This window comes from Diceros bicornis, chromosome 26 (assembly GCF_020826845.1).
Source record: "Diceros bicornis minor isolate mBicDic1 chromosome 26, mDicBic1.mat.cur, whole genome shotgun sequence".
In the NCBI taxonomy this organism is placed as follows: Eukaryota; Metazoa; Chordata; class Mammalia; order Perissodactyla; family Rhinocerotidae; genus Diceros; species Diceros bicornis.
The window spans coordinates 20,978,277-21,115,239 of record NC_080765.1 but is presented as its reverse complement, the minus strand read 5'-3'; the positions used below and the strand labels follow the sequence as shown (position 1 = coordinate 21,115,239).

At 52.0% G+C, this 136,963-nt stretch overlaps 9 protein-coding genes and 1 long non-coding RNA gene across 23 annotated transcripts; 7 read left to right on the top strand and 3 right to left on the bottom strand.

Moving 5' to 3' along the window:
* Positions 1-1,739: 1,739 nt before the first annotated feature.
* Positions 1,740-5,839, bottom strand: BCL7C (BAF chromatin remodeling complex subunit BCL7C). The gene is made up of 6 exons (XM_058569592.1): positions 5,593-5,839; positions 4,982-5,060; positions 4,550-4,658; positions 4,295-4,456; positions 2,748-2,833; positions 1,740-1,935 (listed from the first exon to the last, which is right to left on the bottom strand). The coding sequence occupies exons 1-6, from the start codon at positions 5,682-5,684 to the stop codon at positions 1,810-1,812; spliced, it is 654 nt and encodes a 217-aa protein (XP_058425575.1). The 5' UTR covers positions 5,685-5,839; the 3' UTR covers positions 1,740-1,809.
* Positions 5,840-7,984: 2,145 nt separating this feature from the next.
* CTF1 (cardiotrophin 1) lies at positions 7,985-13,373 on the top strand. The gene is made up of 3 exons (XM_058569590.1): positions 7,985-8,289; positions 9,447-9,565; positions 11,803-13,373. Exons 1-3 carry the CDS (start codon positions 8,265-8,267, stop codon positions 12,286-12,288), a joined length of 630 nt encoding a protein of 209 aa, XP_058425573.1. The 5' UTR covers positions 7,985-8,264; the 3' UTR covers positions 12,289-13,373.
* Positions 13,374-13,731: 358 nt separating this feature from the next.
* LOC131422393 (cardiotrophin-2) lies at positions 13,732-15,857 on the bottom strand (the record flags this gene model as incomplete). Its single annotated transcript, XM_058569591.1, has 2 exons — positions 13,732-14,214; positions 15,708-15,857. Coding segments are annotated over 2 exons (609 nt in total), but the record flags the coding sequence as incomplete, so codon positions are not given.
* Positions 15,858-35,556: 19,699 nt separating this feature from the next.
* On the top strand, positions 35,557-54,247 carry FBXL19 (F-box and leucine rich repeat protein 19). 3 transcript variants are annotated; one of them, XM_058569588.1, is made up of 11 exons: positions 35,557-35,913; positions 37,224-37,424; positions 38,829-38,972; positions 39,084-39,170; positions 39,264-39,482; positions 39,990-40,151; positions 41,279-41,790; positions 48,528-48,691; positions 48,781-48,942; positions 53,400-53,609; positions 53,716-54,247. In XM_058569588.1, the coding sequence occupies exons 2-11, from the start codon at positions 37,248-37,250 to the stop codon at positions 53,892-53,894; spliced, it is 2,016 nt and encodes a 671-aa protein (XP_058425571.1). In that variant the 5' UTR covers positions 35,557-35,913; positions 37,224-37,247; the 3' UTR covers positions 53,895-54,247. The 3 variants fall into 3 exon arrangements, with proteins under 3 accessions (XP_058425571.1, XP_058425570.1, XP_058425572.1); XM_058569587.1 differs by having other exon boundaries at positions 35,558-35,913; positions 53,391-53,609; positions 53,716-54,246; XM_058569589.1 differs by having other exon boundaries at positions 35,559-35,913; positions 39,990-40,022; positions 53,391-53,609; positions 53,716-54,245.
* Positions 54,248-55,679: 1,432 nt separating this feature from the next.
* Positions 55,680-60,722, top strand: ORAI3 (ORAI calcium release-activated calcium modulator 3). The gene is made up of 2 exons (XM_058569585.1): positions 55,680-56,358; positions 59,277-60,722. The coding sequence occupies exons 1-2, from the start codon at positions 56,131-56,133 to the stop codon at positions 59,934-59,936; spliced, it is 888 nt and encodes a 295-aa protein (XP_058425568.1). The 5' UTR covers positions 55,680-56,130; the 3' UTR covers positions 59,937-60,722.
* Positions 60,723-60,766: 44 nt separating this feature from the next.
* SETD1A (SET domain containing 1A, histone lysine methyltransferase) lies at positions 60,767-85,392 on the top strand. Of its 8 annotated transcripts, none has more exons than XM_058569574.1 (19): positions 60,767-62,903; positions 63,698-63,862; positions 64,086-64,181; positions 66,226-66,496; positions 67,623-67,744; positions 67,991-68,217; positions 68,506-69,355; positions 69,512-70,297; positions 70,816-70,992; positions 71,117-71,204; positions 71,941-72,098; positions 72,253-72,340; positions 74,098-74,427; positions 80,337-81,386; positions 81,788-81,960; positions 82,043-82,153; positions 82,335-82,454; positions 84,349-84,486; positions 84,566-85,392. In XM_058569574.1, exons 2-19 carry the CDS (start codon positions 63,713-63,715, stop codon positions 84,737-84,739), a joined length of 5,109 nt encoding a protein of 1,702 aa, XP_058425557.1. In that variant the 5' UTR covers positions 60,767-62,903; positions 63,698-63,712; the 3' UTR covers positions 84,740-85,392. The 8 variants fall into 8 exon arrangements, with proteins under 8 accessions (XP_058425557.1, XP_058425560.1, XP_058425556.1 ...); XM_058569577.1 differs by having other exon boundaries at positions 60,767-62,942; positions 74,152-74,427; XM_058569573.1 differs by having other exon boundaries at positions 60,767-62,942.
* A 48-nt stretch (positions 85,393-85,440) lies between these two features.
* Positions 85,441-89,337, top strand: HSD3B7 (hydroxy-delta-5-steroid dehydrogenase, 3 beta- and steroid delta-isomerase 7). 4 transcript variants are annotated; one of them, XM_058569581.1, is made up of 7 exons: positions 85,441-86,019; positions 86,393-86,564; positions 86,776-86,931; positions 87,219-87,327; positions 87,406-87,505; positions 87,697-87,859; positions 88,298-89,337. In XM_058569581.1, the coding sequence occupies exons 1-7, from the start codon at positions 85,897-85,899 to the stop codon at positions 88,711-88,713; spliced, it is 1,239 nt and encodes a 412-aa protein (XP_058425564.1). In that variant the 5' UTR covers positions 85,441-85,896; the 3' UTR covers positions 88,714-89,337. The 4 variants fall into 4 exon arrangements, with proteins under 4 accessions (XP_058425564.1, XP_058425567.1, XP_058425565.1 ...); XM_058569582.1 differs by having other exon boundaries at positions 85,943-86,019; positions 86,198-86,564; XM_058569583.1 differs by having other exon boundaries at positions 85,957-86,019; positions 86,352-86,564.
* Positions 89,338-89,448: 111 nt separating this feature from the next.
* STX1B (syntaxin 1B) lies at positions 89,449-108,837 on the bottom strand. Its single transcript, XM_058569586.1, has 10 exons — positions 108,595-108,837; positions 99,690-99,764; positions 99,334-99,433; positions 99,169-99,243; positions 96,392-96,465; positions 95,877-95,985; positions 95,608-95,681; positions 93,335-93,472; positions 93,124-93,234; positions 89,449-92,865 (listed from the first exon to the last, which is right to left on the bottom strand). Exons 1-10 carry the CDS (start codon positions 108,622-108,624, stop codon positions 92,785-92,787), a joined length of 867 nt encoding a protein of 288 aa, XP_058425569.1. The 5' UTR covers positions 108,625-108,837; the 3' UTR covers positions 89,449-92,784.
* Positions 108,838-110,086: 1,249 nt separating this feature from the next.
* On the top strand, positions 110,087-113,893 carry LOC131422946 (uncharacterized). The gene is made up of 3 exons (XR_009224155.1): positions 110,087-110,163; positions 112,461-112,540; positions 113,099-113,893. It is a non-coding gene; the product is annotated as an uncharacterized LOC131422946 (long non-coding RNA).
* A 6,711-nt stretch (positions 113,894-120,604) lies between these two features.
* Positions 120,605-126,102, top strand: STX4 (syntaxin 4). 2 transcript variants are annotated; one of them, XM_058569572.1, is made up of 11 exons: positions 120,605-120,858; positions 121,047-121,148; positions 121,261-121,360; positions 121,497-121,571; positions 122,374-122,444; positions 123,899-124,007; positions 124,081-124,157; positions 124,394-124,531; positions 125,460-125,570; positions 125,658-125,756; positions 125,852-126,102. In XM_058569572.1, exons 1-10 carry the CDS (start codon positions 120,829-120,831, stop codon positions 125,736-125,738), a joined length of 894 nt encoding a protein of 297 aa, XP_058425555.1. In that variant the 5' UTR covers positions 120,605-120,828; the 3' UTR covers positions 125,739-125,756; positions 125,852-126,102. The 2 variants fall into 2 exon arrangements, with proteins under 2 accessions (XP_058425555.1, XP_058425554.1); XM_058569571.1 differs by having other exon boundaries at positions 121,239-121,360.
* Positions 126,103-136,963: the final 10,861 nt, after the last annotated feature.

Sequence of the window (136,963 nt, the reverse complement as noted above, 5' to 3'; positions counted from 1 at the left end):
ATGACCCACACACCCAGAAAATGGCTGAGATTATTACCACCTTGGGTGAGGCTGAATAATGGCCCTCCAAAGATGTCCATGCCCTAATACACAGAACCTGTGAATATGTTACTTTACATAGCAAATGAGATTTTGCAGATGTGATTAAATGAAGGATCTTGAGATGGAAAGATTATCCTGGATTATCCAGGTGGGCCCAACATAAGGGGGGGGGGCAGGAGAGTCAGAGAAGATGTGAGGATGGACGCAGAGAGAGAGAGTTCAGAAGATGCTACCGCCACCGGAAGCAGATGGAGGGAGGGACCCCAGCCAAGGAATGCATGTGGTCTGCAGAAGCTGGAAAAGGCAGCGAAACAGATTCTCCCCTAGGGCCTCTGGAAGGAACCAGCCCTGCCAACACCTTGACTTTAGCCCAGTGAGACTAATTTTGGACTTCTAACCTCTAGAACGATAAGATAATAAATTTGTGTTGTTTGAAGCCACTAAATATGCGGTAATTTGTTACAGCAGCAACAGGAAATGAATACACCACATTACTGTACACCTAGCTGCCCTGACCAGCCCTGGCTCAACTACTACTGCTGCAGCTGCTATCAGGGAACATTCTTACATTTTTTAATGGTTCTTTAAAGTTCCAATTTGGTCCTCTCTCAATCTCAGTCTCTTCCTTTGTTAAAAATAAAAATAGGGCTAATACTCCTGACCTCGACTCTCTTGCAGGCGCAGAGTAAACATACCTTATATTATTTGAAGGTTCTCACAAACCACTGGGGCACATCAGGCCTAGTTGTTGTCCCCATTGCTCAGATGAACAAACTAAGGCTCAGAGAGGGGAAATGGCCTGCGTAGAGCCACACAGCTAGTGAGTAACAGAGCCAGGACTTGAACCAGGACTTCTGACTTCACATCTATCACACTGAGGTTCATGTCTCAGAGCCCAGCTCACGTGCCACCTCCTCAGAGAAGCCTTCGTGGGTAGCCTCAGCCCATTCATTTATTCATTCATTCACCAGACAGTTACTAGGACTGCTCTATGCCCAGTGTGGTGCTAGGCAAGGCTGGGGCCCCTGGTCTGCCTTCAGGAGCCCACAGCCTAGTGGACAGACAGACACACAAACCAACCATCTCAGACAGCCTGATAAATGCCGAGACAAAGGGAAGGGAGCACAGGAGGTTGTGGGAGCCCAAAAGGGGAGAAACGGACTGAGCCTGGGGTCAGGGAAGGCATCCTGGAGGAGGTGGTGATTGAGCTAGGGACAAGTCAGACTCAACCAGAGGTGTGGGCAGGGGTTCCAGTGGAGGAATGACTAAGCAGAGGCAGGGAGGCCTGATGCTGTAGCTTCCTGAGGGCAGGGAATGGGTCGAGTCATCCTAGGCCCCAAAGTCCCTCTGGGCCTCCGTGTTCCTGGGTATGAAATGGGAATCGTGGGCCTAGCTGCCCAGAGCTTCAGTAATTGCTGGGCCTGGGGGAGGGCTGAGCAGGAAAAACAGGAGTTCTGGGATTCCCAGAGGAGGAGGGCTGAAGGTCAGGAAGAGTCAAAGTAAGGGACAGAGCAGGGTAGAGGGGGTGTGGGCAGGCAGGGTCCTGGCTCAAGCCCCCATTCTGTGTCTGACTCATGCTGTGACTATAGGAAGGTCCTCTGAGAGCCTCAGTGACCCCATCTGAGAAATGGAGCATGAGACAAAACTGTCTCCAAAGACCCTCCCCAGCCCTGACGGGGAAATGACATGACACAAAATTACAAAAGGGTCTTTATTTGTAAAAAGCCAAAGGGACCCCGGGGGCGACAGGACAGGCAGGCCGGCTTCTCAGGGGTCGGGGGCATTTGGGCAGATGCGCTTGAGTGGGGGGGCGCCCTCCGAGTCCTCTGTGTCACCCTGGGCTGCCTCGGGGACAGGTGGCACTGGCTCAAAGACAGGGTAAGCTTCGGGGGCCTGGAGAGGAAGGGTGGACAGGCATGAGCTCTACCCAGACCCAGGAGTGCAGTCTCCTAGCCTCTGCCTTCTCCAAGGCCTCCACTCCACTCCCCTCCCGGACCCAGGAGTCTAGCCCAGGGCCAGGGACCCGGGATGCAGATTACATAGGGCACCGGAAACAACCACAACACTGTTTTGGGGAAAGAAGTTGATACTTGATATTTCTGGAAAATGCATCAAGGTAGTCCTTATGGGAAAAATCAGAGGTTTATGGGGGACTTTCTTCAGCTAATTTTATTTATTTATTTATTTGGCTGAGGAAGGTTGGCCCTGAGCTAATACCTGTTGCCAATCTTCCTCTGTTTTTTTGCTTGAGGAAGATTAGCCCTGAGCTAACATCTCTGCCAATTTTCCTCTATTTTGTATGTGGGTCACCGCCACAGCATGGCTGATGAGTGGTGTAGGTCCGCGCCCAGGATCCGAACCCGGGCCACCAAAGAGGAGCACGCCAAACTTAACCACTGTGCTGCCACGGGTCCAGCCCTTAAGCTAATTTTATAGTTTAGGATTAAAAAAAAAAAACTTGGAGGAGCACCATGATCTTTTCAGGCTTTTAATGGTCTTAAATCAGCCCCGATCCAGCCCACAGATCTTTATTTCTAAACACCCTTTCCTTTTCAGTCCCAAGAACCCAGCCTCTAAGCCTTTAGCTGCGTCTGAGGTCTACATTTCCTGCCTGGACCTCAGGAGTACAGCCTCCAAGCCTTCGGCTGCCCCAGAGCCCCCATTCCCTCAAAGACCCAGGAGTCCAGCCTTCTGGCCTCTCTCACCTCAGCCTCCAGCAATTCTGGAACAGGCTCCTCCTTGGTCAGCATTGGGGGTTCGTCGGTGCCGCCTGCAGTTATGCCCCCAGGATCTGGAACGTCAAGTTAACAGACATTCCCTGAGCAGCCGCTCTGTGCCATAGCGCAAACCAGGGGGAAACAAACACCAATCACATAAGCCCACAGGCTGTGGGAGCACTGAGGAGGGAGCCAGGAACCTGGCTGCAACCCAGGAGGAAGACACAGGAATAACATTTAGGTGGGATCTTGACAGGTGAGTAGAATTTGATCTGGCAGACAGATGGGGAGGTAGAGCACATTTTAGGCAGAGGGAACATTTGCTTAGCCAGCACAGATTGTGGGGCTGGACTGCCCAGCTTCAAATCCTGACCTGACTTAATTTCTCTGGGCCTCAGTTTTCCCATCTGTAAAATGGAGATAATGATAGTAATTACCATGTGAGGATTAAATGAGAGAATACAGGTAAAGCCCTTAGCACAGTGTCTGGCACGCAGTTAGTGCTCAGTAAATGCCAGTTACTGGTTTTATGTTAGCAAAGGTATACACGTGCCGGGCACAGTCTAGATACAGTCTGTAGGCCCAAGGCATGGTGTTCCTGGAAGGGAACAATGAGGTCAGCAGGGGACAGTTCAGGAAGGGCCCAGAGTGCCAAGCTGCAGAGTCAAAGGCCATAGGGAGCCACTGAAGGCTCTGAGCAGGAAAATGACCCAGTCGAACTTGTGCTTTAGTTGCTCTGGCAGCTGTGCTGGGGCGACTGGAGGAGAGGAGACCCATGAGGAGGCTGGAGCCAGGAACAGGTGAGAGAGATGACAGCCCGGGGAGGGAGAGGAAGGCAGACATATTTGGGAGGTGGCACTGACCAGACGGGTGATTGACTATATGGAAGAAAGAGCAGTGAGGACGACTCATGCCCAAGATGCTGGCTCATTGGCTGTGAGCTTAGGCAACTCACTTAACTTCTCTGGGTTTTGGTTTCTCGTCTACAAATGGGGATCATAACAGGATTATAACCCTCAGAGGGTTGTAGTGAGGATTAAATGAAATAAAACACGTAAAGTGCTTAGAAGGGTGCCTGGCACACAGCAAGAGCTCAATAAGTAGTAAATGTTATTAGCACTTATTTATCACTCTTAGGATTATCACTATTATTTATTCCTCAACAAATATTTATTGAGCACCTACTATGTGTCCCAAGTTGTTCTGAGGAGACAATAGTGAACAAGATCAACATGGGCCCAACATTCAGGAAGCTGACATGAGGTGGGAATCAGAGAGAAAGACATTTAAGTAGTAAAAAGTTAAATTTACATGAAAATCTCGAATAGTGATAAATATCTACAGACCCTAAGAAGCCAGAGGAAGGAGACAGACAGTTGTCAGAGGTAGGGCAGTGACTTCCCTCGGGAGTCAGGGAAGGCCTCCCTAAGGAGGCAACACAGGATAGGGAGCAGCTGTAGGAGTAAGCTGGTGGCTTCAACTTTGGAGAGGACAAGACTCAGAAGAGAGGGCTCCTGGGAGGCAGCTGGTCCTACCTCTCTCCTGGCCCAGCCGCGGGGGCTGAGCGTCCTCCAGGACCCCTTCCGGTGGTCCGGCAGGTGACACAGGGCGGCTGGGCTGGGGGGTGCCCCCAGGGCTGGGCTCAGTGCCCTTTTGCAGGGAGCCTTCCGAATGGAAACTCTGGTTACTGTTCTCATCTGTGGGAGCAAAAGCCAAGAGGGTTGGGCCTGAGGCCCTCAGTCCCCTCACTCAATCCCCACAGCCCCCCAAATTCCAGGATCCCTACATACCATTGAGATCAAGCAGGATGAGAGGGCCACCCCCTCGGGGACTGGCACCCCTGCCCCGACGCTCCCGGCCTCGAGATCTCTCTGCCCCACCTCCTGCCCTCCGTCGCTCCTGGGGGTTAGAGGGTAAGGGTCAGAGCCAGCTTTCTAGTCAGTACTTGCAAAGCCCCCACTGTACAAATAAGCAAACTGAGGCACAGAGAAGCAAAAGGCCCTGCATGAGGTCACAGAGGTTGTGCACACGAGGTTAGGTCTTGAACTCAGGGATCTGGAGTAGGAAGAAGGGAGAAGGGGTGGAGTTGCTAATAATTGTTAACATCTGTTTGGGCTGCTGCATTTGAGGTCTGAGTGGGGACTGGAGATGGAGGCCAGGGTGGGGAGGGGCTTGCCTGCTGTTGCACAGATGCAGGGCCTGGTGTGGGGGAGCTTGCTCACCTCCTCCTGGGGGTCCACCACTGGCACCCACTTGAAGATACGAAGGGAAGTGTCGCCCACAGTCACCCAGCGCTTCTCCCTGTGGGAGGGTGAGGGAATTGGGTCAGAGAGGCCTGAAAAGAGATCCCCCCCAGGAACTGGACACATCTGGGGATACCAGCAGACGTGTGGGTGGTGCACGAGGGAAGGGGCAGTTTTGCTAATAGGGCATAGTTAGAGGAAGAAAGAGAGCTCTGCAGACCCCAGGACATACATGGGCCCAATGGGCCATGGCTCTGCAGACCCCTGGGGTATACATAGGGAGCGCGGCCACGGGCCGGCTGGAGAGGGTAGCAATGAAGATCCCGGGGCATACTTGCGGGAGGAGTGTCAAAGCTTTAGGGGGCGGGGCATATATGGGGGCTCTTGCTCTGGGAGGGCATGGCTGGGGAACACGCTTTGTACACCCCAGGGTGTAGCCAGGAGAAAGGGGACACAGCCCTGTAGATCCAGGACGCGGCTAGGGGGCACACCTAACAACTGGGGGCCACAGCTGGCGAAAGGAGGGTAGACGCATTTGGGGAAGGAGTGGCCCCGCCATGCCCCGTCCCCGGCCCCGGGGCAGCGCTCACCATCTCCGGACCTTCTCGATGGTCGCCATCACCTTCTTGATGTCATCCTTGGCCCGGCTCCGGGTCTCGGCCCGCACGGTCCGGCCGGCCATGCTGGCGGGGCTGGGGCCGAGGCCGAGCCCGCGGCTGGGCCGCCTCCCGTCCGGCGGGCTCAGGCTCGGCGCCAGGCCGGGACGCCGCTCTCTCGGCCTGCCGTCCCTCCGGGAGTTGGCCGCGCCCTCCCTCGCTCCCCAAAGCCTGCACGAGTCCCCGCCCCGCTTCCTGCCGCCGCGCCCCGCCCCGGCCCGTCCCCAGAGCGGCCCGGCGGCGCGGGCGGCCAGAGCCCAGGCCTGGAAGCCGGCCGGCCCCGCCCCGACCGGGCCCGCCCCCTCGGGGCGCCCCGACGCGCAGCGCCCCCTGCCCGCCGCCGAGAGGGAGGTTGGGGGCAGCTCGAGGAGTGGACGAGAGCGGCAGGGCTGAGGCGGTGCGTTCAGACCACGTGGACGCCGGGGGTGGGGGTGGGGGGTGCGAGACGGTCTGGGTACCGGAGCGCGTCCGCTGCGCGTGAGTGTCCTTGAAAGGCTGTGTGTGTGTGTGTGTGTCCACCCCCGCCTGCCCGACTATTCCTTCATCCATTCTTGCAACTATCTATTAACTGAGTGACGATTGCGTACCAGACACTGCAAATATGAGTGGGTCTCCACCCACCAGAATGACTAAAATGAGAATGACGGACCATATCAAGTGCAGGCCAAGAAGTAGAGCAACTGGACCTCTCCTATTTCTGGGGGAGTGTAAATTGGTAGTTTTCTAGTGGAGACGAACATACACCGACCCTATGATCTAGCAATTCCACTCCCAGGTCGTCAACAGAAATGCGTAGGTATGAGCACCAAGAGAGTGTACTGGAATGTTCATAGCAGTATTCATATTAGCCTCAAACTGGAAACAACCCATCAACAGGAGAGTGGAAAATGAACTATAGCTTGTTCACACCATGGACACAGCAAGAGAATGATGTCCTGCTACACCCAACCACAGGGACAAATCTCATGAAAGAAGTCAGATTCAACAGTAAACATTGTATGATTCCATTCATATGAAGTTCAAAAAAAAGGCAAAACTAATTTATGGTGTGAGAAGTCAGGATAGTGGTCATCCTTGGGACTGGGAGGGGCTGAGAGGGGGCTCGGGGAACTGGTCCTATTCTGTTTCTTAACCTGGTGCTGATTCCCTGGGGATGTTTACTCTGAAAATACATTGAGCTGTACACTTACAATGTGTGCGCTTTTCCCTATGTATATTATACTTCAATTAAAAGTTTACTTAAAATGTATCTTGGTTGATTTTGAGGCTGTTTGCCAGCAGATATGACATGTCTAAGTTTGTGTTGCTGTGTGTGCATGTGTTTAGCTATTACGTAGCTATGGTGTCTGTGTGTTTTGGTGTGACTATGTCCAGAGGGGTTAAGGTATAGGAAGGTGGTTATGACAGCATTTCTGGAGCCAAACTGCCGAAGTATAATCCCAGCTCTGCTTGTCCAGTGACCTTGGACGAGTCACTTATCTCTATTTCCTCAACTATAACATGGGACTGAATTAATATGTATATAGCTCTTAGAACAGTGCCTTGCATATTGTAAATACCCAAGAAATAGTCACTGTTAATAAGTGTGTGATTGTGGCCCCTACCATCAGTTGCACCTGCTGTGCCCTCTGCCAGTTAATCTCTTTCTTACTTTATTCTGGCAGTTGTCTGCTCATGGCAATATCCTCACAGACACACAGGCCTCCTTCCTAGTCCCTTCACTCACAAACCTCATTACCTGCTGTTGCCTATGGTCTCCCCCAACATTCTGTGAGCTCCTCAGGGGGCCAGAGACCAAGTATGGATCATCTCTGGGTCCCAGAGCCCAGGACAGAGTGGGTGCTTGGGAACCATCTGTGGGGATAAGTGTGTTTGCACCAGGTTAGTGGGGTTGACATACAGGTATGACCCCCTGTACCTGTCTCTTAAGCTTGTTCCTGTGTGAGAATGAAGGTCTGTATGCATTAATGCTTCAGTAGGTGTGGGTGTGTCAGACGGGTTCTCTTACTGGGCCTGGTAAGGTGAGGTGAGGTGAGATGGTATCTGTCTCCCTCCTAGTAGATGTGACAACGAGAAGGAGGGCAGAAGGTATCTAAGACACGCCAGGAGGTGTATGCCGGGGCAGGTGTGGCCCAAGCCTGAGGGCCCCCATCGCGGCCTCTCTCACACCCCGTTCCTCCCTCCCCCCCAGCCAAGAGGAAGGGCCAGCACATTCCTGTCCTGCCAGCCCCGCCCTCTCCTATCCCCTCAGCTTTTTCCCATAAGCAGCCCGGGGGCCAACCTTTGCCCCAGGTCGGAGCCTGAGCCTCCTCCTCCCGACGTGACGCAGGTCTGCCTCCCAGGTCCCGGCACCCCCAGCCTCGAGGTCCCGAGTCAACCATGCGGACAACCTGCCGCCCTTCTCAGGCCCCTTTCCCAACTAGGCCGCGCAGGCAAGGAGCTGAGCTCAGGGCCAAGGAATCCTGTCTAAGGCTTTGGCGGGGGAGGGGGATTGTTTGGGGTCTGAGCCCTGATTGGCTGCGTCCGGGCCACGCCCCTACCCCTTTTCCCCTTCTCCCCCCTCGGACCGGGGGCGTGGAGGCAACCGGGATCAGCCAGGGGCCAGCATGAGCCGGAGGGAGGGAAGTCTGGGTAAGGGGCTGAAGGGCCAGGTGCCAAGTTCCCGAGGGGAACAAAGGTCAGAAGGGCCGGAAGCTGGGGTCTGGGTCCCCGCCACCCCCGGGTCCGGGAAGGGAGCAGCCTGAGCGGGGGAGAGCAAGGCCCCGGTGTCAGGGTAACGAGCAGATGAGCTGTGGGTGAGCTGTGGGAAACAGCAAGCGCCAGAGTTTAGAGGTAGAGGAGGCCTGGGGCTGTGCCTTCAGGGAGTTGGGCTCAGGAGTTAGATCACCGGTTCGAGTACACCCTGGGGGAGGACTGGGGTCGTGGCTGGGGCAGGACGCCTGGATCTTCTCCGAGTATTGGGAAAGAATCGGAGCTGGGGGCCAGAGGGAGGGGTAGGGTTAGGGGAGGAAGTCTTTGGGCCCCAGGAGCTAGTGAATAACAACAGGAGACGAAAGTCGAGGCTGTTAAGGATAGGGACTGGCGGTGGGAAACTCAGGTGGGGGCGGGGGGCGGGGCGGGAGTTGCCAGACCAGGACTACATTCCCCAGCATGCCCTGGGCTCGCGCGCTGGGCTTCTCGGGAAATGTAGTCCTCCCCGCCAACACGTAGCTTGTGCTAGGGAAGGCCAGTTGTTGATTCATTGACGCTGCCCGGTGCCCAGCCCAGCGCCTTGCACAGAAGAGCCATCAGGGAGGGAATGGGACTTCAGTCTCCCAATCTGTAAAATGGCCTTGAAGGCGCATTCTGACTTGAATTCCACCAACAATCACTGAGCTACAGAGCTACCCTTAAAGGGCTGCCAGGCTGAGGCAGATTCACACAGATAAAAGAGCCATTAAAAGAACAACTTGGGAAGTGTGAACAAATGGCCTTAAGTAGAAGGAAGAAGTTAATTTAAGGGTGGGTTGAATCTGGAGTCTGTGCTGAGGAGGCAGTATTTGGATTTGGCTTTAATAGGATTTCAACAGTGATTTGGGGACAGGGAATACATTTCAGGTAGAACAACTGTTTGGCAAATATCTAGTACCTTATTTTCCCTCAGTTGGAATGGGCCAGAGCCTGCCTGGCTTAAAAGTTGGAATATTCAGAGCAGAGCTTCTGGGTTTGGGAAGGGAGAGCCAGCCTGGAAGAGGTGGTCAAGGAGCAGGGATTTGGACTGCCCTCATTCTTCCCCCTTTTCCCACCAGAAGACCCCCAGACTGACTCCTCAGTCTCATCCCTTCCTCACTTGGAGGCCAAGATCCGTCAGACACACAGCCTTGCCGGCCTCCTCACCAAATATGCTGAGCAGCTGCTCCAGGAATATGTGAGTGGGGATGGGGGTGGGAGTGCCAGGGGCCTGGAGAATAGGGAAGTACAGATCACAGGGATCCTTGACCACCCATTTTCTCAACCTCATTTCCCAGCTGCTGACATTGGGGCTCTGGAGAGGGATCAGTAACTTGTCCCTGGCCACACAGCAAATTGGAGGAGGACCCTCTCTGTGCCCCAAATGTCCCTCCATTCGCCTCAGCTTGGAGGCTCCCTCCTTGGTACTTTAAGACAGAGGGAACCTGAGAGAGTGAAGACAATTCTGCACTGGGAGGCAGGAAACCTAGGTTCTATGCTCTGTGTGATCTTGTCACCTCGCCTCCATGGGCCTTGGTCTCCCAATCTGTAAAAGGAGGCGGTTGAACAAGATGACCTGTGAACTCTTCTACCTGTGATATGCAGAGAGGCCATGAAATGGTTTCAATCTAGGGTAAAAATTCCATCCTAAGAGGGGACTTGTACAGAAGAGGGGGATCTGCTAAGATCTTTAGTTGGGCAGAGGGCTTTGACCAAGGAAAGAAGGTATTTCCCCAAATTGCTCTGGTGTGGTGGAGGGAGGGTATAGTTTTAAATGAGACAGACTATAGGCCTGCCAACTTGCTGTGGCCTTGGGCAGCAATGATAACATTAAAAATAATAATGTAACAATTATGATGCAGATAGGGTGATAATAGAATTAGCTTTGTAGTCCTACCAATTTTGGTTAGAATTCCAGCTCTGCCCCTTCCTAGATGGACGACCTGAGGCAAGTCACTCTACCTCTTCAGCCCCAATATCCTCATTTGCAAAATCATCATCATCATTACATCCATTATTGGGAAGATTAGGAATACCATAGTCCACCCTTATCTGTAGTTTCACTTTCCATGGTTTTGGTTAACCTCAGTCCAAAAATATTAAATGGAAAACTCCAGAAATAAACAATTCATAAATTTTAAATCCCATGCCATTCTGAGTAATGTGGTGAAATCTTGCACCCTCCCGCTTTGTCCAGTCCAGGACATGAATCATCCCTTTGTCTATCCATCTTTGTGGATATGCTGTCTGTGTTACCTGCGCCTCAGTTGCTTAGTAGCCATCTCGGTTATCAGATCGACTGTCGAGGTATCGCAGTGCTTGTGTTCAGGTAACCCTTATTCTACTTAACAATGGCCTGAAAGCTCAAGAGTAGTGATGCTGGCAATTCGGATATGACAAGGAGAAGCTGTAAAGCATTTCCTCTAAGTGAAAAGGCGAAAGTTCTCAACTTAATAAGGGAAGAAAAAAAATCATGTGCTGAGGTTGCTAAGATATTGTAACTTTTATTACAGTGTATTGTTATAATTGTTCTATTTTATTATTAGTTATTATTAATCTCTTACTGTACCTAATTTATAAATTAACCTTTATCATAGGTATGTATGTATAGGAAAAAACATGGTATATATAGAGATGGATACTATCCATAGTTTCAGGCATCCACTGAGGGTCTTGGAACTATCCCCCCTTCCATAAGGGGGGACCACTGTAGTGTGTTTACAGCAGCAAGCACAATGCCTGAACCAGAGGCAAGCTGTTAGCAAAGGATAAATGGTATTGTTATAGCATTTTACAAATTACAAATCACCTTTATCTTTCATTTGTTCATTCATATGACAATTATTCATTGAGCCCCTGTTGTGTGCAGGTGCAGAGGTGGGGGAGAATGGGGTGAGGGAGTGAAAGGGACCCCTTCCCTGCTCTATCTTATGTGATTCTGAGGAGATCCCTGGTAGGAAGACAGCACAGGGAGCTGTTCCCCCATTTTACAGATGAGCAGACTGAGGCTCAGAGAAGCGAAATGGTGTTGCAGGAAACTGCACAGCTAGTAAGTGGTGGAGATAGAATTTGCACCCGGATCTGTAAGATAGCGTTAATAAAAGAACTAACGTTTATTGTGCCTTTCCAATGGGCCAGGACCTGCCTTAAGCATTTTAACATGCTCATAACTACCTTATGATGTTGATACTGTTATCTCCATTTTAGAGATGAGGAGACAAAGGCACTGGTGTAAAGCCCACATTTGTTGTTGTTGTTGTTGTTGTTGTTGTTTTGTATTATCTCAAACACAGCCGCTCTGTTGAGAGGAATTACGGGGAAACTGAGGCCCCAGGAGAGGGGTGGAGGGCTCAGCTCCGAGTGGCGAGTGGCGAGTGCCCCCCGTCCTCCGCCGGCGCGCCTCCGGGAGCCCCACTGACTGCCGTGTCTCCGCAGGTGCAGCACCAGGGAGACCCCTTCGGGCTACCCGGCTTCTCGCCCCCGCGGCTGCCGGTGGCCGGCCTGAGCGCCCCGGCACCGGGCCACGCGGGCCTGCCCGCGCCCGAGCGCCTGCGGCTGGACGCGGCGGCGCTGGCCGAGCTGCCGCCGCTGCTCGATGTGGTGCGCCGCCACCAGGCCGAGCTGAACCCGCGTGCGCCGCGCCTGCTGCGCCGCCTGGAGGACGCGGCGCGCCAGGCCCGGGCCCTGGGCGCCGCTGTGGAGGCCGTGCTGGCCGCGCTGGGCTCCGAGACCCACGGGCCGCGGCCCGAGCCCCCTGCCGCCGCCGCCGCCGCCACCGCCACCGCCACCGCCACCGCCACCACCACCGCAGACGTCTTCCCGGCCAAGGTGCTGGGGCTCCGCGTGTGCGGCCTCTACCGCGAGTGGGTGAGCCGCACCGAGGCCGACCTCGGCCAGCTGGGGCCCGGGGGCCCGGCCTGAGCACGGGTCGCTGGGCTGCAGGCTGCAGCTCGCTGTCACCTCCTCATCTCTCTCTGGCCATCTCTGTCAGTGTCTGTATGCTCTCGCACTGTCTGCATCTCCCTGTCTCTCTGGTCTCTATTTGCTTTGTATGCGCTCGGCTTCTTTTTCTGTCTCGGGACCTTCTTGTCTCTGTATGTGACTTCCCGTGTTCTCTTTCTCCATCGCATGGGCCTGCCTCCGTCTCTCTTGGCCTCCCCCGTTACCCATCCCTGGGGGGGTCTCTTTGTCTTCCTTTTCCCCCATCTCTTGTCTCCTCTTGGCCCCATGTGAGCATGTGTACATCTCAGCCTCATCTCAAGGAGGGAATACCTTGTCACTCTTTTTCTCTGGTCCTTTCCCAGCCTGGGATGTGCCTGCTGGCCCTGTGGTGGGAGGGTTATTCCAGACAAATTTCAGCCACCTTCCCCCAGAGTCACTTCACCTGCTGCCCTCCCCCACCCCATCCCATTCCTTGGGGCCCTGCCCTGCTTTCCCTTTGATGTCCTTCACTTCCCTCTACCCTATCCCTGCACCTCCCCTCTCCCAAGCCAGGTCTGTGGAAAGAAAACATCAACACCTTAAAAGAGTTTTATTTCTGAGAATAAATTAATTGTTTTGTAAATAAAATGTTTAAAAATAAAAAGAACACTAAAATTACCAATATATAGTTGTCGAAAATGGGGAGACACCTTTGAGGAGAATAGGATCCTTGGAGCATGGCCTGGTCCTCCAGACACTCCCAAAAGCCACAGTATGTGACTCATGAGAGCCCCAGGCCAGGGATGCCATCTGTCAGCCGGGAACAGGAAGTGGATGTGTCCTGAGCAGGGAACAGATGTGACATGAGTTCTTAGTTTTTCAAGAATTGGACTTCCATTGATCAGGAAGTGGAGCTCCTTAAGATGGGAAGCTGGAACAGTGGCCACAGTCAGAGAGGTAGACTAGGGAGGGAAATGAACCCTAGCAAGAAGAAGAGAGGCCTATCTGCTCAGAAAGTCCATATCTTCATACAGGAAGTGAGGTAGACAGAGACAAGAAGGCAGCCCCTGAACCTCCCCAAAATTACAGGAAGGGGAAGGTCTTGGGGAGAGCCCACGAAGGAGACTAACTGTCCTCTCTCCTTGTAGAGGGGGAAGTGAACGGTCTTCAAAGAGGCATTTCTTCCCACCCAGGAAGTTGGCAATCAGTACCGCTGGATTGGTAATCCTTGAAATGATATCTATAGAGTCCCACCCAGATCTGGAAGGCAGACCATATGACCCAGGCAGGAAGGCCTAGGCAATAGGGACTTGAGGCCTGGTTCCCAGTAGATAGTCCCAAATACGTGGCACACAAGCCCTGTCTGCTAGATGAGATGTGTCTCCTTTCTAGCCAAGAAGCAAAGCAGAAAAGAGTCCATTGTGAAAGGGGAAGTGTTGCAGCCTCTGACAAGAAGTCCCATCTCCTCTATCCAGGATATTTGGCCTTGAGCAGAGCCAAGTCCCTCACAGCTCGGTCTGTCCAGTGGCCATATTCCCGGGTCACTATGTAGCCTCGACATTTCCTCTCGAAGGCTGAGGCCCCAAATGGGACAAGCCCTAGAGTATCCTCTTCTGGGGGAATGGGCAGGCCCAGGGCGGTCATGATGGCAGCCATGTTGCCCAGCAGGCCTTGGGCCCTGAGTCTCGCAGCCCCAAGCTGAGCCAGCAGGACAGGACTGCCAGGGTTCAGGTCACTCTGGTCATCCCCCACGAGCTGCAGGTGCTGGGACAAGGCCAAGAAGGCCCCCTGGGCACGGCCCAGCCGCTCTCCATCATCCAGGGCATGCCAGGTCTTGAAGGAGATGGCGGCAGGAGGCAGGCTGCTGAGCTGGAGCTCAGGGGCTGAGAAGCCAGGGTCACTAAAGGGGCTGCCTTGGTACTGGAGCTGCATGAGGACAGAGACAGACAGGAGTGAGGGGACCAAAGGGCTGCCCTGGGGCTCCCCCTGAGTTCACACCTGCCTTCTGTGAGACTGGCATCTTCCCAGGGGGAGTTGCCGTTCATTACCCCTCAGGGAGTTGGTGGGACAGCCTAGCACAGAGCCTGGGCTCTGTTCCAGTTTGGCTTCCTCCATGTGCAAACTGTGCAACTTTGAATCACAGCTTCAGTAATTCCCATGTGAGAGTATTATTGTGAAGATGATAAGTAATATATATAAAGCACTTAGCACAGCACCTGGTGTACAATACAGGCATGATAAGCCACCATTAGTTAATAACAGATTTATATTAATATTGTGGACATTATGCTTATATTAATTATTTATTATATTTTCAATGTAAATATACTATTGACAATGTAGTTACAGCCTTATATGTTTCTTTTTTATTTACATTTAGTTGTTTGTTAATTTTATTATAATCATTAATAAATAATTGTTAATATTAAATTTAGTTGAGTGCCTTCTCCGTTAAAGTTCTCGCCTCCACAAACCTAGATCCACAGAATCTCAGTGCACGCTGATAAATCCCCTAATTGATAGGTCACCTAGTCCTATATCTCCATTTCACGGGTGGAGAAACTGAGGCTAAGGGTGCCCAAAGCTACTCAGGGAGTGGTGGCAGATATGAGGCTAGAACCTAGTTTTAGTAACTTCACATGGGCCTGAAATACAGTACAGTGGGAGAGTCACAAACTCCAGGGCCTCCAGAGGCCAGGCAGGTCATGTAACTTAGGGAGGAAGGCAGGACTAAGACGAGGGCTGGGTGGGCAGGAGCTTTGGTCAACAGGGTCCCTGTGCCTGTTTTAGACAGGCATTCATATTCAAAATTTGAAGAAGTACTGCATGACCCAAAGAGAAAACATCTGTGGGTCAGACCCAGCCAGCAGGCTGCCAGTTTGAACTTCTAGACAGTTGGTAGGGGCAGGGGTTGGCATTGAATGCCACAGACCTGGTTTAAGATCCTAGCACTGCTAGTTATTAGCTGGGTGACCTGGGGCAAATTATTTGCCCTCATTAAGACTCAGTTTCCTTATCTGTAAAATAGATTATAATTCTATCTCAGAACTGTTTGAGGAGTCAGTGAGATAATGGGGATAGAATGCCCAGCGTGGCATAAAGCTCAAGTAATAATCATGATCCTGTAAAGCCCTTCCCTCTGCATGCTTCCTTTGAATCTTGTCATGGTCCTGAGAGTTCAAGGCAGGATCACCATCCCATTTTGCAGATGAGGAAGCTGAGACCGAGAGAAGGAATGACTTGCCCAAGGTCACCAGCCATCAGTGACAGAGTTCATGTGGATGTGTCTCTAGTCCCTGTACCCTCAGACCCATGGAGGAGACTTCTCTTGGCCTTGCTCTGCTTCCCCTACCCAGGGCTGGGCCAGGAGGGCAGTGTCCCTCTCCTCTCATCCCCTGCTCATGCCCAGTGTCACTCACGTAAGTCTGCAGCAATGTTGATGTATTCTTCTGCATGTAGAGGGCCAGGCTGTAGGCTTGACTGATGGGCTCAGCTGGGGAGATGGGGGCCCCTGGCCTGGGGGGTGGCAGCAGCAGGGTCAGCAGGCAGAGGGGGGCTGGCAGAAGAAATCAGAGTTCAGCAACAAGTCCCCAACCCTACCTGCTGATTCATTTATTCTTCATAACAACTCCTCAGTGGGTACAGCCCTTGTGGCCTACAACCACCTTGTGCATCAGGTCAGGGCAGAATCACCCTGTAAGTAGATTATTTCCAGCCCAGAATATTCCCCTGAACTCCACACCCATGTATTCAACTTCCTGCTTGAGATTTTCCCTTAGATATCAATAAGCATCTCAAAGTCAAAATATCCAGTACTCAACTCTAGATTTCCGCACCCCCAACCTCCGCCCCGAGCCTTCCCCATCCGGGTAAGAGCACTTTCATTCTACCAGTTGCTCAGGTCAAAACCGTGGGGTCCTCTTTGATGCCTCCCTTTCTCTTGCTCTCCACATTCAACCTCATAGTAAATCCTGTTGGCTCTGTCCTTAAAAGGTAGCCAGTGCAAGTCTGTGTTTCTTTTTTTTTTTTATAATTTTATTTATTTATTTTTTTCCCCCAAAGCCCCCATAGATAGTTGTATGTTATAGCTGCACATCCTTCTAGTTGCTGTATGTGGGACGCGGCCTCAGCACGGGTGGAGAAGCGGTGCGTTGGTGCGCGGCCGGGATCCAAACCCGGGCCGCCAGCAGCGGAGCGCACGCACTTAACCACTAAGCCATGGGGCCAGCCCAGGTCTGTGTTTCTTGATCTGAGTGCTCACGACAAGGATATTTTCACTTTGTGAAAATTCATTGAGCTGTATCCTTATGACTTGTGCCCTTTTCTGTATATTTGTTATTTTCAATAAAAAAGTTTTAAAAGACGAAAAGATGTATCCAGAATCTAACCACTTCTCACCTCCTTCCACTGCTACCACCTGAGTCCCAGCCACCAGCACCTCTCCTTGGACTATCGCAGTAGCCTCCCCTCTGGTCTCTGCTTCCAGCCCTCCCACCCGGCACTGGCAACCCCCTAAGTCCAACTAGATCCCTCCTCTGCTCAAACCCTTCCGTGGCTCCCCCCTCACACAGAGTGAAAGCCAAAGTCCTCAGTGTGGCCTGCAAGGCCTGGCCCCTCGGCACTGGCCTCCCTTCTCTTCTGCAGTCTTTCCCCTTTCAGGCCTTTGCCCCTCCTGGGCCCTGCCAGGACCACCCCCCAAGCCTTCCCAAGGCTGCCTCCTCCTTGTTCTTCAGACCTCAACTCAAGTAAGCTGTCCTGATCACAAATCAAAACCCCTCCCCTCCCTGACTTATAGTCTTCAGAGACTTTGCCTATTTGCAGCTACCTTATTTATTTGTCCACTTGCTTGTTGCTGTCTCCCTGACTAGAATGTTGGCTCTGGGAAAGAGGAAACCTCACCTGGCTCGTTCACTGCTAGTTCCCCAGCACCTAGCACAGAGCTGCATAAATATTTGTTGAATGAATGAGTGCTGCCATGAACATCCTTAGCCCAGGATCTTTGGGCACTGCTGAAAGTGGGACTATCTGGATTGGAGGGTATGCTCATTTAAATTTGAGTAAATGCTGCCAAATTGTCCTCTCAAAGATTAGGCCCAGCTTATGTTCCACCAACAGTGTGAGGCTCCGAGAGGAGGGGAGTCACCTAAGGTTTGAAAGGCAAACCAGGAAGGCCTCCTTTGTTCCCTTTTCTACATTCCTGAGTTCCCAGAAGTTCAGAACTTAAGGGAAGAGTGAAGGTGAAGGCCCTTTCATTCATTCATTCATTCATTCATTCAACAAACTTGGATCATTGTACTCATCCTCTAGCACACTGGCATTATAATTTACTTATTTATTACATGTATTGTCTGCAGAATGAAATCTCCATGATGTCATAGATTTTTGTCTGTTTGTTCACTGCTGTGTCCTGAAATGCTTAGAATACTACCAAGTACATAATAGGCACTCAATAAATATTTCTTGACTGAATGAATGAATGAGTGAATGATGAATGAAGCCGTCTGTGTGTAAGAATTTGGAGGTTGCCAGCAGATACAGAGCCCGGCACATGAGTCAGAGGGGTCAGAGGGTTCTGGCAGCAACCCCCCACTCCTGGTCTCCAGGCCTGGCACCCCGTCCCCCTCACTCACCCAGCAGACAGCTCATGCTCTCTCCTCGGCAACTTCCTCTCTGCAGTCTCTGGGTTGTTGTGGTGCACCTGTCCTCCTGCCCCTCAGGTGGCTTTATACCTGGGGCTGAGCCCTGGGGCCGCCCAGGAGGGAGGGAGGGAGTCCCCCCCCTGGGGGGTGAGGGCAGGTGCAGAAGCCCCCTGAGGCAGGGAACAGGTAGGGAAGGGGACACCCAGGTGACACCCTAGTCTCCTACAGCCCCCAAACTCGACCTTAAACCCTGGTTGCTGGGAGGGAGGGGGCAACGGCAGGGAGGGGATTATCGGGGAACAAAGGGGCCGCCCTGCTCCCTGCGGCTCTGCACGTCCTAGGATCCAGTTTCCCTTGAGGAGGCGGCCCCCTGCCCCGCCCCACGGGGACCTAGGCATTGGGCCCTGGCTCCCGAGGAGTTTGGAAAAGGGACAGGAGGGTGGCGTGTGAGCAACATCACCCGCACCCAGGTGCACTCTTAGACACAGGAGCATGATCACGTCTACACATGTTTTGGCACGTGGGCACACACCAGACATACGCACGCACTTTCATATGTTCATTCATTCACATATGTATTGACACCTACTGTGCGCTGGTCCCCGTTCCAGGTGCTGGGACAGAGCGGGAACAAGGCAGACAAAAAGCCCTGCCCTCGTGGAGCTGAGCTCTAGTGGACATGCCTACACACGTGTTGTATCACCCACACCCTACCAGGCCTACACACCTTACACAGGGAGAGGCAGACAAACCAGTGCACTTGTGTCCACACAGATGGGTCCACACAGACGCACACGGAGACATGAACAGAAGGCCACACCCAGAGGCCCTGCCAGAAGCGCATGCACAGAACAGACACGTACATCCTGGGGGTGTACCCACACCATCGCCACATGTGTGCACACAGACCCACATGCAGCTGGGGGTCAGGAGGCCTGAGATCTAGCCACGTCTCAGTCTCTGCTATCCTGGGAGATCTCAGGCCGGTGGCTGCCCTCTGCCCAGGCACAGCACACATGAACACACAGACACACACCTAAGGCCCTCCCCGTCTGGAGAAGCCTGTGGCAGAAAGGGAGGAAGGGGACACCGGCACTGGGTTCTGCTCCCTCTCCATAGCTTTCCCAGTCTCTCCATAAGGGAGCACTGTTCAATTCTCAGCCCCTGCCCACCCGCTGAGTCAGAGAGCAGTTAGTTAGACCCCCACCCTGCTTCCATCCAGTTGGGAGCTGGAATACTGCTCTACCCTCCTCCCCTGTTTGGGGCTGGGATGGAGGGAGAAGGCCTACACCCCTCCTGCTGGGGCAGGATCTCATCTGTTCATTCATTCACCCACGTATACATTCACTCAGCGGATATCGATGGGGCCCCTACTGTGTGCCGGCACCAGGGTGAGTAATAAGGCAGGCCAGGTCCCTGCCTCACGGGGCACACAGTCTGGTGCAGGAGACCAAAACAAATATGTAAACTGATAAAAGACGAAATTCCCTGAAGTGACAAGGAGCTGAGAAGAAGCCAGAACAGGTTGATGTGATTAGGTATGGGTCAAGGAGACTTAGATGAGGAGCCTGAGGCCCAGAGAAGGGCTACTACTTACCTAGAGTCACACAGCAAGGCCAGGACAGATCCTAGACTCCTGCCCCCCAGCTTGGGACTGGATCTGGAGTGTCCTCAATCTGAACTGTGAGCTGAAGGAGGGAGGAGGTCGAGGGAAAGATTGGTCCTGAGGTGGGGGTCCTAAATTGGGTCTCCAAGACCAGGGGCTGCTGGGGCTGCCAAGCAGGGCCTGTGCTGGGCAGGCAGAGATGTCAGGGGATTAGACCAGGCCCATTGAGTGGATGCACTGAGGCGTGGACCAGGCCAGGTAGTGAAGAAGGAGGAGGAGGAGAAGGAGGCGGAGGGCAGGAGGGGAGGAGGAGAAGAGGGAGGCAGACACTCGATCTGGTGCTATTCACAGGTGAATCGTGTACGTGGGGCAGGGCCTCACCCGAGAGGGCAGGCTCACCCTCACCCAACCCCACCACCTCCTGCTTCTCTTGGGGGCTTCACTTTCTCTCTCTCTGGACCCCCAGGTGTCCCTCACAGCTGGAGGAATTGGACCCCATCCCAGGCCCAGCTCCATTTGTCCAAGGCATCTGTCTTGGCACAGGTCATCAGCTCTGCCACCCTGTCCTGCCCCACCTTGCAGCCCACTTGTCTCCATCTCTCTTTTGGTCTCATCAGAAGCTGTTGCCTGGGGAATCCCAGCAACTTAGGAGTCAGCAGACTTGGGTGCGAATCCTGCCTTTTTCATCGCTAGCTTGGGCAAGTTACTTAACCTCTCTGAGCCTGTTTGTTTCCTCATCTGGAAACCAGGATAATAATTCCCGCCTCCCAGGCTCTCGCTGACTCCACCCATCAAGTGCCTTGACCCCTGCTATGAAGCCCCTCCCAGGGCCCTGAAGGGTTGCTCCAATGGTACATAATGCCTCTAACCAAAGGCAAAAGCCTCAGTGCCCCATGACCCCGTGCTTGGAGCCCAATCCCCATCAGCCATACATATGCTCCCAAGAGGTCTGTCCTGTCCATCCCCCAGGACACTCAAGCATGACCCTAATGTCATCCAGCAGGTCACACAATGAGGCCCATTCAGAACAAACAAACATGAACTCCAAACCAGACCCTTACTCTGACCCCAATATTAAGCCCAACCCCATTTCCATCCCTGACTGCAAATCTTCACCCCTACCTCTCCAGGCAAAGGTAAATACAAAGGCCCTGAGGTGGAAGCATGCTTGGGGTTTCAGGAACATACGAAGCCAGTACAGAGAGCAGAGAGACTGGTGGTTGGTGAGATATGACAGGACAGGAGAGACTGGTGGTTGGTGAGATATGACAGGACAGGAGAGACTGGTGGTTGGTGAGATATGACAGGACAGGGAAGAACAAGGGTCGCCATGCCCCCTCCCACCATCCCTATACCTTTCCTTGACTCCCCAGTGCCCTTGGGATAAAGTCCCAACTCTGTAGCCTGGCCTTCAAGGCCTCCAATCCCCCAGTCCCTGCATAGCCTTGCGCCTCACTTCTCGCTTTTCCTCACCTTCTACCTCAGCCACACAACCTACTTCTTTTTTTTTTAATCATTTTTTTAAATTTTTTTATTTATTTTTTCCCCCAAAACCCCAGTAGATAGTTGTACATCATAGTTCACATCCTTCTAGTTACTGTATGTGGGATGCAACCTCAGCACGGCCGGAGAAACGGTGCGTCGGTGCGCGCCCGGAATCCGAACCCTGGCCGCCAGCAGCGGAGTGCGCGCACTTAACCGCTAAGCCAGGGGGCCGGCCCTACACAACTTACTTCTAAGGCTTGCTCAACACCAAGCCTTTGTCCTGTCATTCTCCCTGCATAGAAGGCTCTCCTGATCCTCCTCCACCTGACACAATCCTTCTCATATTTTAACCTTCCACTCAGGTTTTTCCTCCTCTGGGAAGCTTTCCCTGTCTCTTCTGCCCCTAGTTGGGTTAGGGGGCTCCTCTGGGCTCCCACAGCCCCCCATGCTCCCCCTTGTCCATTTACTGGTCACCCTGCATTGTAATTCTCAGTCTCCTAGTTTCTCTCCCCCACCAGACAGGAGGCAGGGACTTGTCATCTCCGCATCCCCAGCACCAGGCCATGCACAAAGGAGACACCTCAGTGAGTGCTGGATGAAGGAAGGCAGGAGCATAATGGTTCCAACTGGGGGCTCTGCAAAGCCAAGCCAAGGAGTCTAGTCTGCTGAGAATGAGCGCCTGATCTCAGCATCTTGTCTTGATGGGGTGGCAGGCCTAAGAGGCAGTGAGGGCGCATGGAAGAGAGGCCCCCAACGCAGGGATCATCAGGGTGAGAGACACAGCCCACTCCATTCATTGATTCCATGAACCTTTACAGCACCATTCCAGAGACTGGGATGGTGGTAAACAAGACCAAGAAGGTCCCTGCGCTCCTGGAGCGCATAGCCTTGCAGCTCAACCTTCATCATCATCATTGTCATCAGCGTCACAACTCACATTTCTTGAGTACTTACTAGGGGCCTGGCATAGTTCTAAGCTGGTTCTGTATACTGACTCATGTGTCCTTTACAGAACCCCATGGGGTGGGTAGTACTGTTTCCCCATTTTGCAGATGAGGAAATTGAGACACAGGGAGGTTAAGTGATTAGTTCAGGGTCACACAGCTAGAAGGGAGCAGTGCTAGGATTTGAACTCAGGCCCCAGAGCCAAGGCTCTTTACTGTTATCACAATCTCTAGTCTCTGGGGCTTGACACTTTCCAGTCTACAAGCCCTGTCCACAGCTCTTATCACGCTGGGTTCCCTTCAGGGTTATCTGACAAGGAGCCGTCATCCCAATTTCTCAGATTAGGGGCAGGGGAAGGAAAAGAATCACATTTTTTAGTCTCTATTATGTTACCAGTCACTTTGCACATAGACATCATCTCATTTAATCCTTTTAACAACCCTAGGAAGTAGGTTTTATGGTTATTATCCCCACTTTTACAGATGAAGTTCAGAGAGGTTCAGTGACTAGCCAAGATCACAAAGAGAATGAATTATAGGGACCTTGAACTAAGGACTGGCTCCAATGTCTGAGCTGTTCCCTGCCATCCTCAGATGTAGCTCCTCTGCTGTCCCAATAGCTGCACCACCACCATGCTGGGGACACGTGGTCAGACACCACGATGACTGAGTGGGAGACACAGATCCAGCAGTTCTCTGTCCATTTGTCCTAACCAGTCCCAACCCAGCCCATGGCAACCTCTAGAATCCAGCCAAGCTTCGCCTCTGCTTCCCGAGCAGCCCCAGACTTGATGAGGAAGGCCAGACGAAGAGGTGTAGTGAGCGTGCACCAGGAGCAGAGTCTGATGCGGGGTCGGGGGGTCAGTTTTAACACTGGGAGTAAGTGGAGTTTGAGCCAGCAGGCTGTTCTCCATTCAGCCGTTACATACTGAACTCCCACCGTGTAACCTGAACTTCCCAAAGAAGTGACACATGCGCAGGGTCCAATCAGATGAGTAGACCCTACCAAATAACAAAACAACCCTAAAACCATACTAAATTAAACATTGTATGATAGAGATGCAGAACTGGACAAGTAGGTCAATGGAACAGAATAGAAAGACCGGGAATAGACCCATGTATACACAGGAATTTAGGATGTGATAAAAGTGACATTTCAAATGAGAGAGGTAAGGATAAACCATTAAAAGAAAAGGGATCGGGGTAGCTGGAAAACTGCCTGGAAAAGTTGAACTTAGATCCTGTAAGGCGTGCGGCTGGTGTCCCTCTCAGATTTCCTTTACTGACAGCGCACCTACCCTCAACTGGTGTGAGCGCCGGCTGCCAATGACTCACACCTGCCTCCCCCTCCCTTGGACCAAGGGACCCACTTCACAACAAAGGTAGATGGAAGACACATTACCATTTGCCGCACGCTCCAGAAGCTGCTGGCCTCTTAGGGTGATGGAATAGCCTCTGGAAGGCACGGCTGAGATGCCAGCCTGGAGAGGATACAGCATCATCCTTCAGGAGGAGGTATACACCTTAAACCAATGGCTATTCTATGGTGCTGTGCTCCAGAACAGAGGTACGTGAGTCTGAGAACCAAGGAAGAGAAGCAGGAGGGCCCCCACTTACCATCACTCCCACTGACCTCCTTGGGGACAAACTGTGCTTCCAGCTCCCAGCTTTGGGCCCTGTGTGTCTAAAAATCCTAATTCCCAGAGTGGGGAGGGACATTTCCACCAGGGGACGTGGCAAGAGACCCAATGACATTTGAGCTACACCTGCTGCCCGATCACTTTGGTCTCCTCGTGCCAACAGACCAGCAGGCAAAGAAAGGACCTGCCATACTGGCAGGGGTAACAGACCCTGGTCATCACCAGGAGGTAGGACTGCTGCTACATAACGGGGGCAGGCAGGAATATGTTTAGCACTCAGATGATCCACTGGGACATCTCCAGATATCCATGCTGAGTTTTATTTGTAAATGGGCAAGTACTATATCCTTGGCCTGATAGCGCATGGTAACTAGGGACTCCATCGTTTGGCGATGAGGACCAGGGTCAACCCACCAGGCAAGCTATTGAGAGCAGCAGAAACACTAGCTGAGGCCAAGAGTAGAAGGGAAGGGTGGGTGGCAGAGGAAAAATATCAGTTAAGGATCTAGAACTAATTCTCCTCTACTAAGTTTACCCAGAAATTGTAACCAATTAGAATCCTGGAGAAGCTGTACCCAGATGGAGTCAACTCATGGGAAAAGCAAGGAGATCTGAGCAGTGCAAAGCTGAGCTATAGTGCACACTATTGGTGCCCTACCCAGATCCCTTCACCAACAGTGCACCCAGCCCCCTGCTACCCCCACCTCTGAGAACTGCCCAGCACCCCTGGCCAGTGACAGACTGGCACAGATGTATGAAAGGCAGATCCCTTACCTCCAGGTGAGACTAACTTGGTGGTACAATCTGGGCTCCAGAGCTTTCTCTAGGATCCCACCAAAGCCAGCCACCAGCCGAGAACACATTCTTGCTCAGCTTTTCCTCACTGCCCTCTCCTGATGACCTCATTCTCCTTCTTCTGAGAACACTTCTCCAGTCACTTGGTCAAGAACTCCCATCTTGGGCTATTTCTCAGGGACCTGACCTAAGGCAGGTCCCTTTCTAACACTATGAAAAAAAAAATAAATGACAGATTAAAAATTTAAATGTGAAAGAGACCTCTGAAATTATTAAGCAAAAATGTAGAATAATACTTTAAAAGCTTGGGCTTGCAGCATTATTTACAATAGCTAAGACATGGAAACAACCTAAGCGTCCATGACTGATGAATGGATAATGAAAATGTGGTATATACACACAACGGAATACCATTCAGCCATAAAAAGGGAAATCTTGCCATTTGCAACAACATGGGTGGATCTTGAGGGCATTATGCAAAGTGAAATAAGACAGACAGAGAAAGACAAATACTCTATGATCTCACTTATATATGGATTTTCAAAAAAACAAACTCATAGAAAAAGAGATCAGATTTGTGGTTGCCAGAGGTGGGGGGTGGGGAGTGGGGGAATTGTGTGAGGGTGGTCAAAAGGTACACACTTCCAGTTTCAAGATAAATAACTACTGAGGATGTAACATACAGCATGATGACTATAGTTAACACTGCTATATGGTATATTTGAAAGGTGCTAAGAGAGTAAATCCTAAAGGTTATCATCACAGGAAAAATTTTTTTCTCTGTAATGAGGTGATGGATGTTAACTAAACTTATTGTGGTAATCATTTTGCAATATATATGTGTGTCAAGTCATTATGCTGTACACCTTCAACTTACACATTGTTTTTTTATTTTTATTTATTTATTTATTTTTTTAAAGATTTTATTTATTTATTTTTCCCCCAAAGCCCCAGTAGATAGTTGTATGTCGTAGGTGCACATCCTTCTAGTTGCTGTATGTGGGACGCGGCCTCAGCATGGCCGGAGAAGCAGTGTGTCGGTGCGTGCCTGGGATCCAAACCCGGGCCGCCAGCAGCGGAGCGCACGCACTTAACCGCTAAGCCACGGGGCCGGCCCATCAACTTACACATTGTTATATGGTGTTATATGTGAATTACATCTCAATAAAACAGGAAGAAACAATTAAAATGAAATAAAAGCTTGGGCTAAGGGAAAGCCTTCTAAAACAAGTCACAAAATACGAGACCCATAAAGCAAAAAGTAAAAGGTTGATAAAGTTAAGTAGATCTCTATTTTCTTTTTACCATAAGTGCACCCAAATATTGCTCATGATTACTGATGTGCACTCCCCCACAATACAGAACAGTTATGCTTACACTGATATTTTCATTAGTATCATGACGATTTTAAAATACGTCCACAAATTGTTTGACATGCCTCCCCTCAAAAGGAGGAGCCCGAATTCTCCTGCCCTTGAGTGTGGGCTGGTTCTAGTAACTCGCTAGTAACAACCAGAATGGGGCAGAAGTGATGTTGTGTGACTTCTGAGGCTAGGTCACAGAAGTCTCTCTGTACACTTGCCCTTAAAACCCAGGTCCCATGTGATAAGGACACTCAGGCCACATAAGAGGCCATGTGTAGGTGTTCTGGTTGACAGCCCCAGGCTAGGCCTTCAGCCAATGGCCAGCATCAATAGCCACACATGTGAGTGAATGAATCTTCAGATGATTCTAGTCGCCAGCTTTCAAGTCTTTGAGCCGAGACCCCAAACATGGCGGAGCAGACACAAGCCATCCCTGCTGTGCCCTGACTCAATTCTTGATCCACAGAAACCAGGAGAGATTGTAAATGATTATTGTTCTTTAAGCCACTAAATTTGGGAAACAATAGATAACTAAAACAAGGACTGTGTGAAATACACGGCATAAAAATGAAGAGCAATTGAATTGACTGTATTCTAATTGCTAGAAAAGACAATAACAAGAGAAATAAACATTTCAGATGGAGAAAGATAACCATAAATATGAAAAAGCAAAAGCAAAGGAAGGGAGGAAGGGAGGGAAGGAAGGAGGGAGGGAGGAAAGGACAGAGGGAGGGAGGATAGAGTCAGGCTTGGGAAGCAGCTGACCTCTGACCCCTGCTTAACCAAGCCAGTGGGATTCAGGTCATTCTAATGGAAGAGAGAGCTTTGGGCACCAGCAAATCTAAGCCCTCAAGGGTTCCTAGTATCTGCAAAGGACTGGCTAAAGTTTAGAGGCTGCCCTGGCCCTAGAGGGATGGGGAAGCTGGGCCCATTTCAGAAAGGAGATGGAGGCAGGGAGCCCAGAGCAGCTGGCGGAGGTAGTACATGGGGGTTCAGGGCTCTCCACGGAGCTTTGGAAGGATGCAGTATGGTGCAGGAGGCCACAGTCTTTCAGATCCTAGATCATGGGGAGAATAAATCCCAAACCCCCATCTCTAGGTAGACAGAGGCCTGAGGCTCCCTCCTCATTCTGGATTAGGCCAGGAATTTTGCATCATAGCTGCCTAGCATGGGACTTGGCATACAAGGGTGCTTAATACCCATATATTCAGTCTAATGGTAGTGGTCCTCAACCAACCAGATGTACATATCAGAATTTTCCAGAAAGCATTTAACATCATTTGATTCTTTATAATCACGTGTGATTCTTTACAAGGTAATGCAGTCATTTTGGGACAGGTAATTCATTTGTCTGATTCAATGTTCAAAAGGGCCAAAAAGGTATCTGTTCAGTGAAAGGGTTTCCTCCCACCTCCGTTCTCCAGCCACCCATTTACCCTCCCTGGAGGCAACCATGGCTACTTTTTTCTTCTGAATACTCTCAAGGATATTTTAGGTATATGTGATCAAATATGTATGCTTGGTCTTTTGCCTTTTTAAAACAAACAGTAGCAAACTACACACATTGCTCTCTGCACCTTGCTTTTTTCACTTAACAATGTTGTTCAAAATCATTCCATACTAGTTTTTTTTAAAACCACTATTATATCTATTTATTCTATTTTTACAAGAAAGTGGAAAGTGACTGGAATATAAGTTTGAAAAGTTTCTGTTGCTGAACCAAAGTGGGTCCGCTTCTTCGTGAGTTGAAATCAAAGCCTTCACCAGAAGTAGTTGTCACACAAAGTAAAATTTATTTGCTGCAAATAAATCCCTTCCAAAGCTGTGGTTCCCCAAGCAAAGGAAAGCAGGGGCCTTTTATTTTGGATGGCGAATGAATATTCAAAAGGGAGAGGTGAGTACTCGCTCCTGCAGGGTCAGTTGGAAAACAAGCTTCCACATACATACATCGCATGTTATGGTAATAAGGCCTAAGCTCCTCCTGGGGTGGAGATCCTAACATTAAAATGAAGCAAAGGTAATCTCTTGGGCACTTCTCAGCCCGTCTGTGCAGGCGCCATTCTTGCAATGGGGTTTGGACTCGTTCAGGGCAGTTGGAGATTGCATCTCTTCACATAACTAAAAAAACAATTTGGAGAAACAGTTAAGTGCTTCTGAAACCTCCTTTGAGTTACTTGGGGCAGTTAGTGACATTTCCAGGTAATACTCTGAGTTCACTGCATAATTTAAACCCGTATCTTCTATACCCATTCTAAACTAGAAAACTTGTTGCAATTACATTCTCTTTTCCCTCTTATTACAGTATAGTGGTTTGTTGTTGTTTATTGTGGTAAAATATACATAACATAAAATTTATCTTTTTTTTTTGCTGAGGAAGATTCGCCCTGAGCTAACATCTGCTGCCAGTCTTCCTCTTTATATATGTGAGCTGCCACCACAGCATGGCTATTGACAGACAGGTGGTATAGGTCCGTCCCCAGGAACCGAACCTGGGCCACTGAAGCGGAGCGTGCTGAACTTAACCACTAGACGACTGGGGCTGGCCCCAAATTTACCACTTTAATCATTTTTAACTGTGTAGTTCATTGTCATTAAGTACACTCACATTGTTGTGCAACCATCAGCACCATCTCTCTCCAGAACTTTTTCATCTTCCCAAACTGAAACTCTGTCCCCATTAAACAATAACTCCCCATTTCCCTCCCCCAGGCCCTGGTAACCACCATTCCACTTTCTGTCTCTAAGAATTTGACTACTCTAGGTACCTCATATCAGTGAAATCATACAATATTTGTCCTTTTGTATCTGGCTTGTTTCACTTAGCAAACTGTTTTCAAGGTTCATCCACATTGTAACATGTATCAGAATTTCACTTCTTTTTAAGGTTGAATAATATCTCATTGTATGTACCTACATTTTATTTATCCCTTCATCCATCCATGAACACTTAGTTTGTGTCTACCTTTTGGCTATTGTGAATAATGCTACTATGAACATGGGTGAACAAACATCTGTTCCAGTCCCTGCTTTTAGTTCTTTTGGGTACATACACAGAAGTGTGACTGCTAGATCATATGGTAATTCTATGTTTAATTCTGTTTGATTAATTAATTAATTACACATTAATTTACTGTTTAATTTTTTGAGGACCTGCTATACTGTGTTCCACAGTGGTTGCACTATTTCACGTTCCCATCAGCAATACACAAGGATTCCAATTTCTCCACACCCTCGCTAACACTTGTTATTTTCTGTTTGTTTGTTTTTAAAGATTTTATTTATTTATTTGTTTCCCCCCAAAGCCCAGTAGATAGTTGTATGTCATAGCTACACACCCTTCTAGTTGCTGGATGTGGGACGCGGCCGCAGCATGGTCGGAGAAGCAGTGCGTTGGTGCGCGCCCGTGATCTGAACCGGGGCTGCCAGCATCGGAGCGCACGCACTTAACCGCTAAGCCACAGGGCCGGCCCTGTTTGTTTTTATTTTTATTTATTTATTTATTTTTTTAAACTTTTTATTTAAAATTTTATTTATTTATTTATTCTTTTCCCCCAAAGCCCCAGTAGATAGTTGTATGTCATAGTTGCACAGCCTTCTAGTTGCTGTATGAGGGACGCGGCCTCAGCATGGCCAGAGAAGCGGTGCGTCGGTACAGCAGGGGATCCGAACCCGGGCCACCAGCAGCAGAGCGCGCACACTTAACCGCTAAGCCACGGCCGGCCCTGTTTGTTTTTAAATAATAGCCATCCTCGGGGGTGTGAAGTGATATCTCATTGTGGTTTATTTGCATTTCCGTAATAACTAATGATGTTGAGCATCTTTTCATGTACTTATTGACCATTTGTATATCTTCTTTGGAAAAATGTCTATCAAGTCTGCAATTGCATTCTTAAAAATATACATTTAAACGACTAATGACTCTATCATTTTTGTTAAAATGATACTTGTTCATTACAAAAATTCAAGCAAACCAGAAAAGAACAAAGAAACCAACCACCCTATTTCACCACCCAGAAATAGCTATTACTGTATCAACATTTGGTGAATATCATTCTATACATCTCATAGGTAAAGAAATGGAAAAAATTTATAACAATCAATTCATACTGTATGTTCTATTTTAAAACAAAAACATTACATTTAACTTTATTTGAAGTTAACAGAAAAAGAAATGTAAGTGAAACTGAAAGAATCGTTGAACTTCAGATAAATGAAAAGTGATATTATTTTCTATAAGATTCCTCTAAGGTTAAGAAAAAGAGATTTTGAAAAACATGAAGGATGGACTCACTATTATTTATTAATCACATGTTTTAAAGGTAGACATGGCTAGTTAACTTCCTGCCACATGAGCCACTCCCAATTAATTCCTAATATTTCTCTCACTCTCTTCCCCTCCATCCAGATTTGTTTGTTATAACACTATTTTTAGTTTACTAGTATTTATAACATCTATAGTATATTCTATTCTGCAACACTGATTTCCTTAATTGTTTAGTCTTAGATTGATATTTAAACATTTTCAATGGTAACCAACAATCTTTTTTTATTTTGACTCATCTCTTAGCTAGATTTTATGCTCAAATAGCTTTTACAAGAAAGGATCATGCCCTTTCCATTCTACCTAGAGAGAAGTCCATTTTGCATTGTCCCTAGTTCCCACAGTAACTTAAGGGAAAGTTTAAAAAAATAAATTTTAAGTTTTAATTGTGGTAAAAAAACCATACAGTTTACTATCTTAAAAAGGGAAACTTTTACAATGTCCAGAGTCCTTGCTGCAGGAACCCACTTAGAGCATTGACCCTGCTCCCAAATGGAAGGGTACATCCGCAGAAAGAAATGTGATATTATCTACGTGATAAATTTGAGAAGGTTCAAGATCTTCCAGGAACACTAGCAAATGAGCTCTACTGAAGTGTTCTCTGGGCACCTAAAGTGTTCTGTGGGCACACCTATTGCTGAGCATCTTACTTCTGGGATCTTCACCTATCAAATCGAGGCAGCTGTTTGGGAGCCTTGCTTTTTGTGATTACTGATCCCAGGGCTGAGGCGTTTCTGTTCACTTGCCCACCATAGTTCAATGTAAATCAGACTCCTCTCCGCTTTACATGGATGTTGCCATACCATGTGGCAACAAAAGGCCTCACTCAGCAGGTGTCTTGTAGTGGATGCTTGCCCAGAAAATCCTCTATATGGCGACATTAACTTCCTCTGGGGCCCATAGGAAGTTGCGCTTGTCATTAGGATTGCTCACAAATATTCTAGTTCTTCTCCTTCCAGGCACGTGGAGAGAGAGTTTCCTTTTCTGCCGCCTTTGAAGTTAGGCAAAGCTATGGACTGCTCAATACAATATGAGCAGAACTGTCATGTGTTACTTTTGGGCAGATGTTATAAAAGCTAGTGTGTGTTTCACCAAGTCCTCCTCCCCCTATCCATCCATGACTGGATGGTGATCACGGAAGCTCAGATTGGGGTGGAGCCTCTTTCCTCAGCCTTAGTCTCTGAGTGACTCGAATCAGCAGACCTCCTCCACTGACCAACACCAGACATACAGCATGAGCAAGAAATAGACCTTTGTTGTTATAAGCCACCAAAACTTCGGCGTTATTTGTTACTGCGGCATAACCTAGCCTACCCCGGCTGATATAGAAGCTATGAACTTTTACAGAGACCCAGAAGAGATCGAGAGGGAACAGCAGCCAGTGCTAAATAACGGACCTCAGGATAAATGGGCTGCTGCAGCTCCGGAGTTCAGTGTGCTCATTCCAAGGTGGCAGATAGTTCTGAAAGGAGGCAGGTGCCCTCCATTACTTTTCAGCAGCTCTTCACTGGAGACTGAATGGTCTGACCTGTTTCTGAAACCAGTCTGCAGCCCCACGGCCCAGGCGCTCACATAGGAAACCACCACCGAGTGGTCTTAACCCATCCTTCCAAAGGTTCTTAAACAAAATGCAACAAGTTGACAGAAAACAAACATGATTTTTGTACAAATGAAAAGGGGTTCATGGGTGCTATATTCCATGAGTTCACTTATGTCTGAGAAGGTCTGACTGTTGTCTTTATATTTTAATGTCAACATGGCTGGATTATAGTATTTTCAACTCATGTTTTAAGTATATAAATAATATCAGCCCCTGGTAAAAATTTCAAGCTGTAGAGTAGGTTACAAATTGAAAAGTAAAAGTTTCCGTATATCCTTATATGCAATCTCACTCTGCCATCCCCCTACCTACCCAGCTGTGGGTACAGGCACAGCGCCTGGCACTGAGGCACTATACACAGTGTAAGAAATGGTCTAGACCCTCAATAGGCTTATTCTGATTGTTTCAGTTAATGGAGTTGGGTCAATAATGCTGACATTAGAATTGAAGCAAACCAGGTGGGGACTGTGCTGAACTGGTGAGTACGTGTCTTACCCAAAAAGGGCAGCCACTGCCCAGCTCCAGCTGTTTCTTGTTCAAGGAATGCAGACTCAGTGTTGCTGGATTTCACGATTTCAGGTGAAAGTGGAAATACATTTTTGCACAAGAAATTTGCTGTTGCTATGGCAAACTAAACATAGACATGGGCTGGATTTGATCAGTTTGTGGATGTTGCAGTAGTTATGAGGATGGGCTCTGGAGTCTTAGGTTTGAATGCTGGCTCTACCACTCATCCGTTCTGGGCCCCAGTTTCCTCATCTATAAAATGGGATTCTACCTCATAGGATTCTTATGAGGATCAAATGAGATGCTGAAAGCACTTAATAACATGTGAGGTGGACTCCTCATAAAAACTTACAATCTAGTGGAAGAGTCAACAAATGAATCTCATCTGGAAATTACAGGAAGACTTCACTAGGACAGTGGCATTTAAACAGAGACCTGAAAGATGAATAGTTAATTGGGTGGAGAATCGGACTGGAGAGGAGGGGAAGGGCATAACAGGCAGAGGGAACAGCTCTCAAGAAAGCCCTGAACCAATCATGCAAGCCAAAGCTAAAGCAGTGAGGACATAAAGGAGAAAATCCTCCGGGAGCCAAGGATTTGCTGACTGACAAAGTTGTGAGCTAGAAAGAGCCTCAGTTCAGCCCGAGGCCAGTCCCTGCAAATTTAGGACTTCACACCACACTGCGTTAACTTTCCTGACAGAAAAACCACACCCACCAAGTCTTCTGCTGGGCCCTTTAACCCTCTCCTCTCAAACACAGAAGAGAGGGCAGCACAGGGGGCTGCCCTGGGGTCAAGAGTAGTTTTCCAGGCAGAGGAGTAAGATTGAGAAGGCAGGTAAGAAGGCACAGAAGGTGGAAGCAGTCCCATTTGCTCTGGCGGCTGAGATGTCTAGAGGGATGCTTCCAAGGCTGGGTGGAGATGAGGCTGGGCGGAGATGAGGCTAGGCAATATGCAGCGCCTACAACTTCAGGTTGAGGAAATCTGGCCAGTTTGTAGGACCTCGGCCAAATGGAGAATGGGCGCCCCCTGGGAGCAGTGCTTGGTAGTGGACGCTGGAGGACCCAGATGAGGAGGGACGGGGGGTGGGGAGGGGGTGCGGCTCAAGATGGGGTTAGACTGCCCGCCACAGTTTTCTTCTCACAGGAGCTAACTCCTTCCGGCAGGATGGATTCCTGGGATCCTAGAACAGCTGGGTTGGAAGGGACCTCGAAAAAGGAACTACCAACACGTGGCCCGTGTCAGGCCCTGAGCTGGGCACTTTCGTGAACATAGTCTTAACACTCCAAAATCTGCTTTGAGGTAGGTATCATCACCCCCATTTTTCAGAGGAGAAAACCGAGGTTTGGTGACTTCCCAAGAGGGGCGGGGATTTTGTATGACTCCGGAGCCTTCTCCCTGGAGCCCTCACGACTTGGAAGATACTGATTCCCTGAGGTTTGCGGGGGGACAAGGATCGGGTGTGTGGCGCCCAAGCTTTCCAAGGGACAACAGTGTGACGGGACTTTCGGCGAGAACCACACCTCCCTTATCGCGACAATACTGATTACTGTTGCTTTCCTTTAAGAGGCTTACCATGAAATATGAAGTCCTCGCCACATGGGGAGGCGGACATTATATACTCCTGGATCACCCGGACGTCTTTCTCCCTCAGCCGCACTGCTCCCCACGGGTGACATAAATTCTCCCCCTCCACCAGCGAGTGAAGGTGTGGGACTACATTTCCTGGCAGTTGTTCAGAAGGGGGTGGCGGGAGACGAGGAAAGAAACTCTCCGTTTCCGTCGGCTCGCAATTTGGCGTGTCCGCCGTGATGCACATTTCAACAGCCCACGTCCTTTCTCTGCAGAGCTAAGGAAGGGACTACGTCCCCCAACAGGCACTGGCACTCTGTGCCAGTGATATGCCGCCATCTTCACTGTAGTCCTTTCCTCCGTTTCCGCAGGGAGTAGCCTTAGCAAGTGGACTACAAATCCCAGGTCGCCGTCTCCCCTCTCCTGCGGCCGCCATCTTTGCCGGTAGTCCCCGCCCCTTTCCCCTTCCATTGTCTCGACCAAAGATAACAGAAGGGAGCCGAGAAGACTGCAACTCCCGTCAGGCTCTGCGCTACGGGGAGGGGGATTTGGATATTACAGGCGGGCGAGGTGCCCAAGGTGGTAGAATGAGAGGACGGGGAGAGGCTAGGTAACCTGCCATCTTTATGGTAGTCTCCTTATCCTCCTGGTTCCGCCATTCTGAAGGAACACTAGAAGGCTAGAAAACTACTATTCCCATCGCACCTCACAAGATCGACTACTCGTCAGGTGTACGCCCCTCTTCCGCCATCTTGCTTGTAGTCCTCATTCCTTTTTACCTTTCCATTGTTCCTGACGAATAGAAATGGCAGCGGGAAGGCAGCAGATGGACTGCGACTCCCGTCAGGTACCACACATGCGGAGGGTTGTGGACAGGAGGGCGTGCGAGTGCCTGGGAAGGAGGTCGGGTCAGGGGAGAAGGCCATCTTGTTTGTAGTCATCGTTCCCGCTCCTTCTCTATGCTCTGTAACGGGAAGCCTTGGGGCAAGCGGACTATAACTCCCAGCATCCTCAACTCCCGGCTTGGCACGCTCTCCGCCATCTTGTTTGTAGTTCCCGCTGGCCCCAGCCTCCTATTCCCTCCGTAGCATCAGCGACCGCAGGACTACGATTTCCGTTGTGCCCTGCGCGTGCTCGTCCTAGAAAGTGGAGGTGGTGGGGGAAGGAGGGGGCAGGGGGCGGGGTTCCTCTGGGAGAAGGAGGGAGTAAAGAGGAGGAGGAGGGAAGGAGGAGGGAGGGGAGGGGAGGGGAGGGGAGGGGAGGGGGAAGAGAGGAGGAAGGAGGAAGGAGCTAAGGAGGGATGAGAGAGGCAGCCAGGGCCCCGGGCCGAAGCAGCGCGGGGCCAGGGGACCGGGGGGGCTGAGGCACCCCAATTGCCCCCTCCCCTCTTCCCTGCCCCCTTCCATCCTTTCCTTCCAACCTTCTGCTTGAGGAAGGGGTTTTATTCAAATTTTATTTAAATCTCTATCTCCGGAGGGTCGTGCGCGCTGGGGGAAGGGGGAGAGGGCGGGGGCGCGCACAGGCTGGGGGGGCGGGGCCGGAGCAGCTTCCTTCACCCCCCTCCGCTCGCCCGGTAGCCGTAGGGCAGGGGGCCGCAGTCCAGGGGCGGGCCCAGGGGAGGGGGGCAGGTTACAGGGACCCCCCCCTCCCCGGGAACCGGCGGTGGGTGGGGCTTGAACCCCGGAAACGGTGGGGGGCCCAGGCCTGGCCCTGGACCCCTGGACAGTGGGGGCCGGGAAGGGGCCAGTTAAAGGGCCGGGGGCGCTGGGGAGAGGCGGGGCGGGGTGGGGGGAGGGGAGCTGGGACTCGGACCCCGGACTGAGTGGGGCCCGGGCAGAAGCTGAGCACCCTGCGCCCGAGGAGCCCCCGTTGGTCTGGGGGGGCTGAGGGACTGAGCCCCCCAGAGCAGGACCTCCCCCTGGAAGGGCCGCGCCGCAGCCCGTGGGAGGGCCTTGCCCCCGGCGCCCCCCATCTCCACTCGCCGCCGTCCCGGCCTCCGCCGGAGGGAGGGGCCGAGCGCCCTCGGGGGGCCGTGGACCCCGGCGTTCTGAGCGTTCCGCGCCCCGCGCCGCCCGGCCCCCCCGCCGCCGATGGCCGCCGACCCGCCGGGAGCTGCCGAGAAGGGAGAGATGGCTCCCGGGACACGTGTGAGGTGGGTTCATGCGGCTCCTCCTCACCCCCAGACCTAGGCAGCTCCCACTCCCATTCATCCTCAGCCTGGCCTCTCTCTACCTTCCCCGCCCCCAGCCTTACCCTCTCTTTGCTCCAAACTCCTCATCTCCAGCCCTCTTTCCTGTTACCTCTCAACCCTGGGGAACTGGCCTTCCTTCCTGGACCCTGCTTCCCCTTGCAGACCCCCATCCCCTCATCCCCTCCTGCAGTCGCCGCCCTTCAGGCCCCTCCCCTGGAGTGCTGGAGGGCCCCTTCCCCCCTTGGATGGGTCTGGAAGTCCCCGGAAAGGGGGAAGCTGGGGTAAGACTCTGGCCATGAAGAGACCCTCCAGGCCTGCAGAGTCTGTCTGGGAGCTTGGAGGATCTGGTTTCCATGGGAAGGGGAGCCCAAGGGATTCTGGACAATTAGAGTTGGAAAGCAGCCTGGGAAGCTGGTGGGGGGCAGGGGGGCACATGTAGCACTAAGCCCATTCTGAGTTCTGTGAGATGTCAGCCTGGATTCTAGAATCCCAGGGAATCTGGGAGATTGCTCAGGTTGACCTGAGAGATCCCAAGAGGAGGGTGTCTTGGAGGAGAGGGAGCTCTGTGGGGAGCAGAGGAGTTGAGATCTTGGGCAGAGGAGGGACCCTGAAGCAGCGTCTCAGGGGCGTCCTTGAGCCCTGGGAGATTGGGCAGTGCAGTGAATCTTTAGGGCTGTGGGGGGGTCAAGGATCCCATTGGATCTGGTGAGGATATCTAGGTTTTGGGGGAAGAGAGATTGGGTGGTAGTTGTGTGTGAGAGAGATAAAGAAGGGAGAAAGAAAGGTCTGGAGCTTCCACCCAGGAATCTGTGGGTATCTTGGAGGTAAATCTGGGGAATTTTAGTTTGGGAAGAGCATGGGGCGTAGTACATAACAGGAGAAGAGTTGGGACTTCTCTAAGGTAACTCCACAGACAAGGAGCCCCTGGCCTTCCAAGGAGCTTTGGTGTGAGAGTGTCAGTCGAGAGGGCCAAGTGTCCCTTCATCCTCCCTGGGCTAGGTGAGGGGATGCTGAGGAAAGGTAGAGGAGGAGTGAGGTTATGAAGCCAGTTCTCAGGCTCCCAGAGGAGCCAGGTGCACTGCTTGAGAGAGAGAAACCTTGAGTAGAGAGAATGGCTCCCCGCAGCCCCTGCAGAAGGGTGACCTCCTTGTTCCTTGTCTCCCTGGGTAGGAGGGCGAGCTCTGGCTGCCTAGGAGTGGGGGCAGCATCCAGGAGCCTACCAGGCCAGGGCCCCAGTGGGCCCACCTGACCCTGCCACCATTCACCCACAGCCCTCGGCGTTGCTGACGCCCCCAATGTCGTCGAGCAGCCGGGGGCCGGGGGCCGGAGCGCGCCGACGCCGAACCCGCTGCCGTCGCTGCCGGGCCTGTGTGCGAACTGAGTGCGGGGACTGCCACTTCTGCCGAGACATGAAGAAGTTCGGGGGGCCCGGGCGCATGAAGCAGTCGTGCCTGCTCCGGCAGTGCACTGCCGTGAGTTCTGCCCCCACCGCATTGGGCTCCCTTCCCCAGCTGGCCCGAGTGCCTTTCTGGGGTGGCTGGTGGCTGCTTCCTAGAGTGGACTGTAGAGTTGCTGTGTGTTCACTCATTCATTCACTGGTTTGCCCAGGTGTCCACCAGGCCCGTTTTTGTTCTCAGCTCCAAGCTGGGGGTAATGTTAGGGTGCACAGAAGAATCTAGCCCAGTGCCTACCTTCATACTTTTCCCAACTTTCACAGGTACAGACCCATAGAAAGTTCTGCCACTGTCATACCCCTCCTCAGAGGTATCTGTGCACAGGAACTAACGCCCCCCCCCCCCCCAAGCTGGCCCCTGTCAAATTCTTAGCCTTCTTTGGCCTCTTCCTCACCCATCAGAGTGGTCTTGGATTTGAGGCCAGGTTTACCCTTTGTGTGACCTTGAGCAAATTACTTTGAACCTCAAGTATCTTGTCTAAGATGTTTCCTTTGCTGAGTTGTAAAGATTAAACAGTAGAATGGATTTAAATGTATCTGCTATAAGGCCCAGCGCACAGTAGGTATCTGAGAAGCATGGGTTTTTTCCCAGCCTTCCTCATCCTTTGAGCTTCCCAGCGCCCCAGAGCGCAGCCCTTCCCCAGCAGCCATGAGGAGCCAGTTGCCTCCTGTGTCCCCCTCCCCATACCACCACCTCCCTTTTTTCCTACAGCCACTCTTTCCTGGTTGGTCTCTTCACCCAACAGCCTCTCTCTTCTCTTCCTTTGTTCCCCAACCCTTGCCTCACTTTCCTGTTTCTTCTTCCCCACCTTCTTCCTTGAGCCTGTCTCACAACCTTCAGCATCCCTGATACAACTCACTATTACCATTGTTCTCCCCAAAGTCACATTGTCTGAGCCTGCTCCTGTTTTACGCAGGACCAGCCAGCTGCCTTTAGTGTTCCCAGGGGTCTTGCCAAAATCAGGTTCCCATGGGACCTGCCCATTGAGCAAACTTGGAGACACCCCAAGCTGCTGCTGTGTCCCCTCCAACCTTGAGTATTATTGTCATATTTGCTATGGTCTTTTTCCCTCCTCAAAGCCAGCTACAGTGTCAGGGTCACACAGGCGTGTGACCAGCTGCAGTAGTCACAACAGTGATGACAACTGTGTATCGAATGCCTCTCATGTGTTATCCCATTCTTACAACAGTCCTGCGAGGGGAAAAAGTCCTCACCCCAATTTACAAATGGAGAAATAAAGACTAAAGGAGATTAAATCAGTTGCCCAAGGTCATACTGCCAAAAAGGAGCAAAATCAGGATTTGACCAAGCTTGGCCCGTGGTTCTGAACCTCATCCATCAGCTGGCCAGGGTCGCCAGAAGAAAGGGTCTTTCCCCTGTTGCTTGCTTTCGGGGTCCCTGATGCCCCCTCTCCACCGACAGCCCGTGCTCCCACACACAGCTGTGTGCCTCTTGTGTGGGGAGGCTGGGAAGGAGGACACAGTGGAGGGAGAAGAAGAGAAATTTGGTTTGAGCCTCATGGAGTGTACAATCTGCAACGAGATCGTCCACCCTGGCTGCCTGAAGGTGATGGCCCTGGGGACCCTGGAGTCTGGGGTGGGGCAGATGGTCAGAGAGCAAGGAAGTGGGAACACTGCCTCTGGCATGCTACGTCCACTCCCTGCCCTCTGCTGACAGATGGGGAAGGCTGAGGGTGTCATCAATGCGGAGATCCCCAACTGCTGGGAGTGCCCTCGCTGCACCCAGGAAGGCCGGACCAGCAAGGTACGGGCAGGGGCTGGGCAGGGCACTGGACTCTGGGTAAGTGGTGGCTCAGAGAGCTGTGCAGGATCTCACCCCTAGCTTCCATCTCCTCAGGATTCAGGTGAGGGACCAGGCCGCCGCAGGGCTGACAACGGCGAGGAGGGCGCCAGCCTGGGGAGTGGATGGAAGCTGACGGAGGAGCCGCCGCTTCCACCACCCCCACCCAGGCGCAAGGGGCCCCTACCTGCTGGGCCCCCCCCAGAGGACGTGCCTGGGCCCCCCAAAAGAAAGGAGAGGGAGGCAGGGAATGAGCCCCCCACCCCAAGGAAAAAGGTGAGCCAGGGAGCATGCTCACTAGGTCCAGCCCAAGGGATTCTGGGAGCTCTAGTTTTGTTCCTTTTTGGGGAGGATGGGCCTGGGAGTCAGTCGGCTTTGGGTTCCCCCAGGGGTTGTTGGGAGATGTAGTTCAAGAGGTGTTGGAGGGAGGATGGAGCATGCTTAGTGTGGAGGAGAGGTACAGGTAAGGGGCCACTGGCACTGGGTGGGGAAGCTTTGGGAGCCCTGGGTGTTTTAGGAAGGAGGGAGAGAACATGCTCAAATTAGCTGCTACCGAGGAGGAAGGAGGGACTGGAAAGGGCCTGATGGGGAAGAAAGAGGAGATGAGAGCATGCTCAGTGAGCCAAGACTGGTTGCGAGGTGAGCATGCTCAGAGTTCTTCCTGAGATGGGGGCTTCTGGGATTTGTAGTCTAAGAGCAGGGCATGGATCTTAGTTTTGTGGACAATGAGGGGCTAATGGGGCCTCTCCCTTTCCCCATATCTCCTTCTTACCTCCCCGGTAGGTGAAAGGAGGCCGAGAGAGGCACCTGAAGAAGGTGGGTGGAGACGCCTGCCTCCTGCGAGGATCGGACCCAGGCGGCCCTGGCCTTCTGCCCCCCAGGGTTCTGAATCCAAGCCAGGCTTTCTCGTCCTGCCACCCTGGGCTCCCTCCCGAGAACTGGGAGGTGTGCCGGGGACCTCCTCCTTCCCCCTCCCACCTTTCCTTGCCCCACCCTCCACCCTAGAGACAGAGATCTATCCCTTCCTGCTCACCTTGTTCTGCCCCAGCCCCACTTGGCCACGATGGGCAAGTGGGAAGAGTGGACCCCTGGGAAGAGTGGAGAAGGCGAGTGGGTTGGGGCCAGGCCATAGGAGCCCTTGACTTCCCAAGAACCCTTGGGGTATCATCTGACCCATTTGCCTCATTTTTCCAAACCTTAAAGGGGAAAGAACTGAGTTTAAATCCTGGCCCAACCGCTGACTCCCAGTGTCATCTTGGCAGCTTGTTGGCTGCTCTGAGCCTCAGTTTCCTCATCTGTGAAGTAGAGATGATACTACCTACTTTACCCACCTAGCCCACAGAACTGTTTAAATCTAATGAAAGTCAGCAAGCTTTGTAAACTATAGATTTGAGGAAAATGAGGCTCAGAGAGGTTAAAGGATTTGTCCAAGGTCACACAGCAAAGCTAGAATTCAGATACCGCTTCGCACTGACACACTAAATGCAAGGGTCTGCCTGATTTTGATCAAATCCTACCTCTGTCATTTGTCAGTTTGTAACCTTGGGCAAGCTCCTTAATCTCTCTGAGCCTTGGTTTCCTCATGTCAAAAAAGAGTGGCCCAAGTTGCCATTAGATTCAGCATTGTGAGAATGTAATGAGTCAGCAACCTGGGGCCAGACGATCATTGTTCTTCTCACATCGTTGAGTAAGACACTTAGAATTGTCTAGTCCAGCGTTCCATGTTGTAGGTAATGAGGCAGGGGCTTCCCAAGGTCACACAGAGACTTGATGGCCAATACTCAAAACTAGGTCTCTGACTTCTCCATATCTCACTGCCTTTGGAAATTCATAACCCATTGAAACCCATAAGGCTTTTAATTCTTTGAGTCAGCGCCTTCGTGTTACAGATAAGGAAACTAAAGTTCAGAGGGACATGAGTTGGCTGAGGGCTCACATCACTTGGGCGCAGAGCCAGGACTGGAACTCAGGACTGTCCCTTGGGCTGTCCATCCCCTGGTGACCTCTCAGGGGCAGGGGGTTGGGAAAGCGTGTGTCAGGCCCTAGAACAGCCTCACCCTGTCTCCCTGTAGAAACCAAAGCCGCCTTTGGCTTCTGCTGAGGGCCCGGCGGTGCCGTCTCCATCACCACAGAGGGAGAAGCTGGAGCGTTTCAAGCGGATGTGCCAGCTGCTGGAGCGGGTGCCTGACACCTCCTCGTCCTCCTCAGATTCAGACTCGGACTCCGACTCGTCAGGCACATCGCTGAGTGAGGATGAGGCCCCTGGCGAGGCCCGGAATGGGCGACGGCCAGCCCGGGGCAGCTCGGGCGAGAAGGAGAACCGCGGGGGGCGGCGGGCTGTGCGCCCTGGAAGTGGGGGGCCCCTCCTCAGCTGGCCCCTGGGCCCCGCCCCACCACCCCGGCCCCCACAGCTGGAGCGGCATGTGGTACGGCCCCCACCTCGAAGCCCTGAGCCTGACACGCTGCCTTTGGCTGCTGGATCCGACCACCCCCTGCCCCGCGCCGCCTGGCTTCGTGTCTTCCAGCACCTCGGGCCCCGAGAGCTGTGCATTTGCATGCGAGTCTGCCGGACTTGGAGCCGCTGGTGAGTGGCCTGGACAGGCCTGAGTTCCGCTGCCAACACTCTCCTCCCTTGCTGTGAGACCAGCCACAGTTCCCTGATCCTCTCAAGGCCTTATTCTTGTATTGATAATATTTCCGTAGGATGTACGTATGAGTGTAAAAACTTCCATGTGTACTCTGCACAGGCTGCTTTCCATTTATGAGCTCATTTAACCCTCACAACAACTTTGTGAGGTAGGTACTGTTATTCCCTTTTTCACATGAAGCTGAGGTCAAGGTCATATGGAGAGGAAGCAGTAGAACCAGGAATTTGAACCCAGGCCCTCTGGCTCCAGAATCTTTCTTCTTAATAACTATCATTTATGAATGTTCAGTATGTGCCAAGCATAGTCCTAACTCCTGTGCATGCATCATCTCATTTGCTTTTCACACTCCCTCTCTTGGGGACAGTCTTATTATTGGTCCCACTGGCACATAAGATAGCCCTTTGCTGAACTGGCTCCTGTCCTCTCAGAGACGGCCATATTTGGGCCTCCTGACTCCACTTGTAACTTCTTCATGTTCTGGAGCCACCACCAACACCCTCTGCCTGTCCTCCCCGCATCTCCCCACTGCTTCCTGAACCTTGTTTGTTCAGAAATGTCAGGCGTCCTCTGAAGCCCCTGGTCTTCCTCTTTGATCCTGCCCCCGACAGATTCCCCCTCGGCCCCCGCCATGAAACTCCCATGACACTCTGTTCCCCTCACAGAGCACATCGAGGCCTTCTGCATGTAGACAAGCCATCATTCATTTATTCATTTTCATGTTCCCATCAGTTGCTGGGGTGGGGGAGATACTGTGTCTGTTTTATCTTCATGTTCCCAGCACAGGACAAGGGGCAGTGTAGGTGCTCAAGAAATATTGTATTAAATGAGTACATCCAGGCTCTTTCCCAGGCTCTTACTGTGGCCCGGGTGTCCTGTTGGGCACTTTGCAAATGTGAGCTGATTTGTTCTTCATAGTAACAGCCCTCTGAGGGAATGAGAGACACCTGAGGGAATGAGAGACACCTGAAGTCACAGTGCAAGTTAATGGCTGAACTCAAACTTGAATCCTTTTCCTTTGGATTCTGGGGTGCTGGTTCATGCCTCTGGTCTCTGTGGAAGCTATAGAGCTAAGAGGATAGGAGTGCAGGCTTGAGGTAAATTGCCTGTGGTTGAATCTTATTCTTCCTCTGAGCTGTATGTCATCGGTCTACTCTCTTAACTTCTCCATGCCTCAGTGTTTTCATCTGTTAAAACAGGATAACCAAAGCTTTTACTTCATAGTGTTTTTGTGAGCTAACATAACGTAAAGAAGTGAAGATGGTACTTGGGAAATAGAAACTACTCAGTGCCTTAATAATAATCGTTGGTATTCACTCAGTTACAAATATTTAGTGAAAGCACAGACTTTTACATCCTCAGAACATAGATCTGTGCCCTTGAAGAGCTCCCAGTTAACCTGCAACATAGAAGCAAATAGTTACAACAGTTGCTGGGGATCATTCCCCCTTCCCCCCGCCCCTGCCTTATGTATTAATTGAGGAAATGTTTGCTGAGGCCTCTTCATCAAGGCCACCCCCATGCTTGGCGTGTGGGATCCAGAACTGAAGAGGACTTGGTTTCTGCCTCAAGGAGAGACTTGTGACTGGAAGTGGACAAAGCAGACAGGCTGGACTGCATAGTGGTTTCCAGCTTGGGCCCTGGAGTCTGGCACTCATGGGTTTCGTCAGCTGTCACTCCTGCACTTCCTGGATGTATGGCCATGGGTGGATAGCTGTACCTCCCAAGGCCTCAGTTTTCTCGTATGTAGTCTAGGGTTCATATTAATACTCATCTTGTGGGGATTAAACGAGGTGGTTCTTGCAAAGCACTTAGCACAGTACCTGAAGCATACTAAACACTCAATAAGATGGTGGCTTTCAGTGAGAAGGACCAGGGTAGGGCAGAGCAGGGGTCTGGGGGGCACAGTGGGCCAGGCAGGAGGCTCTGTCAGGCCTGGGCACAGAAGTGGGGATGGAGAGGAGGGATTCAGGTTGAGAACTTTTTAAGAAACAGAATGGCTTGGATTTGGTGACTAAACGGCTAGGGGGACAGCAGGGTGACACATGAGTTTCTGGCCCACAGGCCTCGGTGGGCAACGGTGCCATTCCCCAAGCCCTGGAATACCTGAAGAGGAGCAGGTTCCAGGGGAAAGTGAAGTGCTCAGATTTGACATTTGGTCTGAAAGGCCTGTGGGCCAGTCAGGAGCTAGCAGGAGAGCAGCTGGAGGTACAGGTCTGATGCTCAAGAGCAAGATCCAAGTCGAGGAGTTTTTTTTTGTTTTTTAAAGATTTTATTTATTTATTATTTTCCCCCCAAAGCCCCAGTAGATAGTTGTATGTCGTAGTTGCACATCCTTCTAGCTGCTGTATGTGGGACGCGGCGTCAGCATGGCTAGAGAAGCGGTGCGTCCGTGCGCGCCCGGGATCCGAACCCGGGCCACCAGCAGCGGAGCGCGCGCACCTAACTGCCAAGCCATGGGGCCGGCCTAAGTCGAGGAGTTTTTAACCTATAGGTAGCAGCTTCAAAGAAGAGGGCAGAGGCAGAATGTCAGGATTTGTGAGTTACAGAGAGAACAGCCAGAGACTTGGAGGAGATCGAGGGTGGAGGTGTGTCCTCAAGGAGAGAGAGTGAGGAAGGAGTAAATGATGAACAGTGTTGTATGTTGGCGAGAGGTCATAGGAGATGAAGGACCAGAAGTGGCAGGTGGATTTTGCTACAAGGAGGCCTTGGTATCCTTGGCTGTGTTGGGGGGGACCATGATGGTGGGGGGACCAAAGCCAAGTTGACTGGGGTTGAGAATGTCAGCTCCAAGGCAGGAACTTGATCTGTTTGTTTGCTGGTCTGTCCCTAGTTTCTAAGATGGTGCCTGGCAAACAGTAGGTACTAAAAAAATACTTGTTGAATGCATGAATGAAAGTGAGGAGATCAGCATGGAGTGTGGAAAGAGGGAGTGGGGTGGAGCTAGAGAGGAATTTGTTGGAGGGAGAACAGGAAGTTGCAGCTTTCCTGTCTGGTGGCTTCTGTCTTTTCTCGGACCTGGGACGTGAGGTGATCTACCAAGAATGAGAGAAGAGAGGCTGGGCGGAGGAAGCGTGGAGGAGGTGTTGAGTTGCAGGGGAGAGGGTTGGGGCTCTGGAGGACATGGGCAGAGGGTGGCAAGGAAGGGACTGGAACACAGGGTCAGGGCCAGTTGGGGTTGGGAGTAAAGGCTTGGAGAAGGACAGATCAGAAGACGGTGGCATCGAGGAGCCACGAAAGCTGAGAAGGAAGAGCTAGCTTTGGTGGGAGCCCAGGAGGCTATGAGCTGCTTACTAGCGGCAGACTGGTCTGATCCATCTCTGCATCCCCGGAGGGCCTCTGCAAGAGGGAGGTTCATTACTGGAATTGAGAATTTTGGAGGTGGGCTTAGTGAGGCGATGACTTAGTCAGGGGGTGGCTGGAGTCAAGGAGAAGGTGAGCAGGTGAGGGAACTTGCACATGCAGCCCCAGTCCTCAGATAATGGCATGCCTTTGCCTCTTGAGCATTCTTCCTGCCTCTTGCCTTAGTGTCATTCCCCCGCTTAGAAAGAACCCGTCCATGACTCCCTGTCGCCCTCACAACAAACTTCCACGGTCCTCTTGGATGTCTGGACGTGAGCAGTCCTCCAGTGACTGCACGAAACGCTTCCCCTGCACTGTCTCCCTTCATTTTTGCAGCAGACCTTTGAAGCAAGTGCTGCCTGTACCCCATTTTATGGTTTGGAAAATGGAGGCCCAGAGAGGACAAGTGACTTTCCTAAGGTCACTCAAAGCATAGAGGTAGCAGGGCTGGGGTTTAGATCCCCATGGTGCTCACTCACACTCTTCACCTCTGGGCTCTGTGGCCACGACAGTCCAGCCTGGGATTCCAGCCCTCCGTGACATGGCACCCCTAGTCTGGGCCTCCTCTGCAGCCTCACCCTTGCCTTTTCCCCACTCAGAGTTCAGGCTCTCAATTCTGACCAGCTTGGTTTAAGCCCTGGCTCTGCTACAACTTAGTAGCTGTGGGACCTTGAACAACTTTCCTGATCTCTCTGGGCCTCATTTTCCTTAACGCTACAAAGGAGATGATAACAGTATTTACCTCCTATGGCGGTTGTGAGGTAAAATGCTTAATGCACAGAACAGTCAGTATCTGACACATAGTAAGCCCTCAGTAAACACTGCTTATTGGTGCTGTGGTCGTCGTCATCATCATCATCCTTCTCGTTATTATGATGAGGTGATGAATTGCCCCTTGTTCCTCCTCCCTGAGGCTCTCAGAGCTCCATTTTCTCTGTGTGTCCTGGGCTTGGACACTGGTTCTCCCCCATCTGGAGTGCACGCTCTCTTCCTCCTGTCCCCGTGCCAGAGCAACTACTCCCTCCATTCAAGTCTCAGATTGGGCATTGTCGCCCTGAGAGGCTCACCTGTCCCCGTCCTCTCATTGACTCTTATCATGTCCTTTGTCACTTCAGTTTCTGTGGACAGACTGTGTCTCCCCCAGTGGAGGCTGGACACTTAGTATCAGTAGGGGCCCCAGTGACTTTGGCTGCCACGCTGAGGTTTAAACTCAGTGTCCTGGTCATATAAGGGCAAAGGGACCAATTAGCTTCAGCCAAGAAAAGTCAGGGAAGACTTCCTGGAAGAGGAGGCACTGGAGCTGAGCCTTGAAGGATCTGGGTTGGTTGGCATTTCTGGCAGAGGCACAACATGTGCCAAAATGTGTTGGCACCAGACAGCATTGCATGTCTCTAGGCTGGCAGGTTGTTTGGCCTGGCTCTTGTGGAGTATGATACAGAAACAGCTGGGAGCCTGTGTGCGCCCTGGGGGAAGGGTTCCACATAACCATGGAAGATCCAGAAGGGCTTCCAGCTGGTGGTGGCAGTTGAGCTGGGTCTCCAGACTGGGCCAGAGTGGGCAGGGAGAGATTTTGGATGGAGCAGGATTTCACTGAGTGGAAAGAGAAAAGGAGCAGGACCTAAGAGGAGAAACTGGGTTGAGGGTAGGTTGTGTTGTTTTCGTTTTTAGAATTGGAGAGATTTGCAGATGTTTATTGGTTGAGTGGAAGAGACCAGGAGAGGGAGAGGCTAACTCTAGAAGAGGATGGCAGGGGCAGGAGGTGGCAGGTGGGGCAGCAGAGTGGAGTTGTTTGGATTGAAGCCGTAGTGTCTGTGCCTCCAGCATTTCCTAAATGTCCCTGGGGCTCTGGAGTAGGCCTGGCACTTTTACGTGGCACAAAAACATGGCTTAAGCCTTCTGTTAGTTTTGAAAAGGAAGTCTCTCCATTGGATGCTATTGTGTCTTTAACACCTCTCTAATACTTAGCTCCCTGTTTAAGGAAAATAGTCTTCAGGTGGTACTTGAAAGCCACAGCAACACCTGGCTAGAATTTAGTAACCCTGGTTTGCTTTTATTGTGTTTATTTCTAAGGCTAACATATTTATGTGAAACAGTATTGGTTTTAAGTGCAAGGAGGGGATCAATTTAAAGATAGATTCACATTCTGCAGATAAGTGGAGAGCAAATGAGTGGAGTTTGGGGATCAGGGCTTCTTAAAGGGAAAGCCCTTTCCAATGGGGGGTGCAAGGGAGGGAGGATACAGCTTCCTGGGCCCCTCCCCACCCCTGGTGCTTCACACTGTCCAGTGGGAATTTCCTGACTTGCCTTTGAGAACTGCACTAGAGCGGAGTTTTCAAACTGAGTCTCGAGGAACTGTAGCGGCCCACAAAGTGTTAATAGATGACCTTGGGAGAGGTGGAGAAGGGTTCCCTGGTAAAATAAGTTTGGGAAGCCCTTCTCCAGTTCACTGCATGTTAGACTAGTCAAAGCTCTAGGAAATGCTGGGATCGGGAAACGTGTTGAACTTTGTTCAGGCCTCATTTGTCTTTGTAGCTTCAAGTCCTGGGACCTGCCAGCCTTCTATAAACATTGATTAAGTGCGTGAAATGAAAAGCTATAAATGAGGTGTGTTGTGGAGGTGCTCTGTGGAAGCTTCAAGTAATTCACATTGGCTCATACCATTCATTCAACAAATGTGCAGCAGATAACCTACCATGCACCTGGCACAGTGCTGGGCATATTGAAGGAAGAAAGCCAGAACCGCCCTTGTGGAGCCTACGTTTTAGTTGGAGGGACACAGTAATCAAATAAAGAGAGAAAATCAGGCTGTAAGTCAAGCCTTGGGCAGCTGGCTATCAGGATGGGGCAGATGTGGATCAAGAGCAAAGATTAGTGAGGAGATGAGAAGTGCCCAGGAACCACCACTTAGCGAGAAGCCTGAGAAGGCGGGTGGAGGCTGCTGACAGATACCTTTGGTGTTACATCAAATACAGTGTGTAGGATGTTTGTGTCTTTGGCAAAATGCTTTATAAGCTGTAAGGCCCACAAACTAATAACCAATCATTTGATCTTACAGCAGCCCTGTGGGGCAGGCCAAGTCTGGATGATCTTTATCTTATAAACGAGGCCTCTGAGGCTCAGGGAGAGGAATTGACTTGCCTAGGGTCTTGCGTCCAGTTAATGATGGAGTTGAGCCCCAAACTCAGTGCTTTTGGCCTAGGGCCAGGAGCTTCCTGCCTTCCCAGCCGTCTGTGTGGACCAGGAGAGAACTATGGGGAACGTGGAAGATGGAGAGGATTTTGGGCACCCTGAGAGCTGAGGACTAAGGTCTCTGTCTCCCCCTTGTGGCTGGCAGGTGCTATGACAAGCGTCTGTGGCCTCGAATGGACCTGAGCCGGCGGAAGTCACTGACCCCGCCCATGCTTAGTGGTGTGGTTCGTCGCCAGCCTCGAGCCCTGGACCTCAGCTGGACAGGTGTCTCCAAGAAGCAGCTCATGTGGCTTCTGAACCGACTGCAAGGTAGTCTGGGGTGGTGAGGCAGGACAGGGTGAGGAGGGGGACAGACCTGGGACAGAGTCCTCCTAGCACCAGCTTCCTGAACCCCCCAGGCCTGCAGGAGCTGGTGCTCTCCGGCTGCTCCTGGCTTTCCGTCTCTGCCCTGGGCTCAGCGCCACTGCCGGCCCTGCGGCTCCTGGACCTCCGCTGGATCGAGGATGTTAAAGACTCCCAGCTCCGCGAGCTGCTGCTGCCTCCGCCAGACACCAAACCAGGTGCAGCCTCTGTTGGCTCATTTGTAGAATGGGTTGGGCAAGATTGGGGGTATGAGGCCTCCAGGGTCTCTTCTGACTCATGCTTGGTGTTAAAGGATTTGAAAAAAGGACAAAACATGAGTTTAAAGAGAAGGCACTGCTTGGCTGTGTTCATTCGTTCAGTTACCTGCTACATGCTGGGCCCTGTGATAGGAGCCAGGAGAACAGGAATGAAAAAGATTTAGCCCCTGCCCTCCAGGGGGGAGTAATGAAACACAATATAGGACAGGAGGATGACAAGAATTCTGGGGGAAGCCAGGGTGTGGCCAATAGATACTAGTGAAGCTGCTGAGTGCCATGGGCAGTACTGGAGGGCCTCCTCCAGAGGGAGCTGTGGTGACTGCCGTGGAAGAATGCAGGTCCAGGCCAGTCAGTCCCATTTGCTGAAACTGGCCAGTCAGTCCCATTTGCTAAGAGGACCCAGGAATAGGGATTTGTCTGTGAAATATCCTGGTTTTTGGATATTTATCCAAAAATAGCCATCATTTTTTTAAATGATGGCAATTAATTCAGATTCTTTTAAAATTCATGTGTGGACCCAGTAAAGATGTGACTGAGCGACAGATTTGATCCCTAGACTCCTTGCTCTACAGTAAAAGGACAAGGATTTTCCTGAGGGAATAGAGCAGAAAGAGGGAGCCAGTTGACTTGGAAGGTTGCATGGGGGGGGTGGTATCATCTCCCAAGTCAGACCAGCTACCCCTTCTGCCTGGGTCAGGCCCAGGTCCCCTGCCAGGTAAACTCAGCTTTTATTGTTGAACACATACTCTGGGTCTGGCCGTGGTTAGGGCCCTGGAGACCTCAAACTGAATCAGGCCCATTCCCCACCCTGGTGGAACCCCAGTCATGCTGAAGACAGAGACTCAGATGTGGAAGGTTATGGCATGGTGTGGTAAGGGCTGTGGTCAGAGGGTGAGGGGGTGAGAGAAGCCCTCCTTGAGGGCTTTTCGAACTGAGTCCTGAGAGGGACAGGGTTTTCTCAGAGAGTGTGAGGCAGGAATAAGCAGTGTTGTGGGGCATGAGGCCCATATTGGCAGAGGGGAATGCTGGGAGCTGAGGCTGGTCAGGTGAGCAGAGGCCTGGTCACACGGAGGTGTGGGGGAGCCCCAGGAGGCATGGGGGCTCCTCATCTAGCCAGGAGTTGGGGTGCTCACAGCATCTTCTCTGGTCCCTATTAGTCTGTTCCCCACACTGAAGCCAGGGGAACCATCCAGAAGGGCAAATCTGTTCATGTCACCTCTGTACTCTAATCTCTTTCTCGTGGCTCCCCACTGCTCTTAGGATAAAGACCAATATTTTGTCCCTGAGGCTTGGCATGTTCTGGTTCCCACTGACCTCTGCCATTCCTGCATTTCAGCCACCTCAGCCTCCTTGCCAAGCTCCCTCCAGCCCCAGGACCTTTGTCCACTCCTCTTTGCATTTGTCTAACACCTAATCATCCTTCAGGCCTCAGTGTAAATGCCAATTCCTCCTAGAAGCTCTCCATGATCCTCTCCCCCATTGACATCAGAGTCCCTCTTCAGCTTTGAGAGTGGTCCCCTCCCAGCATATCACTGTACAGTCATGAAATGATTTGATTAAAATCTGTTTCCTCCCACTAGGTTCATAAGCTCTGTGAGGGCAATGACTGCTCGCTCCCGCACCTTGCTTTCACAGCTCTCTTTTATGGCTCCCTTCTGCCTACCCCACTTCACACAGCCTTGGGAGAAGAGTAGCTAAGCAACTAGGATTCTTGCCATTTTCTGGACAAGGCACCAGAGGCCCAGAGGGGTTGAGTGACTGCAAGTCACACAGGCAGAGCCAGACCAGAGCACCCACCCATTGTCCACTCTTACTGGAATTGGACTGAGCCAGGAAGATTTAGGCAGGCTGAGAGTGGGCATTGGAAACAGTGCATTCCATGAGGGGAGAAAGTCCTGGTTGGCTAGCAGACTGACCCCATTCCTCCTGTCTGAATTCACTTTAGTCTAAACCTCTTCATCAGGAGCTTGCAAAGATGAGCCCTCGAGGCCTACTGTGCATGTTGGGACTCTACACCTGCTTTTCTTATCTTGGCTCCCTGGCTTCACACAGCAATCCTAGAGCAAAACTTCAAGTTCTTCCACTTCTTTGCTTTTGCCCCTCCTGTTCTCTGCCTGGTGGGCCCTTCTCCCACCTCTCTGCACATTCAGATCCTTGAAGGCCCAGCTTAAATGCGGCCACTTCAGTGAAATCCTCACTTGTGCCTAGTCCCTGTCCCCTCCCAAGCCAGAAGTGACCTCTCTTTCCTCTGCTTCCCTCTAATGGCTTTTAGCTGTGGCCCAAGATGGAGGGCATCTGTAGCTATATCCCCTCTCAGGCTCTCACAGCTCCGCACAGGAACAAAAGGGGGTGGAATTCAGGGCTTGCCAAGTCAGGTGCCCACAGAGGAGGCCTGGTAGGTAACAGAAGTGATGGGCTTGGCACAGGACATCAGGTTGTAGCACCTAGCAACCCAGCTCCAGATAATCATTGTCAGGTGAAAGGGGTAGCCCAGTGATGCCAGATCTTACGATTTTTCAAGGAAAAGCTCAATATCTAAATTTCTTTATACAAATATCTTTTGGGGGGCCGGCCTGGTGGCATAGTGGCTAAGTTCAGCACGCTCAACTTCAGCGGCCTACGTTTGTGGGTTTGGATCCCGGGTATGGACCTACACCACTCATCAAGCCATGCTATGGCAGTGTCCCACATACAAAATAGAGGAAGATGGGCACAGATGTTAGCTGAGGGCTACTCTTCCTCAAGCTAAAAAGAGGAAGATTGGCAACAGGTGTTAGCTTAGGGCCACTCTTCCTCACCAAAAAAAAAAAAAAAAAAGTCCTTTTTGTAGCATTAGTCATTAAAAAAATGTTTAGCATCATGAACACTCCATAAAACACTTGTGTAGGCTAGTTTCATGACTTTGTGCCGTCTGATCTGGTTTATCTCAGGGCTGGGCTGGTGCCTGGGAGGCAGATAGCATTTTGGTAAGAGTTTGGACTTGGAGTCAACAGGCCTGGTGTCCTGGCTCTGTTACTTCATAGTCATGTGATCTTGGACAGATTGCTTAATGATTTGAGCCTCAATTTTCTCATCTGTAAACAGGGATGATGGTTAGAGAACTCATCTCCCAAGGCTGTGGTTCTTAAGTGTGGTCTCCGGACCAGCAGCATCAACATCATTGAAGGATTTGTTAGGAAAGTAAACTCTGAGGCCCCACCTTAGACTACCTAAACTCTGGGGGTGGGGCCAGCAATCCATTTTAACCAGCCCTCCAGGGGACACACAAGCCTGTCTACTGTGGCGACTGGCAAAGGGTCCAGCAGCCACTTAGCTGGTGCCTGGCCCACAGTCAGTGCTCAGTTAATGGCGGCCGGTGCACCATAGGTGCTTAGTTAAAAAACAAAAACCGCAATGCAGGAATGTGGTAGCTAGATAGAAGAAAAGCAGACTACGTGCTTTGGGTGCACAGATGAGGGGAAGGAGCTCTTCTACCCTGGAGATGGAAGAAGAGGAAGCCTCTGAGCTCAGACCTGAAAGCCAGGGACCCTGGCCAGGCAGAGGATTGAGCATAGGTGGCCAGAGGCAGAGTCTCGCAGGGCAGGGTCACCTGTGGAGTTTGGCCCCAGTGTTTGGGGGTGACGGAGAGGAGTTAGGAGCTGAGACAGGGACAAGACCTTATAGGAACTGGAATGTTTTACCAAGAAGTTCGGCCTTCTCTGAGGTGCCCTCAGAGAGTTTTTGAGAGAAGAGGGATGTTGTCCCAGTTGTGTTCGAGAGTGGCTCTTTGGACACCAGGTCAAGAGGAGAGACGGGAGTGAGTGAGGAGGCTGGGGCAGGAGTGGTGTCGACCCACAGTGGTGATGGGGAAATGGAGAGAAAGGATCCAGATGGTGACTTTACTAATCATGGAAGGAGAGGGAAGTGGAAGAGCCTGGGATGGCCGTCCCATTAGGGATGTCATTTGTTGGATGAGTGAATATGTATATATATATTGAGCACCTATGTCCCCGTTGCTGGGGATAGAGCAGGAACAAGACAGACAAAACTTGTTGCCTTCATGGAACTGACATACTAGTGGGAGAAGAAAAAACATATATATGCCAGATGGTGAGAAAAGGGCAAAAAAAGAAAATGCAGGGAAGGGGTCGGGGTACGTGGAATGTTATAGTTTCAAATGGAGTAATCATGGTAGGCCTCACTATGGAGGTGATGTGAGCAACGGACAGAGAGATGTGGTCAGGTTCTGTGGGTGTTCGGGAGAGGGGACAGCAAGTCGAGGCTCCCTTATAGTCGGAGCAGGTTTAGTGGGTGGGGAGGAATATGAGAGTGGGCACACAGCTGGTTTGGATGCCTAGGTGCAGGGATGGGAGCAGCCAGGAGGACTGACCTCTTACCTGCCTGCCCAGGGCAAACAGAGAGCCGTGGGCGGCTGCAGGGGGTAGCAGAGCTGCGCCTGGCGGGCCTGGAGCTGACAGATGCCTCCCTGCGGCTCCTGCTGCGCCACGCACCCCAGCTGAGTGCCCTGGACCTGAGCCACTGCGCCCACGTCGGGGATCCCAGCGTCCACCTCCTCACGGCCCCCACGTCCCCACTCCGTGAGACTCTGGTACACCTTAATCTTGCTGGTAAGCATGGTCCCCTCTCTGTCCATCCTGCTAGCTGTTGTCCCCATGGCTAGTGGCTACCCTGTACTCACCTTCCTGGTCTCAGCTACCACTGCCCCATCCCCAGGTTGCCACCGCCTCACGGACCACTGCCTCCCGTTGTTCCGCCGCTGCCCGCGCCTACGCCGCCTAGACCTGCGCTCCTGTCGCCAGCTCTCACCTGAAGCTTGTGCCCGGCTGGCAGCTGCCGGGCCCCCTGGCCCCTTCCGCTGCCCAGAAGAGAAGCTGCTTCTCAAGGACAGCTAGTTGGGCGCCCCCCACCTTCCCCCAGGACTCATCAGGAGCCTGGACCTCGGGCCTTCATTTCACCCCTGCTGGGAGGCCAGGTTACCCACCTCATGACTTGGGATTCCTGAGTTTTCTGACTTGGGATTCCTGCCCAGGGACTCGAGCCAGCCTCCCCCCATCTCTACCCCCTGCACTGATATCTCTGGGGGTCTCTCCTTCCCATCCCCTCCCCCTTCCACCTGCTTCATTGTCCATCCCCTGGGGGGAGTGGGTCAGAGGTACTGGGGGGTGCTGAGCCAAAGGGATGGTGGGAGGGGGGTTAAGGTGCAAGTTTGAGGGAGGGAGAATGGGGAAAAGGTATCTGCACAGAGGATACTGGGAGCCAGGGGACTGGGGGAGGTGGAGGATGGGCTGGGGAGGGGGGCAGAAAGCAGACCATCAAGGGTTCAGGGAACAAAGACCAGATACTTGGAGTTGGGGGGTGGGGAGGGGGGTCCAAAAAGGGAAACCAGAGGAGCAATTGGGGATCCAAGTATCAGAGGCGGGGGGACTCGGGGGACCAGGGGAAAACCAGGACTGAGCAAGGGGTGGGGGGCAAGAGCAGGTGGGGGGGCAGTAGTACCCCTCAGGGGGTCACCCCTCTCCTTACTTCCTCCCCAGATGTCAGTTCCTTCCCCCTAACCTTGACTCTTTGAACGTCATTGACAATGGCAGCTATTGTGAGGAGTGGGGGCCGTGGGCCTGCCCGCTGGGCCCAGGGGAGTGGTGGGGGGTACCCCAGCCCCCTACTTGCCTCCCCACACAATACTTGAACATTCATCTGTACTGAAGTGTTACTTGAACCGGGGGAACCTCGGACCTGGGGGAGCCCGAATGTGAGGGGACGGGACCAGCTGGGACTGATTGGACCGGTGGGCACCCAGTTTGGACTGCACCACCCCCAGGGTCTCTCTTGCTTTACTGTATTGAGCAGCCCGACACCTCCTGACCTGAGGTGGGGTGGGGTGCCCGCCCAGTGATGGGGAAAATGGGACTCCTCCAGCTTGGCTCCTCCCAGTCTTTCATCGTTATGGAAACTTGTATCCCATTTGCCTAGGGAACTGCCACTCCTGGTTGCCATGGAAATAGCAGCCAATGGACACCTCCCAAAGCCAGTGCTAAGGCTAGAAATGGCCCCTCTTAGTTGCCATGGGACTTAGTAACAGACTCACTTGGCCCTCCCCTTGCCCCTTCCTCCAGTGAGGGAGTGGGGTTTGGGGAGCCAGGGGGAGGAGTCGGGGCCTGGTCCCGTCCCTCAGCCCAGGCCTCCCCGGGGAGCCGGGTTGTACCATGTAGGGGAGGGGTGATCTTTCCACATACCTCAGGTAACAGGGAGGTGCGCGGGTAGGGGGGAGGGACTGGGCGGACCAAAGGCCGGAGGGGAGGGGGTCCTGGGGATCGCGAAAGGCTTGAGGATGGGGCCGCTTAGGGGAGAGGGAGGAGGCAGCCCTGCGGGGGATAAGTGGGGGACCCAGCCGGGCTGGGCCCCTGGGCCCCGGGTCTGTACAATACGGTTTGCTATAAAACTCAAAATCTTCTAGCCGGGGCCGCCGAGTTCGTGTGTCTTTCTGCGGCGTTGGGGGCGGGCGGCGGGGGGCGGTAGGGCGGAGATGACCGGAGTGCTCACCTTTCGGGGCTCTCGGAGGAGGGGGCTGTTTGGATGGATCCGGGGGGCTTCGGACCTCCTAGGCTTCTCGGAACTGAGGATACAGGGCCTTCTGCGGTCCCTGCGGATGAATGGGCTCACCTCTGAATTCAGTATTTAGGTGGGGGTTTGGACATCTAGGGGTGTCCAGGTGTACCTCGAATGGTCCAGGGCCCGGGAACTTCCAGTCACTGGCTGGGACTGGGCGTTCATCTCAGCAAGACTCGGGCACCTGGATGAGATCCTGGGTGGACTGGGGTCGCAGGGTCCCTTGGGATCTCTGCGGACGGTCCCTCGGCTCCACCCCATCATGTGGTCGCCCGGCTCCGCCTCCGCCCTAGTTCCTGTTTCGGTCTTTGCTGTACCGTTTCGGCTCCTGGGGTTCTCCGCCAACGCCTGCTCTTCCTGCTCCGCCCTGGCTGCCTTTTCTTGGGCGCCCGCCGCCCGCATCCTCGCTCGCCCCGCCGGGGTATGGGGCCTTTCCCCGGCCTGGGCCGGCCCTGCTGGGGCCCCCGAGGAGACTCGGCCCCACCGTGACCACCCAGCCCGCCTGGTGCTGCGGCCCCGAGAATGAGGGGCGGCAAGGGGGACGCGGGCGAACAGGCCCCGCTGAACCCGGAGGCCGAGAGCCCCGCGGGCTCGGCCACGTACCGAGAGTTCGTGCACCGCGGCTACTTGGACCTCATGGGGGCCAGTCAGCACTCGCTGCGGGCGCTCAGCTGGCGCCGCCTCTACCTCAGCCGGGCCAAGCTCAAAGCCTCCAGCCGCACGTCTGCCCTGCTCTCGGGCTTCGCCATGGTGAGGGGAGGGAAGGGGCGCACAGGGTGGGGGTGAGGCACATGGGGGGCACGGAGCCGTTGGCGAAGTGAACGGATACTCAAGGGAGAGAGGACAGAGGCAAGGAAAAGATGGGGTTCTAAGGTAAAAGAAGAGAACAAACAAGGTCCAAGGGACTATACAAGTCCCTTTTTGGGGAGTGGGGGGTGTGTATTTGTATGTAAGCAGATCTCTAGTAGAATGGGCCATAGGGATAAGCAAGTCACAGAAGTTTCATGGGGGACACAAGTCATGTCATGGGGGTAGACAAATCACCAAAGGGGATAACATATGCAAAGATGGGACAAAGAGGTCCAAAAGGAGCTTAGCCCAGGCAGAAGTGATTACTAGGTCCCCATGAGAGATTCAAAGGGAAATCAGAGCTGGGTGGGGGCTGTATAAACAGGACTAGGGCTGGGGGTGGTCAGAGAGGGTAAGCTGGGCGGAAAGGTCACCCAACTGAAGGTGGGCCCATCTCAAGGAGGGCAGCTAGTACCCAGCAGGCACAAAGAAGGCTTAGCATAGCCCAGGGAGGCTTTGAAAAGAAAGGAAGCGGCTAGGGAAAGAAACTGATTAGGAAGCTGATACATGATTCTTAAGCTGATAAACTGCAGGTGTGGGCGGATGATATCAGCTAATAGTCCCAGCAGAGGCCTCCTAGGAAGTGGGATTGAGGGAGGTCCTAGGGTGAGGAGTAGTCAGCAGGCACGAGTCCTGGCTCCTCCCTGCTTGTGGCCAGCTATGTGACTCTGGACAGGCCTCCACCCCCTTGCAGGCCAGTGGGAAATTGTGAGATCACAGAGGGTGCGCCCTCTGTAGCCTGCCAAGTGCCCACCCCAGGATGAGCTGTGATTCTTGTCATCAAACCCTAGATCCAAGCATGTCAGAGCAAGACACACATCAGAGATGGCTCAGACTACCTGATAATTGGACAGGCATGGAAACCAAGGCACAGAATGGGGCAGTGGCTCTGCCAAGAGCACTCAGCAGATGAAGGATATAGAATGGAATAGGACCCAGGGTCACTGGACTGTTAGTCCAGTGTTTCCCCACCATCATGACAGGAAGAAGGAGAAAGTGGGCTGGAGGGGGGTCCTCATAGGAACAAGCTCCTGCAGGGGTTGGGGGTGGTCCAGATGAGGATAGAGGGATCATAGCACTAGGTGATTTGGTTAGTCCCTCGTCCCTCTCTGTGCCACAGTCTCTGTACTTGAACGATGAGAGAGAAAGTCTCTATCCCTTAGGGTCATCTTAAGTCTATGGTTTTCTGTGTGGGAGCCCAGGATCCACAGGCCAGCCCACTCTTCCTGATGTGGGGTCATCGAGGGACAGGGAGTTGACTCCCCTTCCCCTGTACAGACTGCAGAGAGAAGGGAACAGCCCCGTGGACCTAGCTGAGGGAGTCCCCCACCCCCATTTACCCCATGGTCCAGCCTGTTCCCAAGGGCACAATCCGGCCTGCTACTGGACTTGCAGGTTGCTGGGGCAACAGCTTAAGGACCAGGACCTTCTCTGCAGGATCAAGAGGCCAGATGAGTAAGTTCTGGGGGCAGGACTGGCCCCAGTCCTGCCAAGGGAGTGCAAGGCTGGGTCAAGCTCTGGGAGAAACCAGGACTAGGCCTGGCCCAGATCCCTGTCTATGGAAACCACCTGCTGACACCCGCCATGGCCCAGTTTCCCAAAATACTCAGCCTTGTCTTCCTACTACCACCCTCCAGGCTCTGCACCTTCCTTCTCCCAGGCCCAGAGCAATCGAATGGATCCTGCAAGAACCAGGCGTGGGGAAAGATCCAGGTGGCTTAGGTTAGAATAACACTATATAAGTTGTATTGAACTGTCACTAAGTACCAGGCATTGTACTTAGGGCTTTTATGTACATCATCTTTCTATTATCTTATGAAGTAGGAACCTCTACTATGGCCATTTTACAGATGAGAAAACTGAGGATCAGAGATGTTAAGACACCTGCCCAGGGTCCCACAGCAAGGAGGTGGCAGGATTTGAACTTGGCTCTAGAGTCCAAATTTATACAAGCCTAGAACAGGATCATCAACTTAAATGTTTGCAAAGGCCAGGCAGGTAATATGGACAGCAAGTTGGCTGGGTGGGGCCTGTGGCTATCAAGAGACCCCATGGCCTGTTCAAAGGGAGCAGCCATGACAACTCTAGCTGATAGTTGCCATGCAGGAATGTGGGCCTGGTGTAACCAGATCTTGCAAATTTTCAAGAGGATCTGGAAATAGGCATATTTATATGAAATCTCTTGAGTTTTAAAAGTTGGCAACTTAATTCTTTAAAAAACACACTGCATGAGCCAAGCAAAACATGTCTGTAAGCTGGCTTGGGTTCACGGTGTGCCAGTGTGCAAACTCTGGCCTTGGACTTTCAGAGTCCACTCTAAATAATAACAGCAAACGGTGCTTGCTATGTGCCTTGTGCTATTCTTATCACTTGATGTATATTATCTCATTTAATTTTCACAACAACCCTATAAGGCAGGTAGATGCTATTATCAGTCCCCATTTTTCAGATGAGGAAATTGAGGCACAGAGACAACTAAGTCACTTGCTCAGGATTACATAGCTTGTGGAGCTGAGAATGAACCCAGGCAGCCCAGCCCCAGAATCTGTGCTTTTTAACCCCTGTGTTATAACAAGGTAAGATTGTCAGAAATGTCATCCAGCCCTCTTGATAGCCTAGTGTGGAAACCAAGGCCCAGAACAGGACAGAGCCTTGGCAGTGCTGCCCATTCACTCGCTCAACAAAGGCTAGGTGCCTTCTTTCTGCCAGGCAGTGTTCTAGGTCCTAGGGATACATCAGTGATGTATACCAACAGGCAAAAACTCCTGTACTGTTGAGGAGGTTATGGGCACTCAATCTATTTCCTCTTGTCCCCACAGGTGGCCATGGTGGAGGTGCAACTGGAGAGCAACCACGACTACCCACCAGGCCTGCTGGTGGCCTTTAGTGCCTGCACCACCGTGCTAGTAGCGGTGCACCTCTTTGCACTCATGGTCTCCACGTGTCTGCTGCCCCACATTGAAGCCGTTAGCAACATCCACAACCTCAACTCTGTCCACCAGTCTCCACACCAGCGACTCCACCGTTACGTGGAGCTGGCCTGGGGCTTCTCCACTGCCTTGGGCACTTTCCTCTTCCTCGCTGAAGTTGTCCTGGTTGGCTGGGTCAAGTTTGTGCCCATTGGGGCCCCCTTGGGCACGCCAGCCCCTGTGGTACCTGCCTCCCAGGTGCCTGGGACTCTGCCATCAGTGACCAGTTCCCTTAGTCCAGCTTCCAAGCCGTCCTCTGCTTCTCTAGCCCCGTCACAGGCTGAGCCATCTGAGGCCTGCCCACCCCGGCAAGTGTGTGGTGGGGGCGGGGCCCATGGACCAGGCTGGCAAGCAGCCATGGCCTCCACGGCAATCATGGTACCTGTAGGGCTTGTGTTCGTGGCCTTCGCCCTGCATTTCTACCGCTCTTTGGTGGCACACAAGACAGACCGCCACAAGCAAGAGCTAGAGGAGCTAAGTCGCCTGCAGGGGGAGCTGCAGGCTGTGTGACGCTGGTGTGAGCCCCAGCTGCAAGCACTGCCTCCCTCAGGGGTCTGCAGACCCCATCCCTGCCCCTGCCTGGAGACACTTCCTGTGGCCACTCTCAGGTAGAGACCAGATTTCTGCTCTCAGGGTCCTTTGGGCTGGGCCTTGGGGCAGCTCCCACATTCCCAGGGATTCTCCATCAGTCGGTCCTATAGGTTTTCTAAGTTCTACTCTACAGCTGGGCTGGGAGGAGGTGGAGGGCCTCAGTCCGAGGCCACTGCGGTAGGCGGAGGGGAGGGCAAGGAGACCCTGGTCAGACCTTTGGTGCTGACCCTTATCCACTCGCCGCTATACAGGATGTGGAGGTCAGAAGGTTACACGCCCACCCAGCTGCCCCAGAAGGCAGCCAACTCTTGCTTTATTTTTGTAGAATCTGTTTTATGGTTGGCATTTCTGGGGAAGTTTTCCCCATCCTCAGATTTTGATGGGTTTTACACTCTTGCTTTAGTTGCTGTAGAGAGAGATTTGGGTGTTTTTACCCCAGGCATAGGTCCAGGAAGAGCCTCCCTATTTTGGGAGGTTCAAGTGCCTGCCCCACTGCCCTAGACCCACACTTACGCTTCTATATCTGGTTCTCACTCTCCTGGACCAGGGCTGGGGGTCTACGTGTCCAGCCTGACTCCCTAGCAGGGGTTGGGGTGAGGAGGTTTTAAGGGAGAAGGTCCAGTCCCTAGTCCTTGAAATACAGAGCTCTTCTGACACTGAATTTTTGATGCACCTTGTTTTGTATAATAAATTGTGTTTCACAGATGTCCCTGTGGCTGTGAATGGGGTGAACGGGAGGCCTCCTTGGGGTCAGGTGACTTGTTCCTTAAGAGTCAGATGGAGGCAAGTGTACCTGGGGGTGGGAGAGAGAGGGTACCAGGTATGACTCCCTTCTGGTGCTGACAGGGACCAGTAGCTTCTGAATGTGGAGACCGCATTACTCTAAGGCTAAAGGCTTTTGCCTCTTGTCCTTGAGCCCAGGATCTTTTATCTCTTCCATTGAGGATTTAATATGTTTCTTTTAGTTTAAGTTTCTTTCTTGAGTGACTACTACTTACTAGGAGCTTTTCATAGGTTATCTTTTTTAACGTACCTAATTTATTTTATTTAACAACCACCTCAAGAGACAAGTCTTTATCATTACCATTTCAGAGATAAGGAAGCTGAGACCCAAGAAGGCTGAGGATTCTGCCCAAAGCCACACAACTAGTCAATGAAAACCTGGACTACCTTTACTGTCACATGAAGTCTGTTTGAGAAAAGGAGCAAATACCTTTCAGCTGGGACAAGAGAAAGGCATCTGATCTCATCACCCATGCTTCCATGCAAATTTATTTTTTCAGCCTCATTTTCTTCAAAATTTTAAAGGGTCCCAATCCTCTCTCTTCTATTCTTATGGTGTGAGATCTTGGGCAAGTCCTCCTTTTTTTCTTTTCCTATTACTTAAAATGGTGAATTTGCATGAACCAGGCTTCAAGGGCCTTTCCTGCACTGTTCTGATGCCTACAATAGACCTGCAGGACAGGAATTAACATTCATTTTCAGAGAAAGAATCTGAAGCTTTGGGAGGTTAATGACTTGCCCAAGGTCACACAGCGAGGGACTGACGCAGAGATGTCTGGAACCCAGGGCATCTTCAGCTCAGGCAGAGGTGCCTCCTGGGAATGCCATTACCTAGAGACCAGGATACCCTGCTTCCAAAACGGAGAAAAAGGGTGCCCAGCATCAGGGCGACTTCAGCCCCAGGGTCCCAGGTGTAAGCCTGGGCTGGTGCTGCCCTCGAGCGGTGGGACCGCGTAAACATAGGGGGCACACGGCTGAAAACGGCGGGCACTGGGACCACGATGCCTGGAGAATCGACCAGCCCACCCTAGTTCCTGTAGGACCTAGTTTATTATTTTTTACAGGACCCGTTCAAGGGTCTTTAGGCCCCATCAAGTTTACCACAGAGCTTTGAGATAGCCTCGGATTTAATCACTAATAGTAGGCCCAGTACGTGCAAAATGCGGTATCTTCTGCGAGGCTCAGTCTCCCCATCTGTCAAATGGGCACCTTAGACAGCTAGAGGCCCAAGGGGGATAACGGGAGGAAAACGCTCCCTGCATTATGTGCAGCGCCGGGCAAACGGCCTGAGTCACCGCTGCTGGTTGTATTTTTCCACCTCCCGGGCGCCCCTCCCAGCCCGCCCCGGTTTCAGTGGGTCCTACAGGAAGCGCCCGCACGACACCGGGCTCCGCACGCTGACCACGCCCTCTGCGCGCTGTGCCTTGGCCCCGCCCACAGAAGAATTCACAAATTCGCTAGGCCGGCTCCTCCTCAGAATTGCTCGGGGCCTTCTATACTCCGCCGAAAAATTCTCATCGGACTCCGAGAGGACCTTTGGGCCGTAGCCATTTCCCCCGGGTCGGAATTGGGCAGTCCTCTGAGTTGTGCTAGTAAGAAAGATCCAGAGAAATTGGCCAACTCTGCCAACAGGGCTTGGCTAACCAGCCGTTATTTTCTTGACTCCATCAACGCGGGTGAAGGGAGGCGACAGCTGAGGCCAGGACTTGTGGCGAATCTGCAGCCTCTTAGACCTTTGGCCGCCCGAGGAAGGGGCCGGAAAGACGAGCAAAGGAGCGCGCATCCTGTCCACCGATTCGCCCCGCCCGCTTGACGAATCTGCGCCTGTTCAACGCGCCAGTCAAATCTCCCCAGCTCTGGCTGGCCTCTTCCCCTCCGCCCCGCCCCCTTTTCCTCAGGGATTAGTCGCTGCTTTCGTCGCCGCCGATTCGTCAAGGACCCCAGTCCAGAGCAGCTGGATAGTCGTGGTGAAGCCCACTCTCCGGGGGATGCGGCCAATCTTCAGGCTCCCTGGGCCGCAACTCGCAAGCCTTATAGGGCACCGGTCGAGGCGAAGCCGCTATCCTCGGCCCCGTGGGTCTCCCGGCGGCACCCGTGGCGAAAGTGCGAATGTAGACGCTGTGCCCGTTGGGCCTCGCGCAGGTGGCGGTGGTGTTTGGTGCGCGCGCCGGGGAGGTGGTGGGGGGGGGGGCGCCGCCGCCGCCACCGCTGCGGGGCCGGGTCTCGCGCTGCCGCCGCCGCCGCCGCCGCCGCCGCCTCGCGCCGCTAAGGTGCCGCGCGGGGTGGGGGGAGGGGGAACCGCTCGCCACGAGCGGGTGAGTGGGGCCGCGCCGCGCGTGCGCGGAGATGGGGGGGGCAGAACGCGCCGGGGCGGGAGGAGAGGGCAGCGGCGCGCGTTCCCTTCACCACCCCCCCGCCCCGATTCGGGGCCGCAGCCGGGTCTCGGGCTCGGTCTCGCGGTGTTTCCAACGCCCCGAAGAGGTGCCACCTCTTGGCCAGAAGATCGGGGCGCGGGGACGAGAGCGGGTGTGTGGGAGCGGGACCCGGGCTTGGCCCGGGCCGCTGGCCGGTGAGGAGGCGGGAGGGGGCGGGGCCTGCCAGGGGGCGGGGGAAGGGTCTTGCGCGGAGGCCAAGTGGGGCGCGCGCTAGGGAGAGCGGGAAGGTAAGGGGGCGCGAGATGGGCTTGGGGGCCTGAGGGGAGAGTTGGGAGGTGGAGAGAGAATGAGGTGTTGTGGGAAACAGGGTACTTGGGGGAAAATCTGGGGGAGCCACGGGTCATGGTGAGGTGTGGAAACTGGGGTGATCAGAGAATCTGGAGTCTGGGCTAGTCGGTAAGGGGCAGCAAGGGAGTCAGGCCTAAGTCTTGAACACCCCTGTGTATTCCTCTTTTCTAACAGTGTAAATGAGCAAAGATGGATCAGGAAGGTGGGGGAGATGGGCAGAAGGCCCCGAGCTTTCAGTGGCGGAACTATAAGCTCATCGTGGATCCTGCCTTGGACCCTGCCTTGCGCAGACCGTCTCAAAAGGTGTACCGCTATGATGGAGTCCACTTCAGTGTCAACGTGAGTGCCCCAGGCCTTTCCTTGCCTTCCAGGGCACTCCAGGCCCCATTCTCCTCTGTTACCTCTGTTCAACACCTAAAACAACCATGCCTATAGCGTGCATTCTTAAAAGTGGGCACCCACAGCTCTTCTCGTTTGCATATGGGTCTCCAGTTGGGCTTCCTAGAGCTCAATAACGTGGTTTCACCATGACCTATCTTTCTGTTCTTGCTTTCCTTCCTAGGACTCAAAGTATATACCAGTCGAAGACCTCCAAGATCCCCGTTGCCATGTCAGGTCCAAAAACAGAGACTTTTCCCTCCCAGTCCCTAAGTTTAAGGTATGTGTCTGCTAGCCTGCTGGTGTCGTGGCCCTTGGAGGGTGTGGAGGATCCATCCTGGCAGTCTAGTCTTAATGTAGCCTAATAAAAGGGAGTTTTCCAATGAAAGGATCACAGCCAGATCTGACTGTCTCTGAGGCTGTGAGACTGACTTGTTCTGGATAGGAGGTATGTTTATCTTCTAGAAGGGTGTAGGGGAGGTCTTCCAAGCAGGGGTATTCACTTCTTGAAGGATGAAGTAAAGACAGGTTTAGCTGCTATACCTATCATTCTGTATTCCTAGACATTGTGTAGCATGGCAGTGCTGTCCCCAGTGTGATACCTCAGTTTCTCAACAATTAAGGGGAGTGACAAGGCCAGGGACTCCATCCTTGGAGTCCTCTGTTCTTCACCCCTCAGTTGGCCATTTGATCCTCTGTCTTGTTTCCTTGCAGGATTCCCATTTCCCTATCTAGGCAAGATACTCATCCAGGCTTTGGACTGGGCCTAGAAAACTGATGGTTCTTAGTTTCCTTCACTAATTCTTTATTATTTTTCCTTTTTTAATAATTCATTTGTGGAGTTCCTTCACTGCTCTTTTTGCACTTTGTACACTCCCCTGGACACCTTCGACTATTACTGAAATGTCGATGGCTTCCAAATCTCTGTTTCCAGCCGAGATCAGTCTCTTGAACTCCAGACTTGTATGACTGGTAGAGGGACGGGTCCATCTGGAGGCCCAACAGACCACTCCAACTCAAGAGATCTAAAACAGATTATCTTTACCTGCTTAATCCTGCTCTCCCTTCCATTTTCCCTTTACTGATGAATGGCAGCGCCATCTACTCAGTTGCACAAGCTAGAAACCTGGGAGTCATTCTATGCTTCTCCTCTCCTTTATCTGTCACCAAATCCTGCTGACTCTTTTTCCTAAACATATCTCTTTTATATTTTCATTTTTCTGTTTTCATTGCCATGTCTTTTTCTGTGAGGAGATCAGCCCTGTGCTAACATCTGCCAATCCTCCTCTTTTTTTTTGCTGAGGAAGACTGGCCCTGGGCTAACATCCATGCCCATCTTCCTCCACTTTATATGTGACGCCACCACAGCATGGCTTGCCAAGCAGTGTGTTGGTGTGTGCCCAGGATCCGAACCGGCAATCCCCGGGCCTCCACAGCGGAGCGCGCACACTTAACTGCTTGCGCCACCGGGTCGGCCCCATCCTTGCCATGTCTTTAACGCAGGCTCTTATATTCACTTCACCTGGTTTCCTTGCCTCCATTCTCTTCTCCATTTCATGTTCCACCTTGCTGTCATTTGTCTTTTTGAGGTTACTGTTCTCTTATTTTACTTTTGTTGCCAAGTCCATGTTTCTGTGCATTGACATGAGTGATTATTGATGTAGCCAAGCTTCATCTCCTGCCTTGATACTGCACACCTGGGTTCCATCCTACCATATGCTTTGCAATTTCTAGAAAATGCTAAGTTTTTTTTATAATTCCATGCCCTACAAGTCCTTGTCAACTGGGTGAGCTGTTTATCTGAAAAACCCAGTACAAATGACACGGTCTTGATGAATTCGTCCCTGCTTCCACTCTGAGCAAAAGGTTCCTTCTCTGGGCTCCCAAACACCCTGTCTGCACCTCTACTGTCACTTATTGTGTCATGGTTGTGATTGTGTGTCTGTCTGTCTTGTCTACTTTTCTGGACAGGACTCTTGCTTTTTTTACATTTTCGTGTTTTTAGTGTCCAGTTTGTTGTAATCATTTAGTAAAAGCTGAGCTAGTGAATTATTTCCCTATAACTAGTTCCTGCCGTGTATGTTTATCCTCAGTTTGTACATTTCTTTTCCTGGTTCTTGCTGTTCTTCTGTGGTGAGAAGAATTCAGGGAAGAGAGGGGTCAAGACTGATATATCCCTTGTTGGGCCTTCTTCCCCATTCCCTTGCCTCTGGGTTTCCCAGTCCAACTCTCTTGACCTCATGGATCTCACTAAAGTTTCCCAAAGGGCAGAGGAACAGTGGTCAGTATTGAGACCCCAGACTTAACTCCATTTCTCTCCATAGCTGGATGAGTTCTATATCGGACAGATCCCATTGAAGGAAGTGACTTTCGCAAGGCTGAATGACAACGTGCGAGAGACCTTCCTGAAGGATATGTGCCGAAAGTATGGTGAGGTGGAAGAGGTAGAGATCCTCCTTCACCCCCGTACTCGCAAGCACCTGGGCCTGGCCCGTGTGCTCTTCACCAGCACTCGGGGAGCCAAGGAAACAGTGAAAAACCTCCACCTTACCTCTGTCATGGGCAACATCATCCATGCCCAGCTCGACATCAAAGGTGAGGGCTCCCTTGCCTGCTGCCCAAAGTTGGGCTGTAGCAGAGACTGTACACGCAAATGCCTGTTGGGGCCAGGCAAGTGATCAGGTTCATGATTCCTCATCTGAAACTCTTGGGGGCAGATGTATTTCTGAAGTCAGAATTTTATGGAGGGATTGTGGTACATGTATGGTTTTTCATATGTTATTTCCAGCAGGGTTGGAACAGCACCGTATAGTCTAGGACATGACTATGTTTGTAAGAAAACAAATGAAGGATCACACTAGGTAGGATGAATAAAAACTGTAGTAAGTAGCCTCAACTCAGGTCAAGTTTTGACACCAGATTCCCAAAAATACTAGGGTTTGAAGTTTTTGGGTTTTGAAATTTTGGATTGAGAATTAGGGACTTGTATAGATGAGTGAAGCACTCTGGGCTTCTGTGTTAAGGAGCGACAGAGAAAGATGGGGACAGTGGCATACTGTAGCATACAGTGCCATCTAAAGGAGGCAGCTGTTAGTTGGCGTTAGCCAATTTGCAATTGGGAATGAGGACTAATGTTGCTAAATAACCTGGTTTTTTTTTTAAGCCAAAAATCTAGGTTTTTCTGTGAAATCTCATGGTTTTTAAATATTGCATTTCCCACACCCCCCAATTTTTTAAGTTATTGTGTAGGGCAAATAAAACACAACTGTGGGCTGGATTTAGCCCTCAGGCTGCCATTTTGCAACCTTTAGTTCGTAGGGTGAAGAGCGTGGTGGGATCTAGCATCAGACGACCTGGGTTTGAATTCCACTTCTGCCACTGACCAACTTTGTGACTTTGTGCAGGTCAATTTCCTTTAAGCCTATAAAATAGGGGTACTGATGCTTCTCTTTTCTGGTGATCATCCAACATAGTAAGACACGTAGAAGTACTTTTGTAAACTGTGAAGCATTGTGTGATATGTTGTTTGCAGTAGCTCGTAGATAGAGATGAGGTGGAAGGTCCCAAAGATAGATATAAGGTAGAAGAACTAAAATCCCCGAACCCAAGACTCCAAGAAATCATAGGAGACTTGAGGCCTGAGAAAGAAGTGGGAATACCATATCAGGAAGGAGTTGTATCCTCCCTCTGACTCTGTTGGTTCCTGTTTTCCTCCCTCCAGGACAACAGCGAATGAAGTACTATGAACTGATAGTCAATGGCTCCTACACCCCTCAGACGGTGCCCACCGGGGGCAAGGCCCTGAGTGAGAAGTTTCAGGGCTCTGGTACAGCCACTGAGACGGTGAGAAGCTTGTGGTTGCCATAGCCCTAGCCATGTGGGCACGGTTCTTGGGTGCCAGGGGCAGTCTTGGTGAGATTCTGGGCTTCTGTTAAGTGCTAGGAAGTGTTAAGTATAGGAAAAGCCAAGAAAAGATGTCTAGATGCTTTCAAAAGACCGGGCACTGAGATTCTTGGTGTGGGGAAGGGTGAGGTATCAAATGATACTTGCTCTCTTTTCCTTTTTCCCTGCTCCGCTCTCTCCCTCCAGACTGAATCCCGCCGTCGCTCCTCCTCCGACACAGCTGCCTACTCAGCAGGCACTGCTGTGGGCACTCCTGGCAATGGCACCCCCTGCTCCCAGGACACAAGCTTCTCCAGCAGCCGACAAGACACCCCATCTTCCTTTGGCCAGTTCACCCCTCAGTCCTCCCAAGGAACCCCCTACACGTCTCGAGGCAGCACCCCTTACTCTCAGGACTCTGCCTACTCCAGCAGGTACAAATTAAATAACCTCTAGGACCCCCAGATTCTGCGAACTGCCACTGGGAAGAAGAAACCCGGAGTCTCTCTTAAGAGGGAGCTGGGAATAATTTGTCTTAGTTTCTCTGTGGATTTAGCCAACAAATCCCTGTCCTCAGGGAACTCACTCTTTAGCTAGGAACCCAGCAGTGTTTAGATCTTCTTTTGGGGGCAGTGTAGAGGGGCTGTGGGTCCTGAGAACCGGGACACTAGGGTTTAGTCTTACAGAGCTGAACCCAGCTAACTCCTGCACTTGTTTTCCAGCACCACTTCAACCTCCTTTAAGCCCCGGCGGTCAGAGAACAGCTACCAAGATTCCTTTTCCCGCCGCCATTTCTCTGCATCTTCGGCCCCCACGACCACCTCTGCAGCCATCTCTGCCACTACTGCAGCCACCGCCGCATCCTCCTCCTCTTCCTCCTCATTGTCCTCATCCTCCTCATCGTCCTCTTCTTCCTCATCCTCTCATTTTCGTGGTTCTGACTCAAGCTACCCAGCGTATTATGAAAGTTGGAATCGCTACCAACGCCATGCTTCCTACCCACCTCGCCGGGCAACTCGGGATGAATCCTCTGGGGCGCCTTTTGCTGAAAATACAGCTGAGCGCTTCCCACCTTCCTACACCTCCTACTTGCCCCCGGAGCCCAGCCGGCCCGCTGACCAGGACTATCGGCCTCCTGCCTCAGAGGCTCCACCCCCAGAGCCTCCAGAACCTGGTGGAGGCGGGGGTGGTGGGGGGCCCAGCCCTGAGAGAGAAGAAGCTCGGACCTCCCCGCACCCAGCCTCACCCGCCCGTTCCGGCTCCCCAGCCCCAGAGGCCACCAATGAGAGTGTGCCCTTTGCTCAACACAGCAGCCTGGATTCCCGCATTGAGATGTTGCTGAAGGAGCAGCGCTCCAAATTTTCTTTCCTGGCCTCTGACACAGAGGAAGAAGAAGAGAACAGCACCACAGGCCCTGGGCCTAGAGACACAGGGAACGAGGTGCCTTCTGGGTCAGGTCATGGTCCCTGCACGCCCCCACCAGCCCCAGCTAATTTTGAAGATGTGGCACCTACGGGGAGTGGGGAACCAGGGACTGCCCGGGAGTCTCCTAAGGCCAACGGACAGAACCAGGTGAGGTTGGGGTGAGCCAGTGGAGGTGCCTGGGATCTGGGAGGCAGGGTTGGGCCCAGGGGGAGAGGGAAGGGACTAGACAAAAGAACAGGGACTTGAGGAAAAACCCAGGAAGTAGGCAGAAGCTTTCTGTGACCCTCCTCTGCACCCCTACAGGCTTCTCCATGCTCTTCTGGAGAGGACATGGAGATCTCCGACGATGACAGGGGCGGCTCACCCCCTCCGGCCCCAACACCCCCCCAGCAGCCTCCACCCCCTCCCCCTCCACCCCCACCTCCCCCTCCCTACCTGGCTTCCCTTCCCCTTGGTTATCCTCCCCACCAGCCTGCCTACCTCCTCCCACCCCGCCCTGATGGGCCACCGCCCCCTGAGTATCCCCCACCTCCTCCACCTCCCCCTCACATCTATGACTTTGTGAACTCCCTAGAGCTCATGGATCGACTTGGGGCTCAGTGGGGAGGGATGCCCATGTCCTTCCAGATGCAGACCCAGATGTTAACTCGGCTCCACCAGCTGCGGCAGGGCAAGGGATTGACTGCTGCCTCAGCCGGTCCCCCTGGTGGGGCCTTTGGGGAGGCCTTCCTCCCATTCCCGCCCCCTCAAGAGGCAGCCTATGGTTTACCCTATGCTCTGTACACACAAGGGCAAGAAGGCCGAGGGGCATACTCCCGGGAGGCCTACCACCTGCCTTTGCCCATGGCAGCCGAGCCCCTGCCTTCCTCCTCAGTCTCGGGAGAAGATGCCCGGCTGCCTCCCAGAGAGGAAGCAGAGCTGGCAGAGGGCAAGGCCCTACCGTCAGCAGGCACTGTGGGCCGTGTGCTGGCCACCCTAGTCCAAGAGATGAAGAGCATCATGCAGCGAGACCTCAACCGCAAGATGGTGGAGAACGTGGCCTTTGGAGCCTTTGACCAGTGGTGGGAGAGCAAGGAAGAGAAGGCCAAGGTGAGGGCTAATACCTGGGACTGGGGGAACCTGGGGCTCCATTGGAGAAGATAGGCCTCTGGCTTCTCCAGGCTACACCGCTCAAAATAGAGAAGAGAAACGATCAAGACAAGTAGAGAGAGAGACTGTGAGAGAGAGACTTAGTGGGACACAGTAGTTGGGGGCACACAGAACAGGAGAAAAGCATGAGCCTGAGAGTCAGAAGAGCTTTGTTCTGGTTCTCCTGCTTACTTGCAGTGGACAAGACCCTGAAATGTCTCTGGGCTTCAGTCTTCAGGGTCTCCAGTTTTAGAGTGAGAATAAAAGTAGCTGCTTCATGAAGTTGATGGACCAAATGAGCAGCCTTTTGAGAAAATGCCTGTCCGGGGGCTGGTGCAAGGGAGGTGTGGCAGAGATGTGTGTCAAATGCAGGAATGAGCAGATGCATTTCTGTATTCCTGGGGCCTGGGAGTAGTCCTCAGGCAGGAGGCAGGAGGGAGCGCCTGGGTTCTGGGGCTCAGTCCCCCTACTGCCTGCAGCCATTCCAGAACGCAGCCAAACAGCAAGCGAAGGAGGAGGATAAAGAGAAGACGAAGCTCAAAGAGCCAGGCCTGCTGTCCCTCGTAGACTGGGCCAAGAGTGGGGGCACCACAGGCATCGAGGCCTTCGCCTTTGGGTCAGGGCTGCGAGGGGCCCTGCGGCTGCCATCTTTCAAGGTACTCAGAACTGTGGTCTTGCCTAGTAGGGAAAGGGAAAGGGGTCCCCCGTCCTTGGGGTGGGGGTGGTTGGGAACCATGAGTGTTTGGGCTGTAATGAGCTCCGTCTCTTCCCATCCCCCAGGTAAAGCGAAAAGAGCCTTCAGAAATTTCAGAGGCCAGTGAGGAAAAGAGGCCCCGGCCTTCCACACCAGCTGAGGAAGATGAAGATGGTGAGTGGGAGCTCAGGTGGAAGGATAAAGAGGAAAGGCTGCTTGGATTCTAGTAGGAAAGCAGGAGGCATGGATGATGAAGGGCTGAATGTGTCTTGAGGGCAAGGAGCCAAGTGGAAATTTTGGTACAGGGTTAAAGCAGTTCTGAGAGATGTAAGAGGCTTCAGATAGGCTTATCCCTGTATTTTAGTTGTGGTTCTTACTCTGGTATGGTGATTTACGTTTTCTGTATTTTGGTCTTCCCCTGTAGAGTAGAAATAATGACTTCAACATCTAGAATCACAGAATTTCGAGGTTAAACCCAAGTTTACCATCTAACGCTTAAGCTCTTCTACAACCTTCCTACCAGTTGATCTAAGTCTAAGCCATTGGTTGACAGCTTACATGGCTGGGAAACTTCCTTATTAAGTCCAGTCTTCTCTGGAGACCCATTGGCCTTAGCACTATTTTCTTGGGCCAGGCATAACAAGTCAGTTCCCTCTTCCACCTGACCCAGAAGAGGATGAAAGATAAAATGGGTGCGATATATTTAAAACTGTATAAAATATTAGTAGCTCTGAGGTTTTTGTGTTTTTCTGCTGAGCTTCAGCTTCTTGTCCGTAGAACAAGGTCTGTCTTGTGGGACTGTCAGGAAGATCAGCGATGGTGTGTGCAAAGCTCCTTTCACGGGGGAGGGGAATGGTAACTGTTAACTGCTGATGGTGAATTGCTCTAACTACCTCTCCCCTGGGCCTAGACCCTGAGCGAGAGAAAGAGGCTGGAGAGCCAGGACGTCCGGGGACCAAGCCCCCAAAGCGAGACGAAGAGCGAGGCAAGACCCAGGGCAAGCACCACAAGTCCTTTGCTCTGGACAGTGAGGGGGAGGAGGCATCCCAGGAGTCCTCCTCAGAGAAGGTGAGGGGCCAAGGCACCCAGTCCCTGCTAAAAGCCTACGTCCTGAGTACCTCTCCCTATAGCCAACTTCTCTCTGGGCTGGAGCCCAGGTAGCTGTGCCTCCTGGAGGACTAGTTGTCCTTTCCTTTAGTCCCCATTTGTCTCTTTCCTTAAGGATGAGGAGGACGAGGAGGAAGATGAGGAAGATGAAGAGCGTGAGGAAGCCATGGATACCACGAAGAAGGAGACAGAGGCATCAGATGGTAAGCACAGACAGAACACAGTAGAATTCTGGCTTGGGGAAGAAGGGATTCAGTCACCTGTCTAGCCCTTTCCTGAGCCCACATAACCTTCCTGCTGCATTTATTGGTCACCTTTGTCTTCCCCAAAAGCAACTGACTTTTAGCCCCATCCTTTGGAACCCTTGGCCTGTTGTAAACAAGAACCCCAATACCCAGAATGCTCCCTCTGCTACTGAAACACGGCTCTCCCCTGAAGACAGCCCAGCAGAGCCTATTTCTTTTCCCAAGTCCTCAAGATAAGGGGTCTGCATTCTCCCGCTGCCCTTTGATGCTACCAGACTGGGCCTTTGAGCACTTCTCTTCCTTTAAGGCCCAGCCACCAAGTTGTGCCTCCCTCTTCCCTGCCCTGCCGCGGCCGTGACCAGACACAACTCTGTTCTTCAGTTGAACACCTGTTTGTCCCTCCACATTCATTGAGGCTTGGGTACATGATTTAGTCTTTCTTTTCACTATTTGTTTGGAAATATGTATAATGAGCCCCTGCTCTGTGCCAGGCACTGTTCTATGTGTTGGAGACAATTCAGTGACTAACACAGATATGGATTCTGCTTTTGCAGAGCTTGTGATCAGTTGGAGAGGAGGGGGAGACTTGACAAACTAGTGAACAAATAATAGCATAAATAATAGCGCTTCAGATGGACATACATGCTCTGAAGAAGATACGCTAGGTTACGGGGATAGAGAGTGGTAGGGCAGGGGAGCTGGGAAAGAAGGAGTGCCTCTGAGAGGTGCATTGCAGCAGAGGCCAGAATGCGAAGAATGATGATCGGAGAGCCTCTCTTTTCAGTAAAGCAGAGGGCAAGGTCATCTGCTAAGAATGAGGGGGTGCAGACCCCTACCCTGATTCACTTGGTCACCAATTCCTGTCAGCGTCACCACCTCTGTGTTTCTCAAGTTTGTCACCTCCTTTGTTCCTGCTCTCCTGCCTTTCTTACTTAGAGTCTGCAGCAGTTCTGACTGATCTCCCTGTTTCCATCCTTCCCTCTCCATTTCAATCCATTTTCCAGCCTGCTGATGGAATTCTCTTTCCTAAAATGCACACCTGACCCCATTACTTCCTTCCATAACGTCCTTTCCTGGCTCCCATTTTCCAAAAGGTGACTAGTCAGCTTGACACTCTAGGCCATTTATGATCTAGCTCCTGCTTATCTGTTCAGCTCCGTCTCGCAATTCTCCAGACCCCTCCACAAACACTACCTTCTATTCTAATTTACCCAATTATGTTCTTCAAAGACTGCAGAATTCTTAATTTCTTAAAGCCCTTCCAATGTGTTACCATCTCCCAGAGGCATAGAGCATGCCACGTTTTCTAAGCTTATGTTACCCTGGTATCCTTTTTTTCAAGTCTGTTCCAGGCAGTGTCTGTAAGACCCACTTTGGGAAAAGCTTTGGTAGTAAGAGCAGACTGCTTGCCAGTCTCCAAGTGCACCATCTTCTCTTACCTTTGACATCCCCACTTACCCCCGTGTCTGCCTGGTGGACTCTTGCTTGTCCTTCTTGACTTCAATATCTCCTGCACAGTGTTGCCTGCCCTTCATGCTGAGGTTTAGCACGCTATGAACAAATCGCGTGCTTATCCAACTCCTTGAGGATAGCACTTCCTGCACCTAGCATAGCGCCTAACATGTCCTTAGTAGTGAGTCTGAGTGAATGGATCCACAGTTTGACCAAGTGAGGGGTCTTCCCACCTCGCCTGATTGTCCCTTCTGGATTTCCAGGCGAGGACGAGGAAAGCGATTCGTCCTCCAAATGTTCTCTGTATGCTGACTCAGATGGTGAAAATGATAGCACGTCGGACTCCGAGAGCAGCAGCTCGTCCAGCTCCTCATCTTCCTCATCTTCCTCCTCATCGTCGTCGTCATCATCTGAGTCCTCCTCTGAAGAAGAGGAAGAGGAGCAACCAGCAACCATACCCTCAGCATCACCGCCCCCCAGAGACGCCCCTGCACCCCTGCCAGCACCTGTGGAGGAGCCCGAGCCAGAGAGGGCTGCAGGCTCCCCAGTCACACCTCTCCCGGAACAGGAGAAGTCTCCAGCGAGACCTGCAGGTAGGTGGTGCGGAGCTGTCGATTTGATCTTTGGGCGGGGGGGGGGTGTGTGTGTCTGTCTCCATGAGAACAGTGGGGTCAGCATTTATTAATTGTGTACAAGTGTGTGAGTGTTGGAAAACATACAAAGTTGGACAGAAGTCACTATTTCCTGTCACTCCTCCCTTAAAGACATTTATGGCCAAACACAAACTGCACTGCCATAAATGGTTTACAGAGCCAGACCAGGGTGTTTGGCTACTGAAGTAAAACAGAATGGTCTCTTTCCAAGGAAGTTAAGAAAAGAAAATTCCGCATTTAACAAATTCCTCCTCCTAATTTTTCTTAAGCCCATCCCTTAATGTGTAGTTTATGCTTGCAGGTGATTAAATGGACAGATAGGTAGAAAATAATTATTAACATGAACTCAGAACTTAGTTCTATCTTTGCTTTCCTTTGTGGATTTGTACATTTAGTTCATATTTTTATAGCACCTACACATAATTCATCCTGCTGAGTGAACTGTTCTTTCAGACAATAGATATTTATTTATTGAGTCCTTACAGTAGTGCAAGGAATAGAGTGGTATGCACAGCAGGCACTGCTCTCGCCCTCATGAAGCTTATGGTCTTTAGGCAGACAGTTTAATTGAGTAATAAATACGTAAGAAAATGTGTGGTTACAAACTGTGATAAGCACTTTGAAAGAAAAATACAGGGTATTCTGAGAAGCCGAGCACATCTGTGGAGAAGTCTTCCCTGCTGAAGCATTGCTGGGCTGAAATCAGGCGAAGAAGGTGGGAGGGAGTGATTAGCACGTGCAAAGGCCCTAAGGCAGAGGAAACAGCATGTTGGAAGACATAAAAGAAAGCTAACCCTCTGGAGGGTTGAGTGTGAGGGGGAGCTGAAACTGGAGAGGTGAGCAAGGGCTGGGCCATGCAAAATCAGTAGGCCATATTAGGAATTGGGTCTTCATCTTGAGGGCAGAGGAATGACGTGATCATGTTTGTGTTTTGAAAAGATGCAGTGCAGAGAAAATTTGGAGAGGGGCCAGAGTTTATGCAGGGAGCTTAAGAGGCTATTGCAGTGAGTAAGTAAGGCAAGCAATGGTGGTAACTTGGAGTAGGGTGTTCTTATGATGGAATTAATAACTCAGTTTTTTGAGGGGACCGGCCTGGTGGTGCAAGTGGTTAAGTGCGCGAGGTCTGCTTCGGCGGCCCGGGGTTCACAGTTTCGGATCCCAGGCGCGCACCGACGCACCGTTTGTCACGCCATGTTGTGGCGGCGTCCCATATAAAGTAGAGGAGGATGGGCATGGATGTTAGCCCAGGGCCAGTCTTCCTTGGGGAAAAAAAGAAAAAAAGAGGAGGCTCGGCATCAGATGTCAGCTCAGGGCTGATCTTCCTCACAAAAAAAAAATAACTCAGTTTTTAAGGTACGCTTCAGAGATGCACAGGGCCTTCCAGAGATCTCCCTTGAACCTTATTGAGAATTCGTGGTCTGAGATAGGCAGTGACTACATGAAGACCTCTTAGCACTGGTACACTCTATTCTGGTCCAGACCCCATAACAGGAGTCGAGTCTCTCATTTAATCCTAAGACAACTCTCCCAGCCTCTCCCGAGTCCATCGGTAGCAAAAGAGCCAGTGGGGTCGCAGGTCAGAAGGCATAAATTGTAGTACCCTGTCATTCTCAGTAGGCTGGGAAGAAGGAGTGGGATATGGTCAGATTTGCATTCAGAAAGATCATTCTGGCAGGAGGGGGAGGGATTTGGAAGAGGTAAGGAAGGGGTAGGGTGGCCCGTGAGGAGGTTGGAAGGGATGCAGGTAAGCAAAGGGCGTGAACCAAAGATGCTGGAGGTTACAGTGAGGTGCAGGGAGTGGAAGTGGGGATGAGGATTTGAGAGCAGTTTAGGAGCTAGAACCTCTTGGTTAAACTACTGACCAGGAAAGGAAACTCAAGGAGGAGAACCAGGATTAGGAAGAAAGCTCATGCGTTTAGTTGGGGTTGAGTTTGCGGTGCCTCTGGGACCTCCAGGTAGAAATATTCAGCAGGCAGTTGGATCCATAGATCTGAAGCTCTGGAAAGAACAGTAGGCTGGAAATGAGGTAGATATCTGAGAGTAGTGAAAGTATGGACGTGAATCCACTTGTGTACGCTAGGAGGATATATGAAGTGTGAGAAGGGGGCTAGAGCCTTAGTCTGGTGAGGGGGGCGGGCAAAGGGGAGCCAGAAGAGGCTGAAAAGGAGTGATCAGAGGGGTCAGAGGAAACCGAGGAGCTCAGGTTGTCCAAAGGACAGAGTGGTCTGTATCAGCAGGCCACCAGAGAGGTTGTAAGATAGGAAAAATGTCTGTTGGATTCGGCAGTTAGGAGGTCACTGGTGACTTCATCAATTTCAGTAGAGTGGATCAGACTGAAACCAAGTTATGGGGTGTTAAGGAGTGAGGGCAGGTGACAAAGAGAGCCAATCTTCTGGAAGAGTAGACAACTCATGCTGTGAAAGAAAAGAGAGAGTTGAAGGGTTGTAATTAATAATATTAGTTAACATTTATTGAGTACTTCCTGTGTGCCAGGCTCTAGGCCTAGCGCATTGCACATTTATTTTCTTATTCAGTCCTCACAATATCCCTTTTACTCTCATTTTATAGGTGAGGAATTTGAGGCGTAGTGAGATGCTTAAGTTTACCTAGCTGGGATTGGAGTGATAGCAAGAAAAGAATGCAGGGTTGATGAAGGGTTGGCTTTTCAAAGTTGGTGAGACTTGAGCGTACACTGCAGGGAAGAGGGAACAGGTAGATGGACCAGGAGAGAGAGAAATACTTGGCTGGAGTGGCATACCTGGGGAGCTGGAGGGGTTGGACTCTAGATCTGATGTAAATCTCTCCGTCAATGGGGAGGCAGGGACATGTAGGGTTTCATGCCTGAAGGCCTCCTTTTTCACTCTGCAGTAGGAAGGAAGGACATTTTCTGAGTGGGAGGAGGATGGATGGAGTAGAAGCCTTGGAAAGTGAGGAGAGCAGGGAGTGAGGATGAAAGCTACCCAGGCTTGCCAGCAACTCAGCAGCCCTGCTGAGGGTGGGGGTTGGGGGCGAAGGAGGAAAGACAGGAGGTGGTTGGGTAGATTCAGCGTTAGGAGTCTACAGGGTGGAGGTGTTGGAAGGATTGGAAAGTACTGTGAAAGGAGAGGACAAAGTGGGGGCCCCTGTGGTCTGGGCACAGTGAAGTAAGAAGTTAACTTAGGGGGAGGGTGATGGGAAGAAGGGAGACAGAAGGATGGGCAATTGAAAAGGTGCAGTGGGGTGAACTGGAAGGACCTGGGGAACTGTGATCAGAGTGTAGAGGATCAGAGTGTAAGGGTCCAAGGTGGAGCCATTCTGGGAGGTGACAAAGTCACATGTGTGACTGGTGGAGGGTAGCTGAGGATAAATGAAGGAGGTCACTGGAGATGTGAGAATAGGGTAAACAGGTGGGATATCACAGTCCCCTAGATAGCTGGCAGGGGTGGGAGAGGTGAGGAAGATTAAGGCAGGTCCCTTGGTTTTCAGAGAATGATAGGGAAATCCGAGTTACCGAGGATGCAACTGGATAGAGGGCTGTGTGGCCTGATGGCAGAACCTTGGGAGAGGGCTTGTCCTGTGGAACCCAAAGACAGGGACCAGAACCAGGGACCTGGCCGCCTTTAGGACTGCCTTTCTTCTGTTTTCCGGTCTGATGCATTCTTCTCTCTTTCCTCGAAAGGGCTTTGGCTGCTTCTCTTTTCCAGCAGAGGACGTCTGCCCCCACAGATGGACCCACTCCTATCTTAGATCCTTATTCTCAGGGAAGTTTCTGGTTGGGCTGACTTGGATCAGGTAGTCAGCAGTTAATGATGGCCGGGGCCAGAAAGCAGACAGGTCATACGCTAGAAACAGTGGTTTCTGGGAGTTGTATTGACTGGGCAGGTACCCCAAAAGTCTCCCTAAATGAAAGGCATGGCCAGGTTTCCTTCAGGACAGGGAGCAAAAGGGAAATGTGTGAAGAAGCTGAGCCAGGAGGGGAATTTATTCTTCTCGAGAGTCAGGCTTCCAGAGGGCGAAGTGGGCTAGGTTGGGAGGATGGGTTAGAAGGGGAGGCTGCCCAAAAATAGTGGAGAGGAGAAGAGGTGAGAGGACTTGGAAACTGGATGGCCTAGGACGAGCACCTGGGGCCTTGCCAGCTTCAGAGTGTGGGTTACTGCTGACTGAGACCCCAGATGGGATCCAGAGCCTCAGGAGGCAGGAGGCTGAGGGCCTTGCTCAGGGTGCCAGATTGGAGAGTGTCTGTGAAGGCAGTGGACACATGCTCATCACTGCCTGCTCGGGCCAGGCTTGGTGCTGGCTGCCATTTAGCTATGGGGGTGGTAGAGCCAGATGTGAAACCACTGAGTCCCAATGCAGGGCGTCCAGAGCAGCATAGGGCAGTAGATGAGAGCACGAGCTCAACCCAGGCTGCCCGGGGTGCAGATCTTGTTCTGACGGTTGCTAGCTGTGTGACCTTGGGCAGGTTATTAACCTCTCTCTGCCTCAAGTTCCTTCTCTGTGAGATGGGGTTAATTATAGTACCCACCTCATAGGGTTGTTGTGAGAATTAAACGAGTAGTTAATATATGTAAAAGGCTTGGATTGGTGCTTGGCACAGAATATTAGCTATTAATCTGCTGCAGCCAACCTGAAGACTGGCAATTGAGAACCACCAGCCTTCTTGTTCTGAGAGGAAGATCCCAATGTCTGCGGAAGTCGAGGAAGCCTTCACAAAGGAAGTGGCGTTGAGCTGGGTCTAAAAGCTGCATGTGAGCTTTCCCTATGGGTGAGGGAAGAGAGGCATTCCGAACACAGGGAGCTGTGTGAGCAAAGGCCCAGGGGCCTGAAAGGCCGTGCCTCTTTGGGTGGCTGAAACCTAGGATGAGAGGGCGAGGCCGTGGACTGGCCTCACGGGAATTATCTGGTGGGTCAGGTGTACAGGACAGGGTCTGTCACAGGGACAGGCCTATGCGTGTCTTGAGCAGTGCGCTCAGCAGCAGACTTGGGAGTCCCAGCAGAGGGAGGGTGCGCTCACTGTCCTTTCTGTGGGGAGTAAGCTGGGGAGGGCCAGCATCGCCAGCTTGAAGACAGTGTGTCCCCTCCCCAACCTAGCCCTCATCCTTCGGATCTCAGCTTCACCCTTAGCTTCTTTAGGGGAGACTTCTGACCTCTCCCCATGTGGGCACATGCCCAGTGCTGTTTGGCAGGCAGTGGAGAGGAATACAAATGTTATAAAATATTTAAATACAAAGATTCAGCTTCTTACATTGTATCTTTTTCACCTCACTAAACAGAGAATATTGATTGTAGTTGAAATAATGGATACTTTAATTCAGATCTGGCTAATTGCATCCTTATTATAATATGCAGCTGACAAAAACTGTCTTGGTGGTTTGTTGGATGTCGTTCTGTCACCACAGTCTTGGTAAATAGGCAAGTCCAGGTGTTTGTTTCCTTCGAGCCCCCACCCCCAAACCCTTCACAGTGTAGGCTGTACATTTGTTTCTTCTAACTGTCTCCTCTGGACTGTAATCTCTGTGTGGGCTTCAAATGTGTCTGTTCAGTGTGTTTTGCCCACACCTGACACATAGTTGCTCAGTCAGTGTTTGTGGAATGGATGAATGAGCAGGTGCAAAATCCCATCCTGTCACGGGAGCCTGGGAGCCCATAGTGCTAGGAACGTTGCGGGTGTGAGAGGCAGGCAGTGTGTTCCCTGAGCAAGCAGGAATCTCTTTCAGAAGCTGAGGAGGGAGTGAGGGCAGACCGTTGAAGGCAGCCGGGCTGTGGACTCCCCAGTGAGGCTGGCCAGTGTCCTGCCCACAATGAATCTCAGTCTGATGTCGGGCCAAGAAGCTGACCCTCTCCCTTTCCCTGTGTGCTTCCTTCCCCAGGCTCCACTGAGGAAGCACCTCCCAGTGTGCCCCAGCCTCCCCCAGAGCCCCCAGCTGGGCCCCCAGCCCCGACTCCCCGCCCTGATGATCGCCCCTCTTCTCCTATCCCCCTCCTGCCCCCACCCAAGAAACGCCGGAAAACCGTCTCCTTCTCTGCTGTGGAGGAGGTGCCAGCCCCAGAGCCTCCCCCAGTTCCCCCACCCCAGGTCAAGTTTCCTGGCCCTGTCTCCCGCAAAGTCCCCCGGGGTGTGGAGCGGACCATTCGCAACCTGCCCCTGGACCACGCGTCTCTGGTCAAGAGTTGGCCCGAGGAGGTGTCCCGAGGAGGTCGGAGTCGGCCTGGAGGCCGAGGCCGCTCCACCGAGGAAGAAGAGGCTGAGCCAGGGACAGAAGTAGACTTGGCAGTGCTGGCCGACCTGGCCCTGACCCCAGCTCGGCGTGGGCTGGCTGCCCTGCCTACTGGCGATGACTCGGAGGCCACAGAGACATCGGACGAGGCAGATCGCGCAGGCCCCCTGCTCAGCCACATTCTCCTGGAACACAACTATGCCCTGGCCATCAAGCCCCCACCCTCCACACCAGCTCCTCGGCCCCTGGAGCCAGTTCCTGCCCCTGCAGCCCTCTTCAGCTCCCCAGCAGATGAGGTGCTAGAGGCCCCTGAGGTGGTAGTGGCTGAGGCGGAGGAGCCCAAGTCGCAGCAGCAGCAGCAGCAGCAGCAGCAAGAGGAGGGGGAGGAGGAGGAGGAAGAGGAGGAGTCAGAGTCATCTGAGAGCAGCAGCAGCAGCAGCAGTGACGGCGAGGGGGCTGTCCGGAGGCGAAGCCTCCGCTCCCACACCCGGCGCAGGAGGCCACCCCCTCCACCCCCACCCCCACCGCCCCCCACCTTCGAGCCCCGCAGTGAGTTTGAGCAGATGACCATCCTATATGACATTTGGAACTCGGGCCTGGACTTGGAGGACATGAGCTACCTGCGGCTCACATATGAGCGGCTGCTGCAGCAGACAAGCGGGGCTGACTGGCTTAACGACACCCACTGGGTCCATCACACCAATATCCTGAGCCCTAGCGGCTGGCCTTCTCAGGATAGGAAGACGGGCCCGGGGGTGGGAGTGGACTTCCGTGGGGTCACCCAGCCGGTTCCCTCCGGTTCTCCCCATCCATGTTCTCTCTGCTGTATTCAGCCTGGGTATTTCTCCTCTGGCTACCAAGCCACTCTTTTCACTGTGCTTTGTGCCTCTTTTCTGCCTCCCAGACATTTTCTGGCAGAAAAGGTGGGTCTAAGACTTAAATCTCTCTATCCTTCTGTCCTCCTCACACTGAGTGTGCTCAGGACCTCCAGCTATAAGGTCAGTCGCCCTTTCCTTGGACTGGGACTGGGCGGGACAGAGGGGAGTGGGGGCCCCAGGGGTCTGACCAGTAAGGAACCCCGTCTCTTCCTTAACACCCTGTACTCACCAACCTGAGCACTCCAAAACGCAAGCGGCGGCCCCAGGATGGGCCCCGTGAGCACCAGACAGGCTCAGCCCGCAGCGAAGGCTATTACCCCATCAGCAAGAAGGAGAAGGACAGGTACCTGGACGTGTGCCCTGTCTCGGCCCGGCAGCTGGAAGGAGCGGACACTCAGGTGAGGCTCTGCCCTCATATTTGGCATACTCTTCCCATTCTTTCTCTTGTCACTTCCCTCCTCCCTGTCCTACTTCTCACAGGGGACTAACCGTGTGCTTTCGGAGCGCCGGTCTGAGCAGCGGCGGCTGCTGAGCGCCATCGGCACCTCAGCCATCATGGACAGCGATCTCCTGAAGCTAAACCAGCTCAAGGTGAGGAGTGGAGCCTTGGGGAGGAAAGAGGCTCAGTGGAAAGGCAGCATCCAGGAGTCCCCTAGGGGTGGGGATGGTGGGGAGTGGCTAGAATACCCTCCTTCCCTGGAGGTCTGCAGGGAAGGCAAGGAGCTAGGGTTCTGGAGGGGTCCAGCAGCACAGTCTGCCTTCTGCTCTCTAGTTCCGGAAGAAGAAGCTCCGATTTGGCCGGAGCCGGATCCACGAGTGGGGTCTGTTTGCCATGGAACCCATTGCAGCTGATGAGATGGTCATCGAATACGTGGGCCAGAACATCCGCCAGGTGAGAGGCCTCATACCCAGCCCTAACCCCTGATCTGATGCAGCATGGGAAAGCTCACAGGAGAAGCATCTGACCTTCTGGATAAAGCCCCACATACCCTCCTGGCTCTACAACTTAGCCAGTGAAACCTGCCTCTTTATTTTTTTTTCCTTCCTTCCTTCAACAACTAGTAATGGGTACTAGTAAACTAGATGTTAATGATCCAGCAAGAAACAAGACTAATATTCTCTCTCCCTTTAAGGACCTCACAGTTTAGTGGGGAAGACAGGCATTGAACAAGTAACTGCAATAAAGGATGGCGTTTGGTTGATGCGAAGGAGAAGTTTGGGGAGGCAGGGGCAGTGGCAACACAGTGATGTTTAAACCGGAAGCTGAAGGATGAAGCTGAACTCGCAGGCTCAGGTGAAGGGAAGGGCCTCCCGGTTGCGGGATGGCATGTGCAAGGGCCTTGGAGGCAGGATATTCTTACAAGGGCAAGGAGGTCAGTATGGCTAGTTAAGGGCCAGTGGCAGCAACGTGAGGCTGGAGGGGCAGATGGAGGCAGGGCTTGGGAGCCACACTAATAAGTTTGGCCTGATGGTGAGAGAGGAGAGTTGCCGCAAGGCGTTGAGTAGGAGAGGACCTTGGAGGGTAGTAAGCTCCCTCTGGCTGCAGTGTGGAGAGAGAATTGGAGGCTGAGGCCAGTGGGCAGTTGTTGGAGAGATCCTGGCCAAAAGCGAGGGTGGCCTGGACGAGCCGAGGCCTCTTGGCACGAGCCTCTGTGGCAGCTGAAGTAACAGAGGAGTCTGGAGGCCCAAGGTAGCTGGCAGGACTAGGCAACAAGTTGGCTCGGGAGAGTGAGGGCAAGAGGGGAGGGGAGGCCATTTCTCAGCGTGCTGCCTTTAGCAGTTAGGGTAGTTAGGGCTGCCAGTGAGATGGGGAGCGAGGAGGAGGGAGCGGGCGGGTGGTTAAGATGAGTTCCAATCAGGACATGTGAAGTTGCAGGGCCTGGGGGACGTCTAGGAGATGACGCCCAGCAGTTCCACTGAGGTGGCTTTTGGCTGGAGACAGAAGTTTGGGAGGAGTCCCCACCACTTAGCTGGCAGTTGAAGCCCTGGAAAAGAGTGAGATCACCCAAGGAGAGAGCGCAGGGGACTTAGCATCCTGTTTTCTGGAAAATACGAGTTACTCCTTCTCACATAAGAATGAGGGCCCTAACGTGGATGCCAGTGGCAGCCAGTGGGTGTCTCTTTTGGAGAGAAGGTCCTGGGAGAAGAGATGAGTAAGGTGTGGTCCACGAAGTGGCCACTGTCATCTTGGGAACTGCCCCAGCCCCACAGCAGTCTGGGGGCTCCATGGTGAGTCAGGCAGACACTTGAGGAGGAGCCAGTGGCTGCTTCTGCCCAGTGACCAGTGCAGACTTCCTGGGGTCCTCTTTGGGTGACTTAGAATGGCAGCCAAAGGTTTAGGGTGGGGGCCGGCCCCGTGGCTTAGCTAAAGTGCGCGCGCTCCGCTGCTGGCGGCCCAGGTTCGGATCCCGGGCGTGCACCGATGCACCGCTTCTCCGGCCATGCTGAGGCCACATCCCACATGCAGCAGCTAGAAGGATGTGCGGCTATGGCATGCAGCTATCTACCGGGGCTTTGGGGGGAAAAAAAATAAATAAAATCTTTAAAAAAAAAAAAAAAGGTTTAGGGTGGGTGGCCCTAAGAGGGAGGGCTCCTGGAAGCAAAGTCAGGGGAGTCAACGTCTTGGGTTAGTGGGAGCCAAAAGGAGAGCCACAGGTCGATGTGGCCCCTGAGGTGGTAGCTGGACGACTGTCCAGATCCCCCATCATGGGGGCTGGTGGGGTCAGGCCTGGTCCAGCAGGAAGCTGAGAGGCCAGCTCCCTGACTGTGGCACCTCACCCTACTAGATGGTGGCCGACATGCGGGAGAAGCGCTATGTGCAGGAGGGCATTGGCAGTAGCTACCTGTTCCGGGTGGACCATGACACCATCATCGATGCTACCAAGTGTGGCAACCTGGCAAGGTTCATCAACCACTGCTGCACGGTGCGCCAGGGGCCAGACCAGGGCGGTGCGGGGGGTCCAAGGGGGCAGCCTCGGCTCACACTGCCCTCCCCTCCTGCAGCCCAACTGCTACGCCAAGGTGATCACCATCGAGTCCCAGAAAAAGATTGTGATTTACTCCAAGCAGCCCATCGGCGTGGATGAGGAGATCACCTACGACTACAAGTTCCCGCTGGAGGACAACAAGATCCCGTGTCTGTGCGGCACCGAGAGTTGCCGAGGCTCCCTCAACTGAGGTGGGGCAGGACTGGTGCCCACACCCCTATTTATTCCCCCTTGGGGCCCTGAGCTCCCAGCCCCCCAGCCTTAGTGGGCTCAGCAGGGCCCACGTGCCCCATCTCCAAATACGGGGTTGGAAGCCCTGAGCCCGGCGGGGAGCCTCAATCCCTTGAGGTATCGTCTGCCTCCCTGTCGCCCCTGCCCACCCACACCCTAATTTTTTTTTCTTTGCGGAGAAGAAGCTGTAAATGTTTTGTAGCTGCCAGCAGCTGTTTCCTGTGGAAACCTGGGGTGCCGGCCTGTACAGATCCTGTTCTTGGGGGCTACATAGCCCCCTTGCTTTGTGTTAATGGGGGACTTCCCCTTTGTGCCCTGCGTGCACCCCTCCCCGGTTTAGGGGTCTCTAGGGGCAGTGGCCATGTTCTCCCCCTGGGGGGGGCCCTGCGCCCCCAGTCCTGGGGACTCCGTGCCTGGAACCCTGCCTCATCTTCTGTTCCTGCCAGCACCTGTGGGTCAGCCTCCCACCCTGGTGTCTGGGAGCTCTGGCTCCGCCAGGCCTGGACGGTGGGGGGCGGGCCCTTCCTGTTGGGCTGGATTGTACATATGTTAATAGTGCAAACCCAACGCCACATTTTTATAATTGTGATTAAACTTTATTGTACAAAAGTGCTTGGTCAGTATCTTTCGGGAAGAGTAGGGAGGGATGGGGGTTGAGGAAAATGGGGAACAGAGGTGGAAATGGGTGGCCTGGAGTTTGTGGTCTGTAGAGGGGCTTTCAGGCAAGAGCCCAGACCTGCAGACTCAGCCACCATTGCTCTGGGCCACCTGATAGGTTGGAACAGCCATCCAGAAATCCCCCACCAAGGCCAGACAAGGTCAGGCCTCCTGCCCTTCCCAGAGCCACAGCTGCCTCTGAGCTTCTGGCCTCCTGGGACATCCAGCAAGAGGGAAGGACTGACATCATGCAGTGGGAGTGAGGTCACTCTGCCTGCTCCATCCTGTGGCCTGAAACCCCTCAGCACCCACCCAGCAGGTTCTGGCTTCCCGCCCCCTTCCCCCAGTTCTTGCTGGAACCAGATGCCAGTGGAGTGAAGAGTGGCCACCAGGGGGTGCCCTGTAGCAAGAGTGTAGGGGACGGAGGGGTGGAGGCTGGGCTGGTCTCTTGTTCCTGGAATGGGCCAGGAGGGAGGAGGAACAAGCGGAAGGGGATGGTGTGTTGCTGGCCGGCTGGCTCAGGCGGACGAGAAGACAGCCCCTTCGGAGGCCCATCTGGGCGCCCTGCGACTGTGGCTGCAGGTAGGCAGAGGTGATGCCAGGGCCCAGGGGTCCCTTCTAGTCCCAGCCCTGCCCACCTTCCTCAATCCTTCCTCCCCAGTTCCTGCCTCTCACCCTCCATTTTTGTCCCAGAACCTCCCCATCCACCTCAAACCCTGAGCCCTTCCTGCACACTAAGCCCTCACCCTTCTTATCTCAGTAACTGCAGCTGGCAGGGTCAGAGGGCAGGGAGCCTGACTGCTGCACCCACAGCTGCCCCTCCAGGAATAGCCCTGGCCCCTGGGTCACTGCTCCAGTCCGTAGGCCAGAGGCCCCTTCCAGGAGTAACAAGTGGGCCTCCGGTCCTGGGGCAGGTGGCGGCAAGCAACCCAGGTGAGCCAGGGTCTCTCCTCAGCTGGGCATGGCAGACTCTGCACAGGCCCAGAAGCTGGTGTACCTGGTCACAGGTGGCTGTGGCTTCCTGGGGGAGCACGTGGTGCGAATGCTGCTGCAGCGGGAACCCCGGCTCCGTGAGCTGCGGATCTTTGACCTGCACCTGGGTCCCTGGCTGGAGGAGCTGAAGACAGGTGATGGTAGTGGGGAGGAAATGGGGGGAGGGTGTGGACTCCCTTCACTGTGGTGGAAAAGATGATGCCTGTTTACTATCTCCAGGGCACATGAATGGGATGAGTGAGTCACACTGGGAACATGTGGCTCCCAAGGGTATAGGCTGAACGCAGCAGCTGGCCGATGGCCCCAGCTCTGACATTGCATCTGGCTGCCCTAACCCCTTACCAGGGCCCGTGCAGGTGACTGCCATCCAGGGGGATGTGACCCAGGCCCACGAAGTGGCAGCGGCTGTGGCTGGAGCCCATGTGGTCATCCACACAGCCGGGCTGGTGGACGTGTTTGGGAGGGCCAGTCCTGAGACCATCCATGAGGTCAACGTGCAGGGTGAGGTGCTCCCCACCAGTTCTAATAACACACTTAACACTCCCTGGCAGGTGGCCTGATCTTGGCTGTTTGTTCCCCACCCCCTCTTTGACCTTGATCTCTGTGATTCTCTGGTGACAATCTGTCCTGTGGACACCCTGCCCCTGTAACTGCAGGCTGTGACCTGCTGTAGTTTTCCCTGGACCTGGGGAAGGAAGCACATACCCTCATCCAGATTTGGGATGGGGAGGGGAAAGATGTGGAGAGAGAGGAAGCTTCAGCTTGGACACACACCCCGCCTTCCCCAGGTACACAGAACGTGATTGAGGCTTGTGTGCAGGCTGGAACACAGTTCCTGGTCTACACGAGCAGCATGGAAGTTGTGGGGCCCAACATCAAAGGCCACCCCTTCTACAGGTGAGCTGAGGTTCCCCCTAATACTGTAAGAGCTCCATCTCCCCTCAGCATTAAGAATCTTCCTTCTCCCACCACCAGGGGCAATGAGGACACCCCATATGAAGCAATACACAGACACCCCTATCCTTGCAGCAAGGCCCTAGCTGAACGGCTGGTCCTGGAAGCCAATGGAAGGAAGGTGAGACTGGAGAAGAGGAGACCTAGAGATGGGGGTGGGGAGGGCTGCCAGTCAAAGGCAGAACCAGAACCAGCTGGGCTTCTTTGCATCCTGCCCTGGGTACCTCCTTTCCATCTCCAGCTTGAGGAGGCCACGGCAGAGGGTGGGTCACTGGGTCCTAGGTCTTAGCAGTGCCTGCTTTTTGCTCCCAGGTCCGCGGGGGGCTGCCCCTGGTAACGTGTGCCCTGCGTCCCACCGGCATCTATGGTGAAGGCCACCAGATCATGAGGGACTTCTACCACCAGGGCTTGCGCCTGGGGGGTCGGCTCTTCCGGGCCGTCCCAGCCTCTGTGGAGCACGGCCGGGTCTACGTGGGTGAGGCCCGGGCTAGGCGAGGGGAGGCGAAGAATTTGCTGGGGGGTGGGCGGATGTACACTGCCTAGAAAAGGATGGTCTATACACGGGCCGGGGTAGACTGATATGTGGGCATTGTCTGCACAAGCCACAGAGAAAACAGTATCCATGCAAGTTGGGAAGGCTGACATAAAAACGTCATAAGCTGAGGAGAGGAGAGGGGCAGCATCTACACTGGACCAAAAGAAGAAGGAATAGGGTCCATACAGGCTGGCCCAGGAGAGCAAGTGGCTACAGGGGCCAGGGAGAAAGCAGCCTTTGCTAGGGCTGTAGTTATGGTGGCAGCATCTACATGGGCCGAAAGAGGGAATGGCTTGTACGTGGGCTGGCCCAGGAGAGAGCAGCATCTACATGGTCGCAAGGGCACTCGGTCATGTCCACCCCTTTCTCCACTGGCAGGCAACGTAGCCTGGATGCATGTGCTGGTGGCCCGGGAGCTGGAGCAGCGAGCGGCACTAATGGGTGGCCAGGTGTACTTCTGCTATGACAAGTCACCCTATAAGAGCTACGAGGACTTCAACATGGAGTTCCTGGGCCCCTGTGGACTGCGGCTGGTGGGCACCCGCCCACTGTTGCCCTACTGGCTGCTGGTGTTTCTGGCTGCCCTCAATGCCCTGCTGCAGTGGCTGCTGCGGCCGCTGCTGCTCTATGCGCCCCTGCTCAACCCCTACACGCTGGCCGTGGCCAACACCACCTTCACTGTCAGCACCAACAAGGCTCAGCGCCATTTTGGCTATGAGCCCCTGTTTTCATGGGAGGACAGCCGGACCCGCACCATTCGCTGGGTGCAGGCCATGGAGGGTTCAGTCCAGTGACGGTGGAGCTGGGGCCTGGAGGCCCAGCGTGGCACATCCTTCCGGGTCCAGAGCCCTCAAACCCTGGGTGGGGGGGAAGGCAACATTTGAGAGCTGGAGGCAGGGGTCTGGTGCCAGACTGGCTCTCTTGGAGCTCTCCACAGTTTAAATCCATGAGGCTTGAGTCTGTGTCCTGATGCCTCTCAGTTCTAGGGCAGGAACGGCTTCACTCTCTACCCAGGCCTGAAGGCTGGCTGGCAAGTTGTCTGACTTGGTGTTCTCAACTGCCCGCCCCATTGCCGGCTTTCCCAGCAGGAAGTGGGGAGAAGTTCCACAGGCCTTATGCTGGCCTTCTGACATCCAGGCGTGATCCTCAGGCCTGGATTCAGAGTGAAGATGCTTTCTGGCTCCTCCCATCACTCTGTCCCTCCTTGGGGCGTCATATTCCCATTATTTTAAAACATTTATCACCTTTAGACATTTATCTTTTAATTCTCCCCAATGAAAGCTGAGGAAATCCGTGTATTTTCACTTCTTCCCACTCCTCTACCCAAATCAGTTCCTGCGATATTGTTAGATCTCTGCCTGAGGATGCCCCAGCAATGCTGTACCTGGCCAAGCCCTGGATTAAAACTCCTTATCCAAGCCTGTGTCCATCCGCCTCTCCAGCTCCCCAGCCCGACTCCCACCATGTGTCTCCCCCTCCCCACGGCGACCGTCCCATGTGTGGACAGAAGGAAGTGAGCACACAGAACGCCCGCTGTTGGATTGGTTGCTATTTCTCCCGTCCCACGGGGCCCGACCCGGCCCAGGGTGGGGGTGGGGGCTCTGGGGACAGGACATGCAGGGCGGGGGCGGGGGGCAGAATTTTCCTGTGTTTTATCCATTTGCAACTTGGTCACCAATAGAGAGAAATGGGACTCTGAGGGCTAACAGGAGAGGGTGGCCTGGCTCTGGGTCCCCAGCCAGGCCCCAGGAGTCCTGTCCCCTCTGGGGAGGAGAAGGAAAGAGCTCTAGAAACCAACAGAGAAACAGAAGGGGCAGGGACTCATGTCAGCAAACACGGCTACATCACGTGACACGCCAGCGACACGGGAACACACGCCAACGCACACGGCTGCACAGCGGGCAGGGGGCGGATGGGGGAGAAGGGAGCCGGGGGCCACCCATCTTGTCCTCTGCGGGGCAGGCTGGGGGTGCAGGGTGAATGCATAGAACACATCATGTACACACGCTCAAGGCGTGGCAAGAGCGTGCATCGACCCACAGGCACATGGGATGGACACGCAGTGTGCTTCGTGAGAGGCAGGGCTAGGAAGAAAGGGGGAGGGGAAGTGGCGAGCCCTAGCCAGGCCCGGGACCACCCATGGGGCACTCATGGGCCTGATGATTGTGGGTGCATGGAGAGTAGGCAGCACACACTTGCTCGTCTGAGACCATGCAGAAGACACCAGCCCCCAGACAACACTCCAGGACACACAGACACAGCAGCCAACAAGCAAACACATCGTATAATGCATGGGACTTGCAGAACCTGGGGCATAGCAGACCCTTGGGGCCCTCTGGTCCAAATGAGGTCCAGAGATGGGCAGCTACTCAGAGGCAGTAGCATCACTCCAGCCAGAGCTCCACCCTTCTCCTTGTGGCCCCAAGGCTGTGGGAATTCTGGAAACACCTGGGCTGAAAGAGTGTCCTGGCTGGGCAGCAGGAAGGAAAAAGGAAGGAATTGCTGGGCCCTGCTCTGACGTCCCCAAAGAAGCCTGAGATGGGAGCAGGAGGGTTGCAGTCAGGACACGGGGGCAAACTTCCTGTCTTGCAGAAGGGCATTCTGGGAATGGACAGGCAGGCTCCCCTCCTCAGGACAGCCCACCTTGGGGGTTACATATATTAGCCACACACAGGCAGGGCCCACACAGCTAGCGAGGGAAGAGGCAGGCTATCTGAGCTGGGGTGGGAGTGGGGAGGAGTATTGTGTTCTGGAAGGTCACACCTGCATTGTCTCTCTCTCTCTCACACACACACACACACACACACTGGAAGGTCATGTCTGACACACACATGGTTCACAGGAAGTGGGACCCTGGAAATGATCTGCACACCCCCTGGAGTCCTTCACCCTGTGCACATGTGTGCCCAACCCCAAGGCAGGGCACATTCTTGCACCTGTGTGTTCCATCCTGTATGTGTGGGTCCATGTTCCTGGGCCATGGAGTGGGGGGCTTCTAACACTGTCCTCCGCCCATGTACTTCTCACCTGCCACCAAATGCACAAACCCACCCATGCATTTGTTGTCTACACAATGAGGGAGGACCTAGCCCTTTCCTCACCATCAGAAACCAGGCCTGCATCCCACCCTCAATCTCATCCTGGTGGGAGAATGGCTGTCCCCAACATTTCAGCAGAAGAGGTGTCAGGGGACGGGTCCCAGGACTTAGCCCATCCTGAGTGGCCGCTGCCACACTGGCCACTACAGTACATCTGAAATAAACAGTTCCCCAAACTCAAGGTCCCTGAGGCAGTGGGGACAAACATTGGCCTCTCCCAGCTCCAAGCTCAGTGTGTGGAAGGCAGGCATGCTCTCATTGTCAGTCTGTCTGGGGCAGCCCTTGACATGTGCCCCATCGGTAAGGTATCCCACAAATAGCCCTTCCAGGAGGCATTCGTGTGCAAACGGGTGCAGACCTGTAGGGGCACCATGCCCATGTTACCATGCACGTGTGCTCCAGTGTGTATGTGTGTGCCTGGGTATGGCCACCTGCACGAGGCCTACTCAGCCTTGGCATGTGTGAGGACACTGAGGTGTACCAAGCTCTCAGGGGTGCAGAGACACAGAGAAAAATAAGCATCTGGGCATGTGTGCACAGGGGCTCTGAGACCTTGCAGGCAGGAAGCTGCACAATGTTGATGTAGCAGTGTGTAGCCACACCAGATATTGGTCAGAAGCTCTGGGGAGACAGGGAGGGGGCAAATATATCTGGATAAACAAACCTGGATGGGGCACACGTCCCTAAAGATAAATGTGTGTGTGTGTATAATACATAGGAGCAGAAACACTATGTAGAAAGCCTCTATACACGCAAATGCACACACACACATACACACTTACACAGTCATATTCTAGACAGCACAGAAACACAGATTTCTGTGCCCACCCAAAACACGTGTCCAGTGCACAATATGGAGAGCTCTGTCTGAAGAGAAGACCTACCAACACTTCAGGCACATCCCTGAGACACACACACACACGTGTCCCTCACATCACCTGCCGGGGGAAATGCACACGTATATACAGGCCAAGCTAGGTTATTTACATGCATACGCTTCCACTCACCTTGGCTGAACTCCATGGGCTGACCACACACACACACGCTCCCCAGGACATGTGCCAGCCCCTGGGGTGACTAAGCCAGGAGGGTCTGCTCTATATCACGCTGGGGTGTCTGCCATGGCCTACCTGCATTTGGGCCTACCTGGATCCTCTGGGAAAGTGAGTGTGAGCATCTGTACACACACAACCCACCCTCTTTGTAGCAGACACAGGGAAGGGGGTGACAGTGAAGGAAGTGACATTGCATTAGATTTAAACACTCGAACACAAAATTCCGTGCACACAAATTGTGTCCACAGATCTGTGCCACACACACACACACCTATTCACAGAAGACAGAGTGGGGCCTGGTGGGCTGCTGTGTTGTACTCAGCCACAGTCTACACAACCACCCAAGTGAAGGGAGGAAGCTCAGACAGCACACAGGCTCGAGGTGGGGGGCATGAAGCGTGATTTGGTGCTTCTACACACATCTGCACACATACACACACATACTGGGGTGCCCACACGTCTCAAGCATGTGCCGGCAGCATGCATGTTGGTGTGCATGTGTAGTCACGCCTGCTGCTATCTACGTGCGGGGGCCGGGGGTGGTCCGTGGCAGGCTGAGGTCCAGGGACTCCAGGGTCTAATGGGGGTGAAGGGGGACTGTCTGGGTCTGTCTTGGGGGTGAGCCTGGAGTAGGGGATGGAGTGAAAGGGCTGGTGGGGGTATTGCTCCCGATGTGGTGGGGGATGGGTCTGGGAGAGATGGGGTGGGGGGCCTACAAGCCCAGCGTTCCCCCAATGGATGACGCCAAGACCACCCCCAGCACCACACAGCAAATGATGATCATGATTTTCTTCTGCAGGCAGGAAGGGCAATAGGGAAGAAGGAGGCGAGAGACAGAGAAACAGATAAAGAGAGACAGACAGACAGATGGGAAAAAAGGAGGGAAAGGAGGGTGTGAGGAAAAAGAAGAGGGGAGAGAAAACAGAAAAAGGAAGAGGTCAGAGCCAGAGATAAGGCCTCGCACAGATTTCCTCAGTCACCTCAGCCCCGGCCTGAGCCTAGCCCCTGGCTGGCCGGCCCACCCACCCCCCAGGCCCCCGCCCCGGCTCACCCTCCGGGCCTTGCTCTGATATTTCACAGCTTTCTTGGTGTCAGACACAGCTCGCTCCACATAGTCCACGGAATGTTCCACGTTGTACTCAATGCGGTCAATCATCTCACCCTGCAGAGCAGAGGTGCATAGGGAGGGGTAGGGGCTGGGCTGGAAAAGGGAACCCCGGGGACCTGGGGGAGGCTCCAGAGTGGTGTGGCAGAGGCTGTACCTGGCTTTCCACGAGCATGGCCATGTCCACAAACATGTCATGCAGCTCACGGATGCTGGTTTCCAGTTTGATGATCTCGTTGTGCCTCGTCTCGATCTCATTCAGTGCCTGCTTCGTCATCTGCGAGTCCATTTTGATCTAGGGCGATGGGGGTGAGGTGGAGGGGGGAGCTGCAGACCACCCTGCACCCCCATAAGAGCTCGGTCTCTGTGGCCAGAGCATCTGGGTTCATATCTGGCTTTTATTTACTAGCTGTGACCGTGGGCAAATTATTTAACCTCTCTGGGCCTCAGTTTTTCCACCTAGAAAAGATGGAAAATAACAGTGCCTATCTCACATGGTTGTTGGGCAGATTAAGTGAGTCAATATGTGTATATTGATTAGAATAGTACCTGGCACACAGCAAGCACTAAAAACAAGTTTTTGGGGGGGTTTTTTTGAAATTTTTTTTGTGTGTGAGGAAGATTAGCCCTGAGCTAATCCTCTTCTTTTTGCTGAGGAAGACTGGCCCTGAGCTAACATCTGTGCCCATCTTCCTCTACTTTATATGTCAAGCTGCCACAGCATGGCTTAACAAGTGGTTCTCAACCTGCAAACCCCAGGCCACTGAAGCGGAGCACGCGAACTTTAACCGCTATGCCACCGGGCCGGCCCCAAAACAAGTTTTTTTAATTATAAGAAATAAAAATTGTCCTGCGCCCACCACCTCACTCCAGGGCTTTCTCTATCACACACACCAGGGAAGCCCAGGGAGAAAGACAGGGGTGCAGGGGCCCCACTGGTATTGGGGGCCCCTGTCTGGTCAAAGGCAGACAGGGTAATGGAAGAGGACACAGCAGAGAGCAGAAGAGGAGGCCCAGATGAGAAGGCAGTGTGCCCACAAGGCCCCTGGAGCCCCCACCACATGAGGGGGAGGGGAGAAATAATAAAGAAACATATTGCAGCCTCAAGAGTCAGTGGGAGAGAGACTCCAACCCACAATCAGATCCACTTCCTCCCCACAAACACCTTCCCAAACCACTGACTGTTCAGACCGCAGCAAGCCACTCCTCTGCTCTAAAACCCTCCAGGGCTCCCCACTACCCACAGGCTACACACCTTTACCTTAGCAGTCAAGGCCCAGTCTCCCTTTCTGCCCTCATCTCCTACATATCCTATAAGAGCAAAAATCATCCAATGGCTGTTTGGCAAGTGGTGCACTCTACCTGCCTTTGTTCAACTGTTCCCTTTGTCTAGTTTGCCCTTCGCCCATCTCCCCATGTCCCCTTGTCTCTTAAGGCACAGCTCAATGCCACTTTCCCCAGGAAGCCTTCCCGGACTCCAGTGGTTAACCACTACCTTGGGCCTGTCTGCATCTTGCACAGCCCTCAGGCAAGGTCCCAACCACCCTGTGGACTGCAGTGATGGTGGGTTAACTGGCAGGGATCAGCTCTGTCCCCTGAAAACCACTCACCAGGCTCCCTCCATTCTCAGACACACAGACAGCCTATGCAGAGCTGTTTCTGGGTGCTCCAGGCTAACTGGCCCTCAGTCAATTTATTCCAAATTAATTAAGAAAGATCAATTATCTAAATAACAATTTGCTGAAAACTGATAGATAGTCACTGAACATCCTTTAATCCTGGTCTAGAAACCTTGACCAGAGCCATTCTGCCACCAGAAGCAGAGAGACAGACCTGGCCAGGCCGGGGCAAAAGTCAACAAGAGAAAGAACTACAGTTGGGGGAAGCCCATCCACTCACACACGAAATGACAAAGGCAGGCAGTGTGCAAAACTTCAGCAAAAGTAAAACTGGTTTTTAAAAAACTATTCAAAATGAAGGCAAATTAGTCATTTGGTGAAATGACCTGCTTCAGTAGGGAGTAGTGTATCTTAGTAGTAAAGAGTCCTGACTCCCGAACACAGACTGTGGATTCAAATCCTGGCTCTGAGGCTTCGGGCAAGTCAGGGCAAGTTATTTAAACCTCTCTGGGTCAGATTTCTTCATCTGTGAAATGCAGCTCCCTCAGAGGGCTGTGGTGAGGATTAAACGAGTTAGTAGGTAAATATAAATATGTAAGTGCTTAGAACAGTGCCTGGCAAACTACCATTTGCCATTTTTATGGGGGTGCCTTCCTGCTCTGCCCCCATGGAATTCCCCAGTTCCAGGTCCAGGCTTCCCCCTGCTTGTTACTCCAGGGTGGACTTAGGACCCTGAGTTCAACCTAAGTTTGGAGAGGGAGGAGAGGGGAATGCTTTCCACAAACAGACTCCACCCCCACCCACGGCTCACATCATCCGTGAAGATGGCCAACTTCCCGCTCTCCAGCATATCTTCCAGTTCTTCGTTGGTCGTGGTCCTTCCGGCTGTGGGGAGAAAGGACTCCCTGCTCAGGAACAGGGCCGGCCTGGGGGCCTGAGGTGGTGGGATGGGGCAGGGACCTGGGAGCCCACCCTTCCAACCCAGCCTCAGGCCTGGTGCCCTTTCCATGGAGAGGAAGGGCCTGGAAGGGAGCTTGGGCAGGCCTGAGTTGTTTAGGGGGTGAGGGAGGGCACACGCACTGATCTCCAGCTGCCGCTGGATCCTGTCCTTGCATCGGTCCCGGTACTTGGACTGGGTCGCGTTATATTCGGTCATTACTTCCACGAACTTCCGGGAGAGCGTGGAGTGCTGGGGTGGGGGGTACAGACACATAAGGAGAGGGGAGCAGGCAGTGGAGGGATGGAGTGGGGAGGAGGGGATGAGTTGGCCTCCGGCCCCTTCTTCAGCTCGCGCCACGATCCCAACCCCTCACACCCGCACACCCCCTACCCCGCGCCCCCTATCCCACGCTCAAACCAGCTTCGGCCCGCATCAGCGCACCGCGATGTGGCCAGGTTCCGCCCTCCGCTATAACCCCGCCCAAAGCCCCGCCCCCGCCCCGCTCCAGGCTCCTCCTTGGCCACGCCCCGCGCCTTGCTCTGCTCTGGCCCGCCCACCCCCAACCCCCCCAGGCTCCAGCCGGGGCTCCTCCACCGGCCGGTGCCGGTCCCGGTCCCGGTCCCGGTCCCACCCCGGCCTGGCCGCCGCCTCCTACCTGGGTCTTGCGGATGCGCAGGTCCGCGGAGGAACGGTTCAGCCCCTCCTCCTGTTCAATGCTTTGCTCGATCGCTGCGGGAGAGAGGGGCAGTGACGGGCAGGAGACCCAGGGTATGTGGGGCAGGGGTCTGGGACCTATGAAGGGTCGACACCCCGAGGCAGGCCCCAGGCCTGTGAAGAGATGTCACACCCATGGCGAGGGCAGAGTATAGGATCCAGGGTGAGGGGGCAGGAGGCCGGCAAATAAAAGGACAGACATTTGAGGGGATCTGAAAGGCAGGTAGGAGGGGAGATTGAGGGTCAACAGATCACCAGACAGAAGGGGGCTGTTTGTTCTGGTGGAAGGACTGGATCTTGGAAAGTCCCACAGCTGTTAAGTCCTGCCCAACCCCCATGCGGGGGTGTGAGCCCAGTCCACTGGAGGGTCTGGTGTATTGGGGAACTCCACTTCCTACAGGCTCTGGAAAGGGACAAGAACCTACCCTGGGATTTTTCTGGTGGAAGGCAGGCACCTCCAGGTGGGTGGGGTTCTAGTAGCCACCCTTTCCTTGGAAAATTCTAGGGTGAGTGGACGCATGTTCCAACAGAGAAAACTGCTCTCCTCCTGCCCTGCAAGGTGATCCCTGTCCCAGGAATTCCTATTTCTAAAAGATGTTCTGGAAAATCAGACAGATTAACTGGGATTCCTGCTTCTGGATCATGCACTCCTGACACTTACCATTCAGATTTTCTAAAAAAGAGCTTGCGGTAAGATCTACAGTGCTTGGAAAATGCAGCAGGGATGAATCACCAGGCCCTCTAAGACCTGGAAGGGCCTTCAGGCCAACCCTGAGAACATCACTTCTCTTTCTGCTGGCAGCAGGGGAGGTATGGGGCTGGATGGCACCCCAGCGCTTCCCTGCCAGCCATGGCAGGCACAGTGACTGAGTGACAGCTCTGGCCCAGCTGCTGTGGGAAAAGCACAGGAACACACACCCTGGGATCTCGGAATCTCTGGCCCAGACCGGGACCCTATTGTCAGACTTGGGGCTGGGGCCAAGCCCTGGAGGGAGGGGTCCTTTACAGGGTCTCACTGACTTCTTCCAAGAACCTTGGGAGTTCAGTGATATCAGACGATGTTCCAGACTAGAAACCGAGGTTCAAATGGGTGAAACAACTCAGTCCAGGTCACACACAAAGCCTGAGCTCGTGCCACCACATTGCTGGAGGAAGACGGAGAAGAAGAGCAGCTTCTCTCTTTTTCTGGAGGTCTGGAAAGTCAGCTTCTCTAGCCACTGCCACTTTCCCTAGCTTCTTTCTTGGTCTATTCCTGAACCCCTAAAACATGGAGCCCTCCTCATGGTCTTATAGGGACTGTTAAGGTCAGACCTCAAAGGGCCCAAAGAAACTGTTGAGCCCAGGGATTGTTAGACTGTGTTGCACAGAATCCTGCTTCCGAGAAGAAATCTCAGGGGCTGTTGCCAGGAGTGAAGGGGAGGCCAGGCAGGTAGGGCCCTGGGCCTCCCAACTCTAGTTCAGCCTGAACAGACAGATTTTTTTTTATGTGTTTTATATTTTGGACCTCTTTGTAAGATTTCATTTGGGAAAAAAAAGACTTTGCTACAAAAAAAAATTTTCTTAAGCCAGCTTTGAAATTGCTTCAGTTTTTCTTTCTTTTTTTTTTTTTTTGCTGAGGAAGATTAGCCCTGAGCTAACATCTGTGCCCATCTTCCTCTATTTTATATGTGGGATGCCGCCACACATGGCTTGATGAGTGGTGCGTAGGTCCACGCCCAGGATTCAAACCTGCGAACCCTGTGCTGCTGAAGCAGAGCGTGCAAACTTAACCACTACACCACCGGGACGGCCCCTGCTTCAGTTTTTCTTATGAGGAAGCTGAGGGTAGAGTACTTGTCTGGAATGAGGTGATCATGGAGGCTGGACTCCCTCTGCCTGGATTTGCACTTAATGTGCTCCCAGTTTAGGTCATTTTCCTTTCCAGCACACTGTCCTGTGTGCAAAGGGCTTGCTTTTACAGATCAGCATTGACAGCTCACACATGGCCTCCGGTTGAGTCCAGGAGGGCACAGAGTCCCTGTCCTCATCTCCCTGGCAAGGTCAGTGCACTCAGGGCGGACATGCTCCTTTTCCCCAAAGCCCAGCAATGTGCCTCGGACAGAGTAGGTGCTGGGCAATGTTTTCTGCTGCCGAATTACCATGACCATACAAATTAGCATCACGGTAACACTGCTATTCCCCTGGCACCAGCAGACAAGGAGGTTCCCAACCCACAGTGCTTGAGGGGAAAGTGGTTATTACCAGCACCCAAGCCCTTAAATAGAGTGAATACATGAGCATTTGGCAAGTCCCTTCTGAAAGTGTGCCAGTCCCTGATGTCAGCCACACAGTCCAATCTGTCCTGAGCTGAGGATACCAATCCAGAAGCATTTGCTGAGCCCACTTACTGGGCACTCAGCGCCACGCCCGGCACCTGTTCTGGAGAAATGAGGCCTTAATGAAACCAAAGCCACTTGGAAGACTATATTTTTCCGATGGACCTTCATGCTGATGAAACCAGCAGAGCTCAGATGCGATTTGGACAGAAAGCCTCCTCTCCCTCATTTCCCTGTCACGTAGCCTTCTCCAAAGAATCTAAAGCACGGAGGGAAATCTGGGGTTTTGGGCTTTCTCACTGTTTAGGAATCTGGCTCCTGGAAGTTTGCAGACTTTCCTTATAGAAAGGCCTGTTTGGTCCAATGGAGGGCAGAATTCTTAATCGGGGATTGCACTGCTCACCTTTCAACTTGGACCGAACCTTGTTGGCCGTCTTCTTGATGTCTGCAGTGAGGTCCTCCAGCTCCTGTTTGGTTTCTGAGGGGAGGGCCAGGGCGGGTGAGAAGTCTGGATCGGAGCCCAGACCGCTTCTCCCCCCACCCACAGTCCCCTAGCAGCAGCACTCACTCTCATCTGGGTTGGGGGCAGCCAGGATGGCACTGTGCTGTTTTTTCACTTGCTCCACATCCTCCGACAGCTTCTCAATGCAGCCCCGGATCTCTTCCACCTGGGGCAGCAAATCGACTATACTCAGCCAAATCATCAGGCCAGACGGGGGTGCTCCAAGGGGATCAGTCAGGGTTCAGGGCAATGGGCCAGTCTCAGAGGGATTGGTAAAAGGCCAAGGGGGTGTAGGAGTAGACAGCGGGGGGACAGGGAGAAGGAAGTTACTGGCTTGGGGCCAGGTTTGGGCTCTGGGGGCTCAGTGGTGGTGGTGGGGGTCAATGGAGGGGGGTCTAGGGGCTCAATGGAGGCTTAATTACCTGTTCAAAGAACTCATCCATAAAGTGGTCCCGATCCACATGGACCACCTCCTCCTCATCATCACTGTCTTTCGCCTGAGAGGCAAACAAAGGTGGAGTCCATTAGCAGTCCCTACCCTGGTCCTGACACTCCCAGCTCTAGGCTCAGAGCAGGGGTCTTGGGAGGGATCATATGCAGGGGGGACAGCAAGGGCACCAAGCACTCAGAAGGAACACTAGATATCTTGTGGAACAGGGTCCTGGAGGCCAGGCAGCTGATAGGCCAAAAAACACCTTGGAGGGAATTAGCAAGAGGCACCCTTTCAGGGGGCGGAAGGGGCCGTGTGAGGGCAGTCACTCTGGAGGTGGGTGGCGCTCAGGACAGCTGCTATTAACCAACCATATGGAGGTATTTCAATATTGTAACAACCAGCTAAATGTCAGCCTTGCAGTAATTGGCTCTGAGCTTCGAGAAGGGGTGTGGAATGAAGTCCCTGGAGGCTGACCCTCTCCACCAGCCCCACCAGCCTTTCCTGCCCAGGCGTCACTTTGCTCCCCTTCTCTTCCCCTCCAGCCTCCACCCAACAAGCCATGTTTCCTCTGCAAGTTCACTTCAGTGCCAGTGGCGGGCCGCGGGCGCCAAGTTAAGCAAGCACCATCAGGCCCAGTGAGGGCTAGAGGAGAGAGACAGGCAGCACCCCGACCTCCCTGCTCCCTGCTCCCTGCGTCTTTCTCCTCCCGCCCACCCTCACCCCCTCAGCAGCTCTGCCCCTCACTGACTCTGCTCGGTGTATTCACTTGCTTTCACCCAGCCTCTTCCAAATTCACACCCACCTTCTCTCACTTGCTTGGATTTCCCAGTTGCAACCTGCAGCTGCTCAGCCCTCCACCCCCAGGGCTCAGAGACACAAAGGGATTCACCCACCCACACTGCCACCACCAGCAACAGACAGACAGACCAGCGACACAGACAGAAGGGCTGACACACAAGGCACACAGAAATAGGCCCACTGACACCCACACGGAGATACACTGACACGCTAACGTTCACCCGCACACAGACCCACAGCAAAGCTGCATGCTGACACGTGGACGCCCGGACATTCACCCGCACCCCCAGGGACACTCGGGAAGGCCCTCCCGGCCTGTTCTCCAGCTTCTCTGAGTCTCAGGTCTGCACACTCATTCAGAGCTGGGAAAGAGGAAGGGGTATAGGGAGGGCTCCCCAGTGCTACACACTCCTGACCCAAGACTCTTCTCTGCTTGGGACAGAAGTCTGAGGGCAAAAGCTGAGCCCATCAAGCTTAATTTTATCCGGAGCCCTAATCAGCCCAACGAAAATTTTTTTATTTTTATTTTTTGTGAGGAAGATCAGCCCTGAGCTAACATCCATGCCAATCCTCTTCTTTTTGCTGTGGAAGACAGGCTCTGAGCTAACATCTGTTGCCAATCCTCCTCCGTTTTTTCCCCAAAGCCCCAGCAGATAGTTGTATGTCATAGCTGCACATCCTTCTAGCTGCTGTATGTGGGACGTGGCCTCAGCATGGCCGGACAAGCAGTGCGCTGGTGCGCGCCCGGATCCAAACCCCGGCCGCCAGCAGCGGAGCGCGTGCACTTAACCGCTAAGCCACGGGGCCGGCCCCCAATGAAAATTTAAACAGAGTTCACCCTGATTTCCAGAAAGAGCTTAGCCAGAACTCAGACAGAATCTAACAACCAGAGCCTGAATGAATTCAAAACAGGATCCAAACAGCGTCCACCTGGGGTGTAGCCAGTGGGGATCTAAAGAGAGGAGCTCAGACGGAACCTCAACAGGGTCCGAGAAGATCGCCGCCAGAACCTGACAGAAACCAGACAGATTCAGACCGAACTAAACTCGACACAGACACATCTCAGACAGCTCAGATCGAACCTAGACAGAGCCAGATGGGACCCAGATGCAATCTAGACAGGCAGGGAACTCGGAGTCAGCAGAGCCCTGGCAGCTCCAGGAGGAGCCCGCAAGCCCAGAGGAGCCCTCCAGCTGGACACTCTCGAAGCCACCCCAGCTTCCTTCCCAAATGGAACTCCAGGGATCCCCCCCAGAGACGCTGGGCCCCACACCACATCAGAAAATGTGTTCAGCACTCACATTTAATTTCCAGAGAATCCCCAAGATCCTCCCAGAAAGGGAGGCTCCTCTGTCTCTGCCCACAGCTGCCCCTAGAAGGAGGGGTGGCACCAGGTGGGGACTGGGGACCCTGATAGATTTCTGGCTTCTCAAGCCTCCACCTGACCCGGGACCACTCCGATAGACCTTGGCCCTGAGAGGCTCTGGGATGCTTGGCTCACCTCTGAGGACCCACTGGCCTCCCAGGACGCTCTGTCCTCAAAAAGCCAGCTGCCCCACCAGGCTTCCTTCCCCTCAAGCCAAAAGCTACTCCTTTGCCCCTTCTCTGCCTTCAAGCACTCAACCCTCAGCCCAGTGCTCACAGGTCATGAGAGCTCTCGCTGGCGCAGGTGCCCAGGAACTTGCCTGGCTCTGTCTCTTTCCCTTCGCCTTGCTGACTTGAGACTTCCTAAAGTCTAATTTCTCTCTCTCCTGTTGTTCCCAGAGCCAGTTCCCTTAGAGTCTGCCCTGGGGCATCCCTGGCTTCCTGTTTACTTGTCCTTGAAAGAGGAAGAGAGGTAGAGGGCCCAAGTTTGACTTATTTTGTATAATAATTACAGAGAGCTGAGAGCTAATAATCCTCTATGGTTTACAAACACTTTTACATCTCTAATCCCTTGTGATCCTCACCACCATAGCCCTGTGAGAAAGGCTGAGCAAATATCACTGTCCCCCATTTCACAGATGACAGGACAGGAGGTCAGAGGGGGAAAAGGAAAGTGACTTGCCCAAGGACATCCAGGCTGAGAGGGGCCAGGAAATCACAGGCATCTAAGACATGCTTCCCCCACAACCCCTTGGAAGGGGTTGAGACCAAGCCACCTCCTTCTGGCAACTCTGCCACCAGCTATTTCCCCTCTCAGGTCAGCTCCTGCTCAGGCCCAATCTAGGGGAAGCTCTGCACCCCAAAAGCCTAACCAAATATTAGCATTCAATAGCACCTTTTGCATAGGTCTTACATTCTTGTTATCTCATTTAATCTTCATTAAAACTCTGTAAGGACCATTGACCAACATAATCATAATTATGGCAAACATTTACACAGCATTTTACAACATGCTGGGCACTGTTCTATGCACTCTGCATATATTTACCCATTTAATTCTTACAATAGCCCCCCAAGTAGATATTATTATAGCTCCCTTTTGTAGATGGGGAAACTGAGGCATAGAGAGGCTAAAGAACTTGCCCAGGTCAGCAGCTAGAAGGCCACATGATTTCTCCCCTCTGAGCGTCAGCCTCTGCATTTGCTGAATGGTAATAACGTCTACCCCGCTCTCTTTTTTTTTTTTTGTGGTGAGAAAGATTTGCCCTGAGCTAACATCTGTTGCCAATCTTCCTCTTTTTGCTGAGGAAGATTGGCCCTGAGCTAACATCCGTGCCCATCTTCCTCTATTTTGTATGTGGGATGCCGCCACAGCATGGCTTGATGAGCAGTGCGTAGGTCCGCAACCGGGACCCGAACCTGCGACCCCCAGGCCACCGAAGTGGAGCGTGCAAACTTAACCACTATGCCACTGGGCTGGCCCCAATGTCTACCCCAAATGGTAGGCAGGAGGAGGCAATAAGACCAGGCAGGAAAAACGCCTAATTCTGCCAGAGAAGAAGTGCTTGGTGAGGGCTGGCTATTATCCCCTGCCCCTCTCATGTTACAGATGAGGAAACAGGCTCAGAGAGGTTGCCTGACCTGTCTAAGGCTTAACAGCAAATAAGGCCGAGGTGGCACCTGAATTGTCCAGTGCTAAATCCCAGGCTCTTTCCCCTCCATCCCTCTATTCCTACCTGGCCCCAAAGAGTCGCTCTGCTGTGTCCTCAGTACAGCTGAACTCCTATGGCCACGAGAGAAAACCAGTAAGAGGTGCCTGGCTGCAGGAAGAGCCCAGACAGGAAGCCAGGCATTCTAGCCTCCACTTGACTTGCTGTGTGACCCTCAGCAAATCTCAGCCCCTCTCTGGGCCCCAGCTCCTCTGTGAAACGGGTGGGCTGATGCATGCGTGGGCATGATGCAGGCCCTCCCTGTTCTGAGGTATGTGTGTTTAATAATGAGCACAGCCTGCATTTCTGGAAGAAGTTGGCCAGCCTACAAGAAAGCAGGGTGTGGGCAAATGAGATTACCTAGGAAAAGATAACCAAATGTGCCCCCATCCACTATATGGACAATTCAAGCCTGAGTTTCCTCATGTGCAAAATGAAGAAGGTAAGAATTATATACATCTAACACATGTGCTGATTACCATGAGCTGGGCCCTGTTACAAGTGCTTAGTATTTCTCGTTTAATCCTTATGACCACTGCCTGAAGTAGATACTGTTCTTATTCCATTTGACAGGTGAGGAAACTGAGGTACAGAGAGATCAAATAATTTGCCCAAGATTATACAGCTGGATTTGAACCAGGCTCTCTGCCCTGTACTGCTCACCAACTCCTCAGGTGCCTGAGAGGATTAAACGAAAGAGTGCAGAGAGCCTGAGCGCCTTCTGGAAACCACCGTGGGGATCGGGGGCACCAGCTCCAAGCCTCTAGCTTCAGTCCTTCCCCATCAGAGACCGAAGGGCCCTCCTGTGTGTGTCTGTCGGGGGAGACGACAGACAGATGTGTAGATGGAAGGAGGAGAGGGACGATGTGAGGCAGCAAGACAGTAACCAGAGACAGACAGTGAGATGGTGACTATAAGACAGGAGGAAAGAGTCTGGCATTGGGTGATAGAAAAGTCATAGTGTGTGTAGGCACACGTGTGCCCAAGCACACAACACACACATGCTCGCGTGTGCTCCCCGGAGTGCAGGCATCGTTTGATCTAGAGGTAGCAGCCTCTCTCCAGCGCTCCCCCACTCCTGTCCATCTGTCTCCCTGACCTGGGCCTCTCTCCCTCCCCGCACATAGCCTAGCTCTCCCGCCCTGTTTCTCTCCTCCGCCTTCCCTGCCTTCCCCACCTACTCCCTTCCTCATTCCCCCTCTGCCCCACCGAGTCACTCATTCATCTCACAAATACGTATGATCTGTGCCAAGTGCTCCTCTGGGTGCTGCTGAGAATACAGCGGTGAACAAGACAGGAGGAAGGCCCTGCCTCCAAGGGGCTGACATTCCAGTGGAGGGAGACACCATGAAAAACGAACAAGATAATTTCAGATTGTCCTCAGGAGCAGGAGGGAGAGAAATCAGATGTGATAGAGAGAAATCGCATCAGGGGCGGCTTTATACAGTTCTGTCAGGGAGGGCCTTTCCGGGGGGTGACATCTGAGCTAAGTCCTGAAGGAGTCAGCTGTGCCACACTCTGGAGGACACAGAATTCAGGCAGAGGGAACAGTGTTCCAGGCAGAGGGAAGAGCATTCAAAACAGAGCGACCAGCATTCTGGGCAGAGGAAACAGCAAGTGCAAAGGCCCTCAAGCAGGCAGGACCTTGGTGTGTCTGAAGGGCAGAAACAAGTCCACTGCAGCCAGGGGATACCAGTCCAGGGCCCAGGGTTCTCTTGGTCCCTGCCCACTCTCTCGCACATTGGGCCACTCTTTCCTTCTGTTATCTTAGGTCTGCCTTTCTACAGCACCAACTGTGCCCATCCCACACCCAAGTGTGACACAGACGACACAACCCTTGCCCTCGGGGTGCATGACTTATCCTACAGCAACCTCCATTCCCCCTCGGCCTCAAATTCAAGCCTCCCTCACCGCAGGCCTCCCTTCCCCCATTTCCCAGTCTCCCCATCTCCTGCCTTCCCACTCCACAGCCACCTCCCAGGCTGCAGCCCACATGTGCCCTTGTGCCTTCTCTCTCCCACCAACCTTCCTCTCTACCCCACTTGCTCCCCCACGCCACTCTTGAGCCCCAACCCTGGCCCCCGTCCGCGGACCCTGGGACACCAATCCAGCTGATTAACTGCCCACTGCAGCCTCCACTCCAGCCCAGCGCCTCCCAGTGCCGAACCAAAGGTGTTTGGGGAACTGGAGACAGAAAACCCTGGTTCAACCCCGGCTCTGCCATTAACAACTGTGTGACCTTGGGCAAGTCAGGGTTACTTCTCTGGCCCTCAGTTTACTCCAAAATAAATTAGGGGTCACATCCTGCCTATCTCAGGGGGCTAATGTGAGGTTCAGGAGAAATAAACAAGTCCACCATGGAATAACAAACCCTCAGAGAGCACTGCTGTGCCCAGGCTCCTCTAGGCACTTTGCACATTAACTAATTTCAATCCTTAGGACAACCCTGCAAAGCACATACTACTATTACTCCCGATTCACACATGAAGAAACTGAGGACCAGAGAGGTTAAGCAACTTATCCAAGGTCACACAGGAAGTAGCAAAGCTAGGATTTGAATCCAGACTCCCAAATCTGTGCCCTCAACTACTACGTGACAAACAGATCCGAGAACCCCCCGGAACGCTAAGGTACTGTTGGAAAGACAAGCAGGCCCCCCGGGCTGACATCCCCTCCCACCACTGCTCCCTCACCCCTCTCAGCATCTCAGAGACCCCTTACCTACGTCTCCTACAGGTTGTCCAGTCTCTCCTGCCTCCCAGCCTCCCCACTCTCAATTCCAGCAGGGAGACCCTCGAACTCCTTGCATCTGGCAGCTTCTTTCCGCCCCACCCGCCCCCTCCCAAATCTCTAGTTTCCCTGAGCTGTGACTAACACAGGAGCCATCAGCATTCTCCCAGCCCCCTTTACCCCTCCACACCACCTCCCACCTCCCCCACCTGGCTGCCCCAACAGCCCCAGCAGACAGGATTGCTCAGCTCCGGGCAGGGCCCCCTGACCCACTCAGATGAGGACCCCCATCCCCTGCCTCCCCCTACACACCCATCTTAAAGGCCTTTTCCCTCCCTCCCTCTAATTATACCACAATTCCACCGCAGCCTCACCCCAACTCACTTCCCATTTCTCATGGGAAATGGACACGAGTCATGGACTCGTCTTGGCAGCGGGGGATCTGAATTCAAATCTGGACTCCTCTCTTGCTAGCTGTGTGACCCTGGGCAAGTTATTTAACCACTCTGGGCCTCAGTTTCCTCAACTATAAAATGAAGCAATCTCTTAGCCTACCTACCTTACCAGGAGGCTGGTGCGAGTCTAATGAGATTACGGACGGCAACCTGCTTTGAAAACTGCATCGTGAGAGAAGGGGAGTTGAGAGCATGATGCTGGAGGCAGCCTGCCTGGCTGCCTTTTACCAGCTATGTGACTTTGGTCAAGTTACTTAACCTTTCCAGGCCTTAGTTTCCTTATCTATAAAATGGGATAATACTAGTACCAGCCTCCTAGGATTGCTGTGATGATCAAAATGAGTTAATACGTATAAAACAATTAGAACAGTGTCTGGCACGAGTGTCGGTTATTTTTATTATTGTCATTTTCCTGATACCTGAGCATAAATTCAGTAAAAGTTTAATAAAGAAATAAACCTTCAGAATTCCCTCCCTCAACCACCAGTTCCTCCTTCCTTCCCACTCGCCAACCCATCTCTCCCCAGACACAACAGTCACTTGCCTCCAAGCCCCTTCCTCTTGTCTTCTGTAAGCTGGTTCCCCACCCCCAAATCCAGGGGGCTCTCCGAAGACAGAGCTTTTTACCCCCAGTGCAGAGACACAGGTCTACTGGGCAGACGGGAACCCGGATTCCAGTCTGATCCTCCCATTTCCTTGCTTGCTGACCTTGGGCAAGTTCCTTCCCATTTCCGAACCTCAGTTTCCTCATCTGTCAAATGGAGTAATAAGCCCGGAAGTAACAACCAACAGGCTCCCGGCAAAGACCCAGTGCATCAGGATACACAGGCTAGGGCTAGGACTTTATTAACATAACACCATAGGCCATGAGCACACAGCAGGCTGTCAGCTCTGCCTCCTTGGGCCCCAGGTCATTTCTCCAAATCCCCCAGCATCCTCCTTGTCCCAGAAACCATACTCATCAAGCCCCTACTCCGCAGCCCCTTCAAATGCAGCCTTCACTGCAGACACCAGTGCCGCCCTCCTCCCCCGTCACCCAAACAGAACTAGCTGCCTGGCCAGACTCCTGGAGGCTGGCCGCTTCAGGCCCGCAGACCCGGGGCCCACGTCAGCCTGCCCCTGACTGTTCAGGATGTCCCAGTTCCCCCTAGCAGAGTACAGTCCATGTCATACAACCCAATTCCGAAGCCCTGTGTGTGGAACCTCGTGCCCCTCTCCTCTGCATCCCCATCTCCTACCTCTGGGGTCACCCCATCTCAGGCCCTGGCCCTCTGGCTGTCTCCTGAGGCCACCCCTTTCCTCCTTGTCTCTAAGAGGTGCCCCCTTCCCATGGGGAGCAACCCACCAGAGTGCACACACATACACACACTTCATTCACTGCCCAGTGTTGGCATCTCAGTCCTAACCTGTGTCCTTCCTCACAGCACCCCCAAATCTGGGTCCCGCTAGACTCAGCCTGGCCCAGTAACCACCCCCATCCTTCTAATTTGGCAAATCTGCCCAGGGAATGGCAGTACCCTCCAATTCTCTCCTGACATTTACTCTCTCCCATCCCCAGGTCAGACCCCAGGGCCCTCCTTAGAACGTGGGGTGTCCAAGGCCCCAGAGACCTCTCCTGCCCTCTTGTGTCTTAATGGCCTCCAACTCCTTCCGGCCACTGTCCCCAAAATGCAGGTTCATTGGAGGCATCAGGTGCCTCCAGATATTGGGGTGCCCCTGCCACCAACCTCAAGTCTCATCATTTGCCCCCACATCCCAGCACCTTCCCCATTCCACCCCCACGCGCTCCCCAAATATTGGGGTCCCGCCCTCCCATTTTCACCACCCCCAAGCTCACACTCCGCAGCTCCTGAGTCCGATCCTTCATCCTGCGACGGCTCCTCCTCCTCCTCCTCGTCCTCCTGCCTCTGCTGCTGCTCCCTGCCTCCTGCCTCGGTGCTGGAGGCCGGGGTCTAGGGGCGCCGGGGGGCACCGGAGCCGCTAGGGGTGGCTCGTGGGCGGGGGCGGAGCCAGGGGCGGCGGTCCGAGGGCCGGGCAGGGGCAGGGGCCTGGGCCGGGCTCGGCTCTGCCGGGGCTGCGGTGGCGATGCGGCTGCGGCACAGGCTTGGATGGAGGGATGCGGGAGCCGAAGCGCGGGGGAGGGGGGCGGAGGGAGGTAAGGAGGAAGGGAGGGAGGGGGGAACCGGGAGGGGGCGGGGAGCAGGGGGCATGCGCAGCGCCCGGGGCTGGGGGCGCCTGGGGGTTGTAGTCCGGGGAGGGGGACCCACGGGGAGGGGTCTGGAGAGGCCTAGAGCGGGGTGGGGAAGGGCAGAGCCAGAGAAGCAGGGAGAGATGCGGAGAGAGGCAGAAGAGATGCGGCGGGAGGCCCCGAGATGCTGGGGTGGGGTGGGGGTGACCCGCAGAAAGGGGGGGTAAGGAAATGAATTAAGAGAATAACCTGGGGAGAGGAGCTGTGAGTCCCTTTACAGCAGGAGATGTAGATAGATTTTATGTTTTGTGTCTGAGTAACTGTGTGAGCCTGTGCACGACCACCTCTGTGTGTGTGTGTGTCCCTGCAGGAGGCTCTTTGGACACTAGAAATAGCAAGACTGACCCTCTAGGTGGCTTTTGTGGTGCAAGGAACCAGCGAAGCCCAGCTGAGGAGGACAAGGGGCTTGTTTTTTTTGCACAGGCTCCCCCACTCTAAGTGTGAGTCCCTGGGCAGCGGTGGGTCTCAGAGCTCTGCTTTTCCACCTCCAGGGACAGGGTGCTGACTGCCTCCCCAGACCTCCTGGCCTATCTTTAGATGGCTCTGATTGTTAAGAACGAAATTCATCCTTATTGGGAGAGAAATTCTGGTACTCCTGAGGGTCCAAATACCCTGCATCCCTCTCCTTAATGCCCGCCTCTCCTCTCCCCATCTCTATATCTTAACATCACGTCAACTCCTCCACCCCTGCAGTGGGGCTTTGGCCCCCAACCGGCCTTGAACCTGCTTTTGCCAAGTACCCAGCAACCTCCTTGATGCCAAATCCATCCACGACTCAGCAAGCCTTATCCTCCATGATCTTTCAGCGACATATGACCCTGATGACCTCTCTCTTCTTGAAACCCTCTTCTCCTTGGCTCCCCACCTGCCACCTGCCTCCTGTCCACCCCCCACCCCCCAATCTCTGGATGTTGTTTCCCAGCCTCCTTCTAGATTCCTCCTTTCTCCCACAACCCCTCAACATCAGGGTTCCCTGGGCGCCATCCCAGGTTCTCTTCTTTACCCTCTCACCTCCCCAGGTTCAGCTGCAACTCATGCCTACAATACCCACGTCTACACCTGCAAGCCAGATCCTGCTCCTCAAAGGCAGCACCTACCACGTGCCTGAGCGCTGAGCTGGGCACGAAGAACACAGAGACAAAAGATGTGATCAGAGATGTGAGTAGAGCCATAACTAGAGTAAGCGAGGTAGGGGCTTTAATGATGGAATTTCCAAGACCGTGGCGGCCTCCCCTTCCCGCAAGGTGCTCCTTCCTGTGTTCTGCATCAGAGATGGCACCTCTGTCCCCCCGGTCACTCAAAGCAGACACAAAGCTGTCTTTGGCTCTCTCTCCCATCCAAATGAGGCTACCATGTTCAGAGCATCCACCTTGTCCCAGGTGCTATGCTGAGTAGCTCCCATAATCCTCCCAACCTCATAGCAACTACTGCTATTATCCCAAGTGTCCAGATCAGGAAACTGAGGCTTAGAATGGTTATGTAACAGATCCAAGTTCACAGGTTAGTAAAGGGCATGGCTGGCACTCTTGCCTGCATCTTTTGATTACAAAACCACAATGTTATAGCTCCTCCCTTAACTGCCCAATCCAGAGCTGTCTTCTGGGTCCACTCCATCCCCACCATCTCAGGTCAGTCTAGGCCCTCATCGGCTTTCACCTTGACCATCAGAACAGCCTCCTCTCTGGTCTTCCCACTTCGAGCCCCTTTCCTTCACATCCGTCTTTCTCCCCAGCTGCTAGTGTGATCGTCTCCCAGACAAACGTGATAATATCAACCCCCACAGCCTCCCGGATTACACTCAGTAGCTGCTCTGGCATTTGAATCCCACCACCATCACCTCATCTATCCTCACTTCCCTGCTTATGCCATGGGCCCCAGGCCATGGAGTCATGGACCCAAACACCTTTCACTGCACAGTTTCCTCTGCCCAGTACCCGGGTTAGCCCTTTTTTTGATAGTCAGGCTTCTCATCCTTCAAGGCCCAGTTCACGCGTCTCTCAGCAGTCCAGGCAGACCAGCTCACAAGGTGTGGGCTGAGTCTGCTTCCCCACTAGACCAGCCTGGCCCTGACTCGTGTCTGCTTCTCCCCAGCAACCAGCAAAAGGTCAGGCACAAAGTAGATGTTCACAACAAATCTGAATGAATAAATGAGTGGATGGATGGCAGATTCCCTCACACCTTTACCCAGGCATAGAGACAGAGAAAATAAGTTCCATGGAGGCAGAGATTTTTGTTTGTTTCGTTCATTGCTGGTTCTCCAGTGGCACCATGGCATGGCACGTAGTAGGTGCTCAAGAAATACTTGTTAAATGAATGAATGAGTGAAAGGCACGCAACTCGAATCTGGCTGCGGCTCTAAAGGTGGACATAGGCACATACGATGTGATAACAATGGTGATTCCTCCTGTTGTTCAGTGATTTTGAGCTTATCACATCCACAGTCACTTAAAGTCCACCCAATAACCCTGTGAGGTGGGTCACCTGGACCACGCACCAGCCTCCTGTGCAGTCTCCCTGTCTGAGTGGGCTTTCTAAAGCATCAGTATAACCAGGTCAGCCCGTGCTCAGAAAACCTCCCCAGTTCCCTGACGCTCATGAGATAAAGCCCAGACTTCCTAACCCGACTTCCCACTTGAGCGCACACCACCATCCTGCCTGTACCCCGATTCCAGTCCGAAGCTGGATTCCCTGCATTTTCCCACCTCCGTGCCTTTCCTCACGTTGTTCCTGAGCCCTGGAACGCCCTTCCCTCTCTCAGCCCCAAGTCCAGCTCCTACTCTTCCTTCAAAGTTTAGCTGCTGGAGTCTTTCTTGGCCCTCCCGAAGCTGGAGGGAAAGCCGGTTAAATATACAGATGACCAGGCCTCTTCCCTGGAAGTTCTGATTCAGTAGATCTGGGTTGGGGCCCAGGAATCTAGGTTTTTAGCAGTTACCTCTGACAATTCTTATTTTCAGTCAAGTCTAGGAACCATGGTTTATCAGGTAGGCAAGGCCAAGGCTGGGTTATGCTATAAAACAAACATCCCCCAGGGTCAGCGTGGTGGTATAGTGATTAAGTTTGCGTGCTCTGCTTCGGTGGCCCGGGGTTCGCGGTTTGGATCCCGGGCACAGACCTACACACCGCTCGTCAAGCCATGCTGTGGCAGTGCCCCATATACAAAGTAGAGGAAGATTGGCATAGATGTTAGCTCAGGGCCAATCTTCCTCACCAAAAAAAAAAAAAAGCTAACATTAATAATAAAATTAGTAACATTAAAAAAATATCCTCCAAATCTCAGTGACTTACTACAACAAAGGTTTATTTTTGCAGTGGGTTTGGGTTACTTCCCAGAGGATCTGTCCCTCAAAGAAGCCTCAATGCTTCAGGTGGAGAAATTTAAACATAGCTTATCAACCTTCTGGGCTCTGAGTGCCTCATGTTCGAGGACCCCATCTGATTAATCTGCGCCTCCTCAGGGTACCTGGCACAGGACCTGTCATGACTGCTGTGTTCAGGAACAAAAGAATACCCATTTGACCTCTTCATCCATTAACTAGTAAGTATTTACTGAGGCCACATTCTTTGGGCCAGGACTATGCTCTGGTGCCAGAGACATGGTGGCAAGCAAAGCAAACATCAACCTGTCCCCATGGAGCCAGTTACCTAACTTCTCTAAGCCCAGGTTCCAAATCTATAAAGTGGGCTATAATACTCACCCCTCAGGCCCAGGCTGAGGATTGACTGAGAAGACAAATATGGAAGCCATTTGTAACTTCAAAATCTCAATTGAAGCAGATGTGAAAGAGCATTGTTATGCTGGTGTGTGCCCCTTCCTGTTCCTTCATCCCTCGGTCCAGTTTTCAGGTTTTATTCATTAGGCCCCCAGAATTTGGTCGCACATCCCTCTCCTCACTATTTCCACTGCCTGTTCAAATCATCATGAACCTGTAAAATGAATATAACATTAATAACATTAATAATAATAGTGATAGTAATAGCTGATTCTTATATAGGGCTTATCATGTGTGAAGTTCTAAGTGTTTTATGTGTATTAATTCATTTAATTTTCACAACAACCATCTGAGGTTACTGCTCTTATTATCTCTGTTTACAGATAAGGAAACTGAAGCACAAGGAGTTTGTATAAGTTACTCAAGGCAGGAGCTGAGACCCAATCCTGGCAGAAACGCTGGACTATTGAAACACTCCTGGTCAACTGTATCTGCCTCCTAAGGGACTCACGCCAGCCCTTCTCTCCACCAAAACCAAAGTCAACGTCATGCAGCAGAGACTGGATCATGATGCTGAATTTGTAGATACATTTTGGGAGAACTGGTGTTGTTACAATATTGAGTCTTCCTATCCATTTACATGGTATATCTATCCATTCGCTTAGGACTTCTTTAAAGTCTTTTGGTAAAATTTTTCTCTCATAAAGGACATAAATTAACATATTTTTAAAAGCTTAATTAGGCATTATATATTTCTATAAATGGTGATTTAACATTTCCTAACAGTTTGTTGCTATGATTTATAATGACAATTGAAGATACTTCTCTTATTCCACTGAACTTGCCTCCACATACAGCCAGAGCCAGAGACCCAGGCGTGATCTACTCCCTTGCCACTCCTTCCAGTCTGCAACCTTGTCTGATAGATTCTATCTGAGTGGATGTTTTGTCCCCACCTCCAGGCCTCAGTGTAGGCCTCATTATTTTTGGCCTGGAGTGATTCCTAACTGATTTCCCAATCAACCTTCACATAGTCAGGGCTACTGCCAACTGTTACTGCAGATTTGTGCAAATAGAAAAAGGTATCGCTTCCTCATGACACTCTACCTCCATATGTCAAATAATCATTGTAATAAATATTCAAATATATGATGTCTACGATTTGATTTGTGGTTGGTGCCCCTCTCGTGTGTGCCTCGTGTGGTGCACGCCAGCACAGCCATCTGTGGTGGCCCTGCACATGGCCACCAGAGGGATCGTCATAAAGTGAAGGTTTGATCATAGTATTCTGTTACGGGCTGAATGTTTGTGTCCCCCCCAAATTCATATGTTGAAGCCCTAACCCCCAAAGTAATGGTATCAAGAGGTGGGGTCCTTGGGAGGTAACCAGGTTTAGATGAGGTCATGAGGGTGGAGCCCCTGATGGGATTAGTGCCCTTACAAGAAAAGGAAGAGACACCAGAGCTTCCTCTTTCTGCCATGTGAGGACACAGCAAGAAGGCAGCCATCTGCAAGCCAGGAAGAGAGCCCTTACTAAGAACTGTACCCACTGGCACCTTGATCTTGGACTTCCCAGCCTCCAGAACCATGAGAAATAAATATCTGTTGTTTTAGCTTTCCAGTCTATGGTATTTTGTTACAGCAGCCCAAACTGACTGAGGCAGATCTCTTTGCTTAAAAAGTATCCCTTGGGGCCAGCCTAGTGGCGTAGTGGTTAAGTTCATGCGCTCTGCTTTGGTGGCCTGTGGTTCACGGGTTTGGATCCCGGGCGCGGACCTACACACTGTTCATCAAGCCATGCTGTGGTGGCACCCCATATACAAAATAGAGGAAGATGGGTACAGATGTTAGCTCAGGGCTAATCTTCCTCAGCACAAAGAGGAATACTGGCAATGGATGTTAGCTCAGGGCTGATCTTCTTCACCAAAAAAAAAAGTATCCCATTACCATTCTTCCTTTGATATAATTACTTAAAATAGGTAATACTTTCACATGGTTCAAAAATCTAAATAATATAAAAGGTTTACAGTGAAAATTCTTATTCTAACAATTGTACTCACCTTGTTCTCACAAACCACCCATAGGGAACCACTTTTATTAGTTTATGTAACTTTCCAGGATTTCTTTATGAGGATACACACACACACACACACTTTTTTTCTTATACAACAGTAGCGTGATATACTCATTCTACACCTTGATATTTAACTAACAATATATTTTGAAGCATTTTCATATTTATGCATAATGAGCATCTTCATTCTTTTTGACATCTGCATACCTGCTAATGGACAAGTTTCTAATCCATTGCAAACAATATCCAATGAATAACATTGATGTTTGTGTCATTTCATACAGGTGCAGATAAGATGAATTAAAATTCTATTTCTCCACCCTTTGCAGCTCGTATGGACCGTGACTTGCTTTGACTAATAGAATACGGCAGAAGTCATGTTGTGCAACTTCTGAGCAGAGTCTCCAGAGACCTGGCAGCTTCTGCTCTCACCCTCTGGGAACCCTGAGGCCACTATGCTATGACGAAACCCAAGGTGAAATACCACATGGAGAGAGTGGCTTAGCCACCCCAGCCAACCCGGCCATTAGGGTTAAGGTCCCAGGCATGCCAGTGTGAGAGAGGCCACGGTGGGCCATCCAGCTCCAGCCAAGGTGCCAGCTGACTGCTGCCATCTAAGTAATCTAAGGTAAGACCAGCAGAGAAACCACCCGGCCATCCTCAGAATCTGGAGAAACAATGAATCATTGTTATTTTACACCAGTGAGTTTTGAGGTGGTTTCTTATGAAGCAGTAGCTAACTGATACAGCAGGAATACCATTCAGATAGATTTTCAGAAGTGGGATTGCTGGTTCAAAGTGTATATGCATTTATAATTTTGATAAATATTGTCTGGGTTGTATCATTTTGCAGTCTCACCAACAATGGGTGAAAGTCCCTGTTTCCCCACAGTCTTGCCAAAAAAGCGAATCGTCAAATGTAGATTTTTGCTCATGCAGTAAATAAAAAGTGGTATTTCAGTATCGTCTTCATTTTCATTTCTCTTATTGTGCGAAGTTGAACATCTGCATATGTGTTTAGTTCTTATGTATTTTCTTTTTTGTGATCTGTCATGTTCTTTGCCCATTTTTTGTTGAACTGTTGGTCTTTCTTATCAATATGTGGGAGCTCTTTAAATAATAAGGAGATTAGCCCTTTGTATATGATAAGAACTGCAAATATTTTTTCCCAGTTTGCTGTTTATCTTGATTTTGCTTTGATGTTTTTACCATGCAAAATTTTTTCATGTAGACAAATGTATTAATCTTTCATTTTATAGCTTCTGAATTTTGAGTTGCAGTTGGAAAGGCCTTCCTCACTCCGAGACTTATAAAGGATTTTGCCCATATTTTCTTCTAGTATTTTTATGGAGTTTATCCTGACAAATTGTGTGACCCATCACCTTTCGCATGAAGGTCAAGGTCAAGGTTATGGTATGGGTCACCTGGTGTCACCCATGTGGAGAGGAAACAGGAGGAACAAAAGCTGATTTAGGAGATTCTCAGGGGGAGATAATGCATCCTGTTTGGGAGACGTTGAGTTTAAGATGCCTGTGGGACCTCCAGGACAGGGTGTCCAGGAGGCAAATGGATTCAGGGGTCTGGAGCAGAGAAGAAAATTTGGGACTGGAGACATGGAATTGGGAGCCAGCATATGGATGCCAGTTAAAGCCACAAGAGTGTGTGTAGAGTTTGAAGAGGAGAGGTTCTCAGATGGAGCTCTAGGGAGTGATCAAGGTCAGGCCCAAAACACATCACGAGGAGAGAGTTGTGGGGGCTTCATCTCTGTAGCCTTTGGGGCTTGGCACAAAAATAGCCTCAGAGACACTTGTAGGATGAACAGATGCCCTTTACGTGAGACATGCATGGACATCTTTGGCTCCCGGGGACACAGCAAACAGGGCAAGGGAGGAAGACCAACAACCTCTCCAGCAGTCAGCCCCAACCCAGCAGGTGTGGAAGAGAGACCCCGTGACAGGGGAGGGGAGAAGGCTCAGTCTTGCAAAGTCTGCCCCCTCCTTCCCCTAGATGATCCAAAGCAGGGCATCAATAGTTGGCAGCAAGTCCCCAAAGGTGGGTGGAACATGGGAAGCCAGTCCTGGCTAGTGTTTTCCTTGGGTCACAGTATAGTGGTTAAGAAAGAGCATAGACTCTGGACCTCCACTCTCTGGGTTCAAATTCCGGCTCTCTCATTTACTAGTGTGTAACTTTTGGCAAGTTACTTAACATCTCTGTGCCTCAGTTTCCTCCTTTGTAAAATGAGGACAATAATAGTACCAATCTCATAGAATTGATATGAGGGTTAAATGAGTAAATATCTATAACCTGCTTACATTGGTGCATGGCACAGAGTAAATGTTATGTAAGTATTAAACTAAAAAGAAATAATTTCATTCATTCATGAATGTTTATTGACCAGCTACTATGTGCCAGGCACTGTTGTAGGTGCTGGGGACACAGCAGTGAATGATGCAGGTGAAAATCCCTGCCCTCATGGAGCTTAGCTTCTAGCAGGGTGGACAGGACGGGTGAAGATAGACAATATATAAAATAAATAAGCAAAATAGAAGGTGTGTCAGATCCAAGTGAAGACATGAGAGATGTGCAGGACCGCTAGCCTAGGACCTGGTGCACAGTGGGGCTCAGGAGATGGAAAAGGAAAGGAAGAGCCTGGACAGGCAGCAGAGTGGAATCTCTGGCAGAGACACTGGGGCTGCGGACACCCTGGTGGTAAAAATCATCATCATTTCTGTCATATAATAGCATCAAACACTTATATAGCACTTATTCCGTACCAGGCACTGTTCTATTCACTTTACATATATCATCTCATTTAATCCTTACAGCAACCCTATGAGGTTGGTACTGTTACCGTCCTATTTTTCAAATGAGGGAACTGAGGCATGAAGAGGTTAAGTAACTTGTCTTATAGAGTTATATAGTAGTTGAATGAGCTGGGATTCCAACCCAGGTCATCTGGCTCCAGTGTTAATAGGATGGACCTATAGGTGGAGGGGACGGGACAGGCTGCCATGCCTCAGGAACAGGTAGGGCCCAACCTTCAGACAGATTGAAAAGAAAATACACACCGCCACCCCCCCCCAACACCCACACATGCAAAACCCAATATACTTAACACACACTTCAAAGCTGCTCTGAGGGCCTGAGAGGAGTAAAAAAGGACTATGAGACAGAGATAAGGGCTCAGCTCTGGAAAGCTCTATCCCCAGAGCCATTCTCCCTAGATGGCCCCTGCTCCCTGGCCCCTCCACACACCCCTCCATGAGGCTCTCAGCCTGCCCTCCTGTGGCCTTAAGCCACCATCGCAAAGCCCTGCGATCCTACCCAGAGACCACAAATAAAATGAATATCATAGTCCTGGGAAATTTAACAAAGGCACCAAGAACTCCAGATCACAGCTGGGAACCAAGAAGGCAAGTCATCAAAATGCTAAGAAACAGAGAGAGGCAGGTGGGACTCGTAGGCCCAGAGAGAGCTGGAACCCACAGTAGTGAAAGCTCACAGAGGGAGGAACTCTCCACAGTTTACAAGACCCTTCCAAATTCTTCTTAACCTCACTTGATATTGTTCAGTTCTTACCCTAGGCAAGACAGAAATTACCAGACCAAGTTGTCAAATGAAGAAATTAAGTCCCACAGAGGAGCAATGAATTATTCAAGATCACCCCCAGGACTAGGAGTCAGATGTCCAAAGCCCTTCCACTGTACCACTCAGAGTATGAGAGAGACAGACAGAGACAGAGAGAAAGAAGGGAGGAGGGCAGGGAGGCAGAGGCTAACATGGAAGATCCAGGAGCAGAGAAATCCTTCCTCATGATCTCCAGGGGACTCCACGGGGCAGGGTTTGGCCTCCTGAACCCTTCATTCTTTATTCCTCCTGTGGGTTGATCAGGGCAGCACATCCTCATTCCTTCATTCCCAACCCAGGCGAGCTGGATTCTAAAGGGAAGAGGAGAAGGATCAAAGTCTTCACATAGAATCAGACAGCACTTGACAGTTTCCAACCTCATATCACTGAACATTAGAGCAGGGAATACCCATCAAGATTATCTCCCCATCCTCCTACTGCCACCTATTGTGTAGATGGGGGATCAAAGCCCAGAGATAAGTGACTTTCCAGAAGTCCACAGCAACTCAGTCACAGGAATCTAGTTTTCCTTACCAGGGCATACTAGAGAGGGGCTATTCCTTCCCTTGCTTGAATCTTCATATAAGCACCCTGGAAAGAGCCCCGGGGTCCAGAAGACTTGATATCCATTCTGGCTATGCCGAGACTCACTGAGTAGTCTTGGGGACTCTTGCTATAGAATGTAAACTCCAGGGGCTGGCCCCGTGGCTTAGCGGTTAAGTGCATGCGCTCTGCTGCTGGCGGCCTGGGTTTGGATCCCGGGCGCGCACTAACGCACCGCTTCTCCGGCCATGCTGAGGCCGCGTCCCACATACAGCAACTAGAAGGATGTGCAACTATGACATACAACTATCTCCTGGAGCTTTGGGGGGAAAACAAATAAATAAATAAAAATTAAAAAAAAAAAAAAAAAAGAATGTAAGCTCCACAAGGGCAAGGCATTTTTGCCTCTTAGCCCTTGATGTATCTCCGGCCCCTAGAACAGTGTCTGGCCCATAGTAAACGCCCAATAAACATCCACTGAATGAATGAACCTCTAGAGGGCCAGGGTTAGGGGAGTGTCACCGTGAGAGCCTGAAGCCTGAAACAGAAGACTAGGGAACTATGAGCTTTATCTTCAGATGCATGAAAGGCTAAAATTCTGTCCACAAATATTTATTGAGGGCCCATTATGTGCTGGGTACTGAACTAGGTGCTGGCGATTCAGGTAAGAACAAGACAGTCATGCCCTGACCTCAAGAGCTCACAGTCCGCTATAATATGGAATGTGGGCAGAATGTTTTGTGGACTCCAGAGGGTAGACCTAGGTGCAAGGTGGGGGCGGGCGGGGGTGGGAGGGAGGTGTAAGTGGCAGACTGCTCAATATAATACATTTTTCTTAGCTTGAGCTGCCCTGAAATGGTCTCGCTGCTCAGAAGGTGATGAGTGCAGCAGGACTGCAATGTTCAAGCAGGGCGCCAGCCGCCCACCTGTGGGAAGCTGTGCCAGGAGTATGCGGAAAAAGAGATTTCTGCCTTGGGTGAGGTCACTTCCCACCCCCAGATTCTCTGCCTACAAAACCCTGCAATTCTCTGACGCTGGATCTTATTATTTTCTGAATTTCAAGGTCCCATAATGCTGACAGCCCCAAATTCTAAGTCGTCTGCCCACGGCCCTGGGCCCCAAAGAAATAAAGCTGAATTCAGCAAGGGTCCTACCACCCACTGCCTCAACAGGTCTCTGGGGATAGCGCCCCCTCCCCGCCTCGGTGGGCTGGAAGGGCGTAGCTCGGGCGCCGGAGTGCCGCGGACGTCGTGGGGAGAAGGATGTTTCAGATACAGAGTTGACAGAGCCAAGACACGTGACAGTCAAAGGCTCACGTTCTGTGGTCCGCGAGGCTGGGACCCGGTCGATCACGTGACGCAGGGGGGCACTATGGGGTGATGTGAGATGCAGGGCCTCTCACATTACGTACAAATGACGCATTCCCACCCCTTTTGGCAAGCAGATTTCCGTTGAAAGATGCGACAGTTCCGGTCGAGGGGGAGGGTTCTCACGTCCTGGCAGTTTTGCTTCCGTTCGGGGCGCTACAGTTTCCGACCTCTGCCTCTCCCTCGGGCGGGGAAGAGACGCGACCCCGTGCGCATGCCCTGAATCATCCCAGGGGGGCGGGGCCGAGGCCACCGGGGCGGGAGGGGGGAAAGAAAAGGGAATTCCAACCTGTGGAAACTTGGGGGTCCCCGAGGTCGCCTCCTTCCCATTGACTGTGGATGGTGCCAGGGACAGAGCCTCTGGAGGCTCGTGGGAGGTTTTGGGGTCCGCGGGGTGAGGGCGGAGGGGAGTGTCAGAGTGCCAGTGGGGTACCGGAGTTCCAAACTTAGAATCTTGAGGCCCTCGGGGCTCCGGCGCCGGGGAAAGAGAGCTCCGGCCGCCATGCGGGACAGGACCCACGAGCTGAGGCAGGTGAGAAGTCGGGGCAGCAGGGTTGGGGACGGGCGGACGGGGTGGGATCTGGCTGAAATGCAGGACTCCTGGTCTTTGGGGCAGGGAGGGGTGGCTGAGGGCTAGGAAGGAAAGACCCGGAAGCCCGTGAGTTCTGCGGGAAGAGAGCTACAGCAAGGAAGTGATGCCAGTGACCCTGGCCCTGGCAGGGGGATGACAGCTCGGACGATGAGAACAAGGAGCGGGTCGCGCTGGTGGTACACCCGGGCACGGCGCGGTTGGGGAGCCCGGACGATGAGTTCTTCCAGAAGGTAAGAGCCTGGAGTCCCGGCCTGGATTCACGAGGGAACTGGAAGACCTGAGGAGCAGCGCGGTCTGGAGTACCCCCATATCTCCTTCAGCCCTCTCGGTCACCCTCCCCAGGTCCGGACAATTCAGCAGGCTATTGTCAAGCTGGAGAATAAAGTCCGAGTGTTGGAGAAGCAGCAGGTCACCATCCTGGCCACGCCCCTTCCCGAGGAGGGTGAGTGAAACCCCGGGTGCAGAACGCACGCTCAGCCAGAGGGATTGTGGGGATTGCAGTTCCAGGCAGGTGGTGGCCAGGAAGATTTGTTGAGGTATAGGATGCTGTTTGGGAGTCATGGCTTTCTTTTGTTCAGGTATGAAGCAGGACTTGCAGAACCTGCGCGACGAGATCAAACAGCTGGGGAGGGAGATCCGCGCGGAGCTGAAGGGTGAGCTCCTAGGACCTCAGACAGATCCTTCCCTCTGTTCCTGCCCAGCTCCTGGCTTATGGGGAGTGTGTGGCCCAGAGAAGCCAGAGATATATCCAGGTCACACAGCAGGCCTAGATCTAGAATCTCTGTCTCCTGGCTTCCAGTCTACAGTACTTTCTCTCTTTTTTTTTTTTTTTTTGAGGAAGATTGGCCCTGAGCCAACATCTGTTGCCAATCTTCCCCCATTTTTTTTCTTTTTTCTCCTGAAAGCCCCCAGTACATAGTTGTATATCCTAGTTGTAAGTCGTTCTAGTTCTTCTATGTGGGATGCCACCTCAGCATGGCTTGATGAGCTGTGAGTAGGTCCACGCCCAGGATCTGAACTGGTGAAGCCCAGGCCGCCAAAGCAGAATGCACGAACCCAACCGCTGTGCCACTGGGCCGCCCCTCTATAGTACTTTCCATGGCACATGCCTGCCTCTTGAGGCTTTATTTGTAATGAAACCATTTACTCCTACAATTTTTGCTGCCCAGTGTGCATTCCTTGGGCAGGCAGATGGGGGTTTTGTTAGGAGGCCTCTGCGTACCTGTGAGAATTCTCTGATGTATTGCAAAGAAAAATATAACTTTTCTCTTGTCAAAAGTTCAGAATTAGTCATTTTATGATAAATTATATCCCCACCCCCAATCCTATGGAGATAAACACCTCTCTTTTGTATGGCTGGGGTATGGCCCTGGCCTTGTGTCCTGGTCCCTAAATGATTTTCAGAAGCCACAGGTGAAACCCCTCCCCCAGCAATACCCTTGTGTCTTCCCACAGCCATAGAGCCCCAGAAGGAAGAAGGTGATGAGAATTACACCTCGGTCAACACGAGAATGAGAAAAACCCAGGTGGGTTTGTTATTCCCAGAACTAGGTCATTTCAGTGTTTTATAGATCATTAGATGGCAGAAGTAAGAAGGAAGGGCCCTTCCTTCTTATTATCAAGTCCAACCTGATGATTTTCCAGATGGGGAAACTGAGGCTTAGAGAGAGAAAGGACTTACCCAAGTCCAAAACCCAGGTCTCCTCACTCCTAATCCATTCTAACACCCTGCCTTCTCCTCCATTCAATGAGAAGTTGTTGAGTCTCCAGACATGACCTGGGCTTGGCTGTGGGTAGACATGCTTTCTAGGAGCCAAGATGGGGAGTTAAACTTGAATAGGTGACAAAGACATTACTCAGGTAGGACTTGGTAGCTAATGGCTCTGCTCAGGGAAGAAGAGGGAGCAGTCATAAATGACTGGGAGGTTTCCTGCCCATGTGACAGGGACATCCTCTGCCCCATGGGCAGAAGTCAAGAAGTCCAGAAGAGGAACTTCCCTGGGGGAGGGAAGGTCACTGAATCACATCTTAGTAAGGAGATTTGAGGTGATGTGACCAGCCCCCTCTGGATGCCCAGTGAGGAGTGGTTTGGAGTTTATGGAGGTCAGAGTTGGAGTAGGTGGGCCCAGAGTTCAGCACAAGATTGAATATGGAGCAGTTTGGGCATCTTGAAAGGATACAGCTGAAGCCAGGATAGCAGATGTGTCTCTGAGGAAGGTAGTCCAATGAGCACATTTAAGGCAATAGGGGAATGGACAAGGCGAGAAGCCGTTTCAGGGGGAGCCTGTGATGGTCGTCAGTGGTCGTCAGTGTGAGAGGCTGACGGCCCAGGTGGACCTGTAATCTGGGCGGCAGGCTGACCTCCAGGCCCACTAGCACACCTCCCAGCTAAGCAATAAAACGGGTGTTCCGCCAGCATTCAACAGATTTATTGAGTGAGACAATCACCAAAATAAATAAGTAAATTATTTTAGAACAGAGTAAGTATTCAGGAAAAAAGAGCAGGAGAAGAGGGATTGAGAGCGCTGGGAGAAGGCAGGTTGCAATTTCAATAAGGTGAAGAAAACTTCATTTAGAAAGTGACATTGGAACAAAGACTCAAAGGCCTTTGTGGGGCCCGAGCATTCCAGGCCGAAGGAACAGTGAGTGCAAAGGCCTGAGGTGGGGGTGTGCTTTGTTCAGGGAGGAGTAAGGAGCCCACTGTGGTGGAGGGAGGGAGGGAGGCAAGAATGGGAGGAGGTAAGGCCAGAGGGGAAGTGGGGGGAGGGGCAGGTCATGGAGGGCCTTGTAGGCCCTGGGAAGGGCTTTGGGTTTTACTCTGAGAGAAATGCGGGAGCCTTTCAAGGTTATCATAAGGTGGTTAAGGCGGCAGCCCCTATACCGGCTCATGCTGTTTGCTCACTGTAGCCGTGGGGATGCTGAGGCCCAAACCAGGCAGGGATCCTCCCAGGGGTACCTAGCCTGTGTTCTCCATCCGTAGCATGGGATCCTGTCCCAGCAATTCGTGGAGCTCATCAACAAGTGCAACTCGATGCAGTCCGAGTACCGGGAGAAGAATGTGGAGCGGATTCGGAGGCAGCTGAAGATCAGTGAGTTGTGGTGCCCGGCCCACAGGGTCAGGTGACCTGACCCCCGCTCTGAGCCTGGCCTTTTCCTTCACAGCAAATGCTGGAATGGTGTCTGATGAGGAGCTGGAGCACATGCTGGACAGTGGGCAGAGTGAGGTGTTTGTGTCGAATGTGAGTGCCCACAGCCAGCTTCCCTCTCCCAGGCCTCCCATCCTCTCTGATCCCTGGCCCTTTTTGATTGAGGGAATACTAAGGCCCAGGAGGGAACAAATTAGCATGCCTAGAGTTACTCTTCAGGGCCCTGGCCCCAGTTCTAGGCCTGAGGACTGCCCCAGAGCTCAGCAGGTACTTCTTACCTGCTGCTGGTTTCCTGATGACCTGTCCCTCCACTCCTGTCCACTCCCCAGATACTGAAGGACACACAGGTAACTCGACAGGCCCTAAATGAGATCTCGGCCCGGCACAGTGAGATCCAGCAGCTTGAACGCAGTATCCGTGAACTTCATGAGCTCTTCACTCTTGTGGCTGCTGAGGTGGAGACGCAGGTGGGTGCCCTAGGCAGCCGGGTGGGCGTGACCCAGCCCCCAGATGGCAGACCAGGTTCAGTCAGAACCCCAGCCGTGACTGTCAGCCCACCTCCACCCTTAGCCTCTCTCCTGAGGCTTTGGTTCCCTCCAGGCTGGGCCATGCCCCCAGACTGGCCCTTACTTCCACCCTTAGCCATGCCCCAGAATTGTGTCTGCCTCCACAGCTATCCAAATGACCACTCTTCTACATGTTGCATCCAGCCCTAAATTGAGCCCACCCCAGGAATGGCCCCAACCTAGGCTCCTCCTCCACCAATAGAATATGCCTTTATACTGCTAAGTGCTCCAGTCAGAGTTGCCCCCAGAAGGCCTGCCTCCTAAAACCTGTGCCAGGTTGGAGTGGGAGGTGGTCTTCTTTCCCTGGCCCTGCTTGTACTGGGTGAGGGGAGCTTCCAGCCTGGTCCCATAGGAGCTGACCCCACTAGTGCTGCAGCCAATGCCCTTTTGCAGCTGGGAGTCATGGGGAAGGGATTTCATTCAGTAGAACCAGGACCTGAAGGCTGGTGGTGCCATGAGGAGGCAGGGATAGGGAGGGCTTCACAGCAGCTGGGAGACAGGCCTAGAAGAATGGGTGAATTCAGACATATTTGTGAAAAGGTATGGGCCATTTAAAGCACTGGGCTTCAAGCCACCACTGCAAATAGAGGTTGTCTGAGGCAAGGGAGCAGGGCAGAAGGGACCATGTGATGGAAGGGGGCCTGGAAGCCACCCTCAGGAGTGTGAACTTTTGTCAGATGTGGTCCTGCCTCCATGTCTATGTTAGTGCAGTGTTTCTGCCAGGAGTGTCCTTCAGTCATTTGGGGCTGGGGTGGGCAGGCAAAGGGGCTGCTGAGCCCTCCACTCCTAGTCATCCCTACCAGCCTCAACTGCCCACTCGTTCGAGTAGGGGGAGATGATCAACCGGATTGAGAAGAACATCCTGAGTTCAATGGACTATGTGGAACATGGGCGGGAAGATGTCAAGATAGCCCTGGACAACAAGGAGAAGGCGCGGAAGGTGAGCCTCCCCTCCTCCCGTTCCCAGCCCTGGGTGGCCCTCCCTCCCCTCCTGAGTGAGTTTCCCTGACACCCTCCTTTCCCACAGAAGAAAGTCTTGATTGGCATCTGTGTGTCCGTCACTGTCCTCATTCTGTTGGTCATCATTGTCATCGCTGCATTGGTTTGATAGCGTCGCGCATTCTTGGTGAGATATTATGGGCCTGCCCCCTGGCCTGCCCCATCCCTGGCCCCAGCCTTTCCTCCTCCCCTTAGACCCTCTTCTCCCTCCTTCCCTTGCAGGCACTAAGAGCACCAGGGATCCAGGGTCTGCCTTCTGTCTCAGCAGCTGGGGGTGGTGCAGGACAGAGCCTCCAGCTGGACCCCCTTCCTCACACTGGCCCTGTGCATAGAGGCAGTTTTTCTGGGGTTGGCAGCCACTCATTCAAGGGGGCCTGCCTCCTCAGGCCACAATGCCTGAGGGAGGGCCTGCAGTGTCCTGTTTGGCTGGGACACATGGTTTTGTAAGAAATTAAAAAAACGCTTGGAGACTCCCCTGTGCATGTGTGTTCCTGGAAGGGCTGGCCCAGGGCCTCCAGGTATCCAGCCTCTCCACCTCCTGGCCATCCTTGGGGCCAGGCTCAGCCCAGGAAGGCTCAGATCAGACTGTTCTAGGCGCTGTGACCACAGCAGGCTGGCACTGCCCTTCCACTCTCCTACAGGAATGAATAGGAGCAAGAGGGGGTAACACCCACATCTGGCTCAGTACTGTCCCTGGGGAAAGACCACTGTGAGTACCTAACTCGGAAGCAGTGAGGCTGGGCCAGGCCAGGCTGGAACACAGGTGAGACGTGTGTGTGGCATCGGTGGACATTCCTGAGGCCAAAAGGAAGAGGCACCGTGAAAAAGTAGTGGAGTAAATGAGGTTGTTACTTTGGATACAGTGGATAGGGGACAGCCTGTCTCAGAGGTGGTGACATTTGAGTGGAATGTTAAATGAGGAGGAGCCAGTTATGGGAAGAAGCAGGGGAAGAGGTTGCCAGGCAGAAGGATCAGCAGGCCAGGCCCTGGGCCCAGAAAAAGGCATTGCCTTTTATATAAGAGTTCAGCTTAGAGAGCCAGCAACTCTGGATCAGCACACTTAGTTTCTAAGGGGTTATCTGGCTGAAGAAGGTAGAGGTAGAGGAGACTGACCTGTTTTCTGTGAGGCACCTGTGCTCCAGGCCCTAACTCTAAATTTCTAAGAGTTCCAAGTCCCATGCCTACTTTCTGGAGCTGGATGTGGCGGCTGTCCCCAGACACGTGGTTTCAGGGGTAAGCCCGCTCCCGGTTCCAAAGCTTGGTTGGAGTGGGGCGGCGCCTGACCCAAAGCAGGTCTGGCGGCCGGGTTCCAGCTGGCCGGTCCCATCCCACTTTCGATCCCACAGGCCCCTGCTGCTGTCGCCCCTGCTGCTCCTAGCTCCAGCCCATCTGGCCGCAGTACCTCTTGCTTGGGCCGCCGAGTGTGGGGCACACACGTGGGTGCCGGAGTGATGCGAGTCCTGGAAGGGCTGGACATGATGTCGTTGGTGTAGTCTCGACCCCGCCCCTGGACCTGGGCTTGGGGAGGGGCCAGAGGGCGGGATTGGGCCCCAGTGACACGCGACCCCTGCCTGGTCTGTCTCCATCCACGGCTGGCCGCCCGCCTGCAACGCCTCCCTGTGGCCCTGGAGTGGTCGTTGTACTGCGCCTGCGCCAAGTCTGAGTGTATGGGGCGTGGCTGAGGTGGTGGCCCACCGCAACTGGGAAACGATTGGCCAGCGGACCTAAAGATTGATCCTGAAGAGCATCGGGATTGGTCTGTAGGGCGTCCTAGGGGAATGAGCACCCCAGTATTAAACAGCAATTAGACGTGCGACGCTGGTATGGGCGGGGCCTCAGAGCGATTCGCCAGTCGCACCCAAAAGTGATTGGATCACAGAGCGCAAGGGGCATGATCAAACCTCCAAAGGAGGCGGAAGGCCATGCTCTTGTGAGAGACTGGCAGGAGTAGTGAGTCAGGGACTGTACTTGAGAAGACGTGGCTGGGTCCCCAGGTCCGGCTCCCAGCCGCTGAACTTGCAAGTCTGGGAGGGTACCCACGCCTTCGTCCTGCCTGAGATCATGTGTCCTGTGTACAGATGAAGCCCTAAATGCCTACAGGAAAGAGCTCCTCATTCTTAGCAGTGTGCAAACACAATCTGGATGTCCACCCGATGGGAAAACTGTGGGGCCGGACAGATCCTGCCCTGATAGAAGACTGATTTGGACACGAGGACTCTGGGTTTCTCTGATTCTCCATCTCTTGCCCTGTGGCCTGCATCTTCGGCGGAATCCTGTCCTGTTGGTCGCCTTTGCCCTCTCCCTCACCTTTCTGCCCTCAGAGTAAATAACTGCACGACCCGTGGCACCTACTGGGATCTGATAGAGACGATCAGACCTATGCAGAGACTATGCCACATTTATGTAATTGGGTGTCCATGTGCTGCCTATGACTTCTGCTTGGCCATACTGGACAGCGCCACCCCTAAATGGCTGCTTATCTGTCTCACTCAGGAAGCTGTCCATAACCTCCTGCAAGAGGCGGCTAGATGGCCAAGTGAGGCCTCGAATTCCAAGCTCAGTAGTTTGAACTTTTCCTTGGCTAGGGGACCCATGAAAGGTTTTTGAACAGGTGAGTGGCAAGTTTGGAGCAGACGTAGCAGACAAATGGACCCATGCACTGGAGATTTCTCTCTTGTGTATACCCCTTCCATGTGGGAAACAAGACTGAGTGAGGAGCTAAGGGCAGGTTTTACACTGAAATCCTGGCTTGGCTGCTGTCAGCCCAACTTTCAGGGAACAGGGTCTTGGTTAGTTGTGGTTTTTCCAAATCCATCTTGCATCACAACCTTTTAGCTGCAGCTCTCTCTCCACTTATTGCCTCATTCACTCAATATTTCATGGTTCAAATTCCCAAGAAAAGGAACCAGATTGGTCTAGGTCAGGCTACATTGACCTGCCTATGAGTTGTCTCCCTTGAGTCAAGACTTTACCCTTGACCAAGATGAGGCGTTACATGGTACAAAACGCTGCAGCAGAGTGTGTATGAAGGAAGAGTGGACAAGCTCAATGATTGACATTTCTGGTAAACCCTGTGGTAAATTGTATTATTGTTCCAAATATATAACGTCCTTCCTACAGAGCCCCTCACTATAGGCAGATTATACATTCATGCCCCCCTTACAAAAGGGTTGGCTATATGACTTGCTTTGACCAATGGAATGTGAGTAGAAATGTAAAGTACCACTTCCAAGTAGAAGCTTTAAGCACCAATGGTCTTAAAAGAGAAGGGAAGTCTGGCAGCTTCTCTTCTCTTTTCCCTCTGCCATGAGTCTGGCAATTTCTAGATCAAGACTTCTTCAGCCTGGAACCCAGAATTAAGATGACGTGAGGCTGACCTGTAGTCCACCTGTGAAATGATGTGTGATGTCAGTGAGAAATAGACTTCTCTTGCTGTGAGCCACTGATGTGTGGAGTTTAGTTGGTACCACATCATAATAAGTCTAAACCAACTGTTACAGAACTCGTATCCAGAAGCGGGGTGCTGCTACAGGAAAAAATAAACCTGAATTATGTGGCTTTGGAGCTGCACAGTGGCTGGTGAGGAAGCTATCATCAGAAGTTGGAAAGATGGTGATGTGTGTTATGCAGTGGTGAAGCATTTGGTTAAACTCTAAGCTGGAAATAACTAAGAATATAAATGTCCAAATGAGCTTGGGGCTTTAGGCAAAAAAATTGGGAAAGAGAGTATTGGTGGCATGCCTTGATTGCTGTTGGGTGCATTTGACAAGTTACTATAAGAAAGAGATGACTCAGAAACTAATTGGCCAGTTTTTAAGCAGAAATGGAAGAGAATACAGAAACTCCAGGCAAGTGATCTACATTTTTAACCAGTGAAATATACAACTTCTCCCAAAGGAGTTAGTAGACTCCATTTGCCTACAATTAAGTCCAAAGAGAGAGGCATGTCTGAAAAGAATTGTGGGTTTGGCTGTTGGCCCATGGAACTGACTCGAATCAAATAGAGAAGAAGCCCCCTCCTCCCCGCCCCACCCAACAAAAGGCATTACCTTGCATTTTTAAAAGACCGTGAGTGTTCAAGACTTAATATGACCTTGAGGGATCTCAAATTTCTATGGGCATGAAGGAGACCGAGAAAGCTGCTCTACTTCAGAAAGTCATAACCTCCAATGTCTTCTTAAATGTGGCCAAGGAGAATAAATGGAAAAGGATACGCCACTCTAAGGGCAGAGCCAGTAACATGGGGAAGAACCAACTAGGGAACTAGTCCCAGGAAGCAGTCCCACTCCCAGGGAAAGCTGGGAGACCTTCTCAATATCTCCCTAGCAGGATTGTAGAATTACTATGGACCAGTAACTTCTGTGTGCCTCCCATTCTTCCTTCTGAATGGGAGTGTTTACTGCCATTATCCTGCCCCTGTTCCACTTCATATGCTGAATGTGGTGGCGGCGGTGGTGGCGGAGGGCAGAGATAAATTGTGTTATATTTTGTTTGTTTGTTTGTTTCATAGATGTCTGGATCAAGAGAAGCCACATATGCACCTGATAGAGAGACTATTAGAGATCTTGGACTTGAGCCTGATGCCATGATTAGATGGGTCATTTGGGTGGTCTTCCTTGAGAAGAGGATGCATTTATTTTGCACATGGAAGAAACACAAAGGCAGTATTTGTGACAAAGAGGACAGACTGGAGAAGATTTTACAGTTGTTCAAAAGACATTCATTGGTCCTCCCTACGGGGTCCCGCCATATGAAAAGATTATAAATCCCCACTCCACTGACATCAGCTTTTGGCCTGTGGCTTGCTTTAGGCAATGGTACTTGGGTAGGAGTAATATATATCACTCCCAAGAAGAAGCTTTAAGAGCCATTGTGGGATCTGCCAACTTTCCTCTCTTCTCTCTATGTCTTGAGATTGAAAGTTCCAGATTGAGGCTGTTCCTTCAGATTGGATTCTGGAATGAAGATGACGTAGAACAGAGCCTCAGCTGTCCCACGGAGGACATGGAATTGCATGAGAAAAACACATTTGTTTTTGTGAGCCACTGAGATGGGGGGTTTTTGTCACTGCAGCATAACTTGATCCTAGCTGACTGCACTCTCTATTCAGTTCTCCTTTCCTATCACCATGATAGTTGGTATGCCAAAATGAGTTGTCGTGATGCTGTGAGGTCTGAGCCTTTGTCCCCTGTTCTGAGATGTTTACCCTCAGGTCCTATCCAGTGAGCTTTCTTGATTCTTGCTGGTTCTTGGCAACTAGTGGTAGCTGCTCATGTGAACTAGAAAAACATCTGGGGGCATGGGGCCCCAGACCTTCTAACATCAACTTGGTGCCTAGTAAATTTCAATCTCACACACATCGTAAGACCACAATGGCACCATTACAAAGGAACTGTCCAAAAGGAAAAGAGAGAGAGAAAGTAAAACCCAAACTCACCTTAACTGCATGGATATCCACCCTTCAGAGCAGCCCCAACATAATGGATAGTAAGTACAAATTCTGTATCAGGTTGTGTATGGGTACAGCTGCATGAAACAGAGATCCAAACTAACCATGGCTTAAACCAGGTAGAAGTTTATTTCTCTCTTATATAAAAATACAAATTAGTATGGTGGGTCTTTGCATGAAGTCATCAGGACCCATGAATGACAAAAAAAAGTCATTATTTTATCTTGTTGCTGTTCCATCCCTGGGTTATAGCCCTCACCCACGTGGTCCAAGATGGTCCACCACCACTTCCACAGTCTAGCCCTTGGGAAGTAAAAAAGTGAAGGGGATGTCTTTCCCTTTATCCTAAATTGCTGAAATTGTACAAATAATTATTGCTCTAATTCTAGGGGCCAGAATGTAGTCACATGGCCACATCTAGCTGAAAAGGATGCTGAGAAATATAATCTTTACCCTCGGCAGGTTTTTGCCCAGAAAAAAGTTCTAGGGGAACTAAGGAACTATTCCCAGGAAGGAGTCCCACTCTGGAAGAGGGAATATTGAGGGACCACTAGCAGTTGCAGCCGCACACTGTGAGTGTTAACCCATCCCAATTGTATTAGTGTCCTATTACTGCTGTCACAAATTACCACAAACTTAGTGGCTTAAAACAACACACCTTTATTCTTTTACAGTTCCAGAGGTTAGAAATCCAAAATTAGTTTTACTGTGCTAAAGTCAAGGAGTTGGCAGAGCTGGCTGTTTCTGGAGGAACCATTTGCTTGCCTTTTTCAGCTTCTAATGGATGCCTGCATTCCTTGGCTAGTGGCCCTATCCTCCATTTCAAAGCACATCATTCCAATCTCTGCTTCCATCATCATATCACCTTCTTCTCTGACTCTGACTATCCTATCTCCATCTTATAAGGACCCTTGTGAGTACCTTGGGCCCACTCAAATACTCCAAGATAATCTCCCATTTCATGATCCTTTACTTAATCACATCTGCAAAATCTTTTTTTGCCACATAAGGTAACATTCTCAAGTTCCAGGATTTAGGATGTGGATATATTAGGGGACATATTGTTCAGCCTACTACACCACTCTATTTCACATTTAACTCATTCATTCATTTATTCATAAAATATTTATTGAGCAAGACTTATGTATCAGGCATTAGAGGTGCTGGAGAAATAGAGGTGAAAATACAGACAAGGTCTCTGCTTTCATGGAGTTTATATGTTAGTGGAGAGGAAGAGTAAAGAAATAACTAAGTTATTCCAAAACCATGACAAGTATTATTTAAAAATTAAGCAGTGTAATGTGACAAAAAATGACGAGGGGTTGGAGATGGCTGTTCTTTTGTTTGTTTATTATTTTTTGTGTGTGTGAGGAAGATCAGCCCTGAGCTAACATCCATGCCAATCCTCCTCTTTTTGCTGAGGAAGACTGGCCCTGGGCTAACATCTGTGCTCATCTTCCTCCACTTTATATGGGAGTTGCCACAGCATGGCCTGAGAAGCGGTGCATTAGTGCGTGCCGGGATCCGGACCGGGCCACCAGCAGCGGAGCGCACACACTTAACCACTACGCCACAGGGCCAGCCCGAGATGGCTGTTCTAACAGGTAGTCAGGAATGGCTTCTTAGGGAAGATGACTAATCCAAAGGGTGGAACTGAGAGCTCAGAGGGCAGAACAGAACCATGGAGGCTTATTTCTAGGCCTGGAAACCTAAGGGAATTTACCCAGCTGGATTTTAAAATTGCTTTGGATCAGTGACTCATTTTTACCTTCTATTTCTCCCCTTTTAGAACTAGAATGTCTGTTATCCTATGCATAGTCCACCATTGCATGTAGGGAGTACACGACTTGTTTCTTTAGTTGCACAGGTCCACAGATGGGAGGAATTGTGCTCCAGGATAGAGTATACCTAGAGCCTCATCTGCATCTGATTTAGATAATGAGATTTGAGACTTTTGATTTGATGAGATTTATACGACACTTTTTTGGACTCTGACTTGATGCTGTAATAGGATGATACTTTTAGGGGCCTTGGGAGGAAGTAAATCTTTGAGGGCTAGAGGGTGAACTGTGGTAAGCAGATGGTCCCCAAAGAATCCATGCCCATACCTTACAAGGCAAAGGGGACTTCGCAGTTGTAATGAAGTTTACTAATCAGTTGACTTTAAAATAGGGAGAGTATCTGAATTATTCAGGTGGGCCCAATGTAATCACATGAGCTCTTAAAAGCAGAGAACCTTCTCCAGCTAGCAACAGAAGAGGAAGACAGAAGGAGAAGTCAGAGAAATTTGAAGCAGGAGGACTCAATGTACCATTGCTGGCTTTGAAGATGGAGGGTCCCCCGGCCAAGGAATGTAGATAGCCTCTAGAAGCTGAGAACAATCTCTGGCTGACAGCCCCAAAGAAATGAGGACCTCAGTCCTACAGCCAAATGGAACTGAATTCTGTTAATAACCTGGATAAGTCTGGAAATGGATTCTATGCCACAGCCTTCAGATGAGAGACCAGGCTGGCCAAGACCTTGACTTTAGCCTTGTGAGACCCTAAGTAGAGGACCCAGCTGAGTCAGCCTGGACTTCTGACCTACAGAACTATGAGATAAGAAATGGGTGTTGTTTTTAAGATGCTAAGTTTTTGGTCATTTATTACAGCAATAGAAACTTAATACAGTAAGATTTGAGCTGAGACTTGAATGAAGAGAAATGAAGAGAAAGAGCATCAACGGGCAAATCTAGGGCAGTGGGTTCCATCCTCAGGAAAGAGCAAGTGCAAAGGCCTCAAGACTGGGAAGAAAGAAACCAAATAAACAGAAGGCCAGCATAGCTGGAGTCTGCTGAATGGAAAGAGTAAGTAAGACATGAGGTCAGAGCTGAGGTAGGAACTAAAAGGAAGGCAGGCTCCAGGGGTGGGAATTTCTGTAAGTAATTGAGAACAAGTCTCCAAATTTCCTTGGTTGAATCCCAAATGACTAACCCATCTACAAAGCCTGCTGCCTGTCCCTACCTCTACCTCAGCCCTGGTCCTGGAGCATTATTCTGTGAAGAGCCCCAATTTATCCAGCCATTTGGCTGGGGATGGGATGATAACTGCAGTTGACAGTATAGACTAAGGGGTGATGCTAGCTATTGCCCCAGCAGCAGAGTCTATGATTTTATATTCCCAAGATGCATTCACTCCCTGGGAGAGTCCTGGTAGAGAGCCAGGGAGGTAAAGGAAGTCAGGGTAGAAGAAAAGTGAGGGCCAGAAGTCAGACTATCTGGGCATTATCCAAATAACAAAACTGGACAAAGACATAACAAGAAAAGAAAACTACAGATCAATATTTCTTATGAATATAGATGTAAAAATCCTCAACAAAATACTAGCAAACCAAATCCAGCAATATATGAAAACAATTATACAGCATGACGAAGTGGGATTTATCTCAGGAATGCAAAGTTGGTTTAACACCCCAAAGTCAAATAATTAATTAACGTAATACAGAATATTACTAGAAGAACAAAAACCATATGATCATCTCAATAGACACAGAAAATACATTTGACAAAATCCAACACCCTTTCATGATAATAAAAAAAATCTTAAGAAACTAGGAATAAAAGGGAACTTCCTTAACATGCTAATTATCAAAGGACATCTATGAAAAATTCACAGCTAACATCATAATTAAATGGTGAAAGACTGGATGTTTCCGCCCTGAGATCAGGAAGTCTCCTCCCATCATTTCTATTTAACACTGTACTGAAAGTTCTAGCCTGGGAAGTTAGGTAAGAAAAAGAAATAAAAGGCATCCAGATTGGAAAAGAAGAAGTAAACTATCTCTATTTACAGATGACATGACCTTGTATATAGAAAATCCTTAGGAATCTGCACATAAAAACTATTAGAGCTAATAAACTAGTTCAGCAAGGTTTCAGAATACAAGAATAATGTACACAAATCTATTGTGTTTCTTGTCATTAGCAACGAACAACCAAAAAAATGAAACCAAGAAAACAATTCCATTTATAATAGTAAAAAAAGGAATAAAATACTTAGATACAAATTTAACAAAAGAATTGTAAGATTTAGGGGCCGACCTCATTGCCAAGTGGTTAAAGTTCCATGTGCTCTGCTGCAGTGGCCCAGGTTTGTGGGTTCAGATCCTGGGTGTGGACCTACTCCACTCATCAGCCATGCTGTAGAGGCATCCCACATACAAAATAGAGGAAGACTAGCACAGATGTTAGCTCAGGGATAATCTTCCTCAAGCAAAAAAACAGGAAGATTGGCAACGGATGTTAGATCAGGGTGAATCTTCCTCACCAAAAAAAAAAAAAAAAAAAAAGTGTAAGATTTATACACTAAAAAGTATACACACTGTTGAAAGAAATTAAAAACCTAAGTAAACTTAAAAACATACTATGTTCATGGGTCAGAAAATTTAATATTGTTAAAATGGCAATACTCCACAAATTGATCTACAGATTCAATGCATTCCATCAAAATCCCAGCTAGCTTCTTTTACTTTTTTTTTCAAAAATGACAAGCTGATCCTAAAATTCATATGGATCCAGAAAAACAAAAATCATTTTGAAATAGAAGAACAAGTTGGAGGACTAACAGGTCCTGACTTTAAAACTTACTACAAAGCTACAATAAGCAAAACAGTGGTACTGGAATAAGGAAAGAGATATATCCATGGAATAAAATTGAAAGTGCAGAAATAAACTCTTACATTTACAGTTAATTTTCTTTCTTTTCTTTTTTTTTTTGCTGAGGAAGATTGGCCCTGAGCTAACATCCATGCCCATCTTCCTCTACTTTATATGAGACGCCGCCACAGCATGGCTTGACAAGCAGTGCGTTGGTGCGCACCCGAGATCCTGCGAACCCTGGGCCGCCACAGCAGAGCGTGTGCACTTAACCGCTTGCGCCACCAGGCTGGCCCCTACACTTAGTTTATTTTCAACAAGAGTGTGAAAAACAATTCAATTGAGAAAGAATAGTCTTTTCAACAAATGGTGCTGAGACAATTGGATATCCACATGCAAAAGAATGAGGTTGGACCCCTACCTCAAACCATATACAAAAATTAACTCAAAATGGATCAAAGACCTAAATGTAAAAGCTTTTAGCTATAGAACGTTTACAGTTTATCAACAACCTATAAATTTTAAAGTTGTAAGTTTATAACTAAGTTATAAACTTTATAACATTTATAAAACTCTTAGATGAGAACATGGGCATAAATCTTCATGACCTTGGATTAAGAAATGGTTTCTTAGATACAGCTTTCAAAGCACAAGCAATAAAAGAAAAAATAGGTAACTTGGACATCAACAAAATTAAAAACTTTTGTGCTTCAAAGGGCACCATCAAAAAAGTAAAAAGACATCCACACAATAGGAGATAATTTTTGCAAATCATAAGGAACTTGTATCTAGAATAAATAAAGAACTCTTACCTCTCAACAACAAAAAGTCAAATGACCCAATTAAAAAATGGGCAAAGGACTTGAATAGACATTTATCCAGAGATCATATACGAACGGCCAATAAGCACCTGAAAAGACGCTCAACATCATTTTGCATTCAGGGAAATGCAAATCAACACCACAAATTCACACCTACTAGGATGGCTACAATAAAAAAGACAGACAATAACAACTTTTGGTGAAGATGTGGAGAAACTGGAACATTCATACCCTGTTGGCAGGAAAGTAAAATGGTGTAGCCACTTTGGAAAACAGTCTGACAGTTCCTCAAATGGTTAAACACAGAGGTACCATATGACCCAGCAGTTCCACTCCTAGGTATATACACAGAGAATTGAAAAATATGTTCACACAAAAACTTGTACATGAATGTTTGTAGCAGCCTTATTCACAATAGATGAAAAATTAGA

Bases quoted from the DNA above. Each gene is read 5' to 3' on its own strand.
- HSD3B7 (XM_058569581.1), top strand. From the start codon at position 85,897: ATGGGCCAGGAGGGAGGAGGAACAAGCGGAAGGGGATGGTGTGTTGCT. The intron at 86,565-86,775 runs GTGATGGTAGTG...ACCCCTTACCAG, and splicing joins GCTGGAGGAGCTGAAGACAG to GGCCCGTGCAGGTGACTGCC. The intron at 87,860-88,297 runs GTGAGGCCCGGG...CTCCACTGGCAG, and splicing joins GCACGGCCGGGTCTACGTGG to GCAACGTAGCCTGGATGCAT.
- STX4 (XM_058569572.1), top strand. From the start codon at position 120,829: ATGCGGGACAGGACCCACGAGCTGAGGCAG. The intron at 121,572-122,373 runs GTGAGCTCCTAG...GTCTTCCCACAG, and splicing joins GATCCGCGCGGAGCTGAAGG to CCATAGAGCCCCAGAAGGAA. The intron at 124,532-125,459 runs GTGGGTGCCCTA...TCGTTCGAGTAG, and splicing joins CTGCTGAGGTGGAGACGCAG to GGGGAGATGATCAACCGGAT.
- ORAI3 (XM_058569585.1), top strand. From the start codon at position 56,131: ATGAGGGGCGGCAAGGGGGACGCGGGCGAACAGGCCCCGCTGAACCCG. The intron at 56,359-59,276 runs GTGAGGGGAGGG...TTGTCCCCACAG, and splicing joins TGCTCTCGGGCTTCGCCATG to GTGGCCATGGTGGAGGTGCA.
- FBXL19 (XM_058569587.1), top strand. From the start codon at position 37,248: ATGTCGTCGAGCAGCCGGGGGCCGGGGGCCGGAGCGCGCCGACGCCGA. The intron at 48,692-48,780 runs GTAGTCTGGGGT...TGAACCCCCCAG, and splicing joins GCTTCTGAACCGACTGCAAG to GCCTGCAGGAGCTGGTGCTC. The intron at 53,610-53,715 runs GTAAGCATGGTC...CCCCATCCCCAG, and splicing joins GGTACACCTTAATCTTGCTG to GTTGCCACCGCCTCACGGAC.
- CTF1 (XM_058569590.1), top strand. From the start codon at position 8,265: ATGAGCCGGAGGGAGGGAAGTCTGG. The intron at 8,290-9,446 runs GTAAGGGGCTGA...TTTTCCCACCAG, and splicing joins CCGGAGGGAGGGAAGTCTGG to AAGACCCCCAGACTGACTCC. The intron at 9,566-11,802 runs GTGAGTGGGGAT...GTGTCTCCGCAG, and splicing joins AGCAGCTGCTCCAGGAATAT to GTGCAGCACCAGGGAGACCC.
- BCL7C (XM_058569592.1), bottom strand. From the start codon at position 5,684: ATGGCCGGCCGGACCGTGCGGGCCGAGACCCGGAGCCGGGCCAAGGAT. The intron at 5,061-5,592 runs GTGAGCGCTGCC...ACCCTCCCACAG, and splicing joins ATCGAGAAGGTCCGGAGATG to GGAGAAGCGCTGGGTGACTG. The intron at 1,936-2,747 runs GTGAGAGAGGCC...CTTCCTCTCCAG, and splicing joins CAGAATTGCTGGAGGCTGAG to GCCCCCGAAGCTTACCCTGT.
- STX1B (XM_058569586.1), bottom strand. From the start codon at position 108,624: ATGAAGGATCGGACTCAGGAGCTGCGGAGT. The intron at 99,765-108,594 runs GTGAGCTTGGGG...TTTGCCTCTCAG, and splicing joins GGACTCAGGAGCTGCGGAGT to GCGAAAGACAGTGATGATGA. The intron at 96,466-99,168 runs GTGAGCAGTGCA...TCTCTCCCGCAG, and splicing joins GGTTCGGTCCAAGTTGAAAG to CGATCGAGCAAAGCATTGAA.
- SETD1A (XM_058569574.1), top strand. From the start codon at position 63,713: ATGGATCAGGAAGGTGGGGGAGATGGGCAGAAGGCCCCGAGCTTTCAG. The intron at 72,341-74,097 runs GTAAGCACAGAC...CTGGATTTCCAG, and splicing joins GGAGACAGAGGCATCAGATG to GCGAGGACGAGGAAAGCGAT. The intron at 84,487-84,565 runs GTGCGCCAGGGG...CCCCTCCTGCAG, and splicing joins TCATCAACCACTGCTGCACG to CCCAACTGCTACGCCAAGGT.